General features: G+C 40.8%; 1 protein-coding gene across 4 annotated transcripts; it reads left to right on the top strand.

The window, feature by feature from the left end:
- Positions 1-64,784: 64,784 nt before the first annotated feature.
- On the top strand, positions 64,785-143,489 carry AP3S1 (adaptor related protein complex 3 subunit sigma 1). 4 transcript variants are annotated; one of them, XM_089684837.1, is made up of 7 exons: positions 64,785-65,235; positions 78,212-78,303; positions 80,097-80,208; positions 109,433-109,504; positions 130,041-130,148; positions 136,170-136,211; positions 141,742-141,767. In XM_089684837.1, exons 1-6 carry the CDS (start codon positions 65,167-65,169, stop codon positions 136,203-136,205), a joined length of 489 nt encoding a protein of 162 aa, XP_089540963.1. In that variant the 5' UTR covers positions 64,785-65,166; the 3' UTR covers positions 136,206-136,211; positions 141,742-141,767. The 4 variants fall into 4 exon arrangements, with proteins under 4 accessions (XP_089540963.1, XP_089540964.1, XP_089540962.1 ...); XM_089684838.1 differs by lacking the exon at positions 136,170-136,211 and adding an exon at positions 142,470-142,608 and having other exon boundaries at positions 64,786-65,235; XM_089684836.1 differs by lacking the exon at positions 141,742-141,767 and adding an exon at positions 142,470-142,607 and having other exon boundaries at positions 64,786-65,235.
- Positions 143,490-144,179: the final 690 nt, after the last annotated feature.

The following is a 144,179-nucleotide window of genomic DNA, read 5'->3' as shown; positions in this document are numbered from 1 at the left end:
GCACTGTAAAGGGGCACTGTGTTCATTACAGTGCCCCTTTACAGTGCAGTCTCCTTTATACCACAGTGCTCCTTTACATTACAGTGCCCCTAGAAATCACAGACCCCCATCACAGTGCCCCTTGCAGTCATGCCCTCTCTTTTCACTCTAATCACAGTGCTCCCTATATATTCAGCAAAGAGATGGCCTAATTCAGCAAAGAGATATCCCAATCCAGCAAACGGACATCCCCATATAGTAAAGAGACATCCCAATCCAGCAAAAATACCTCCCCATATAGCAAAGAGACATCCCAATCCAGCAAAGAAACATCCCTATATAGCAAACAGACAACCCAATCCAGTAAAGAGACATCCCCATATAGCAAAGAGATAGCCCAATCCCATACCTTCCAACTTTCTGATATGAGAATGAGAGACACCTATTAGCAAAAGTATGTAGGCATAGGACACACACCCTGCCATGCCCTCCATAGGAGGATTGTACAACTGTTCCTTTATATTGGCTTTTGGAAATCAAATATGCAGCAATTTAGAAATTGGATGAAAAGTTTAGAACTTTGCAACACTTTTTCATAGCTAAGTAGTGCATTTTATATACAACTATATAGATCAGACTAAAATGAGGGACAAATGAGGAGAAAAGAGGGACAGAGGGACTTTGTTCCGAATGAGAGACAGACCCTCAAACTCGGGGACAGTTGGGAGCTATGCAACCCAACAAAGAGACATCCCCATCCAGCAAAGAGACATCCAATCCAGCATAGAGACATCCCCATATAGCAAACAGACAGCCCAATCCAGAAAAGAGACATCCCCATCCAGCAAAGAGATATCCCCATATAACAAAGAGACATCCCAATCCAACAAAGAAACATCCCCATCCAGAAAAAAGACATACCAATCCAGCAAAGAGATATCCCCATCAAGCAAAGAGACATCCCATCTAGCAAAGAGACAGCCCAGTCCAGCAAAAAGACATCCATCCAGCAAAGAGGCATCTCAACCCATCAAAGAGACATTCCATCCCACAAAAAGACATCCCATCCAGCAAAGAGACATCCATCCAGCAAAGAGGCATCCCAACCCATCAAAGAGACATCCCATCCCACAAAAAGACATCCCATCCAGCAAAGAGACATCACAATCCAGCAAAGAGACATTCCATCCAGCAAAGAAACATCCCAATCCATCAAAGAGACATCCTTTCCAGCAATAGACATCCCAATCTATCCCCGCACCTACAGAGTGGGACTGTGGGCTATCACAGTGTGCCGGCCGGTGAAGGAGAGTGACTGCTGTTGTCCCTTTTTACTGCACCAATGCCACAAAAAAGCCCAGTTACAATATGCCAGACAACACCTTGACATGCCTAACCAGGCCTTTTTGTGTCATTGATGCAGTAAAGGCCTCTTTCTGGCACCTCGACCATGCAGCTCATTTTTGTTCAAGTGTCATCATATTGTGCTCCTTCAAAACAATCACACTGTCTTTTTCTAAAGCAGCCTGTATTTTTCTTGTGGTTACCTATGGGTTTCCCTTTGTATCCCGGACATTTCTTCTGGCAGTTGTGGCTGCAATCTTTCTTGGTCCACCTGACCTTGGCTTGGTATCAAGAGATCCCCAAACTTTCCACTTCTTAATAGGTGATTTAACAGTACTAATTGGCATATTCAAGGCTTTATTAAAAGAAAAAATATATCCCTGCGCCAATCAAGATCAAATAAATGAATAAATAAATCACTCTTCTAAATTGCTGCTGTACAAAAATTGTGAATACACAAACAAGTGAAATGTGAAAAATAAACAGCGCAAAATAGATATTATTAAATAACAAAATATCAAAACCCCATTTTTCACTTAGTACATATTTGTGTCAAAAAACTCATTAAAAGTCCCTTGTGGTGCAAAATAAGGACCTCCAAATCAAATTCTTAGCCTTCCACCTTTCACCCGTGCACACCAACATCAAATGCACTCACCAGATTAAGGTGAATGTAGAGCCTTTGGGATTTTAATAGGGAATCCCACGCCCTCTTTCCATCCACTCAAAATTAGCCTCCCAAAGATTGATGTGGGAACCCTGGAGGATTTGCTGGCTGTGATTATCTGGCTGTCTTGGGCCCAATAAATGTGCTTTTATTATTCATTTGAAATGTGAGTGGCCTGGAGTTTGTTCAATATAGGATCAGAATGATCTTGGCAATATTACACTATGTAAATTTTTTTCTCTGAGAACACGGTGGAGGAAGCGAGGAGACCACGGTGAGGACCTGAAAGAGGATCCTATCTTTGGGAGGCTAATTTTGAGTGGATGGAAAGAGGGCGTGGGATTCCCTATTAAAATCCCAAAGGCTCTACATTCACCTTAATCTGGTGAGTGCATTTGATGTTGGTGTGCACGGGTGAAAGGTGGAAGGCTAAGAATTTGATTTGGAGGTCTTTATTTTGCACCACAAGGGACTTTTAATGAGTTTTTTGACACAAATATGTACTAAGTGAAAAATGGGGTTTTGATATTTTGTTATTTAATAATATCTATTTTGCGCTGTTTATTTTTCACATATTCAAGGCTTTGGACATCTTTTTATGTCCTTTTCCATCTTTATAAAGTACCATTACCTTGTTATGCAGGACTTTTGACAGTTCTTTTCTGATCCCCATGGCTCAGTATCTAGCCTAGTCAGTGCTTTCACGTAAGAGCTAACAAACTCATTGACTATTTATATACTGACACTAACTGAAATTTACAAAGCCACAGATGTGGGACATTAACCTCTAGTTGGCATTTTAACCCGTGTGTGTCACCTTGTGTGTCTTTACCAAGGCTAAACATTCCAGGGTATGTAAACTTTTGATCATGGCCATTTGGGTGATTTCTGTTATCATTATGATTTAAAAAGGAGCCAAACAACTATTTGATAATAAATGGCTTCATATGATCAACATCCTTCAATAAAAGTAAATTTTTTGGCATGATCAGACATATTTTCAATATCAATGCCAAAATTTCACAATTTCTGCCAGGGTATGTAAACCTTTGAGCACAACTGTATGTGTATTTATGATAAAAAAAATTGAAGTGATTTGAAAAATTCCAATGTGAATTAATATATAAGTATATAAATGAATTAATAAATAAATAAATATATAGTGTTCAAAATATCACAATATCCAAATATGTCTAATCCAAAAAAATGTCCACTCCGTGATTGTGATCAGAAACTGGATACACCTTTCTTTTATATGTGCTCACCTTATTTTTAGACCAACCTTGCAGTAGGGCTAAAACAGCTGTGTGTCCTTATGTGGACAGGTAGGGTATTTTTCAAACTGTGACCGTATTCCAGAAAAGATAGGTAGCAGGGAGTAATATTTCACTTTTCCCACAGGGGGTCTTTTAGGCTTGGTGATCCCTGTTCGTGATATGGATGGATGGATTTCTCCCTCTGTCCTCCAGGGGTCTTTTTCCTTTTTACTTCCTCCACCTCCTCTCTTTATTCCTCCCTGATGAAGCCACGTGACCTGGTGGCGTAACGCGTAGGGGAGGAGCTCTGACATCACAACGCTAGTAGGAACCACACGGCGAGTATAGAGAATGTGCAGAGCACACACAGAGGAATGCTTGCAATTTTAAAAAGCGCACATTATATTAAAACAATGTGAGTGTAATACAAATGCATTCTAAATAAAACCTTTAAAAAGAATAAGGCACTATATTTTATCTTCTTTCATGACAACCAACAATATGGAGGAATGCCAGGTTTTTGTTTTGCATTAAATTATTAATAACTAGATGTATTTGAAGTTCTGTTATACATAGGATAATATTTGCACTTAATTTTTAGGCCTCATGCACTCTGGGCATTTTTACAGCTGCTGTTTTGGTCATCAGATTTTTTTTATAACTACCCCTGCATGTTATCCCATGTGTTCATGCACACATAGGCTTTATAAAAAAATTTTTTGCCGGCAATAAAAAAATTATAAACAAAATGGCATTGGGGTCCCCCCTCAATCCATACCACACCCTTTTTGGATTTTAAGGGGAACCCCATGCTAAAATTTAAAACAAAAACGGCGTGGGGTTCCCCCCCCTCCACAGCCACCGACCAAGGCTGTGGGAAAGAGGCCCTTGTCCTCATCAACATGGGGAAAAGGTGCTTTGGGAGGGACCCGCTCTGCCCCAAAGCACCCCCCATGTGGAGGGCATGAGGCATGGTATGGTTAGGGAGGAGGAGGCACTCGCTCATCCCCCCCTTTCCTGACCTGCCAGGCTGCATGCTTGGATAAGGGTCTGGTATTGATTTTGAGAGGGACCCCACGCTGTTTTTAAAAAGATTTGGCAGGGTTCCCCTTAAAATCCATACCAGACCCAAAGAGCCCCACCCCGTTTTTTAATTGCCAACAATGTTTTTGGGAGGGGAACCTTGCTGACAGCTGATGACTCATCTGTTGTTAAGGATGCGGGGGCTGGCTTCATGGCCCTCTCCTGAACAATGGTGGCCCCGCTCTTTGAAGCTGAAGCTAATAAATGTAGTATACATACAAGGCTAAACCCTGCTAAATGCCAGCATAAAACACTAAAACATTAACATTTAGAGTTTCTAAAGCAGTTTTTAGCTTTTCTAGTGTGCATGAAGCCTTAAACATTGCATTAATAGGTGACTCTATTAATTAGTATGTTGTGTCATCTACTTAATGCAGCCATTAACATAGAGCTTGGCCACACAAAATAGATATTATTTTATTCTTAAACTTGTTTTATGTTTTCTAGCACATGCATGTAGAAATCTAAAATGGGTAACAGTGCATTATACAGCTTAAAAAGCAAAGTCCAATGTAGAAAAACAATCTTATACACTGGTTTATTCATTTTGAGAAAATATGAGGTTATAAAGTACTTGTACACAGACAAGATAGGACTCAATGTGTATGAGTTATTTCATAGGATTTTGAAATTGGAAATTGGAAAGGAGATAGGAAAGAACAAAGTGGAGACAGAGTAGACGAATAAAGGTTACATGTCTGGGTCATTAATATTCCTGGCTATGTTCTCTTTCGGAGAGACAGGGTAAATAGGAAAGCTGGTGGTGTCTGTCTCTATGTGAGAAGTGATCTCAGAGCGAGTGTGAAAGAGGACCTAGTTGATGGAGAGTGTGATGAGGCTGAAGAATTATGTGGGTGGAACTGCACATGGGGGTGTGTACTACAAAGATAATCATTGGAGATTGTTATAGGCCCCCCACTGTTAATGAGGAGGTGGAAACTCAGCTCCTTGCACAGATTGAAAGGGCTTCAAGGGCTGGGACAGTGATAATAATGGGGGATTTTAACTACCCGGAAATTGACTGGAGTAATGGTACTGCAGGATCAGTTAAAGGGCAAAAGTTTTTAAACCTACTACAGGACAATTTTATGGTACAGTTCATAGAGGCCCCAACTAGGAATGATGCTCTGCTGGACCTGGTAATCTCAAACCATGCAGAGCTTACTACAAATGTCCATATAAAAGAACATCTGGTGTCATGCCTTCAGCAATTTGTTCTTTGTTAATTAGGCATTATTAGTATGCCTTATCAGTTTGTAATTCTCTGTTCGTTGTGTAACTGCTCCATCTAGTGGCTGTTTATATACACTGCATCTTTTCACAGTAGAAGTTTGACCCATTTCAGCTTCCATAGCTTGTAGCCTATGAACTCTGATTACATCATCAGCCCTGCTCATAGCAGCCATTTCCTCATCACAGACTCCATTCCTGTGGTAACCACGCTGCTGGTAGGATCCAACCCTCACATTCAGGCTCACAATAGCATCGTCGGTACGTCTACACACATGTCTATATCTTATGCATCTGTGTTTTATGTAACCTACATGTCTTACATGTGTTTATATGTGCATTGCCTTACTGTAATATATAATATGCTTTGTCACATGGCAGACAGTGTTACTAAGCGCCTTATTTTCTGTTCCTCAGTTTCACCTCTTATATCTTTGCAATAAAGACAAAGTTGGACGTTGCTTCTTTGTCAACTCATTGCCGAGAAAGGTTTAGCTGTCTGTCAAGCTATGTACCTTCACACATAAGGAGGACAGAACAGTGAAACGACGGCTTCTTACAAGCTGGATAGGAGGAACTACGCAGCATTGCCACCCGCAGCGGTTGCAAGTGTGGTAACCCATTCACAGCATCATCATGTCAGCAAGGGAATCCGGACAGTTCGTGACAAGGTCTCGCATCTCAGTTAACTCCAGAGGCTCAGGGAGATCTTTGAGCAGCTCCACCGTCGCCATTGCCCGCGCGAAGGCCGAGGCCGCCAAAACCCGCGCGACATTTGCCGAACAAGAAAGACAATTAAAAATAGAGAAAGCATGCACGGAAGCAGCTCTAGAAAAGCTAACTGTGGAAAAAGAAGCTGCAGCTGCTGTAGCAGAAGCAGAGGCTTTAGAGGAAGCAGCAAACTTCACAAGCGATAGACTCAGCTACATAAGTAGGCCCGAACCCAGTCTTCACAATAACTCGCAACGCACTTCAGATTACGTACTGCAACATGCTAAGTCAGAAGACGGCCTAAATCCAGGTCCAAGAGCGACATCAACCCCTGCTAAGGAGCTCCAACAGACTCCAGTCATACAACAAGCGACCTCAGTTAACCAAAGACCCTGCATGGAACAAGTCGACGGTTCCATAGGACATCAACCCTCAATGCAACCTGCATTCAAACCCACAAATGATCGCAGTATGGTCAAACCCTTTAAGGAAGAACAAGTAGATGGTGCCTATTACAGCAACAATCTGTCAAACAGAGATACAGGTATGTCAGATTTTCTAAAATTCTTTGCCCGATGTGAGTTAATAACCAAGGGACTCTCCAAGTTTAATGACAGACCTGAAAGCTATAGGTCATGGCGATCATCATTCAGGAATAATATCAGAGATCTGGATCTGTCTGCATGTGAAGAAGTAGATCTTCTTGTCAAGTGGCTAGGAAATGAGTCAACAGAGCATGCAAGGCGGATTAGAGACATTAATATTAACTACCCAATCAGAGGGTTAAACATGATATGGGAGAGACTTGAGGAGTGTTACGGCTCACCAGAAGTGATAGAGAACGCACTTTTCAAAAGAATTGAGGATTTCCCTAAGATCCAAAACAAAGATTCCCAGAAGCTAAGAGAACTGAGTGATCTGTTAACAGAGCTACAAGTTGCCAAAACTGAAGGAGACTTACAAGGTCTGGCATTCTTAGATACTGCACGTGGTGTAAACCCCATAGTACAAAAATTACCGTACAACCTGCAAGAGAAGTGGATTGCTCAAGGCTCCAGGTACAAGCAACAGTACGATGTCTCGTTCCCTTTATTCTCTTTCTTTATGGACTTCGTGCACCAACAAGCAAAAACTAGGAATGATCCCAGCTTTAACTTCTCGATGTTTGACACCGCTTACCCCAAATCAGGTAAACCTATCTCACTTCGTAACATGAAAGGTACACCGGTTGCAGTACACAAAACCAGTGTGTCTCTTATAGACTCCTCAAACAAAACCTACAGTACTACAGAGTCTGAGACGATCTCCACAAAGGACCCATGCAGAGAATGTCCTCTACATAAGAAACCACACTCATTGTTGAAATGCAGAGGATTTAGAGGAAAACTTCTCAGGGATCGCAGAACTTTCCTCAAGGAAAACCACATTTGCTACAGGTGTTGTGCCTCAACCTCTCATCTTGCAAAGGACTGCACAGCGAACATCAAATGCTCGGAATGCAACAGTGAAGCGCACAATACAGCTTTACACCCTGGGCCAGCCCCATGGACCATCACACCCCCAGACCAGGCTGAAGAGCACGGCGGGGAGGAGGGAGACACAGTACCTCCTGAAGTGACACCCCAGTGCACCCAAGTCTGTGGAGAAGGTCTTAGTAACAAATCTTGCTCCAAGATTTGTCTTGTTACAGTTTACCCCATCGGTCATAAAGAGAAAGCGGTAAGGTTGTATGCCATCCTTGATGACCAAAGCAATAGATCTCTTGCAAACTCAGCCTTCTTTGATATCTTCAGTATTAAAGGACACTGCTCTTCATATTCACTTAAAACTTGCGCTGGTGTGAGTGAAGAAAAAGTCAGAAGAGCTACTGGTTTCCAAGTCGAATCCATAAATAGTGAAGCATCCCTGCAACTACCTACCTTGATTGAATGCAATCAGATCCCAAACAATAGAGAAGAGATTCCTACACCTGAGGCAGCATTACATCATGAACATTTAAAGACCATAGTGCATCTCATACCTGCACTCGACCCAAAGGCCCAAATAGTACTTCTCCTTGGGAGAGATATCATAAGAGTCCGCAAGGTAAGAAAACAAATAAATGGTCCTCATAGTTCTCCATATGCTCAGAAGCTTGACCTGGGGTGGGTCATCATAGGTGATGTTTGCCTAGGAAATGTTCACAAGCCAACCACAGTGAATTCTCTTTACACAAATACCTTGGAGAATGGACGTCCATCCCTCTTTCAGCCTTGTCCTAACAGATTCCTTCTAAGAGAGAAGCCGGCAAGTGTGCTATATCCTGACTTTACAGAAACCGAGAACCACTCTTGCAGTGAAGACCAAGATCACTTGGGGTGCACGGTGTTCCAGAGGACAAAGGAAGACCACAAGATAGCTCCCTCTATTGAAGATGAGGCCTTCTTGGGCATAATGGAACAAGGATTCTTCAAGGATAAAACAAACACCTGGGTTGCACCACTACCTTTCAAAACACAGAGACGTCATCTTCCTAACAACAGGTATCAAGCCTTAAAACGCTTCTGTTCACTTAGACGCAACTTTCAGAAAAGACCAGAGATGATGGAACATTTCTTCTTATTCATGAAAAAGATGTTTGAGAACAATCATGCAGAAGTAGCTCCACCCCTAAAAGAAAAAGAAGAATGCTGGTATCTACCAATCTTCGGCGTTTACCACCCTAAGAAGCCAGGACGAATCCGAGTGGTATTTGACTCCAGTTCACAGTATGAGGGAGTCTCTCTCAATGATGTCCTTTTGACAGGACCAGACCTCAATAACACACTTCTCGGTGTCCTCATCAGATTCCGTAAAGAACCCATCGCTATAGTTGCCGACATACAACAAATGTACTATTGTTTCCTAGTAAAAGAAGAGCACAGGAACTTCTTGAGATTTCTTTGGTTCAAGGACAATGACCCTACTCAAGACATCATAGAATATCGCATGAAGGTGCATGTTTTTGGCAACAGCCCATCTCCAGCTGTCGCTATTTATGGACTCAGACTCTCTGCTCAAGAAGGTGAAAAAGACTATGGGAAAGACGTTAAGAAGTTTGTTGAAAGAGACTTCTATGTAGATGATGGCTTAAAGTCGCTTCCCTCACCAGAGGCTGCAATCAGTCTACTCAAAAGGACCCAGAGTATGCTTTCCTGTTCAAACCTCAGACTTCATAAGATAGCTTCAAACAGCAAAGTTGTTATGGAAGCCTTCTCTACTCAAGATCATGCCAGTGATTTGAAAGATCTAGACTTAGCGACAGACCCGATACCCATGCAGCGCAGCCTAGGGCTCAGCTGGGACCTCAAATCTGACACCTTTACCTTTCAGGTCGACCAAGAGCAAAAGCCTTTCACACGAAGTGGAGTGTTATCTACCATTAACAGTCTATATGATCCACTTGGATTTGCAGCTCCTGTGAACATCCAAGGTAAGACTCTGCTCAGAGAGTTAACCACAGATACGTGTGATTGGGATTCGCCACTTCCCTCAGAGAAAGAAGCACTATGGATAGCATGGAGAAACTCTCTACAGGCATTATCTAACTTACATATCTATAGGCCATATGCCCACTTCTCCCCTGCAGAAGTTCAGTCTAGGCAGCTGTGCATATTTTGTGATGCTTCGGTAAAAGCAATCGCTGCAGTCGCTTACCTTAAAACTATAAACATTAAAGGTCAAGTCCAAATTGGCTTTGAAATGGGCAAGGCAAAACTGGCACCAAGCCCTGAGATTACCATACCAAGACTGGAACTTTGTGCCGCTGTTCTGGCAGTAGAGCTGGCAGATCTCATTGTGTCAGAAATAGATATAAAACTTGTCAGTACAATGTTTCATACAGACAGCAAAGTAGTATTGGGCTACATTTACAATGAGACTAGGAGATTCTATGTCTACTTTCATAACAGAGTTCAAAGAATTAGGAGGTCAACACAGCCTACCCAGTGGTGCTATGTACCAACTGACCTCAACCCAGCAGACCATGCTACAAGAGCTGTTCCAGCAGCTCACCTTAAAGATACTACGTGGTTCACAGGGCCACCATTCCTCTACAAACCTGTACTTGACACCCTGGAGAAATACTCATTTCAGCTATTAGAACCAAATGCTGATGCAGAGATTCGTCCTCATATTTCTGTACTCATCACAAGAGTTTCTCACAAAGAGCTTGGATCCAAACGATTCAACAAGTTTTCTACGTGGAAATCACTGAACAGAGCTATAGCCGGCTTGATCCACATAGCCAGATCCTTTAGAGCCACACCTACAGGATCAGATCACTGCAAAGGTTGGCATTACTGTCACAAGGCCCATACAGTGGATGAGCTCACACAGGCCAGAGACGTTATCATCCGTTGTATCCAACAAGAGGTTTATACTCAAGAATTTGAACTCATCCAAAATCAAAAGAGTGTTCCTAAAGACAGTTCCCTCAAGAGGCTTGACCCCTTCATAGATGCTAATGGACTGTTGAGAGTTGGGGGACGTATTTCAAATGCAAAGTTCGAGAGTAAAGAATGTAATCCCATAATACTTTCAAGCAATCACATTGCATCTTTACTTGTGCAACACTACCATGAGAAGACTAAACATCAGGGATGTTTGTTCACTGAAGGAGCTTTACGTACAGCTGGATTTTGGGTAGTGGGAGCGAAAAGACTTGTGAGTTGTCTTATTTTCAAATGTGTCACTTGCAAAAAACTACGTGGTATGTTTCAGTCACAGAAGATGGCTAACCTCCCTGCGGACCGACTCAGTATAGAACCTCCCTTTACTAATGTTGGTCTTGACGTGTTTGGTCCCAGGTCTGTCACCACACGGCACACTAGAGGAGGCCAGGCAAACAGCAAACGCTGGGCAGTCATATTTACATGCATGAGTATCAGGGCTGTGCATATAGAAGTTATTGAGTCTTTAGACACATCCAGCTTTATAAATGCTCTCAGACGTTCATCTCCATCAGAGGCCCAGTTAAATTAATCCGCTCTGATAGAGGTACCAACTTCGTTGGGGCCTGCAAAGAACTGCATATCCCCTCAAACATTGACAGTGACCATGTAGAGAGATATCTTGCCGCCCAAGACTGTAAATGGACATTCAACCCTCCACATGCGTCTCACATGGGAGGCTCTTGGGAGCGTATGATTGGCATAGCTCGCCGGATCCTTGATTCTGTCTTTCTACAGCTGGGAACTTCGAGGCTCACCCATGAAACCCTCTCAACCTTCATGGCCGAAGTAGTGGCGATCATGAACGCCAGACCTTTGACTTCAATATCCAGTGATCCAGAAGATCCCTTCTTGCTCACCCCTTCCACTCTTCTCACCCAAAAAGTCGGTACAGCATCGGCTCCTCCTGGCGAATTTAGTGCTAAAGACTTGTACAAGTGTCAGTGGAGACGAGTGCAAACTCTAGCAGATACCTTCTGGGATAAATGGAGAAAACAATACATCTCTACTCTACATGTCCGGAATAAATGGCAAACCAGCAAACCCAACATGGAGGTTGGTAATGTTGTTCTTGTCAAAGACTCTCAGTCAAGAAGAAATGACTGGCCTTTGGGACTGATAACCAAGGTGTTCCCAAGTGAAGATGGGAAAGTCAGAAAAGTGGAGGTCAAGGTCTGCAGACAACAGGAGCCCAAACTCTTTCTCAGACCCGTTACTGAACTGGTTTTGTTGCTCTCTCCAGGGGTGATTTAATGTGGTATCCTTTAGATACCAGACGGGGAGTGTCATGCCTTCAGCAATTTGTTCTTTGTTAATTAGGCATTATTAGTATGCCTTATCAGTTTGTAATTCTCTGTTCGTTGTGTAACTGCTCCATCTAGTGGCTGTTTGTATACACTGCATCTTTTCACAGTAGAAGTTTGACCCATTTCAGCTTCCATAGCTTGTAGCCTATGAACTCTGATTACATCATCAGCCCTGCTCATAGCAGCCATTTCCTCATCACAGACTCCATTCCTGTGGTAACCACGCTGCTGGTAGGATCCAACCCTCACATTCAGGCTCACAATAGCATCGTCGGTACGTCTACACACATGTCTATATCTTATGCATCTGTGTTTTATGTAACCTACATGTCTTACATGTGTTTATATGTGCATTGCCTTACTGTAATGTATAATATGCTTTGTCACATGGCAGACAGTGTTACTAAGCGCCTTATTTTCTGTTCCTCAGTTTCACCTCTTATATCTTTGCAATAAAGACAAAGTTGGATGTTGCTTCTTTGTCAACTCATTGCCGAGAAAGGTTTAGCTGTCTGTCAAGCTATGTACCTTCACACATAAGGAGGACAGAACATCTGGGTAGCACTATTTTGTGATCATGTTCTGATCACAAAATAGTGATCAGAACATGATTTCATTTATTGTTATCTGTAAACAGCAAGCACACACGGGAAAAATAAAAACACTAAATTTTAAGAGAGCTAATTTTCCAAGGCTGAGAGCTGCTTTCCAAGACTGAGAAGGAATATTGGCATCAATGAACACAACACAGAAATGGGAGTTATTCAAAAAGACTGTATGTGAACACACTGCAAAATATATTCACATGGGCAACAAGTTTAAAAGGCTAAAAATCAAACCTATGTGGCTTACGGCCAAAGTTAAAAAAGTTATAGATAAGAAAAGAGTTTTTATTAAATATAAAAATGAAGGAATACTATCATTGTTTAAACATTACAAAAAATATAACAGAATATGCAAAAAAGAAATAAAGGACACAAAAATTGAAAACGAACGACAGATTGCAAAAGGTAGCAGGACCAACTCCAAAAAATTGTTGAAATATATTAACCACTTGACCTCCAGAGGATTTACCCCCCTTAATGACCAGGCCTCTTTTTGCTACTCGGCGCTGCACTAATTCAACTGATAATTGCACGGTCATACAATGCTGCACCCAAACTAAATTTACGTCCTTTTTTTCACACAAATAGAGCTTTCTTTCGGTGTAATTTGATCACCTGTGCGCTTTTTATTTTTCACGCTATAAACAAAAAAAAGCCAAAGATTTTGAAGAAAAACAATATTTTTTACTTTCAGCTATAAAAAATATATAGTAAACTCAAAGTTGGTTATAAATTTAGGCCAAAATGTATTCTGCTCCATGTTTTTGGTAAAAAAAATCCCAATGAGTGTATATTGATTGCTTTGTGTGGAAGTTATAGCGTCTACAAACTATGGTATAAATACTGCAATTTACGCCATTTTTCTGCTATACAGCGCTGCGCTAGTTTAACGGACAATACGGTACATAAATGAAATTTACATCCTTTTTTTCCCCACAAATTGAGCTTTCTTTTGGTGGTATTTGATTGCCTGTGTGGTTTTTGTTTTTTGCGCTATAAAAAAAAAGGCTGACAATTTTGAGGAAAAAAAAAACAATATTTTGGACTTTTTGCTATAAAACATGTCCAGTTAAAAAAAAATGCAAAAATCAAATTTAGTCATAAATTTCTGCCAAAATGCATTCTGCGACATGTCTTTGCTAAAAAAAAACCCAATACGTGTAAATTAATTGGTTTACGTGAAAGTTATAGCGTTTACAAATGGTGGGAAAGATACTGGGATTTTTAGTTATTTTTTTATACTAATAATGGCGGCGATCAGCGAATTATGGCGGCGATCAGTGACTTATGGCAGCGACCAGCGACTTATGGAGGGACTTTGGGACTGCGGTGGACATTCTGACATTGGGGGGTACTGACTTGGGGTCACTTACATCCCCAAAAACACTAATACAGTGATCAGTGCAAAAAGAAAAACCCACTGACACTGTACTAATGGCACTGGGGAGGAAGGGGTTAACTTTATTTTGCAGGGAATGGTTATCTGACTGAGGGGAGTGTTTTACTAGGGGGCGGGGGTGTGTGCTGGACGGGACAAGGCTGATCGAGAGAGAGAAACTCTTCTTTCTCGATCAGCTCGTCCTCGAGCTGTCAGGGAAGTGACAGACAGCACAGCTACTGCAGCTGTGCTGTCTGTCACTGTTTGCCGCCGAGCGCCGGGAAACAGCCGGTAAAGACCGGCTGTGACCCGGCGACTGACATCCGCGGCGGTGATCGGCGGGACAGATAGGGCAGCGGCGCGCCTCACGCGCGCCCCTATCTGTTTACAAAACACGCATTTTAAAACGTGGTTTTGCCTGCCAGTGCCACCCTGCCATCGTATTTCTACAGTGGCAGGGCGGCAAGTGGTTAATAGTAAAAAGGTGCAGTCCAAGCATGTAGGCCCTTTACAAAATAATCTAGAGTGGGTGACTGGGGACAAAGAGAAGGCAAATTTATTAAATACCTTCTTCAGCTCTGTGTATACAAAGGAGCATGGGGGAGCTCTTGTCCATAATGGGCATGGTATTGACACAGCTCCAGATGATCCACATTGGCTCACAATTGATATGATCCAAAAATATTTAGACAGAATAAAGGTGAATAAAGCACCTGGACTGGATGGCATACACCCATGGGTCCTTAAAGAATTGAGCTCTGTCATTTCAAAGCCAATGTTTCTAATTTTTAGGGACACTTTAATGACTGGCATAGTACCACTGGATTTGCGTAAGGCCAATGTGGTGCCAATATTTAAAAAGGGGTCAAAATCTTTACCAAGTAATTATAGACCTGTTAGTTTAACTTCTATAGTTGGGAAGATACTGGAGAGTTTAATAAAAGACCACATCGATGAGTTCTTGCTAAAAAACAATATTTTAACTATTAGCCTACAAGGCACTTCTACCCCCTTCCTGCCCAGGCCAATTTTCAGCTTTCAGCAGTGTCGCACTTTGAATGACAATTGCGCGGTCCTGCAACACTGTACCCATATGAAATTTTTATAATTTGTTTTGAGACAGATAGAGCTTTCTTTTGGTAGTATTTAATCACCTCTGGGTTTTTTTTATTTTTTGTTAAACAAACCAAAAACAACTGAAAATTTTGAAAAAAAAAATTTTTCTTAGTTTTTGTTATAAAATTTTGTAAATAAGTGATTTTTCTCCTTCACTGATGTGCGCTAATGAGGCTGCAGTGATAGGCACTGATAGGCTGCACTGATGGGCACTGATAGGTGGCACTGATAAGCACTGATGAGGAGGCACTGGTAGGTGGCACTGATGGGCATTGACAGGCATCACTGATGGACACTGAAAGGCAGCACTCATATATGCCACTGATAGGCGGCACTGACTGGCACTGTTAGGCAGCACTGATAGGCAGCACTGACGGGCAATAATAGGCGGCACTGACTGGCACTGATAGGAATAGACTCCCTCAAGAGTTGGTTCTGGCCAGCTTAGTGGATTGCTTTAAAAAAGACCTGGATTCCTTCTTGGATACACAGACTACAACTGGTTACTACTTATAGGTAAAATTTATCCAGGGAATATTATTATTATTATACAGGATTTATATAGCGCCAACAGTTTGCGCAGCGCATTAAAATATAAGGGAGACAGTACAATTACAATACATTTCAGTACAGAAGGAATAGGAGGGCCCTGCTGATGGAGCTTACAATCTAAAGGAAGGGGGAGGTGATAAAAAAGGTGATAGCTGCGGGGGATGATCTGGCGGAGGTAATTCAAGTACAGTTCTTAGGTGGAGGTGGGGTAGGCTTCCCTGAAGAAGTGAGTTTTCAAAGATCGCCAAAAGGCAGACAGGGTGGGGGCTGACCGGACATGCTGTGGTAGGGATTTCCAGAGGATGGGAGAGGCTCTGGAGAAGTCCTGGAGGCAAGCGTGGGAGGAGGTGATGAGGGAGCTAGAGAAGAGGATATCATGGGAGGAGCGGAGTGGGCGATTTGGGCGGTATCTGTGGATGAGGTTGATGATGTAGCTAGGGACAGTGTTGTGGATGGCTTTGTAAGCTGTGGTTAGTATTTTAAATTTTATATGTTGGGTTAGTGGAAGCCAGTGAAGGGATTGGCAGAGAGGGGCAGCAGTTGCTGATCGGTTGGTAAGGTGTATGAGTCTAGCAGAAGCATTCATAATAGACTGAAGGGGGGATAGCCTGTGTAACGGTAGACCAGTGAGGAAGGAATTGCAGTAATCGAGGCGGGATATAACCAAGGCGTGAATAAGTTGTTTTGTGGTGTCATTGGTCAGGAAGGGGCGGATTTTGGAAATGTTCCGGAGGTTGAGGCGGCAGGATTTAGCCAATGAGTGGATGTGGGGCCCAAAGGAGAGGTCAGAGTCTAGGATTACGCCTAGCACCCTGGCATGAGGGGAAGGACCAATGGTTGTGCTGTTGATCTTAATGGTAAAGTCATGAGTGGGGGATCGGGGAGGAGGAAATATTACAAGCTCAGCTTTTGAAAGATTGAGTTTAAGGTAGTGATGTGACATCCATGCTGATATGTCACTTAGTAGATTTGTGATACCCGATTGCCTCTCGGGGGATCAGGAAGGATTTTTTTCCCTTGCAGGAGCAAATTGGATCATGCTTTGCTGGCTTTTTTTGCCTTCCTCTGGATCAACTGTGGGTATAGGATTATAACTTCTTTTTTTTGTAATGGTTGAACTGGATGGACTTTTGTCTTTTTTCAGCCAGACTAACTATGTAACTATATGGGGTATGGTTGTTGAGGTGGTGAATCCAAAAAGAGTATAATTCAAATAAGAAATTTAAATATTACTTTAGTAACACATGGACGATGTAAGAAAAGTGATCATTTTGGTTACCTTTCTTTTACTTGGTTTATTTCAGATTAGTATATTCCTCTGCCGCTCGACCTCCCGACATGTTGTGCAACATACACTATTACCATATCAAAGAGGATATTTTATGATGAGCCAGGCAAATGGGCCCAATAGAATGGGATGGAGTGCAGGTCATTCTTTTGCCTGATATATCCAAGACCTTGCTTGCTATGCGGAGAGTAGTGAAGCTTCTCTTCTACCACATAAATGGCCCAAGGGGTGTCTTATAGTTGGGGCCAACTATCTGAATTTTGAGTATGAAAGGAAATAAATTTTTTTCAGCTACTATATATATATACAGTGAAGGAAATAAGTATTTGATCCCCTGCTGATTTTGAATGTTTGCCCACTCACAAAAAAATTATCAATCTTAAAAATCGAATGGTAGGTGTATTGTAATAATGAGAGACAGAATAGCAACAAAAAATTCAAAAGAAATGCATGTCTAATAAATTATGCACTAATTTGCATGTTCATGAAGGAAATAATTATTTGATCCCCTTCACAAAACATGACTTAGTACTTGGTGGCAAATCCCTTGGCAATCACAGAGGTCAGACGTTTCCTGTAGTTGGCCACCTGCTTTACACACATCTCAGGAGGGATTTTGGCCCACACCTCTTGGTAGATCTTCTCCAAGTCATTAAGGTTTGGTGGCTGACATTTGGCAACTCGAACTTTCAGCTCCCTACACAGGTTTTCAATCAGATTAAGGTCTGGAGACTGGCTAGGCCACTACAGGACCTTAATGTGCTTCTTCTTGAGCCACTCCTTTGTTGCCTTGGCCGTGTGTTTTGGGTCATTGTCATGCTGGAACACCCATCCACGACCCATTTTCAATGCCCTGGCTGAGGGAAGAAGGTTATGACCCAAACGTTGATGGTACATTGCCCCATCCATCGTCTTTTTGATGTGGTGCAATTGTCCTGTCCCCTTAGCAGAAAAACACCCCCAAAGCAGGATGTTTCCACCACCATGTTTGACAGTTGGGATGGTGTTCTTGGGGTCATAGGCAGCATTCCTCCTCCTCCAAACACGGTGAATTGAGTTGATGCCAAAGAGCTCAATTCTGGTCTCATCTGACCACAACACTTTCAACCAGTCCTCTTTTGCATCATTCAGATGTTCAGTGGCAAACTTCAGACGGGCCTGGACATGTGCTTACTTGAGCAGAGGGACCTTGCGGGGACTGCGGGATTTCAATCCTTGTCGGCGTAGTGTGTTTCCAATTGTTTTCTTGGTGACTGTGGTCCCAGCTGCCTGGAGATCATTGACAAGATCCTCACATGTAGTTCTGGGATGATTCCCCACTGTTCTCATGATCATTGATACTCCACAAGGTGAGATCTTGCATGGTGCACCAGACCTACAGAGACTGACAGTTGTTTTGTGTTTCTTCCATTTGCGAATGATTGCACCAACTGTTGTCACCTTCTCACCAAGCTGCTTGGCAATAGTTTGGTAGCCCAGTCCAGCCTTGTGTAGGTCTACAATCTTGTCCCTGACATCCTTGGACAGCTCTTTGGTCTTTGCCATGGTGGAGAGTTTGGAATATGATTGTTTGATTGCTCCTGTGGACAGGTGTCTTTTATAATCTCTAAAATGAGATTAGCAGCACTCCCTTTAAGAGACTGCTTCTAATCTGATCTTCTTACCTGTATGAAATACACCTGGTAGCCAGAAATCTTGCTGAATGATAGGGGATCAAATACTTATTTCCCTCATGAACATGCAAATCAGTGCATAATTTGTTAGACATGCATTTCTTTTGAATGTTTTGTTGCTATTCTGTCTCTGTGTTACAATACACCTACCATTCGATTTTTAGACTGATCATTTCTTTGGGAGTGGGGAAACATTCAAAATCAGCAGGAGATCAAATACTTATTTCCTTCACTGTATATATATATATATATATATATATATAGTGTTATTTTATCTTTTGAATATCAGATGTCTTTTCTTGAACCTCTTCAGGATCTAATGGGAGTAGAGGTTTTCTTTTTCTCTTTTTCTTTCTTTCTCGAAAGGGTTCTATTTAGTAAATGGTTTTACTAAGCTTGAGCATGTAGTATTTCCTGACTTTTATACACCGCTGATAGGGGGTGGGGAGAGCGGAGGGGAAGAATAGTGAGGCAGTGAAATGAAGGAGGGAAATGATGCTGTATGTAATGGAGCAATAAAAACTGAAAGGGTGGAGTTCCATATCACATAAGAATATCTGTTTATTTTTTTTTGTGTAATTATAATTCTCAGGTGATAGGTGATATGGGAGTAAGGAGAGACGTTTAGTCCTCCCTGAAGTAATTGTGTTAAATACAGTCTCCCTGGGGTGTCTGTTTTCTTTTTTTTCTCTCCCTGTAAAAGGTTATCTATTTTAAGTTTGGAATATGGTGCCAGCATTAATAAATAGATAGGAAAGTATATCATATTTACTTGTTTTAAACTTTTTTTTTCTACATTTCTTTAGGTACTGTCTGGTTTCCTGCCTAGGCAAATTATGTCATACATCCCAGGCATTTTCAGGAGAGGAGGAAGGGTTCTCAGCTCAGCCAATGCCTGAGCTAAGGGCATATGGATTCCAGGAAGTAATTGCTACATGAATCATCTGCCCTTCCTCAAGATGGCCACTGCCAGAAATGCCAGGTGGTGTTTTTTAAAATGATTTCTCAGCAAAGCATGGAGACATGCATGGATGGGTGAGTTTGCTTCGAATATTAACAATGAATAAATAGCATTTTTGGTTTGTGGTGCTCAGATGTAGTGCAGTTCAACTTTAATATGGATATCAAGCTGTTTACAAAAATATTAGCGCTAAGACTCTTTCCCTATATGGAGAGAATTATTCATTCAGATCAGTTGGGTTTAGTGCCTGGCAGAGAGGCGAGGGATAATACCACAAGAGCTCTTGATATTATCCATCTTTGTAACTCTACTGCACTCCCAGCAATTCTTCTTTGCACAGATGCTAAGAAAGGATTTGATAGGGTAAGTTGGAGATTTGTGAGGGGTACTTTCTAATATATTGGGACAAATGTAATGAAATGGATTGATGCCCTGTTTGATCACTCGATGGTAGTGGTCAAAGCTAACGGTGTGTTATCTATTAACTTTACTTTAGCATGCCATGGTTGCCCTCTTTCACATCTTCTTTTTATACTTGTTTATTGCTGCTTAAACCAGATATAACAGGCATACGGGTTGGGAAGATGTCTCATAAAGTAGCTGCATTTGCAGATGATCAACTCTTTTTTATCAACCAGTATAATCAGAGAACTGAACTCTTAATCACAATTATAAAATTATAAATGAATCTTACAATTCCAGAAGCTAGAGTCCCCATCTTGGAATTAAGCTTTCTGTTTAAATGGGTGATTGAGAGACTTAAGTATTCAGGAATATATCTCACACATTTCTTAATTAATACATTTAAGCATAATTTTCCACAGCTGCTTGCTAGTGACCTTTGGCGATGGTGGAATCTTACACATACATGATTTGGCAAACATTATATCATAAAAATGAATAAAATTTCCTGGTTGTTGTTGTACCTCTTTCAAAACCTTCCAGTGACAGTTCCGACCAACTTTTTACGACAAATTAAATGTTAATTTATGCAATTTATGTGGGTAGATTGTCCATCCAGGATTAAGACAGATATACTTGTCTTGCCCAAAGACCGTGGGGGTATGGGATTTCCAGACCCAGTTTGGTATTATCAAGCTGCAAATCTACTTCGAAATCTGGACTGGTGTAACCACACAAAGGTAAAGAGCTTGATATCTCTCGAACAATCTATTACGCCCATCCATCTCAGGGCCATTCTGTGGCTGTGCAGTATATGTCCTATACAGGTGAAGGAACATCCTATTCTGGTTACTACATGTAAAATTTCCCCATTGAGTAAAGCAAGGATGATAAACTCTTTATCATTATCAATCCTGATGTCAGTGATTGGAACCCAGATATTTCACCAGGTATATCTGACCCCAAATTTTGTCAATTTATCGAAATTAACAAGATGTTTGGGATCTGAGAGTTTGGAAATCTATAACCTATATTCAATCAATGCTTTCATCACCCCTTTCGGTATGGCAAGCAATCCAAATATGGCATTACCTTTTGTCATTATAATTTGGCTCAGTGTCATTCAATATGCCTACTACCTTTGGGTGATTATGTGCATCTGGTCAAATCGTTGCCTAACTGATTGCACCCCTGGAATCTTTCTTTCTTGTACTTATATAGCGCCGTCAATTTATACAGCGCTTTACATATATATATATATTGCACATCAGTTCCTAACCCTCAAGGGGCATACAATCTAAGGTCCCTAACTCACATTCATACATACACATACTTGGACCAATTTAGACAGGAGCCAATTCACCTGCCAGCATTTCTGTGGAATCTTATACTGAACACAATAATAATTACTGAGCAAAGAGATTTTATTTTTCACTTTAGACATAAATCATCCATATCTTCCAGATTGCAGGAATCAGGATATAAGTTGTTGACTCAGTGGTATAGATCCCCGGAGAAACTTGTTTTTGAATGCAGACCCTACCTATTGACATTGTGGAAAGGATAGGGGAACTCTTTTTCATGTATTCTGGATATGTTCTCAAATATGTCCTTATTGGCAAAATGTCTGTATTTTAATCAAGGACCTTACTGGTCTCTCTCTTGATCAGAACCCAGCAGACTGTTTATTACACCTTAGTCCTCTCTCTAAGGAAATATCACCAATCCATGGTGAGACATATTTTTAATGCGGCTAGGGCTTGTGTGCCAGGTAAAAAAAAAATATTAGTGGGGCTCTGCAGTGCATCCCCGCAAGCAACATACTGTATATCTATTATTGTATAAAGTATTTTCTATATTGGTAATTGATATTTATTTCTTTAAAAGCCCTCAGCTGAGCGGACTCACTAGAAACATAGAAAAGTGACAGTAGAAAAAGACAGAGTGGTCCATCAAGTCTGCCCATTTTTTGTTTTTTGTTTTTTTTTTGGGGGGGGGGTTGTTTTTTTGTTTTTTGTTTTTTTGTTTTAGTATAGCTCTATGCTTGTCCCAAGCATGTTTGAAGCTAGTTACTGTTGACTGGCTCACTACCTCTGCTGAAAGTTTATTCTGGGCATCAATTACTCTTTCAATAATATAGTACTTTCTGAGATTAGTTTTGAACTTTCCTCCAGTTAGTTTAAGGTCATGTCCCCGTGTTCTTGATTTTGGTTTCATGTTGAAAATTCTGCCCTCCTGAACCTTATTCAATCCCTTGATGTATTTAAGGTTTCAATCATGTCTCCCCTTTACCTTCTTGCCTCCAGACTGTACATGTTAAGTTCCTGAAGTTGCTCTTGATAAGTTTTATCCCCCAGTCCTTTCACCATTTTTGTTACCTGTCTCTGGACTCATTCTATCTTAGCAATATCTTTTTGTAAGTGATGTATCCAGGACTGGACACAATATTCTAAATGAGGTCTAAATAAAGATCTATATAAGGGAATCACGACCGCCTTCCTAATGCTGGTGACCTCTAGATTTCTATTCACTTTCCCCACTGCCTGGCCACATTGTTTGCTCATTTTGCAACCATCTGAAATAAGTACCCCCAAATCCTTTTCCTCTGTAGTGCTGGCCAACGCTGCACCCCCAATGTTGTACTCTCTCAAGGGATTCTTTTTTGCTAGGTGCATTATTTTACATTTATAAACATTGAGCTGCACTTTCCACTTATTTGACAAATCTTCCAGCACTGCCAAATCATGTTCCATGTTACAAACACCTCCAGGAATATCAACCCTATTGCACACATTTGTGTCATCAGCAAAAAGACATACCTTACTAAACAAACCTTTATTTATATCACTTACCTATAGATTAAATAGAACAGGACCTAGTGCTACACCACTAGTGGCTGGTCTCTTTTCCGAGTGAACCCCATTTACAACCACACTCTGGTATCTATCCTTTAGCCAGCTGCATACCTACTGAACCACCCAAGGGCTAAGTCCTAGCTTGTACAACTTTTGTATTAGATCATTATGTGGAACTGTATCAAATGCCTTGCTGAAATCAAGATACGCTATGTCCACAGCACCACCCTGGTCCAAAACATTGGTAATATAGTCAGAAAATTCAATCAGATTAGTCTGACATGATCTACCCTCAGTAAAGCCATGCTGCTTTGGATCCATCAAGTTGTGTGTTTTTAAGTGATCAATGATCCTTCTTTTCAGGAGTGATGCCATTAACTTCACTACAACTGATGTTAAACTCACTGGCCTGCAATTGCCAGCTTCTACCTTGCTGCCCTTCTTGTGGATAGGTACACACTTAGCTGTCTGCCAGTCATGGGAACTTAGCCTGTTAGAAGAGATTGATTAAAAAGATCAGTTAATGGTCCAACAACTATACCTCAAAATTCTCTTAGAACTCTGGGATGAATTCCACCAGGGCCCATTGCTTTATTAATCTTTAACCAAGCCAGTTCCTCTGCTACCTCTGTTGCCGGAAATCTTAAAAATTATCCATCATTACTAGAACCAATATGATTTCCTAACTTATAATTGTTAGCATAATGTATTTCTGAGAAGACTAAACAAAAGTAATTGTTTAAGTTGTTTTCTACATCCAAGTCTCCCTTAACATAAGTGTTGTGCCCAGTTTTCATTTTAGTGATCCCATCGTATTTTTTCTTTCTATCACTAATGTACCTAAAAAAGGTTTTATCTCCTAGATTGTAAGCTCCAAGGAGCAGAACCCTCCTATCCCTCTTGTATTGAACTGTATTGTTGCTGTATTGTCTCCTGTTATATTGTAAAGCAGTGAGCAAACTGTTGGCACTATATAAATCCTGCATAATGATAATAATAATCTCCTTTCTTGATAGATTTAGCAATTTCCTCCTCTTTCTGTGGTTTGGCAACACTGATAATGTGTTTGGCCTCCTTTTGTCTATTCTTAATGTCTTCTCTTTCAGCTACACCTCCTGTTTCCTTGAATCTCCTATATGCTGATTTTTTTTTTCCTTTAGATTATTCACTATTTATCCACAAGCATTGACTAAATGTCATAGATGTGGTGCAGAGCTAGGCACACTCATCCACATACTATGTTCATGGCCTCACTTACAAACCTACTGGAGGGAGGTGTCAACTGTCATCAATGCAGTAGGAGGTCTGTCTCTTCCGGTTGACCCTCTAATATTTATTCTAAGTATTGTTAATAATATAGAGACCACCTGCTATAAACAGCTATTTGTTTTTTACTCCACCTTCTATGCCAGAAGAGAAATTCTACTGATATAGAAGCTGCAGCCCCACCAACCTTAAATGACTGGAAAGAATCAGTTAACTGGGTTCTTTCAATGTATAAACTTACCTACCTTAGTAGGAATTGTCCAAAAGAGTTTGACAAAAATTAGGCTAGTTGGATTGATGCAAAAGTACTGATTGTCTAATGCAGCCTGGGTCTCTCTTTATACCTTTCCATGGTAGTTCTATGGATAGTCTTATGTCTGACATGTTTAGATGTGATTGAGAGTCAAACCCATTTATACCCCACTAGTACTGTGATTGGTTCGCTATTTACAAGAGCATTTTGCTTCTCTGTCTTCCCCCTTTCCACCCTCCCTTCCCTCTTTCCCTTTGGTCCCATGACGTATACCATCCCCCTGAGAAACTGTTTCACACAATGCTATCCTACTGCTGTATCAGGATGGCTAGTTTCACTCTTACTGTACTGCATGTACGTCTGATTGATTATTTATGCACATCACAGGATTGTACCCTGTGTATATCTATGTTGACCTATGTACTATATCTTTGAACTTTTCTATTCTGTTTTGCTTTGTTTTATTGTATTTTGTATGCTCATGTCATGCAAACTCAACGCAATAAACATTATCTGTTAAAAAAGGGGTGACTTTTGATCTATACAGTATATGATCTTAGTTAACATACCCTAAACGTTTTTTTTTTCCGTTATTAGTAAACCCCTTTATTATTTATTTTTTTTCCAAAAAAACAAAGTTTATTGAATACAAAGTGCAAAACAACACACAAAAATATACAGATGAAGCGTACATAGGACACGTAGCAAAGCATATATAGCAAACAAAAGCAAATGCAGTCCAACACCAGATCAATCAGTGTGAATAAACTAGGCCACGACAGGGCTGTGCCTGTAATATTCAGATATACTTGTCAAATGGTTGAAATAAAGAGACGTCTGGCCTCTTACCGAAACGTCCGGAGGTAAAAAGCTGTAGAGGGGAGGAGAGTGTATGTGACGCCTGGGTAAGAGTCAATATTATAGACCGAGATAGTGGAATTGTCCGAATGCGAATGTAGGAATAACTTGTCGTGTGGACCGCAAGTGAAATAAGGGAGATGGTGCTGGCAGCATTCTCAGTAGTCTTCTTGAAGGAATGTCCAGAACGTATGTACGCGTATGAGAGAAAAAAAGAAAAAATGGGAGAGAGGGACAGAGATAGAGAGAGAAAGAAAAAGGAGAGAGAGAAAGAGAGAGGGAAAAAAGAAAAAAAAAAAAAAAAAAAAAGGGAGGGGGGGAAGGGAAGCACATGGGGAGGAAAAAGTAAGGGAGGGGATGACCACCGAGATTGTCTACACCCCTTTATTATTGCTCAAATAACATTAAAAATTCCCTAATTAACTCCGTCCAACTCTTATTTATTCTAATATTTTTCAGATTTTTTTAGTTCTACCAATGATATTTAATTTGTTAAAATTTGTATTCATTTTGTTTTTTAAATTTTGCATTGTTGTAAAAAGTGCGGAAATTTTTTTTTATTGTAATTAACTTTGGTATGTTAACTGTAATTTTAGTGTCACTATAAAAAGGAGACAAAGTACATAATAAAATGTATACAAATTATCTACAGTAAAATTAGTTGTTTTAAAACCAACACTAGTCAAACTAGAAAAAAGTGCATTTTTTAATTTTATATAATTTGTCTATGGATTGCAAAGAAAATAAGGTTTGCAGGACAATATCACAAAAAAGCTTGTTTTTTCCCAAAATAAGATATACAGTATTTCTTACTTTGTTTATCTAGGTTCAGCCCTCCACTCAATTCGTAGATACAGTTGCAAGAAAAAGTATGTGAACCCCTTGGGATTACGTGGAGTTTTGCATGAATTGGGCATACAATGTGCTCTGAACGTCATCTAAGTCACAACAATAGAAGAACACAGTCTGCTGAACATAATACTACACAAACATTAGATGTTGCCATGGTTTAATTGCACATAACATGTAAACATTCACAGTGCAGGGAGGAAAAAGTATGTGAGACCCTAGCTTAATGACTTCTCCCAGAGCTAATTGGGGCCAGGAGTGAGCCAACCTTGACTCCAATCAGTGTGATGATATTGGATGTGTTGCTGACAGCTGTCCTGCTCTTAAAAAACACACACCTGTTTTGGGTTTACTGGTTTCAAGAAGCACTATCTGATGTGAACCATGCCTCTCAGAAAAGAGCTCTCAGAAGACCTACGATCAAGAATTGTTGACTTGCATGAAACTGGAAAGGGTTACAAAAGTATCTCCAAAAGCCTTGATGTTCATGTGTCCAACCAAGATTGAGTTGTTTGGGAAGAACACACAACACTATATGTGGAGAAAAAAAGGCACAGCACACCAAAATCAAAACCTCATCCCCACTGTAAAACATGGCGGAGGGAGCATCATGGTTTGGGGCTGCTTTGCTGCCTCAGGGCCTGGACGGATTGTTGTCATTGATGGGAAAATGAATTCCAGAGTTTATCAAGACATTTTGCAGGAAAACGTACGACCATCTGTCCGCCAACTGAAGCTCCGCAGAGGATGGGTGATGCAGCAGGACAATGACCCAAAGCATACAAGTAATTCAACAAAACAATGGCTGCAACAGCACAGAATACACCTTCTGGAGTGGCCCAGTCAGAGTCCTGACCTCAACCCGATTGAAATGCTGTGGCATGACCTTAAGAGAGCAATTCACACCAGACATCCCAAGAATATTGCTACACTGAAACAGTTTTGTGAAGAGGAGTGGTCCAAAATTACTCCAGATCGTTGTGCGGGTCTGATCTGCAACTACAGGAAACGTTTGGTTGAGGTTATTGCTGCCAAAGGAGGGTCAACCAGTTATTAAGTCCAAAGATTCACATACTTTTTCCCCCCTGCACTGTGAATGTTTACATGTTATGTGCAATTAAACCATGGCAACATCTAATGTTTGTGTAGTATTATGTTCATCAGACTGTTTTCTTCTATTGTTGTGACTTAGATGACGTTCAGAGCACATTTTATGCCCAATTCATGCAAAACTCCACGGAATCCCAAGGGGTTCACATACTTTTTCTTGCAACTGTAACTCTAAACCTAGCCCTTAATCCTAACCCTAACATTTAACCCTAACATTTAACCCTAACCCTATCCCTTAATCCTAACCCTAACATTTAACCCTAACATTACCTAGCCCTTAACACTAACATTTAATTCTAAACCTAGCCCTTAACCCTAACATTTAACCCTAGCCTTAACCCTAACCCTTACATTTAACCCTAACCCTAGCCCTTAACCCTAACATTTAACCCTAGCCTTAACCCTAACCCTAACATTTAACCCTAAACCTAGTCCTTAACCCTAACCCTTACATTTAACCCTAACCCTAGCCCTTAACCCTAACCCTTACATTTAACCCTAACCCTAGCCCTTAACCCTAACCCTAGCCCTTAACCCTAACATTTAACCTTAACCCTGGCCCTTAACCTTAACCCTAACATTTAACCCTAACCCTTAACCCTAACCCTTAATCCTAACCCTAATATTTAACCCTGAACCTAGCCCTTAACCCTAACATTTCACCCTAACCACTTTATGAACAGAACTGTCAGGCTTTACTAGTAGCAAACCCCCCCCGCAAAATGTAAAACGTATCAAAAATACAATACTTGCATTTTTGGTGCAGTTCTATTGAAGTCTATTACATGCAAAATACAATCTGCTGCAGGAAAAAGGTCCCTGGCCCTGTCCAAAAAATGCACAAGCTCAAATGCACAGATGCAGATTAGATCCGTAGGAAACCATGTTAAATGGACTGTAGCGCATTTCTGGAAAATGCACTGAAATCCACATGAGTGTGTACCTAGCGCTATTCAGCTATCAGTGGAGGTGCTGTGGTGTCCTACAATAAATGTGGAAAGATATGTGCCCACAAAAAAGAATGGAATTTATGTAAAGTTTTGTTCAAAAGTAAAATTTGTAAGGATGTATTCAGTTTTGAGTGGATGCCACATTGAAGATCTTCATATATATATATATATATATATATATATATATATATATATATCTTTACAGCTTCAATGCCTTTGAAACGGATAATGGTTCCGAAGTAAATATTATTTGCAGATGTGTCTATTTTTGTGTGATGTGTGTCTATTTTTTCTACCACAGAATATTTTTGATCTGAAAGAACTGTTGATGGAGATTTGAAAGGCGACCGCACTTAGGCATTCCTGTCATAGGGAGACTGAGGTGGCTTTTCAGGAGTCTCATGAAAACATCATCTGGTGTGGAAAACAGGTCAATGATTAGAATAGTTCTGTGCAATACAGCATGATGTTTACCATGTATCTGTCTGCAGCAATGTAGAGGGAAACTTACACATTTTAGAGAGGTTTCCTAATCTCCAGGGAAAGATAGAATGGGACTGAAATTATAGGTGGCAGTTTATGCATTTAACATTTATTTTCTTTTAAAATGAGCCTCCAGGAGGTTTATGCCATATTGTGCTAGTATGCACCACATATTAGCACACTGTGGTCAACTTACCTGTCAAACAAAGCCCTCCAGCCCTGCGTTGTCACTTCTCCAACTGGCGCCTGGATGCTTCCATCCTCACCCAGTCTTCCTCCTGGTTCGTTTCACTTGAATGGCAGGTTGCAATGACGTTACACTTCATTATGGCACAGAATAGATGTCATGAATGTGGTCTGAGCTGCACTTATGAGGCTCAAATTGCATTACCCCTGACATTACATTATGAGAAACATTTATGACAGTAGAAACCACTAGAGTCTCTTCTGTTGAAAAAAAAAACATGCCTGTCAGCATTTTTTTCAGTATTTGCTTTTAATACCACTTTAAGTGTTTGGTCATTATCTGCACCAGCCATGTACCTTACATCATTCCTGATCTAGGAGTGGACTTGTCTTTTGAATATGGGAAGTATACACCCTCTATGGGCCCTTCCTGTACTTTAATATATATCTTTGTGAATTTGTGGGATTGTTTTTTTCCCCTTGGCATAATCTCTGCATTTATGCAAACATGTGCTGCTTATCTTTTAATTATAAGTTTTCACATATTGTGTGTGTTGATGTTGGTTATAAAGATGCTTATACAGATAAACAGATACTTTTCTTTAAAGGGTAACTCCTCTTTTGTGGGGGAAAAAAATAGCAAATAAAAAATAATATAGCATTTACAATTGCGACTCCAGTCATATTGGAATTGCATGTTATTAAAAATTCCCTTTCAATCTGCAGTGCTGTAATTTTCTTTAAAATGCAATGCAATATGGCTACCTGGATGTGTTCTGTACACAGAGTGTGTACAGAACACCCCTTAAAAATGTCATTTTCTGCTTGTGTGATTGGCTTACTGATTTTCCCAGAAGTCTGCACTAAGATAAAAGTCAGATTTTTGACATCCCTGCAACAAAAATGTTGTTTTTGGTGAGATACTCCCAAAGGGAAATCACACCTAAAGGGATGCAGACCCTGCCACTTTCCTCATTAGAGCCCTGTGGGTGCAGTGGCTGATAATTATAAAATCACTCTCATACAGATTCACTCTGCACATGAACAAAGACAAACAGCTATTTCTTTGCAATGTACATACAGTCAGGTCCATAAGTATTGGGACATCGACACAATTCTAACATTTTTGGCTCTATACACCACCACAATGGATTTGAAATGAAACGAACAAGATGTGCTTTAACTGCAGACTGTCAGCTTTAATTTGAGGGTATTTACATCCAAATCAGGTGAACGGTGTAGGAATTACAACAGTTTGCATATGTGCCTCCCACTTATTAAGGGACCAAAAGTAATGGGACAATTGGCTTCTCACCTGTTCCATGGCCAGGTGTGTTATTCCCTCATTATCCCAATTACAATGGGCAGATAAAAGGTCCAGAGTTCATTTCAAGTGTGCTATTTGCATTTGGAATCTGTTGCTGTCAACTCTCAAGATGAGATCCAAAGAGCTGTCACTATCAGTGAAGCAAGCTATCATTAGGCTGAAAAAACAAAACAAACCCATCAGAGAGATAGCAAAAACATTAGGCATGGCCAAAACAACTGTTTGGAACATTCTTAAAAAGAACGAACGCACCGGTGAGCTCAGCAACACCAAAAGACCCGGAAGACCACAGAAAACAACTGTGGTGGATGACCGAAGAATTCTTTCCCTGGTGAAGAAAACACCTTCACAACAGTTGGCCAGATCAAGAACACTCTCCAGGAGGTAGGTGTATGTGTGTCAAAGTCAACAATCAAGAGAACACTTCACCAGAGTGAATACAGAGGGTTCACCACAAGATGTAAACCATTGGTGAGCCTCAAAAACAGGAAGGCCAGATTAGAGTTTGCCAAACGACATCTAAAAAAGCCTTCACAGATCTGGAACAACATCCTATGGACAGATGAGACCAAGATCAACTTGTACCAGAGTGATGGAAAGAGAAGAATATGGAGAAGGAAAGGAACTGCTCATGATCCTAAGCATACCACCTCATCAGTGAAGCATGGTGGTGGTAGTGTCATGGCGTGGGCATGTATGGCTGCCAATGGAACTGGTTCTCTTGAATTTATTGATGATGTGACTGCTGACAAAAGCAGCAGGATGAATTCTGAAGTGTTTCGGGCAATATTATCTGCTCATATTCAGCCAAATGCTTCACAACTCATTGGACGCTGCTTCACAGTGCAGATGGACAATGACCCAAAGCATACTGCAAAAGCAACCAAAGAGTTTTTTAAGGGAAATAAGTGGAATGTTATGCAATGGCTAAGTCAATCACCTTATCTGAATCCCTTTGAGCATGCATTTCACTTGCTGAAGACAAAACTGAAGGGAAAATGCCCCAAGAACAAGCAGGAACTGAAGACAGTTGCAGGAGAGGCCTGGCAGAGCATCACCAGGGATGAAACCCAGCATCTGGTGATGTCTATGCGTTCCAGACTTCAGGCTGTAATTGACTGCAAAGGATTTGCAACCAAGTATTAAAAAGTGAAAGTTTGATTTATGATTAATATTCTGTCCCATTACTTTTGGTCCCTTAATAAGTGGGAGGCACATATGCAAACTGTTGCAATTCCTACACCGTTCATCTGATTTTTATGTAAATACACTCAAATTAAAGCTGACAGTCTGCAGTTAAAGCACATCTTGTTCATTTCATTTCAAATCCATTGTGGTGGTGTATAGAGCCAAAAATGTTAGAATTGTGTCAATGTCCCAATATTTATGGACCTGACTGTAGATCACCCAGAGGGGGATGTTTTTTTTTCAACAAAAGTGGAGTTACTATTTAAATTAAATTAATTAATTATTTTATGATTTATGTAATAAAAATTATTTTTGATACGTTCGATGTCTGCAGTGGGTATATTTCTTGTTACTTAATTTGACTCTTCTTTGAATATTTATATGCATGGTTTTTTGGCAGATGGAGAACCCTCCTGAGGGGAATCAGCACCAGTAAATGAATCATTTTAGGATAGCGTTTGCTTTTTTTCAAGATTGGGAGGTATGCAGGGAGGAAACCTAGTGAATGGATACCACCATTACACTTGAAAGATAAAAGAAAGCAGTGACTGATCCCCAAAACATCCATTCATGGTAGAAATACCTGTATATTGCAAAAACTTCACCATCACAATGGACTTAAAGTGGAACTAAACCTCTCCTGAAAAACCTACCCCTCTGCTACTTACGCATGACCCGCTGGTCTCTTCTGGTGGGAGGGCAATATAGTGCCCAGCGGCATTTTTGTGCATGTGCAACAGTGTGTACAGATATGCCACTTAGTAACCCACTGCCTATGCTGGCTGCAGGGTCAGACTGACCATTTGGAAACTCGGGCTCTGCCCAAGGGCCCGGGGTCAGTAGGGGGCCCCATGAGATGCCCCCGGTACCCTTTCATAGGCTTTTTTGAGTTTGGGCAAGGACACAGAGGCCCCAGGATACCCTATTGCCCAGGGGCCCCATGAGTTGTCAGTCCACCCCTGGCTGGCTTTTTGCTTATTTAGTACAAGTGATATGCTTTATAATGAATAATATTTTAATGGAGAGCATTATATCTGGTCCATTATTTTGAGGTGCACATGTTATGGAATGGAGCTGATCTGGCAGATAATACCAGGAGTGATACCCCTCGGTTACCACTGAGAATGTGTGGGTGGGTGCAGCATGGTGTGGCAGCAGTAACACACACCCTCAGGTCAGATGCAGTTGAGAAACTTGTATTGAAATCAAAGTATAACAGTTAACAACAAACCTGGTGGAAAGAAGCCCAAGCGGGAGATAACAGCGTGTAGTGGAACAGGTCTCAGGCGAGCTGACGATGCCTGTCTTGGAATTCAGCCTGGCTGGTCCAAGCCCAAGTGGTGAGGATTTCCAGGAGATTAGCAGATACCTACACTTTCCTTCCTCATCTGGAAACTTTCCCTACTGCTAACACTGTCCCTGACAGATGGGTGACCTGTCCCTACAATGCCAATAGACTAGAAAGCACACCAAACCCAGGAGTCAGGGTCTTCAATCGACTCTGGCTCACCTAAGATGATCACCAAGGTCATATACAGTGGGGCAAAAAAGTATTTAGTCAGCCACCAATTGCGCAAGTTCTCCCACTTAAAAAGATGAGAGAGGCCTGTAATTGGCATCATAGGTAGACCTCAACTATGAGAGACAAAATGAGAAAAAAAATCCAGACAATCACATTGGCTGATTTGGAAAGAATTTATTTGCAAATTATGGTGGAAAATAAGTATTTGGTCAATATCAAAAGTTCATCTCAATACTTTGTTCTATATCCTTTGTTGGCAATGACAGAGGTCAAACGTTTCCTGTAAGTCTTCACAAGGTTGGCACACACTGTTGCTGGTATGTTGGCCCATTCCTCCATGCAGATCTCCTCTAGAGCAGTGATGTTTTGGGGCTGTCGCTGGGCAACACGGACTTTCAACTCCCTCCAAAGGTTTTCTATGGGGTTGAGATCTGGAGACTGGCTAGACCACCTCAGGACCTTGAAATGCTTCTTACGAAGCCACTCCTTCATTGCCCGGGCGGTATGTTTGGGATCATTGTCATGTTGGAAGACCCAGCCACGTTTCAGCTTCAATGCCCTTGCTGATGGAAGGAGGTTTGCACTCAAAATCTCACGATACATGGCCCCATTCATTCTGTCCTGTACATGGATCATTCGCCCTGGTCCCTTTGCGGAGAAACAGCCCCAAAGCATGATGTTGCCATCCCCATGCTTCACAGTAGGTATGGTGTTCTTTGGATGCAACTCAGCATTCTCTCTCTTCCAAACACAAGTTGTGTTTCTACCAAACAGTTCTATTTTGGTTTCATCTGACCATATGATATTCTCCCAATCCTCTTCTGGATCATCCAAATGCTCCCTAGCAAACTTCAGACGGGCCCGGACATGTACTGGCTTAAGCAGGGGGACACGTCTGGCACTGCAGGATCTGAGTCGCTGGCGGCGTAGTGTGTTACTGATGGTAGCCTTTGTTACGTTGGTCCCAGCTCTCTGCAGGTCATTCACTAGGTCCCTCCGTGTGGTCCTGGGATTTTTACTCACCTTTCTTGTGATCATTTTGACCCCACGGGGTGAGATCTTACATGGAGCCCCAGATCGAGGGAGATTATCAGTGGTCTTGTGTGTCTTCCATTTTCTAATTATTGCTCCCACAGCTGATTTGTTCACACCAAGCTGCTTGTCTATTGCAAATTCAGTCTTCCCAGCCTGGTGCAGGTCTACAATTTTGTTTCTGCTGTCCTTCGACAGCTCTTTGGTCTTCACCGTAGTGGAGTTTGGAGTGTGATTGTTTGAGGTTGTGGACAGGTGTCTTTTATACTGATAACAAGTTCAAACAGGTGCCATTGATACAGGTAATGAGTGCAGGACAGAGGTGCCTCTTAAAGAAGAAGGTACAGGTCTGTGAGAGCCAGAAATCTTGCTTGTTTGTAGGTGACCAAATACATATTTTCCACCATAATTTGCAAATAAATTCTTTCCAAATTAGCCAATGTGATTGTCTGGATTTTTTTTCTCATTTTGTCTCTCATAGTTGAGGTCTACCTATGATGCCAATTACAGGCCTCTCTCATCTTTTTAAGTGGGAGAACCTGCACAATTGGTGGCTGACTAAATACTTTTTTGCTCCACTGTAAGTGTCCAGCATCCAACCCGATAGCTGCCCCATTGACCTAGGAAACCATAGAGGAATCCTGTTCTCCTTGGCTTCCTCTCCATCCTTCTGCGATGCTGCTGCGTTTGAAGCCATCCACAGTGGAGAAAGTGGACTGCACCTGCCTACAAGTGGAAGTGTGGAGCACCTTCCTTTTTACATTCTGTGGTGCATGATTAGACCTTACAACTTGGAAGTTGCATCCAAGGTGAGCAGAATCACTCACACAAGTGTGGTGGTGTTGGAGGAAGTGTTCACTGGCTTATGGATGTAAGTATAAAAGATACAGTGCACAGGTCACAGAAGATATATGAATTTTTGAGTCACTAGTAATATACATTTATATTATATAGTTGTATTCACTATTGGCACAGACTGTTCTATTTGTTTAAGTCACTGAATATTTGAAAATAACAACATGCACCTTAAATAAAACAAATGTATATATAATTTTTTTATTGATGAATCATATTCATTTATATACTGTACTGTATATTTTAATTGTAGGTAAGAATTTACAACTATATTCCACTAATATACTTTGCTAAGAAACAAAGCAAGGACTGTACTACAAGACTGGGCTGCATTTATATGAAATCATACAGACAAAAATTGGCAAGCAGCGCCATCTGCTGCTTAATCCAAAATGAAAAATATCACACATATCTAAAATACTTATACTGTAGTTATGAGAAACAAAATGAAGGGAACTTGCTCCAATGGAGATACCAATAGCAACAAAATCTAAAAGAAGCTCTCACACTTCACCACAAAAATAATGTTGTTTGGAAATTAATTTTAAACATCTAATAAGTCACATTCTACAAACTCCTAGTTTGCAATTTAAAGCTGAACTCCTGGTCATTAAAAAAAATACAAATGAATGTGACTCTGTATTCACTAATGCATTTTTAAATGTCAGCAGTGTAAGTACTTGAATGAGGCATGGTATCAGCTTTTTAAGGGCTCAGACTAGGGGAAGAAGAAGCCAATAAATTGTGCTGCATGCCAGGCCCATGCTGTTAGGAGGAGAAATACACATTTATCAATATTCTGCTACTCTTTTAATTGTCCATTCAAATGGTGGGAGTGTGTGTGTGTGGGGGGGGGGGGGGGACTTGTGTAGCAGTACCCTCACAGGATGGTAAATAATGGGTTGTATACAAAACTTATGAGCTTCTATGGAAAAGTTTTTTCTAATGTTAAAGCGGAGCTCCAACCAAAAGGGGAAGATCCGATTTAATGCTTTGTCCCCCACTCCCCATTAAGGATTGGCACCTTTGGGGAGCGGGTACTGTCATCACTCTGCTGTGGCTCCCTGTTGCTGCAGATATACTTCACATCCACCAATGTGCAACACCCCGCTGGACATCCCGCTGGACACCCTGCCGGACACCGGCCCACACATCCGGCCAGACACCTTGCCAGATACCCCGCCGAACACTCCACTGGACAACCCGCCGGACATCCCGCTGGACACCCTACCGGACACCCGCCCACACATCCGGCCAGACACCTTGCCAGATACCCCGCCGAACACTCCGCCGGACATCCCGCTGGACACCCTACCTGACACCCGCCCACACATACGGCCAGACACCTTGCCAGATACCCTGCTGAACACTCCACTGGACACCCAGCCGGACACCGGCCCGCACATTCAGCCGGGCACCCGGCTGCACACTCGGCTGGACACCCGGCTGGACACGGCGCCGGACACCCGGAAGGCTGATCTGAGCAAAAATAATTTCAAGAAGTGGATGATGTCTGAAAATTTAACTACATATGCTAGTTTTGTGGCTTCTCAGGAAATTGTCAGGCAAGGGAAGCTGTTCACAGATGGACATTATATAAAAGAATCATTCATTAAGATTTCAGAACATCTATTCTTGGACTTCAAAAGCAAGAGTGGAATTGTGCAGAAAATCAGAGATATGCCCCTCTCTACAAAGACTGTCAAAGACAGAACCATAAATGGCAGAAAACATTAACAGACAGCAAATTAAAGACATTAATTCAGCTGTGGCGCACTCAATCGCCTGTAATGAGTCCAAAGACAAAGGTGATATTGAACAAAGGTAAAAAACGATATATGCAGTGTTATCTTCATTTTAGATGTCATAAGGGTTTTGTGGCTCCCAGTGTTTTTTTTTTTTTTTGGGAAATGGGTCAAAATGGCTCTTTGAGTGTTTAAGGCTGCTGACCCCTGGCCAAGGCGATCGGAAGCGGAAGTTGTCCTCCCCCTCTCCCTCCCCATAGTCTTCTGGGACACATGACAGGTCCCAGAAGACTACGGGGCCATTCACAAAGCGCAGCGCTACTTGTGCATGCGCAGTGTGCACCCGGCTGTGAAGCCGCAAGCTGTCACAGCCAGGTGCCCACACTGAAGATGCCGGTGCCGGGGAGAGAAGATGGCTGTTGAAACCAGTGGTGTTGAGGACACCGCTTGACCAAGGGACAGGTAAAGGCAGCCATAGACTTGCAAAAAATCCTGCGATTTTTCGGACGATTTTAAAGTCCGTGGATAATCTGTTCATGTATGGGCAATTTTGTCTGCGGATTTTTGTATTTTTTTGTCTTCTCGAATATCGTTGGAGCTGGAAAATTTTTAGAAAATGACCAAATTTCTTCCCATTCATGGCAATATCCCCCGATTTTCTAAACAACAAATTAATGCGCATGTGCGATGACCTGGAAGTTTCATAGGGAACAAATTTTCTTATCTGGGAGAAAGGTCAAAAGTTTTGGTGTGTAAACAGAACAGTATGTCATGGCATGTCATGTATTTCTGTGCAGTAATCTTTGTGTTTGTTATGCAGAATAACATGCGTCCACTATGCTTATTGTGTAGTGCTTAAATAACCCATAATTAATGTTATGTATTGCACAACTAACACTTATAACACTTTATGTCTATATATATATATATATATATATTTATTCAAAAAAGAACAGCAATATAGTTTTAAAGCATCAAAGCTTTATTGACACATATAGATAGACAGTATCCAAAGCATTATTTTTTATTCAGTATAAAAGCGCACTGTACATTTTGTACATATAAGACAATACAAGTATTGTTAAATGGTTAAATGGTTCCAAACATCACAAAAGAAGTCATAATAAACCAAACCATCTGAAAATATATATATATTTGAGGTAAACCCCCAGTGCTTGCATTAATGAAAGCATATCCAAAATTGTTCATAGTAAATATGAATATATGTACCTGAATCATTAGCCAAAAAATATATGACAGTACAGCAAAGAACAATATATTGATTAGCAAACCCCCATTGCTATCAGTGATGAAAGCATTTTCAAAAATTTGTCATAGTAAATTGGAATGTAGTTACCAGACATGCTGTGCATAAAAATATATTGACATTACAGTAAGAAATGGGCAAAAGGCCCTATGCTTGCAGTAATGAAACGTTTTCCGAAAATTAGTCATGGGAAGGGAGAATGTTTTTTGCAGACATTCTTTTCCAAACCTCATATTGACAGTACAATAAAGATTATATTTGAATATTTGTAAGATACATCATCAGTAAGAAAGGAGAAAAAGACCATTGCTTGCATGAAAGCATTGCAAACATTAATGTTAACATTGTTAAATAATTAAGAATAAGTGCAATGTGTCTGAAACAGGTCTGGCATGTACAACACAAGATTCAATTCAAATCAGTTTGCATAGTGCAGTGGTCGGCAAGCCACGGCTCGCGAGCCACATGCGGCTCTTTACACACTTTAATGTGGCTCTTCTGTGTGCCGGGCGCCTGCTCCCCTCCCTCCTCTTGGGCGGCCGCCCCAAAAGTCAGGACTCTGCAGCTAGCCCAGCAATGGGCAAACTACGGCCCGGCTGACCTTTTAATCCGGCCCGCGGAGCGTGCTCCAAAAAAAAAACAGCCAGGGCAGCGCGCTCAAATGCAATGATTGGCCAGTCTCGCTGCCACTCACATCCTGATAGCCAGTGATTGGCTGTCAGGATGTGTGTAGGCGGGGCAGCGTGACGAACGTGAGAGGAGCTAGGCTCCTCTCACAGTCCGACTAAAGATAGTTAATATAGAGGTTACAAGATGAATTACTGTATCACCCAAAATATGGCTTCCATTCAGTAGCCCAAAGAGGCATACAAAAAAGAAGGGTTTGTGAAAAGAAATTCACAGGAAAGCGGCTACATTATGAACAGAATGTGATACTCAGAAAAATTTCCAAAAATTATGCTTTATTACATATAAATGTTTGACATATGGGCAGTCGCCCCGGTTACCATCACCTCAGGATGAGACAATATACACACAGACCTAAAACCATATAAAATCACCAAGACCAGTCTAAATAAATGTGCTGCCAAGACAATGACAAAAATGTCTAAAGTCTTTGCAGCACTGGCACATAGGTTAACACTTCCCAAGGGAGGTGTACACAAAAATTATACCATAGGTATACAGTGTCACATGTGATAAATGTAAAGACATGTGTCATAACCATATAGGTTCTATCCCATGAGGGGAATTCCCAAAAATTGTACCGAAGGTATGAAATATCACATGTATGCAGTGCGGCGAGCACAGTGTGCGTCAGAAGAGAGGCATAACCATAGGCCTATGTTAGGCAGCAAAAGGATATCACATATGAAATACAATACAGTCCCATGCCGGCACATGTGGTTGGGGCCCATTCATCTGTAATAGAAGTGACTGATATTTAGGACTCTTTAGATGTAAATAACGCCCCAATTGTTGCCTGGATGGAGAAACAGATGCAGATAGCAGAACACTATTTTAAGTGATTACTTCACCACAGCATGTGGACTACACATCACTTGTTGTTGCAAACAGGATAAGGCCCAGCGGCTCCTCCGCCCGTTGAAATATATATGGCATGCCTTGTTTCCTATGTAAAGCACCATAGTGTCCCCATCCTGTAGTAAGACAAACAATATGAGGGAAGTCACTGTAAGAGCTTTCAACTCTATAATAGACGTTTATGCCATATAGGTCACAGAGGACCTTAAATCTAATGTCCTGTAACAGTCCACTCACCACCTGTGCAATGGGTAGTAAGAAAGAAAAGGATATCCTTCATGAGTACTGCCCTTCAAAAAAGTACTGCTGTATGGAGCCAGGGAACCACCGCTTACATCAGCCGACGCACCGCGGGTTCCGACCTCTCCATGGCGCCTGTGCCGCCTAAGCCTGCCTCATGGCATGTGAAGATGGCTACCTCCTTGTGGGTCAGCGTGCGTTCCACCTAGTGCGCATGACCGGAAGTGACGTATCTGACGTATGACGTCAACGCGTTTCGCCGATGGGTGTATCTCACTCAGCTTTGTCAGGACATGTGACACTGTATACCTATGGTATAATTTTTGTGTACACCTCCCTTGGGAAGTGTTAACCTATGTGCCAGTGCTGCAAAGACTTTAGACATTTTTGTCATTGTCTTGGCAGCACATTTATTTAGACCGGTCTTGGTGATTTTATATGGTTTTAGGTCTGTGTGTATATTGTCTCATCCTGAGGTGATGGTAACCGGGGCGACTGCCCATATGTCAAACATTTATATGTAATAAAGCATAATTTTTGGAAATTTTTCTGAGTATCACATTCTGTTCATAATGTAGCCGCTTTCCTGTGAATTTTTATTTTACAAACCCTTCTTTTTTGTAATCCTCTCACAGTCCGCCCTGAAGACCGGAACGGCGCGGGAACATGGCGAGAAGAACGCGCGGAGTAAAGGTAAGTGAATTGACACAGGGGGGACTTGGCTTACTACTTGCTACTTACTTACTACTACTATATGAGGGATGAATTAATATGGGGGATGAATTACTATAGGGGGGATGAATTACTATGGGGGATGAATTACTATATGGGGGATTAATTACTATGGGGGATGAATTACTATATGGGGGATGAATTACTATATGGGGGATGAATTGCTATGGGGGATGAATTACTATGGGGGATGAATTACTATATGGGGGATTAATTACTATGGGGGATGAATTACTATGGGGGATGAATTACTATATGGGGGATGAATTACTATGGGGGATGAATTACTATATGGGGGATTAATTACTATGGGGGATGAATTACTATGGGGGATGAATTACTATATGGGGGATGAATTACTATGGGGGATGAATTACAATATGGGAGATGAATTACTATATGGGGGATGAATTACTATGGGGGATGAATTACTATGGGGGATGAATTACTATATGGGGGATGAATTACTATGGGGGATGAATTACTATATGGGGGATGAATTACTATGGGGGATGAATTATTATGGGGGATGAATTACTATATGGGGGATGAATTACTATGGGGGATGAATTACTATATGGGGGATTAATTACTATGGGGGGTGAATTACTATGGGGGATGAATTACTATATGGGGGATGAATTACTATGGGGGATGAATTACTATATGGGGGATGAATTACTATATGGGGGATGAATTACTATGGGGGATGAATTACTATATGGGGGATGAATTACTATGGAGGATGAATTACTATGGGGGATGAATTACTATATGGGGAATGAATTACTATGGGGGATGAATTACTATATGGGGGATGAATTACTATGGGGGATGAATTACTATATGGGGGATGAATTACTATGGGGGATGAATTACTATATGGGGGATGAATTACTATGGGGGATGAATTACTATGAGGGATGAATTACTATATGGGGGATGAATTACTATGGGGGATGAATTACTATATGGGGGATGAATTACTATACGGGGATGAATTACTATACGGGGGATGAATTACTATGGGGGATGAATTACTATGGGGGATGAATTACTATAAAAACTTATTGAAACTAAAAACAGTGTACCATCCTATGTATTTTCAGTTTTAAAAATGTGGCTCTCAAAATAAATTTCAATCGTGGTTTTGGTGAGATTTGGCTCAGTTGAAAAAAAAGGTTGCCCACCACTGGCATAGTGTATCCAATACTGTGTTTACTCTGCATTGCATGGCGCTCAAAGTACTTTTGTAAGGCGGTCAAATTATTTTTAATATCCTCAATGTGAACATTACAAATCATCAATTCATCAGTGAGCTTCTGGGCGTTGAAAGTATTCAATACATTTGGTTCTGGGTTTCCTAAATAAACAAAGGTAAATTAGTAAACTATTTTTTTATACAGATATGAATGCATGCAAGCTTGCATGGATAGATGCATGTATGCACATGTGAGTACTTACCCCCACTAGTGCTGTTGATAACATCTTCATCCACAGGCATAATGTGCAAAATATCATCATCAGCAATTTCTACATGTTCATCATGCATGTCATTTGTTGGAGTTTCTTCCAAAATTGTTTCCTCTGTTTCTGCATTTCTCTGTTGTTCTCCTGTGTGTATGAAAGATAACATTTAGATATGTAGCATGGAAGTTAAGTCTACATCTTCATGATATATAAAGTTACCTATTAAAAATAAAAAGAGACAATACATTCCTGAATAGACAGAGTACAGGCAGTAGCATTTTCCAAATATTACACATAATCTAAATCACATCCCATAAAAAAAAATTTTAAGGAAGGTGCAATACTCACTTTTTATTAATAATTTTTGGATTCGCTTAAACTGATCCAGCTCCCTCAACTTTAGATCAGACCATCTTTTCTTCAATTGGTCCTCGGTGTGTTTTATCCCAAACTTTTGCCACAGGTATTTCATGGCCTTCCCCATTATTGCATCTTTTCTGCAATTGGTGTTCTTGTAATGTTGCATCTGGCAATCATAATCCTTCTTTAATAATATTCGCACCATCTCAACCATTTCCTCAAAGGTCATGTTGCTTGCCTTTCTTTTTTTCTTTGGTATTAATGCTGTTTCACTTTCTTGCTCCTGGTGGGCTTGATACTCCTGATGGTCTTGTTCATGCACCTGTTGTTCGTTTAGCTCCTGCTGCTGTGATCGTTCGTGCTCACATGCCGACTTCTCCATCCTTTACTGCTCCGTACTGTAGTCACAAGGGGCGGGAGGAGGGCGGTCTTTATAGCGTGAAAGGGCGCCAAAAAAACACGTAAATGTGTGTGCACGAACAGAAATTCCTCATATCGAATACATCTGGCATGGGAGACGTGAGCACGAATATTCTAAAATTTTCTCCAAGATTTTCCGAAAAACATCCTCTTCAAACAAGTAGGTACCATCAATCATTGTATAGATGATGCAACATGTTGCAATGCTTGTCATGTGCTTCCTAGTGTTTTTTTCTTTTGTAACCATTTTTTTTTTGTTTCCACAAAATAGCACTTGGTTTGTGTGCATGAAAACCTTGCAAACTTTACTATTTTTGTAATCTTTATACATTTGTCATGTCATGTCAGCCCTGTGTTTTTGTACAATAAAATGTGAATTTTTATAGTATAAAAGCTGTTTGTTTATACCGTGCGCCTGGTTGTTGTTCCCTTTCCATATGCTCCTATTTTTGTTTTGCATAGCAAACGTTTGAAAGTAGCTTCATCAATTTGTGAGAAAGTGTAGGAATATTTTATCAATTTCAAAACGCATTATGATTACTGCAGCTATTTGTTTATAACCAGTACTGGGCATTGTTCCCCTACCTTATGCTGCCATGTCTTTTGTGCCTTGCAATTTTCTATTATAACATATACCCCTTTGTGTGCAAGTATAGCAATACTTCTTCTCATTTGATAACATGTGTTTGTGGCTGTGCTCACTTTAACATCACATTCCAACTAGTGTAGCATTTGTTTGTATACCATTAAAGAATTCATTACACTACTATATCCTGCCAAGAAACTACCCCATTCCCCACAAAATATTGCATGTAATTTAAACAGTTTTGGCGCACATTCATGCTTGCCAGAGCTGGACGTGCACTTGCCAATTTTTCAAGGGCGACTACATTGTTGCTCCTCCATTCTCCTAGCACCAATTCACTGCTTATGAAATCTTCTCTGTCCAATGTAAGTGGTGGCATATAGGCAGTGTTGGTGGATCTTAGAAAATGATGAATTAAGCAGCAGCTCTCCACAATCACATCAATTGTGTCAATGTTCACATTGATTGCAGTATGGAAAATTTGGAACCGACTTGCAAGGATGCCAAATGCATTTTCAACCACGCGTCGTGCACGTGACAGCCTGTAGTTGAATACTTTTTGATCAAGATTCATATTGCGCCACGGACAGGGGCGGACTGACCATTTGGAAACTCGGGCACTGCCCAAGGGCCTGGGGTCAGTAGGGGGCCCCATGAGATGCCCCTGGTACCTTTATCATAGGCTTTTTTGAGTTTGGGCATGGACACAGGGGCCGCATGATCCCCTATTGCCTGGGGGCCCCATGAGTTTCCAGTCCACCCCTGGCCACGGAAATGGCTTTAATATACAATCGCTCAAAGGAAACGCATCATCAACATCAAAAACAAAATTAAGACCTTCTACTGTTTGCTCAGGGGTGGGAAGATGTAGAAGTCCCTCGTTTAGTCTCTTTTTAAATTCTGTTTTCTCCATCACTCGACCATCGGAATTCCCCCCATTTTTACCGATATCTAGGTACAGGAACTTATACTTTGCGATCAAAATGGACAAAAGTATGATGCTAAAGAATCCTTTATAATTATAGTAGTAGGCCCTGGAGTGAGGCAGTGGTGTGATGCGAACATGTTTGCCATCGATGGCACCACCACAGTTTGGAAAGCTCCATAGGTTTTGGAAGTCGCATGCAATGAGAAGCCAGTCTTGTGCGCACTTTGGAAACTGTAAAACTGATAAGAAGTTTTGTTATAGTTTGTGTCTGTAAAATTAAACACATTTCCTTTTTTTTTAGTTAACGGAAGGTGATGTATCGCAGGAACCAGCACCACAATCAAGCAGTGCCAACTGTGGAGGAAAAAAAAAAAGGAATCCAGAGTCTGAGACAACTGTGTTTTTGTGGAATATATCATCTGCACTGAGAGAAAAAGAAGAAAATGACTGTGATGTCTTTGCCAAACATATCGCTAGCAAACTGCGCACTATGACTTTGCAACAACGAGATTTGGTAGACCCTTTGATTTACCAAATCTTAACAATTGGTCAAAGGGGACACTGTGCCATTGATACAAAACTTGTTGGGTACAACACATACAAACATACCCACAGCACACCACACCCTCAATACATTTCTTCAAGTACACCCACACACACTGCACATCGGGAACATCCCCTACATATGCCTGCTACACCAAGTAGCAGTCATAACTGGCCAGAAGCATCCCATAGCAATTGGGATGTTCATTACACCACCCTTTAAGTAAAAAAATTCACTAACAAACAATAGGATTCATAGTGTTTTTATATAATATAATTGTTGTATATACTAGTTAATAAAAGGGAGAATTGTTTTATAAAAAAAGGCCGCCGGTGTTTTCAATCAAAATTTTTTATCTTTGTGCTTTTTTTTGCCTTCACTGTGTGAATAGGGGTGTGGACTGTTTTATTAAGATGTAATTTCGATTACATTATTTAATAAATGTACATGACCAAAGGGACATCATGTACACACTGCTTTATCTGAGGAAGCTGTGAAATGTAAAGTATTACAAAAACAAATGAAAAAAACACATTTTATGTAACACAGATATATATTTTTATAATATCTACCTGCAAATACTTGGTCTTCAGCACACGTGATATTGCTGCGCATGTTTCTGAGATTATACGACCCAAGGACTGTGCGGATATACCAGTTGAAAACATGAGGTCCTCATAGGATCGTCCGGTTGATAGGTAGCGGAGGGTTGCAATGAGTCTTTCTTCGGCACTGATGGGTTTGCGCATGTAAGAGACTTTTTTCGTAATGTGCGGTGCAACCATGGTTAGGAGCAGCTGAAAGGACTGCTGGGACATTCGCAGATAATTTTTGAAGTCGTCAGGATTATTCTCTTTCAAATTACAAAGCAGGTTCATGTGTGAAAATTAACACGTTTCAGAAGCCAGTCTTTGCACCATACTCTGCTCTTCCTTGCTTTCTTTTTTTGTTGTTTTTCCTTCTCCAACAAGCAAGCGCTATAAGGGCCAGTTTTTTTTTGCAGGTTAATTTCGGCATTTTAATACAATAAATGAAGGAAATTCGTAGGAACGAAACGTTGCTGATGTCTTACCGGCAGATTACGAAAAGAGGGAGGGACAAAAAGGTCACCAAATGACATCATTTCTGACGACAAAACGACAGCATTTCCGCCCAAAAAACTATATCATTTCCAGTAGAGGTGACAATTACAGAGGATTTATCCACCGATTTTCGTTCTAAATGGTGTTCTAATTGGCTGTACGGCCTACTGATTTTTCGCTTATCAGAAGAAAAATCGAGAGACTTTTTACAAATCTATGGCCTGCTTTACTGGCTATATTTTAAAATTCAGCAGCTACAGTTTTTGTAGCTGCTGACTTTTCTTTCTTTTCAGCTGGAACTCCGCTTTAACTCATAAATATGTAAAAAATGAAACCTGGACTACAAAATAGAATGAAATACATAAAATAAATCTCACACAATACATTTATCAGCTGCTGGACACCTGTGATAATAACATAAAAAACAGCATAATCAATAGTAATCTGCATATCTCACTCCATAGTGCAATAATACATTCAAATTAATACATTACATGAGACTTGCAATTTCAAATAGTAAAAAAAGTCTGTCACAATAATGATGTTAATAATGTGCTGTATCTTCAAATTTAATTTCTTTACATTCCGTGATACCTCCTGTGTTTATACACTGTGAATAACCACCACCAGTTGTGCACTAACCTCTACTATTTGACAGCACAATCTATGCTCGGTCAAACAGACACTTTTGTCCCTTAGGGTGGACCGTGATGGATTCCTCAAAATAGTGCTGTAAACCTCTTCAGTCTAGAGATCCATTCCACCTAAATTTTACTCCACCACATGCAAAAAAATACACTAACATAGTACTACTCCACAAACATGTTAAAATGCACTCACATTTAAAAGGTGCTAGGTCGCACCAGATGCATACAGCTTAAAAAACCCAAAATTTAGCAAACTTGTGCTAATTCACGTGTAAACACCAAACAGTTACCACACTTGCAATCTTGGAACGAGCATTGTGACATCCACCAGGGTCCTGTTCATACACGTTTCATCACCACACATGTGACTTCCTCAGGGGAAAATGATTGGACCGCATACTGCTGACTACATTTATAGATAAAACTGGAGCCATTTTGCTGTAGCCCGTCCCTATCTTAACTTGTGGCCGCCATTTTCTTGTGGCTTACCAACCTGAATATATTCCAAACTCTCCCGTGATGTAGAATATTACTAAATTTTAATATGCTTATATTGCACAAGTTTTGCTAAACATTCACAAATAATATACAAATACCGCAATAAATATAACATATAACCAATATATCACAGATACAATGATAAATAATAATTTTCCTAAAACACTCACTATTGAATACATCCACAATGCTAATTATCTAGAAAAAATTGAAATGTCAGTTAATGTCACTTATTTAAATCACTACACTTAAAACATCAAATTAATTTATATAAAATTAAAATAGAAATAAAATACAAATATAAATATAGAATAAAATATATAAAAGAGAAATTAAAAAAAAATTAAATTGAAACCTGTAAAGGCCTATAGCTCGCCCTAGCTGCAGTTTCTGAAAATGATTAGAAATCACTCAAAAAACAATTTCAATCAAATTCCTTATTCAGACCACGTGGTGCTAAGGTTTTGAGCTCATGAATCCAAAAGGATTCACTTTTGCTCAAATTCCTTATTTTATTTCCCCCTTCCCATTTCTTATTATGGGTTTCAATCACCCAAAATTGTAACTTAGTATAATCTTTATTATTTCCAGAAAATGCTTGGAGAGGAAATGTTTTGGATACTGTAACGGGCTTCGCTCGGCAGCGGGTGTGTGTGACTCCCTGGATGGGTGCACAAAAAAACATAGGCACAGCACAACAGTGGAGGTGAAAAACAAACAGGTGCAGTTTATTTACAATATTTACAGAAAAACGTCAAACCAAAAAGAAACATCAAATCAAATCCAGGCCAACTTGACTACTTACTGTACAAAATAGATTCCCTAGCTATCCACTAGGTACAGCCTGATGCTATACCTAGTTGCTGGTAGTTGGAGGCTAGCCACACAGGCTTTTGTCTCCCTGTACACAGATAGGATGTTGCTCCTTAGTCAGTTCAGGCACAGATCTGGTTCCAGGTTGGAGCAACTCCCTAAGCAGGCTGGGAGGTTTTATAATGGCCTTAATGAGCCCACTACCTTCAGCTGGGCTCATTACCTCAGTGCTGAAGGAATCAGCACTTCCCCCTAGTGGAACATAGAGTCTGAACCTTGGACAAATGTATCGTCCATCCAGGACGCAACCAGGTGATTTCACCTGCCTACTGTCACAATACCCAATGCTATTATATACATGTTCCTTTATTCGATCTTTGAGAGCCCTTTTGGTTCTCCCAACATACTGATAACTACATGGACAAGATGTACCATACACTACCCCTGCAGTATCACGAGATGAAATCTTTAATATTATAAACTCTCCCTGTGGTATGACTATCAAAAATACTTCGCCTTTTATTTTCCCGTACCCTACAACAGCTATAACACTGGTCATATGCATAGAACCCCTTCTCATTGAAAAAAGACAAACCTCCATACTGAGGGAGTCCACCACATTTTTTACCAGTTTGTCTCTAAGGGTTGGAGCTTTTTTGCAAACAAAACTTGGTTTGTCAGGTTTTCAAGTGTTTATCCTGTTTTAATATTGGACAATATTTCTTTATAATCTGTTCTATCTTCCTATATTGAGTATTAAAATTTAACACTACACCCACATCTTGATTTTTAGTTTGAACCTCTCTTATTTTATCCCTCAACTCTTCACTTTTCATCTTTCCCAAATAATAATAAGTGGTTTCTCTTACTATTTCCAGTGATGACCTGCCCTTTTTACTTGACCCAGCAACACTCCTTGCCTGAAATGCACTGTACATATGGAGAATGATGTTGCAAGCAGTAAATAATAATCATTACACTAAATATCCTCCAAAAAACTGTGAGAAGGATAAGGCTAAGTACTGGGACCTAACTGCAATCTATTATTACCATTGCACAATACCACACTGGCCAGTGGGTAAATCTACACCTCTCATAGGTTTTTGTATTATGTATTGTGTATATATATTTTAGAATATAAAATAGCAAAGTTTAAAATTTTTAATTTTTCATCATTATTTTTGCACCAGCTTAAATCCATGACCTGCATAATTTGTTTCCTTCATTAATAAATCTACACAAAGTCTGCTAGCAACCTTTTTTCCGCCACCCACATATGGATTATGGTAGCAGCAGCACCAACATGTAAATGGACTCTTGGCTGCTATAGTCAGCTGAGAGTTTGTTAACTTTTCACAGAAAACTGTCAGTTTTCTAGTACAAGCGATTTGGGCTACTGCTGCTGCGGGAGTCGCCTCCACTGCCTATCCCTCTTGGGCGCCCAGGACCATCATGAAGAGTGTCAGGATGGAAAGCAGCAGATAAGTGAACATACAGTGAAGGAAATAAGTATTTGATCTCCTGCTGATTTTGAATGTTCGCCCACTCACAAAGAAATGACCAGTCTAAAAATCGAATGGTAGGTGTATTGTAACACTGAGAGACAGACTGATTTGCATGTTCATGTGGGAAATAAGTATTTGATCCCCTATCATTCTGCAGTATTTCTTGCTACCAGGTGTCTTTCATACAGGCTAAGCAATATGATAGTGTGACAAGGACACCCCTATCTGAAAAAGAAGGTTTCTAGATGATCCACGCGGAGTAATATGAATTCAAAAAGAATTTTAACAATACTTTATTTGATCACATAGATCATAGGGAGGTTAAACAGTAGGGATCACATAGATCATAGGGAGCCAGTTCTGACGAAGTCTGCGGTGATTGGCGGACGAAACGCGTCAACGTATTGACGTCACTACGCTCGGCGTCTTCATTGGGTGCGGTGCCCACGAGGCGGGAAGGAACGGCGGTGTCACAGCTCCCTGTTAGGTAGGCCCTAGACCCTCTGAGAACTACCAGTGGGCTACTATCACAGCGGTTCGCAAACGGCAATCCCTCAGGGAAACATACCTTCCACCGGTGGCAAGTTATTTAAAGCTTACGGCTGTTGAGATTTACAGAGCCTACATGGTGTTAATAGGGCATGTTTCATGGGCCTAATTTACCCTGTATACTCGGGGAATTTTTTGGAAATCCTCTTTGGAGGAGAATCTACATATATATATATATATACGCTATCCTACTCAGGTATTTTTTGCTGTGACATAGCCACATCCTTACAAAACCGCAAATAACCTTCTCTAATTGAGCAATTTTTGGAAACCCTTTATTGGGTATATTAAACTCAGGTATCTACGGCCTGCTATATGCTACATACACATTATATGTGTTTGAAATCCACGCATCGTGTATACCTGGTTCCTCACCCCCATATGCATCTTTGAAGAAGCATCAAGGACCTGATCTTATTTCAAGTCGACAGGAGTCTTCTTGATCCTTATTGATGGTAATATATCCACATTTTGTGTGTGTTTTGTTTTCGGGGTCACCTGACGCCCATGATCTATACATTTATTATCTTTTTCTATATACATCCTCAGAATCATTTGGTACTGTGGACCTTGTTTCACTTGGGGTGGCTATCCAGGAAGTCCCTACACTTGAGAAGCGGGTATGATAGTCTCACTATTGAGAAGGTAACAGCAGTATCCATTGACTATTGTGGAGGGAGGCCTGGTGAATTTTGGATGTGATTTGGTTTCCATATTTCTATACATATACTATGTATTTTTGTGTTCCAGCTTTTACATTCCAGGAGGTCCCTGACATATATTGGGAACACACCCACTGAATACATGGTTCACTCAAATATTAAGCGGGAAACCTACGGAAACCCAGGATAACTATTTCATCATTATACAACTCTGCCTTATATGGTGCTCTGGTGGCTAAGATGACCCTAAATTGAAGACGCTAAGTGTTTTTTAACATGATTTTATTTTTTTCATTTGTACACCGTGCTCATGTTTAACCTCCCTATGATCTATGTGATCAAATAAAGTATTGTTAAAATTCTTTTTGAATTCATATTACTCCGCGTGGATCATCTAGAAACCTTCTTTTTCAGATAGGGGTGTCCTTGTCACACTATCATATTGCTTAGTATGTTGTTCTTTGGGTTTATGTATCCACACTTATACAAGTGAGTCGGAGATATGCTAATGACATTAGTAATTCGTGTCATCTTTGGTGGCCTGCTTTTTTATTGTTTTGGGTCTTTCATACAGGTAACAAGCTGAGATTAGAAGCAGTCTCTTAAATGGAGTGCTGCTAATCTCATTTTGTTACCTGTATAAAAGACACCTGTCCAAAGGAGCAATCAAACAATCAGATTACAAACTCTCCATCATGGCAAAGACCAAAGAGCTGTCCAAGGATGTCAGGGACAAGATTGTAGACCTACACAAGGACTGGGCTACAAAACAATCGCCATGCAGCTTGGTGAGGTGACAACAGTTGGTGCAAGCATTCGCAAATGGAAGAAAGACAAAACAACTGTCAGTCTCCCTAGGTCTGGTGCACCATGCAAGATCTCACCTCATGGAGTGTCAATGATCATGAGAACAGTGAGGAATCATCCCAGAACTACACGTGAGGATCTTGTCAATGATCTCCAGGCAGCTGCGACCACAGTCACCAAGAAAACAATTGGTAACACACTATGCCGACAAGGATTGAAATCCTGCAGTACCCGCAAGGTCCCTCTGTTCAAGTAAGCACATGTCCAGGCCCCTCTGAAGTTTTCCACTGAACATGTGAATGATGCAGAGGAATACTGGTTGAAAGTGTTGTGTTCAGATGAGACCAAAATCAAGCTCTTTTGCATGAACTCAACTCGCCGTGCTTGGAGGAGGAGGAATGCTGCCTATGACCCCAAAAACACCATCCCAACTGTCAAACACGGTGGTGGAAACATTCTGCTTTAGGGGTGTTTTTCTGCTAAGAGGACAGGACAACTGCACCGCATCAAAGGGATGATGGACGGGGCAATGTGCCATAAAATCTTGGGTGAGAACCTTCTTCCCTCAGCCAGGGCATTGAAAATGGGTCGTGGATGGGTGTTCCAGCATGACAATGACCCAAAACACACGGCCAAGGCAACAAAGAGTGGCTCAAGAAGAAGCACATTAAGGTTCTGGAGTGACCTAGCCAGTCTCCAGACCTTAATCTGATTGAAAATCTGTGGAGGGAGTTGAAATTTCGAGTTGCCAAACGTCAGCCACCAAACCTTAATGACTTGGGGAGGATCTGCCAAGAGGAGTGGGCCAAAATCCCTCCTGAGATGTGTGTAAACCTGGTGGCCAACGTCTGACCTCTAAGATTGCCAACAAGGGATTTGCCACCAAGTACTAAGTCAATTTTGTGAAGGGGATCAAATACTTATTTCCATCATGAACATGCAAATCAGTGCATAACTTGTTAGACATGCATTTCTTTTGAATTTTTTGTTGCTATTCTGTCTCTCAGTGTTAAAATACACCTACCATTCGATTTTTAGACTGATCATTCTTTGTGAGTGGGCAAACATTCAAAATCAGCAGGGGATCAAATACTTATTTCCTTCACTGTACATTTGCTGATCACTTCTTTGAAGAATGCACCCAGAAGCAATCAGCCCTGATTGCTTTAGGGTTGAGAGTTGTCAGTTTTTGGTAATTCTGTGCTTGTGCAGCTTCATAGACATGCAGAGGGAACATTAGAGGGCTTAAAGAAAAACTCAGGCCTTCTGCCTTGCCAAAGGTCTCCAAACAGTCATATATCATCAGAGCTAGCAGTGTTCACAATTCATATTTGCTATTAAATATTAGCAGGTGTGCTGTCGGGGTATAGTGTGACATCACTGCTTTGGTTTCGTAGGACATGACTATGAAATCAGGATTTTAAAATGAAATAATTTTTTTTTGTACTATCACCAAAAAACAAAATGATCAAACTATGCTGCCAACTGTGTTGTGTAGTATTATTGAAAATGTCCTAAATACAAAACTGTGTTCAATAATGCTGCTTCAAATCAAACAGACAAGCTCTACCTCTCAGCCAATATGGCCCAAGGATTATCGGCTCTATGGCTTGGTTCCTGCTCACCCGTGCAAAACTTCCAATTACTACAGACGCTGGAGCTCAGCAGTAAGCTTCAAAATCTTTTATTGCTAAACGTTTGTGGTTAACACAGAGGTATAAAGGCTAACATGTTTCAACTAAGCATTCTTAAAGCTATGACTAAGGCTGCTTAGCCGAAAAGGTTTAGCTTTTGTTCCACCATCTTAACCGTGGACTTTTAACCATAAAGGATTTTGAAGTTTAGCCTGGGTTCACACTGATGTGTTGAGGAATTTGCAGTGTTTTCTGTGCAAATCCTGCACTGCATCACAATCGCACACCATTCATGTGAACCGCTGCAGGTGTGTATGTTAACATTCCCCCTGAAATTGGTCTGCAAAACGCAGTGCGATGTGCAGAATTGGATGTGAATACCCATGCGATCCGATTCTAGTGCAGACCAAAAAAAGTTGAGCTCTGGCGTTTGTGTTCAACAATAGTGTGCTTGATCAAAAAGTAACGTAATGTCAAATTGTATCTTCACATAACGAAGGAATTGACAATGTTGCAATATACATCCTGTGTGAATACAGTCTCTCAAGGCAATATGCTCTATCTTCTTCACAACTTCGAAATGACCACATGTGAAATTCAAACAAATCATGTTCCCCACACCTGTACTCTTCTGAATGACCTATCAGATAACAAAGATCTCAAGCACTTTTTATATGCTAACAATCTTCCTCCGATCCACATCTTCATATACTTCACCTCTCCCACAATGCAATGAGAAAGAACAGACTCCAAAAAAGTATTAATGTTTTATAAACTTCTTTATTAAAACCATATTAAAAATAAAACCATATGCACCCACATTTTTTCATTTCTACGAAATACACTAGTTAGAATTGCTGCTGCCGAGAGTTTCAGAATTGTTCGACGTCTCTCATTTTCCTGAACATTGAATCAGCAATTCCTGACAATTCACAGCAAGTCAAATGAAATAATGGGATGATGTGCTAAAGCTGCTTCTCCAACGTATTTCATTCTAAGGCCTTTTAAAGGATGGACCAGGATGTAGTTCACAAAGTAACACTACTGCCACTTCATGAAAATCTTCTCTCATGCTTCCCCTTTGACCATTAACCAAAGAGGGCCCGAAACAACTTGAATATGCAGTTTAGTTTTGGTCACCAATTCACATAAAGGATATTGCAGAACTGAAAAGAGGGCAGATAAAACCAATTCAATTATTAAGGAACATGGAGGATGGATCTCCTGACACTGGTGGCCAGATCTTTTGCCATTTGTTCATCAGGTACAGTCTTGCAAAAGGAGCAGGACTGTCTACTCATGAAACCCTTATGGGAAGGCAGAAGCAACTCTTACAGCACCTCCTAATTTTTCTCTTGTTTTTACAAACTTGTTTAGGGCTATTGTTTGTCACTCGCATTCCTACTCCTACCAGCTAAAACTTCAAGTACTTGGTCAGGAAGGGAGGTATATCATCCAAAGATCAAGTGGTTAAAGACGAGTAAATTATGTTTGTTGTGGAATTTCAATATATTGTTATGATGAGGTGTATGTCTATGGTCTTTTCTCAGTATTTAATCATTCAGCTCAAGAATTAAAGCTGTTTTTTTTCAGTTTTCAATAAAGTAGGGTCTAGTTAAATTTCTGTCAGTTTTTTTTTTTTTGCCTAATATAGGATAATTAAGCGAGTGCTCTGTACATAAATAGCAGCTAGAACACTAAAGGAAATCACAATAACCTTAAAATTAGCAATGGATATATAAAGTGCAGTGCTATGAAACAATATATATGACAAAATAATCATTTGTTCAAAAAAAGTTTGTCCAGTTAGTTGAATCTCATATAAGACAGAGATAGTAATCTCCACAACAGCCGACAACTCACAGGATTGTAACAGGAAAAATGGCAGAAATGCGCACTCACTGACTGCGCATAGGAAATGTGCATATAAATATCCACCAGATGGACTTGGATCAGCAGGTAGATGGTGAGTTCCCCTCAGGGGAAATGATCATCAGACTTGGGTGAAGCAGCAATCAATTAGGCCCAGCGTTCTCCTTTAGGAATATGTGGATTTCCAGCCTGGGTATAGGGCTCCCTCCTCTGGATACTGGAAGTTATTCAGGATGGCTTTGTGGGTTTAATAGTTCCTCCAGATGGGAGCCACAGAGAGGGAGTACCAATAGTGTAGTATATTCCGAGTATTTATTGAATAAATGTAATATATAAGTAGTAAAATGGGGTACAGGTACAGTATAGCTGCCAATAAATGATAAAAGCAGAGTACTGCAGCACTGACCCTAAAGTAAGATGGCCACCGGACCTCCTCGTGGTCACGGCGGCGATGACGTCACACGCTGGAGCTGACACAGCTGAATAACTTCCAGTCTGATGATCATTTCTCCTGAGGGGAACTCACCATCTACCTACTGATCCAACTCCATCTGGTGGATATTTATATGCACATTTCCTATGCGCAGTCGGTGAGTGCGCATTTCTGCCATTTTTCCTGTTACAATCCTGTGAGTTGTTGGCTGTTGTGGAGATTACTATCTCTGTCTTATATGAGATTCAACTAACTGGACGAACTTTTTTTGAATGATCGTTTATGTTATCATATAGCTTTTTTTTTCCTGTTTAGGAGAATTCCCTTTCCTTTCTGTGCTGGAGGCACAACAGGTAGTGAAAGGAAATCACTAAAAGTGATGGTGAATCCCATCTTAGGCAGTAGTCAGTGGTAAAAATTTTACCCACTTTATCCAAAATAAAAAGTGTTGGCTTTAGATACGCTTGCTGTGGTTATGATTAAGCACGGAGGTTAGCGCGATATGCATGAACCTTTTTTCCCCCACTGACATGCAGTATGGTGTTTTTAAGCTGCTTTTCTATACAATAAAGTGGATATGTGCTTTAGTGCGGCGTCCCAGACCTTTCCTTGATCTACAGCACAGGTGTGTGAACTGGGTCAGCACACACGCTGAAGAGTTGTGGAGTGTTGAAGTGGTAAGCCTATCTGGAGCAACGCTACCTTCTCTTTCTAAACCTTCAAACCACTTTCCCAAAATAACCTGCAGAAGCCTCTTACATTCTACAGCCAGGTGACTGGGTTATAGTCTAGTCCCATTAATGCAGTGTTTCTCAACTCCAGTCCTTATGGACCCCCAACAGGTCATGTTTTCAGGATTTCCCTCAGATGAAACAGCTGTGGTAATTACTAAGGCAGTGAAACTGATCAAATCACCTGTGTAAAATAATGGAAATCCTGAAAACATGACCTGTTGGGGGTCCATGAGGACTGGAGTTGAGAAACACTGCATTAATGGAAGCATAACTTTGAACCTCACTAGGGAAGACTTCATCAAGACTGTGGTATAGTGCCAAGGTCTACCAACATGGATTTACATATCTTACTACAAACCCTTCGACCCTAAAAAACATTATGTCTTCAATGGCTTTCTGTGCACCCACATGACCAATTCTCTCCAAAGGTAAATGAGAGCCAGACAAATTTACGTTTTCCATGATGGCACTGCATTGCCTGTCTATTTGAAGAACTTTTTGTTATTGTAGCTATATCATATAAAATTGTTTTTGTAGATTAATGATGATTCAGATTAAGCATGTGGAAGCTGCTGAACTGATAAGCGCTGATCATTGGGTTTGTATTCATATTGCCATGCTATCAGAACAAAGTAAACCTTTTATTGCATTCCCTCTGACTTTAATTGACCCCATTAATCAATGATTAATGTTAAATTATCTAGAGTGGAACAAGGTATATCCTAATCAGTTGTTGTAATTTGTTGCAATCTGTTTTAATGTTAACAAACAAGGTTAAAAAACACTATTTATAGTACAGTAATGGTGACATGGTCTATAAATACTTAATTTTAGGTAAAGCTATCTATGAGGAGTCTCACATCTAGAAATTGGAGAAGACAGAAAATCTGACAGCTGGGAGACATAATGTAACGCAGGACTTCTAAACATATGTGAGCAGGAAAGGCCCATATGATCATTTAATGTATTATCAGGTGGTAGTACTGGTCACAATAAGGCCAGTATTTTGTATGCTGACAAAGAACCTATGTTTGGATGCCTCAAAAGGCTATGGAATCATACTTCCTTTTGCAGCAACCAACCAGAGTTATTAAATAAAAGTGCAAAGGAGTCATATGCAACCAACTTTTAAAAAAAACCCTTCCTGATTGGTCAAGGTTCTTGTACATTATTGGTGGTTAATATGACTTAGTAGAAGGCCATTTGCTCAAAATCAAGGTTTTAAGAATAATTTTTAGTAACCAATCACTCTTTGAATGGCTGGATGCAGAATAGAAAATTTTGCAAGGTGTCTATGTGTGGATTGTTAGAAGAATGATTGTTTTACAATATTTCTAATAAAACAGGATGTTCCTTTTTAATCAACTGTTTGTTAAAATAATGTAACCAGAAGGTGTATATTGCTAAAGCAAAGGGAGCAAAAAGAGCAAACCTAGATTGCTGAAAAGATCAATGAAATGATATCTAAAGACATTCCATGTGTGTAAATTGTGACAGAAATAACAAAACAGGTGTGAAATATGGAAAACAGTTGTCTACATTTTTAATTTTACATGATATCTGGTCTCTTTATTTACTTTTTTTTCACTTTGTCTATATTAAAATAATATGTGGATGTGTGGAAAGTGTTTTTGTATCCTGTCTCTCTCATCTACTAGGAGGCAGTGCCCACTGTCAAGGACAACTAAAAGATTAAAAGTTATAGTTGCTTGAGATAAGGGACACGTGGAGAATGACATGTGAAAATGATGGGCGTATTGTCATGTTCTTAATGATTAGTGTTCCTGAAACTTGGCACAGAAGTAAAGAACATTTGAGATAACTATATGATAAGCATAATTCGTCTTGTACATAACATCTTGGATTTGATTAGATAACTTTGATTATAAAGAATACTGATTATTGGTTGGATGATGCTTGTTGCCAAAATGTAAAAGAGGGCCTGTTATTTTTAGAGAAGCAGACATGCTTTTTCATTTCTTTCTAAACATCTCTATGTACCACTAGCATATAGAGAAATAAAAAAGGAGACGACGCCTATTACAAATCCCTTATGACTAAGCACCATGGCACAAAGCACATCAAGGATTTCTGGCTGCTGTAAAGCACTTATCTGAATAAAGTCTTAAGGAGTTCTACTCCAGTTCGTAGACTCCGTTGGTGCGTTTGTGTCAGGAGTACAAGAACCTAGGTAATGACTCTATATGCTTGCCAGCTTATAAACATACAACCTGTCATGTAACATGCTGGAGGATACTTGAGAAAAGGGAGAAGGAGTCACAGTGGACTGCTTTATGTTTGTCAGTATCTCAGTATTATTCTATACATACAAACAGTTATATATCCCTACTCAGCCAAAAAAGTGGTAAAAGTGAGTAAAAACACAACAGTTTTTGACAATTATTAAAAGAAATTTAAAAAAAAAAAAGGTCCCCAAAGTAGATCCAACGTTAGTCACGATGAATTTTGGCTGCCAACCACGGGAAGAAAAAAGGTCTTCACCCGACATTGGCTCCCACTGTCTGACAGCTCAGCCATTAAATAAACTAAGGGGTGCTCGCCCCCTTATGCCATCATCGACCCAGGCATGCTTGGTCCATGATGTTATAAGGGAGTGGGGTCACCAGGTGATGTCATCAGGGGACCCCTGCTCCTCAGTATATTTAGCAGCGGGAGGCAGCAAAGTTGTCAGATGGCAGGAGCCAGCGCTGGGTGAAGACCTCTTTTTTTGCATGTCGGCAGTCGGCATTCATTGTGATTGATGTTGCATCTACTTCGGGGGGACTTTTAAAAAAAAAAAAAATTAAATAAGGCACTTGTCAAAAACTGTTGTTGTGTTTTTACTCTTCACTTTTGTCACTTTTTGGTCAATGAGCAGCTGTATTATGTACCACATACTCATTCACATGGGGGGCGGGATCTGGGATCCCCCACATGCAGACATCAAAACTGCAGCCCAGGGTTGCAGGGAAGAGGCCCTTGTCTTCATCAACATGGGGGCAAGGTGCTTTGGGGAGAGCCCCCCTACCCCAAAGCACCCCCCGTGTTGAGGGCATGTGGCCTGGTATGATTCAGGAGGGGGGGCGCTTGCTCACCCCCTTTTCTGGCCTGCCAGGCTGCATGCTCAGATAAGGGTTTGGTATGGATTTGGAGAGGGTGACCCCAACGCCATTTAAAAAAACTTTTTGGCGTGGGTTTCCCTTCCAAATCCATAGCAGACCCAAGGTCCTGGCCAGAGAGTTGAGAACTTGTTTTCACCATACCATGCAATAGTTCCTTCAGCCGGTTCGTAAAGTCATATGAGCTGGCAGAAGAAACCACTCTTCCTACCACTCCATCCCCCACAGCTTTCTTCTCCTGTGCCAACATCCCCTCCCTCCTAGATTGTAAGCTCGAAAGAGCAGGGCCCTCGATCCCCTCATGTTTTGCATTGTATTGTATTGTTATTGTTCTGTCCCCCATTGTAATGTACAGCGCTGAGCAAACTATTGGCGCTTTATAAATACTGTATAATAATAATACATAGATATGCAGTACATAGATATGCCCTTGGGCCAGAGATTTTCAGAGCTGAGACAGGCACAAAGATGGAAATACTGAAGTAAAAATACAGCACTTTGGATTTTTATTGAACAAACTATATAATGGTGCATGTCTTTGAGAACTGATGCATATGAGATGTACAACAACTTTAACATCTGTGGTACGTTGCTATTTTCCTGTCCTGGAATTTAGATTTTATAGGTTTTCAGCAGCTGTTTTGTGATTAAAAGTTGTTGTTTCCCATGGACGTAGAGTAAGTATTAGAATTCATTAAAGCTACAGTTAAAACCTCTGCCCCTCATACCATCAAATTATAGATAGCAACTGACCATTCAGGCAGCATGCATTTATAGCGCTACCCCCAAAGAAGCCACTTGGTAATTTTGGGTTCTCTATTCTTGGATTTGAACAACCTCAGCCCCTCTGACACACCTGGCTAAATGAAAGTCACTGGAAGCACGTATAAAGGAACAAGCATAAAATACCTTTAACCTGGCTGTGGGTTATTACCCAAAAATAGGCACACACCCGGCTGGTGGTAAATGCATTTAATCTATTGATAGATTAAATAGCAGTTTGAACATAAATGAGCACACTGCAGATGCATTCTCACACGGTCTACTAGACAGAGTAATAACTACACCAAAACAATTAAGAATCAGGTTTTATACCACTAAACTAAGATTAGCATGAGAATCAGCTAATCAACTGTTAAAAATGCAACAATACTACACTAAATTAGAGTTCACCCTGAGGGACTGATTATGGCATGAAGTAGCAGCTCTTAAGTGGTGCCTCTTCCACTAAGCGAAAGGCACAAAAGTCTATGGGTATTGACTGTTAAGGGGCAGTCTTTAATCCTGACTTTTTAGCCGGCTAAACGTTGGGGCCCAATAATCGTTGGCATGTTTAGGCAAGAGCTGTTTTGATTGTGTAAATAAACTGCCACTAGGGGGTACTGCAATCTGCATTGTGTATTTTATTTTTTTATTCTATGACTGATATCAATAATATAATTAATTTGCTATCAATAATTCAAGTCACTTCTGTTCTGCCTTGACATAGTAAGCCCACAGATCTCCCCCCTATACCCAAATCCCTATACAATCTGTCAGGGACCGCCGCGGCTCCGTCCCCGGCGCATGCGCACTAGCGGCGGCTCACGCCGGGACACAAGCATCAGGTCCAGGCGGGCCGCGGCTGAGAGGAGGCCGCGCATGTGCAGTAGGAGCTGCGGGCGGCCAATGACAGCCCGGGGGCGCGTCTTGGGCGGCCAATGACAGTGCAGGGCGCGATATTTAAAGATGCCCTGCACTGTCACAAATCACCGCAAGGTCTGACCTGTTACCTGAAGTTACCTGTGCCCTGTGATTAAAGACCCGGATTGTTTGACCTTCTGCCTGCTCCAGCCCTGACCCGGATTACCTGACTACGCTGCCTTCTCCTGTGTTTGACCCGGATTGCCCGACTACGCTGCCTTCTCCTATTCCGACCCCCGGCTTGTTTGACCATTCTGCGGACTGACTCCGGTACTGACCCTGTGTGTGACCTGACCACTCTCTGCCTGCCGTCTCTGTACCTCGCCATTCCCCACAGTGACAACCGCCGGTTTATCCTGCCTGGTCCTGCCGGCCTCCTCACATCTGGCTCTATTCTGTCTTACTCACATCTCCGGAGGCTCCACTGGTGGTATTGCTCGAAGGTCGTGACCTGGTCCTGGTTCTGCTCCAAGTCCATCCCCACCATCAGGGGCCCTGGTGAAAACGCAGACCGGGACTTAGACTCCACGCTCTGGGTGATTCCGCCTAGTGGGCTGCCAGAGGTACCACCTGGCGGATCCGTAACACAATCCCAGTTACATCTGTCATGTGTTCATGTGTTTTCAGGTCCTGACAGCAGGGAGGCCCCGTCCTAATGCAGAAGGTTTATAAAGTTGACCATAGATTTATTTATTTCAGGTACTTGTATAGCGCAGTCAATTTACGCAGCATTTTACATATATATTGTACATTCACATCAGTCCCTAACCCTCAAGGGGCATACAATCTAAGGTCCCTAACTCACATTCATACATACACATACTAGGGTCAATTTAGACAGGATCCAATTAACCTACCAGCATGTCTTTGGAGTGTGGGAAGAGACCGGAGTACCCGGAGGAAACCCACGCAGGCACAGGGAGAACATGCAAACTCCAGGCAGGAGGTGCCGTGGTTGAAATTCGAACCAACGACCCTAGTACTGCCAGGCGAAAGTGCTAACCATTTAGCCACTGTGCTGCCCATAGTTGGGTAGAATTCCAAACGAAAACTCTCAGGAAAAGAATGTTCTAAGGAAGTTTGTTTGTTAATTTTTTTAATCAATGTTCGTTTTCGCAGTGAAAAAAAAATTGGGAGGAGCAAGATGGAAATTTTTTCTTGAGCATATGAATTTTTAACAGTGTATGTGGTTTTTGTTCAGTAAAGTCCATTCATTCCAAAATCAAATGTTAAAAACAAGCAAAATCTTTGAATGACATTCGAATGTTCTGAGCATTTTTGTACTAATTTTACTAAGAATTTTCTCTCTAAATTCTATCCATCTATGACTAGCTGAACTCTGTCCCTGTACTTTCCTTAGTGGTCCTAATAAGTCCTATAAATAAAAGCTGATGAATGTAAGTGCCTCCACCAGAGTCATAAGGGGTTCCCCTCCAAAAAGTTAAAATTTCTGTTGGACAGCTTGCCCTGGAAAAATAACATGATCAATTGGCAGGGTCAACAGAGGCTATGGGGGTGGGGGGCTGAAGGGGTAATAAACCTAGGGTAAGATGCTAGATTGCAGCATCTATGTCATTTTTTTTGCCTTTAGTTTCCCTTAACCTCATTACAGATGGACAGTATTTTAGTATATAGATCATACACATACAGGATCGATGTCAGCCTTCTACTTGTCAGCTTCAAAGCAGTCTATGTTATGCATACCTGCCATTAGGGGTCCCTGGTCAAGCCTATGTTACACATACTGGCCACTAAGGTTCCTGGAGGTTGTCTATGTCTTCACCTGTGTGCATCCATGCTCTGAATGGTGTCGGAAGAGAGGCGTTACAGCCAAACACTGTTAAAGACCAACTCTGGGCAAAAAATATTAACTGCTCATTTTGTCTAAGGCTGACCAGTAAGCTTATACTCACCCGATCCTCTGCTTCAGTGGCAAACAGCACTCCAACACAATCCAACGTTGGACTGTTCTGAATGTCATCACGCACATAGCAAGTCTAGGGGCATTGTGATGTCAGGAACAGCCCACCACACAAGACTGTATTGGGGCAGGAGCCACAGGAGGTGGTCTTGTGCAGGGAGGATCAGGTAAGTATATCTCCCTTCTCTAATCCCCTAGACCAGTGGTTCTTAACCTTGTTGGAGGTACTGAACCCCACCAGTTTCATATGCGCATTCACCGAACCCTTCTTAATTGGAAAAATAAAATATGATTTTTAAAATTCAAAACATAGGTATATATTTAGGTATATATTTATACATAGGTGCACAAAATGAACAAAACCATTAAGAACAAAGAACAAAACCATTAAAACATGATTTTCACACAAAAACAAAAACATAATAATGAATATTTACTGCACGAATCATATGAGTCGGGTGTGGGTCTTCACCTCCGCCGAACCCGCGAGACTGACTCACCGAACCCCTGGGGTTCGATCGAACCCAGGTTAAGAACCACTGCCCTAGACAAAAACAAGCAGGTTAACCCTTGTAGTGTGGCACTTTTTTTTAAGCTGTGGAACACAAAAGGACCAATCATCGGTTGTCATAAGATGGTCCATGCAAGAGCTTATTTATGTGTAAACAACTTGCACGCTACTGATAACGGGTACTACAGTCTGTAGTGGGTATTTTAGTTTCTTCAATGATTGCGATCTATAATATAATTCATTTTGCTTTCAATAATTCATGCCATTTCTTGCCCCCCCATGACATGGCAGGCCCACAGATCCCCCCAAACCCGACCTATACAATCCCTGTTTTTTACACATACACTATATTACCAAAAGTATTGGGACACCCCTCCAAATCATTGGATTCAGGTGTTCTAATCACCTCCATGGCCACAGGTGTATAAAATCAAGCACCTAGGCATGCAGACTGCTTCTACAAACATTTGTGAAAGAATGGTTCGCTCTCCGGAGCTCAGTGAATTCAGGCGTGGTACTGTGATAGGTTGCTGCCTGTGCAAGTCCATCCGTGACATTTCCTTGCTACTAAATATTCCACTGTCATCTGTTAGTGGTATTATAACAAAGTGGAGGCAACTGGGAACAACAGCAACTCAGCCATGAAGTGGTAGGCCATGTAAAATGACAGAGCGGGGTCAGTACATGCTGAAGCAAACAGTACACAGAAGTCACCAACTGTCTGTAGAGTCAATAGCTAAAGACCTCCAAACTTCTTTTGGCCTTCAGATTAGCACAACAGTGTGCAGAGATCCTCATGGAATGGGTTTCCATGGCCGAGTAGCTGCATCCAAGCCTTACATCACCGAGTGCAATGCAAAGCATCGGATGCAGTGGTGTAAAGCACACCGCCACTGGACTCTAGAGTAGTGGAGACGTGTTCTCTGGAGTGATGAATCGTGCTTCTCTGACTGGCAATCTGATGGGATGTGTCTGGGTTTGGTACTTGCCTGACTGCACTGTGCCAAGTGTAAAGTTTGGTGGAAGTGGGATTATGGTGTGGGGTTGTTTTTCAGGGGTTGCGCTTGGCCCCTTAGTTCCAGTGAAGGGAACTCTTAAGGCGTCAGCCTACCAAGACATTTTGGACAATTTCATGCTCCCAACTTTGTGTGAACAGTTTGGGGATGGCCTTTTCCTGTTCCAACATGACTGCACACCAGTGCACAAAGCAAGGTCCATAAAGACCTGGATGAGCGAGTCTGGGGTGGAGGAACTTGACTGGCCTGCACCTCAGCCTGATGGAACGCTTTAGGGGATGAATTAGAGCGGAGACTGTGAACCAGACCTTCTCATCCAACATCAGTGCCTGACCAAACAAATGCTCTTCTGGAAGAATGGTCAAACATTCCCATAGACACACTCCTAAACCTTGTGGATGGCCTTCCCAGAAGAGTTGAAGCTGTTATCGCTGCAAAGGGTGGGCCAACTCAATACTGAACCCTACGGACTAAGATACCATTAAAGTTCATGTGTGTGTAAAGGGAGGAGTCCCAAAACTTTTGGCAATATGTCCTGTGTGCACATTACACAATTTTCGGGTCTTGCAGTAGAGGGCGCCCGTCTAACACATAACTAACAGTTACGTCTGTCCCTGTACTCGTCTTCATGGCCTTGGTTGCTATAGCAACCGCATCTAGTCAGGAGGTACCGCCCTAGTGTTATAGGGGACAGAAATGGCAGCGATGATCCTGGGTGCACCTCACAGACTCGGGGGTGGAAACTATAGCAGCATCGATCTTCTGTGATACATTGCCTTCCAGTTTAAGGCACTCTCTCCTTGTACATTGGGCAGCCTTGGCACAGCAGCGTCGCTCAGGAATGACGTAGTGAAGCCGGAGCGGCGCCTCTCTTTCCCCCTGCGGCGCCAGTACTGTGTTGATAGGCCGAGCTGCAGCTCACATGATTGGAATGACGTGTCTCGGGAAGTGGATGCTGAATCTGATCTCATCCCGTGTATGAGAGTGTGAGGAGGAGGCGGCGGCAGCTGGACAACCGGGGACCAGAGAGCTGTCCTAGGCAGAGCTGTGCGAGGCTCCAGCTGTAGTGCTCACAGCCCGGAGCCACCATGATCAAAGCCATCCTCATCTTCAATAACCACGGCAAGCCCCGGCTCTGCAAATTCTACCAGCACTACGTAAGTCACGCCCCGAGGAGGGTGACAGGCACAGGACTGGGCTGTACCTGCTTCTTCTCTAGGGCCCAGCCACACCAGAAACTGCATGTCTGCTGTGCCTTCTATCAGGCACATGCGTGATACATGTTTTTATGCGCGCTTACGTGCGTTTTTCCACCTGCGTATGCCCTGTGTGTTCACATTCTTCTGTCTTTGGGCTTTTCTGTGCATGAAGGTGCGGTGTGGAAAAATGCAGCATGTTGTACTTTTTTCACTGCACTGTAATGGTGTGAAGTAGGGGCAGCACAGTGGCTAAATGGTTAGCACTTCTGCCTGACAGTACTCGGGTCATTGGTTCAAATCCCAACCACGGCACCACCTGCCTGGAGTTTGCAGGTTCACCCTGTGCCTGCGTGGGTTTCCTCCGGGTACTCCGGTTTCCTCCCACACTCCATAGGCATGCTGGTAGGTTAATTGGATCCTGTCTAAATTGTCCCTAGTATGTGTATGTATGAATGTAAGTTAGGGACCTTAGATTGTACACCCCTTGAGGGTTAGGGACTGATGTGAATGTACAATATATATGTAAAGTGCTGTGTAAATTTGTAAATTGATGGCAATATATAAGTACCTTTTTTTATTATTCAAATAAACTATGTCCATAGGATAACCTGGTCTTTCTATGTGGTAGGAACGCAGTAAAAATATGCATCCTTCTGGTGTGAATGGGCCATCACCACATACAGTCAGGTGCGTTTTTAAAGTGGAGCTCCATCCAAAAAGGGAAGTTCCCCTCTAAGTACTGGTCCCTCGCTCCCTGTGAGGAATTGGCACCTTTGGGGAGCGGGGGAGTGAGTACCCGATTTTTGACCGGTACCCGTTCCCACTTCCGATACAATTGCCTAGATCGGAAGTAGAAGTTGTCCCTCCCTCTCTGTAGTCCTCTGGGACATGTGACAGGTCCCAGAAGACCACAGGACCATTCACAAGGCGCAGCACTATTCGCACCCGGCTGTGAAGCCGCAAGCTGTCACAGCTGGGTTCTCACACTTAGGATGCCTGCATCGGGAAACAAGGACGGCTGGTGAAACCGGCTGCAGTGAGTACACCACGGGCCAAGGGACAGGTAAGTGGCTGTTTTTTAAAAGTCAGCAACTACAGTTTTTGTAGCTGGTTATGTTTACATTTCTTATGTTTGATTGGAGCTCCACTTTAAACACAGTAAAAATGCAGTACAAGAAAAATGAATGTATTCCAGTGAGCCTAACTAGGGCTAGGTTCACACTATTGCAGGTGGTTGTGGGTGAGGGAGTTGTAGCTGTTCCTACACCAGTGACCAGCTGCAGCAAAAATTGGATGCAGGAACCGGCCACTGTGGTTTTAAAATGTTGCAGGAACCTTTTTCCAGTGTGAAATCCAGGCAAGGCAGCCCATCCAGCTCCATATGTGTGAACCTAGCCTTACTCCATCACAGTGCTTTCATGTACATTTAATGTCTTATTTACACCACGATCTCTGCATTCCTTGTGCTTTTCTGCATGCACGTTTGTGCGTGTTTTTGGTGCTTTTTCAGGCATTTCTTGGGATCATTTTTTAAAATTTTCATTATTCCACTTACTTAGTTGTGTTTACACGCATTCATGTACATTTGTGCTGCAGTGCATATAAATGCAGCATGCCGTACATTTTGTTTCTTTAAATAAACTAGTTTATACTTACCTGCAGCCCTGAACCTCCTCTTTCCAGGTCCCCCACTGACGCTCCTTGGCTGCTCCTCTTCTCGGTGTGCCCCCATAGCAAGCTGTTTGCTATGGGGGCACACCTGTGAGCTTGCTCCTGAGTTGTGCTAACTGCATCTTTGCACCCCACTCCCTCATCCCCTCTTCACAGAATTTGACCGACAGCAGTGGGAGCCATTGGCTTCTGCTGCCTCAGCAAAATTTGTGAGCCTGTGAAGTGATAGAGTCACTGCAGATGGGCACAGTGCTGGATTGATTATGGACTCGGCTAAGAATAGGGATGGGGGGGCTCAGGAGTGAGAGGGGCATACTGCTAGTTAAACATTTTTTACCGCAGTGCAAGGAAAGTATTAAGGTAAAAGACTGTTCAGGCTTTGGAAACCACTTTAAGGCTACGTTCACACCAATGCGTTTTTTAGTGCTTTTTGCAGAAATGCACTACAGTTCATTTAAAATGGTTTTCTATGGAACATGTTCACATCTATGCTTTTTTGAGCTGCTGGATTTTTGGAAAGGATCAGGGACTTTTTTTTTTTTTAAAAGCAAAAAGCAGCTTTTTTGCTCCAATAGAGTTCAATGGAGAAGCTGCTGAAATGCATGGCAGTGTGTTTTTGCTGTGTTTTAATTTTTATTCTGCCCAGCAACAAAAAAAAAAAAATTCTGCTTTTTAAAAAAAAAAAAAAAAAAAAAGGGAAAAAAAAAAGCTGAACAAAAAGCGGTAAAAACACATCAAAAACACGTGTAGACAAATGCAAAGCGAACTGAGAAAAGCACTGCAAAATGGACAAAAATCAAACTGCATAGTTGTGTACGGGGCCTCAGGGCTCGTTTATACCAGATGCAGTCAAACACAGTGCAAACGGATATGCATGAAAAATTAATGTATTACATTGAGTCTAGTTTACACCATGGCGATGCCTTCATGTGCATTTAAAAAATGTACAGCATGCTGCATTTTTCCGCACCTGAGCGCACTGCAAATGTGCATGAATGTGTGCAAATGTGTAAATATAACTTAGAGAATAAATAAATAGAAATTCATTAAAAAAAAAGCACTGAGAAACATGTGCAAACGCACATGCAGAAACACACAGTGAATGCAGGTATGGTGGTGTAACTGAGCCCTTAGTGCTGCTTAACAGCACAATTTCAGCATTCCAGATGCATTTTGCATGAATGCTTAGATGCATTTTTGACACAACTTCTATGTATTATATTGTTGGTTTTTTTTTCTATTATAGAATTTTTTTTTATGTGCATTCCAGAGCATTTGCATGCATTTAGATGCGTTTAAAGGGAAAAAACTTCAGTAGGTTGTAGTTTTGTTGAAAGCATTAGAATCGACTGCACCGGTGTGACAATAGTCCGCTGACACCCGCCGACATCCGATCCAATACAACAAAAATAGAGAAATGGGTATCTGTTCCCCATCCGTCCAGCGGACTGGATGAAAATCGGCTGGAAACGGACAAGTGGTCTGTTTCCATCCGAACCTCCCACTGAAATCATCGGCCAATGTCTGTGTCCGCTCTGCAGCAGCAGAGCGGACAGGGACCTGTCATCTGCCTGCTCATCAGGGATCAGCGGAGAGATGATGAGATGAGAGATCACGCTGACAGATTTGTCCCATCTGAAAGGGGCCTAAAGGGTCACTTACACCCGATGCAGTTGGATGCATTTGTAAACGTAACATAAACACAGTACAAATCCTAATGTAAGAAACATTAATGTATTCCAACGAGTCTTGTTTACACCAATGCAGTGCTTTTAGGCTAGTTAAAAAATTTAGATTTTACAATCACTTTAAGGTTGCGGTTATTCATGTCTTGTCAGGTACACCTAATGTTCTCAGTCAAACATGAACTCTACAGTCAGATTGTGCAACCAACTTTAGGTTTACCAAAACTATGTTACATGAGGACAGTCCTAAACCATTCCATTTGTATCAAATCCGGGTGGTCTTCGTGCTATATAGTCAATGATAGATCTGAGGCTGCATTCAGACTGGTGTAGCACTTGATTTGCGCTTATTGCCACTTTTTTGCGCTCCATGCATAGCTCAGCCTATTCATTTCATTGAGCTGCCTTACACGCGGCAAAGACGCTCATGCATCTTTATGAGCTTTGCACTTTTTTGTGGGTTAAAGCACATATTATTACCTTCTGTGTTTGGGATGCCATTAACAATAAATGCACCAGTAGCTTGATGCACATTTTTTATGAACTTACATAAACACGTATTTAGAATTTTGCGCCATGTTCATGCACTACACCATTGTGAATGCAGCCTAAAGGAGGTTGTACAGTCAAATTGTAAAGTGTATGGTTAGCTTTTGTCACTGGACTCAAACAATCATGCACATAAGGAGTTCTTACTTTAGTATGATATCATTTGTATTTCATGCTTGGTCAATGGCTCAAAACGTGTTAAAGCATGAAAATCTGTATTACAGTCAAGCAAATAGCATTTTTATAGGAAGTCAGCAATGCCAGCCCCTATATTTCCCTTGAAGTGACCCCATCAGTCTTACAAAATTTATATTTCAGCTTCCTGCAGCAGAAGAGCCACTTTGTTCATCTTGACCACAACCTTTGTCTCCTACTCTTCCCCTCTTTATGAGCGTGTCTGATGAGAGGGATTCAGAGGATTGATCTGTGTCCTGTACTGATGTAGGGGGTTTGGAGGATAGATGTCTGTGTCCTGTATTAATGTAGGTAGGGTGGCCACCTCATCCCTTCAAACCAAACACATATTAGTTACACAGGTTCTGCGGCTAAATAAGGTGGTAATTAAACTAATGTAATGCCTTATCTGCATTAAACTAGCCTCAGAACCTGTGTAATTAATGTGTTCGGTTTTAAAGGGATGAGGTGGCAAGTCTAGATGTAGGGGTTTGGAGGATGGATGTCTGTGTCCTATAGTGATGTAGGGGTTTGGGTAATGGATGTCTGTGTCCTGGAAGGAGTTAGGGGTTTGGAAGATGGATGTCTGTATCCTGTAGTGATGTACCATTTTGGAGGATGGATGTCCGTGTCCTGTAGTTATGTAATGGTTTGGAGGATGGATGTCCGTGTCTTTTAGTTATGTAATGGTTTGGAGGATAGATGTCTGTGTCCTGTAGTGACGTAGAGGTTTGGAGGATGGATGTCTGTGTCCTGTAGTGACGTAGAGGTTTGGAGGATGGATGTCTGTGTCCTGTAGTGACGTAGAGGTTTGGAGGATGGATGTCTGTGTCCTGTAGAGATGTAGGGGTTTGGAGGATGGATGTCTGTGTCCTGTAGTTATGTAGGGGTTTGGAGGATGGATGTCTGTGCGCTGTAGTGATGTAGGGGTTTGGAGGATGGATGTCTGTGCCCTGTAGTGATGTAGGGGTTTGGAGGATGGATGTCCGTGTCCTCTAGTGGTTTGGAGGATGGATGTCCGTGTCCTGTAGAGATGTAGGGGTTTGGAGGATGGATGTCTGTGCACTGTAGAGATGTAGGGGTTTGGAGGATGGCTGTCCGTGTCCTCTAGCGGTTTGGGGGATGGATGTCCGTGTCCTGTAGTGATGTAGGGGTTTGGAGGATGGATGTCCGTGTCCTCTAGTGGTTTGGAGGATGGATGTCCGTGTCCTGTAGTGATGTAGGGGTTTGGAGGATAGATGCATGAGCCCTGTAGTGAGGTAGGGGCAGAATGCATGATGGTAGAAAACCTTCAGCCTTTTGAACCACTTTGAAGAAAAACATAAAAACTCCAGTTGCTTCTATTACTCCCCAGCATTCCGCCACTTTCTGTAGTACTGGTGACGTCGCTGGGCCCCACCATGGAATCCTAGTAAATCTGAGCATCCTGAATTTTATAGGAAAACCATTTCAGCTTTATGCAGTATTGCATTCCCAAGGGTTTTGTGATCCTCTGCTTTCCCAGGATCCTGTGAGAGTGCCCATTGATGTCATGTACTCATAGGCCAGTATAGTTTACATTTTCCTTCCAGTGTTTCATTGCTTTCTGTTGGCATTTTTATTCAGTACTAGGAAGCACTGTCCTATTTATCTTTTCACACACGACCAATTCTAGATAAAGGAACGGCTGTAACGCATCACTTGTTGAAATGGCTGATCTGAATTCCACAGTTTCCAGTCATATTACTTGTGGGTTTCCAGTTTACTGCAGCCAGTATTACATGTCTAGTAAGTTACAGACATTACAGAGAATTTTGATTGCAGGATTTTTTAATATAAAAATAAAACGTTTAAGAAATCGCTGCAACTGTGGTTGTGTGTAAAAGATTAGGACAACGCACAAAGGTCCACTTTGTAGAACCCTCGCTGTAATTCTGAGGATTTGCTGGGCAGATTATTGTGTATCTAAATAGCCATGTACAGTCCGGAAAGGCTTTGATCTGTCTGCTGTTTCTCACATGACTCCATGTGATGTGATTTAGTGACGGATGTCGAGAAACAAAGTGCATTACATTATGGGCTGAAACTGAATGTTTCTCTATCTCAGAGAAATGACAACGGCCACTGATCTGTAAGAAGACAAATTATTCATGCAAGCCAGCTTTGTGTGCTTTAATTACACAATAGGCTATGCATGTGTGTTGCCATTATCTCTAAACTGAGCTGCTTGAAAAAATATTCAGACCAGTCTAAGGGCTCATTTATTATTTAATTTATTTATTTCAGGTACTTATATAGCGCCGTCAATTTACGCAGCGCTTTATATATGTGTGTATATATATTGTACATTCACATCAGTCTCATTCACATGGATTGCCATTCGGGGGCGTTAGAAGCATCTTGTCATGTAGATGCAGCTGCTCAGGGCTGTACACTTGCTGTGTCTGTGATATTTTGTTTCCTGGCTATGACAAAAATGAAACAGAACATCATATTCGGTCAAGGGCGCCGCTGAATGCGACCATATCAAGAAATTAGAGGTGCAACCTCTCTGCAACTGCATATATGCAATCTGAGGGTTAAAACGCGAGATGAGGAGGCGACATATGACCTTCTTAGGCCCGTCAAACACCCTCTGAAAAGTGATCCATAACAGCTTTTCAGAGAAGCTACAGTAATAGATGCATGTGTAAATCGTAGCTTCACCATGTTGTGCAACGTAGTACAAAATGTTAAGGATGTTCAAGCCTTAGTGTTGTTTTTTTAACCAAATTCACCTGCTAAGGTGAAGACTTACAATACATGCTACCTCTTAAAGAAATACAAATTCCTCATTGTTCCTGCTTCAGCTGGTCCCCCAGTGCTAGTGCTAGTGCTGCTTTCTAGTTTCAGGGTGGCTTCTTTCTCCATAGGGTTCTATGCAGCTACCATTATTTATTTCAGGTAGTTATCTAGTTCTGTCAATATATGCAGTGCTTTACAGTATATGTACATTCACATCAGTCCCTGCCCTCAGGGAGTGTACAATCTAAGGTCCCTAACTCACATTCATAAACACACATATTATGGCCATTTTAAACAGGAGACAACCTACCGGCATGTCTTCAGAGTGTGGGAGGAAACCGGAGTACCCAGAGGAAACCCATGCAGGCCAGGGAGAACATGCAAATTCCATGCAGGTAGTGCTGTGATTGGGATTCTAACCAACAACCTTAGTGCTTCCAGACAGAAGTGGTAACCACTTCATGCATGCGTTCATCCAGGACTAGAGCCCAATGTCCTATGCCATGTTCGGTACCATAAACACACATCCTGGGGCAGCAAGCCTCTCCCCTGCTCCTGCCTCCTCCAAGCTAATTGCTGGACAGGTGCAGGAGACTGTGCTGACCTTAAGACCCCGGTCACACTGGATGTGAAGTGGCATGCGATTTGCAAATTGCATGCCAAATCACAGCCCATTGTCAGCAATCAAAGCGGTCATATCGGACCTGGTTGGAATCGCACCGATTTCTAAAGTAGTACATGCACTACTTTTGGTGCGTTTTGTATAAACATTATTATTATTATTATACAGTATTTATAAAGCGCCAATAGTTCGCTCAGCGCTGTACATTACAAAGGGGGACAGAACATGTGACAGAACAATACCAATACAATACAATACATGAGGGGTTCGAGGGCCCTGCTTTTTCGAGCTTACAATCTAGAGGGGAACATCTGTATCAAATATCTTGCAAATATCTCCTGAAATCAGCATGATATCCAACTTTGAAATCATGTGACTTCACTGCAAGTCGCACGATTTCAAATTAGGGTTTGATGTGACTGGAGTGTAACACCCTAGTTGTACTGGGTGCAACTTGGCATGTGATTTGCATGCCATGCGACTTACACATTGTACGCCAAGTCGCACCCTGTTGTCCCCAATTACAGCAGTCAAATCGGTGCGGTTCCGACTTGGTCGGAGCCACACCAATTGCTAAGGTAGTATATGCACTACTTTTTGTGCGATTTGCTTAGACATCTGTGTCAAATGTCTTGCAAATCGCACCTGAAATCGGCATGTCACCCGACTTTGAAATCATGCGACTTCACTTTAAGTCGCACGGTTTCAAAGTCAGGCTTGATGTGACCGGGGTGTTATGCACAGAGAGTGCACTCCCTGAAGTTTGGGGCTGCACTGCTGAGCGATCTGTAGCCAGCAGTGGTGATGACCTCTATGAGTAAGCGCTTTTCATACATAGTTAAAGATAATGCTTTATTGAGCAGCTATTTATTGGATTAAATTATTATATTAAAAAGTTACAATAACTAAGAATTTAATACTACTTAAATAATTAATGGGTACTAAATTAAAGGAAACTAAATTAAAAGAAACTCTTCCACAGAGAAAGATGAAGGCTGCCGTTGCTGAGCTGTTTTCAATGAATGCTAGTTTTCTGTCTGTTTCATTCATATATGTTTACTCTATGGGAAACCTCTACTTAAACAGGAAAACTACTGTTGTTGACCTTTGGAAAATGCTAGTTACCCGACTGTCTTTGGCTTCAATATTTTTGGTGTTGATGACCTGGAACAAGCTTGCTTATTGAGTAGTCAAGATAATGTCATAACTGATTGATTTGCATGCTTATGTGGGTCGTGAAAAAGGAAATCAGTCAAGCTGTTGGATGAGCATGACAGCAGGCAACTAGCATCTTCAGAAGGGAGATCAGCAATGACAGCTTCCTCCTTCTCTGAATTCAGGTTTTATTTAAATCTGATCAAGGCAAGTGTCTAAATACACAGGTAAACTAAACATATGGGAGCTGAGATTTACAGAGCCCCGTGACAGTACAGCTAGGTGGACAATACCATTTACAGTTAATATCTAAAAGATATAAATGCAAGGGCCTCTAATGGTATCTCTAACCATTTATAGTTAAAGCGGAGCTCCAGTCAAAGCTGAAAAAAATAAGTTTGCAGCTACAAAAACTGTAGCAAAAACAGAATCTCACCGACTGTCCTTTCTCTCCAGCACCGGCGTCTCAAGTGTGGGCACCCGGTTGTGACAGCTTGTGGCTTGACAGCCGGGTGCCCATTGCACATGTGTGAGTAGCGCTGCACCTTGTGTATAGTCCAGTAGTCTTCTGTGACCTGTCACGTGTCCCAGAAGACTGCGGGGGGGGGGGAGGATTTGGAGGAGGACAACTTCTGACTACCTAGGCGGTTGCAGAGGAAGTGGGAGTGGGTACTTGTCAAAATCGGGTACCCACTTCCCAAAGGTGCCAATTCCACAGGGGGCAGCGGGGGACCAGTACTTATAATGGAACTTCCCCTTTTGATTGGAGCTCCGCTTTAAGGAATACAGTGGTGTTCTTCTGCAGCTACAACCTGCTAACTGGACAGTGATGAAGCAGCAGATGGATGAGGTCATCCTTCTGCTTAGTTTGTTTTCTGCTCCTGTTGGCATATTTTTCATCTGCAGGATTTCATGAAGCACACTTGCTTGGCTCCTTGCCCTGTCCTTCCCAAGTTTGAGTGCTGTTGTATATAATAATAGGAAGGTGATACCAAGTTCAGTTCAGGTTATACTAGATGAATTAAAATACATGGAATGAATACTTGGCTGCATTAATATGTGTCTTATATATGCTCTTTAATGCTGACCTCCCCCTGTAACAAACATCCACATAAATGTTGTCAGGAGCTGACTGGCGGTAGCCTCTAGCGACCCACAGGCCGGAATTCCTCAGGGCGCGGAGTCTAAGCCTCAGTCTGCTGGTTCACCAGAGCCCCTGATGGTGGAGATGGATTTGAAGCAGCCTGAGACCAGGTCGTGACCCCCAAGTACAACCAGCTGTAGTAGAGGTAGCCGCCAATGGCGGGTAGCAGGTGAGAGCCAGATGTGAAGAGGTATTAACGTAGTCAGACAGGCCGGGTTGGTAACAGCGGAGCAGACAGTACAGAGCGGCAGGCAAAAGAATAAACAGGTCACGGGCCGGGTTCAGCAGCAGGAGGTCAGACAATCAGGATCAGGCAGAGAATAGTCAGGATGAGCCAAAGGTCAGAGCAGGAGAGGACAACAGGATCAGGCTGGGTTGGCAACAAAGCAATCAAATATACAGGAGCAATCAGGAACAAGACCATACGCAATTTGGAGATGCACAGGGCTGGTTTAAATAGTGCGCCCTGTGCTCTCATTGGTGCCAGGCGCGCGATCGCGCATGCGCGGCCGCCGCAATTGCCCAAGCCCCAGTGCTCGCCGGCTAATGCGCATCGGCGTACTGCGCATGCGCATACCCGTGTGCTGCCGAGATCCGTGACAAATGTATTTAGACAAACCAATGAACTCACAAATTGGAACATGCTTCTTTCTTTATTGGATTGCTACTTTCCTACGCATCTTCCCTGGCTGGGCTCCACATCCCACACCACCATCTTTAACATTATCGTTGCGTTACTGAAATAAATGAACTTTTGCACAATATTCAAATTTTTTGAGTTTCACCTGTAGATTGGCAAGAAACCTAGACCGAGCACATAGACACTAAAATGCATCAATCTCTCCAGGGATATGAGCCTTAGCTTGGTGCACAGAAGTCACTTATTAATTTTATAATTTAATATCCTGAAAGTGGACAGTGCATAAAATATATACAAAGAAATACAATTACAAAAAAGACATACACAATTGGCAATTCACTATGAAATAAAATGGAATAAAAACAGAAATAAACCTTACCAAGATTTATTCTGTGACTGGATCAAGTCAAAAGAAAGTCTGCAATTTACCAGTTAAATGGAACGGCTCCGTATGAATCACACCATCCATATAGCATGGTCCTCAATTTATTGAAACACAAACACGGGCTGGACTTTAGCACTTGGCCAGTAATTGGCCATTTGGCAGTAAGGCTGTATGGAAGAGGTGTCCAGGTGGTGCCACTCATGTAGCGGTAATCCCCTGTGGCTGGAACTGATGTAAGTGTCTCAGGCTGATGATCGCGTACACTGGAAGTGACGCGCCGGATGTAAACAATGTTTGGAAGCACCATAGGAAGCTGCACAGCCTTACTGACACACTAATCAATATGTAAGTGGGGATTGACATCCCATGTGATTATGGATTCTTAATATAATTGTTTCTCATCCTGACTATTGGCCGTGATGGATGTTTAATAAAAATCTTGTTAAAATTATGCCACGGATGACTGCCATTTTCTCTACCACAGTTTGATATATAGACTGGTTAACTTCCAGATAATTCAGTTAGGAACCCCTAAATGCTTTGGATCTTTGTGTGCCGACAGGTGTAGATCACAAATTTCTTCAATCCAAATGAATTTCTTTCAGCAACTTGTTTCTTTTTCAGAGATTAGCATAACTCAGCCTACAGTAAGTCTCAGTGCCACGTGCTAAAACACAGAGAGCGTTCCAGCTTTCGGCACCCTGCTGCCAGTCTTTGTATATTGTGCCCAGTAGTCTGCAGGGTGGGAACCGGGGATCTAGATTACAAAGGATGCACAGTGGTAGTGCTGAAGTAAGTAGAACTGAAGACAAACATTTCTTATAGGTTTGGATGGAGCTGTGAGGGGTTGGAACCACTGTCAGTGTCAGCAAAAAAGAAGTGAGGGCAAATCCAAAATTTTGAGTTTGTACCAGAACAGGAATAGAGGGGAAAGGTTCCAATAGGGACTCTTATTCTTGTCACAAATATCTGAGGGCTTTCCCTGACAATGGAAATATATCCTCTTACTTCCTCTGAGTCTACAGGAAGTGAAGGAAATCTTCCTAATAAAACAGAGATGGAGAAAAAAAACGTGGCAGGGCTTTTGACCCTCCCCTACTCTATCCAAAGTAAATAAAACATTTTTTGACTGTGGGTATACTCAAAGTAGTATTAAACTCTAAACATTTTTTTAACTTAACACACTGAGCATGGTAAAACTGATTGTTAAAATTCTTACCCCACCACTTGCAGTTTGTAAATTTCAGTGCTGCTGGCTCTTGCTGTTTCCCTGAACTTCCAGTCTTCACAGGAAAGTGTTAAAAGAGAAGTATGTCCAAAGCTTTTTTTGGCTGTACTTCTCTCCTGGGTCACAGGAGTACATTTACATGTTCTCTCCTGTGACCCAGAATCAGCCGACAGCGGGCTGGGCCTGCTGTCGGTTGATGTCACAGAGCCACTTCAGACTCTGGCAGGATCCTGACAATAATGTCTGGATCCACCGAGAGCTTGGCAGCTGGCTCAGCCGCTCAGTGTGCAGTTGAAGAGTGTGACATCAACAGCCCACCTCTCTGTCTCAGCCAATAAGAGTATACAATTCACAGGATACAAAGCTGCATATGAATGGCTGAGAACTGCTCAGACTGACTCTGCATTGTCCATGTGTGAAACAGGAAGTCTCTATCTCACAGCCAGAACCCAGCACTGTGTACTTTATGTAGCTGAAGCTACATGCAGTTTATAGAGTGTTTAGTGATATTGCAACACTTTGTGAAGGAAATAGTTAATTTGTACCAGCCTGGTCCTAAACAAACTATTGAAAGGGAAAGGAAACCTGAAAATTGGGTTTACAAAACTGAGGGTCTAATTTCACTTTAAATCATGTAATTGTTCATTTTTAGTTGCTGTGTGCAGTCAGGTCACTGTTTGTCTGTTACCATCTGATCATAGCAGAAAGTATGACTTGTCAGTAAAATACTTCCCCTTCATGGTTAATAGTTACACCATACGTACCATGAACCACAGGAACCTATTTGTAACACGCTGGGTTTCCAGAGTTTTGATTCTAGTATAAACGAACATGATCACTGACCTTGGTTTGCAAATCTTGTGTCTGAATTGTTTCTGAGGTCTTCTATTTCAATAAAACCCTTATGTTTATTTTCAGAGCGAAGACACACAACAGCAAATTATTAGAGAAACATTCCATTTAGTTTCTAAACGGGATGAGAATGTCTGCAACTTCTTGGAAGGAGGATTGTAAGTATACAAGCTGTTCTGCACCTTATTGCCAACTCCTCCAAGGGACTGTAAACACAAATTAGAAGTAAAATACATTTTTTATGTATATTATTCATAGAATAATATGTCATCTGTTATAGACTTCATGAAAACCAGATACTGCAAGCTGTTTTTTTTTTTTTTTTTAGAAGTTTTTTATTTTAATAAATTCTTTGTTTTGCATGGGGAAAAGGGCCTCTTCCACACAACCCTGGGCAGTGGTTGTGGGGGTTTGCGGATGGGGGGGGGGTTATCGGAGTCTGAAGATCCCAGCTCCAACTCCTATGTGAATGAGTATGGGGTACCCCTACTTATTCAACAAAAAAAAGTGTCAAAAATAAGTAAACAATATAAAAAAGATTTTTTTTTTTAATATAACAAAGGACTTCAAAAAATATGTCCCCCAAAGTTAATCCAGCGGCAGTCACAATGAATGCCACTCCGCATGATTCCCCCCCACCTCCCCCCCCCCCCCCAAAAAAAGCTCTGCGGGGCAAGCTGGGTCAAAGATGTGGGGTCACTGGGTGGCTCCCACCCTTAGTCTGTCTGGTGGCAGAGCTGTTATACTGCAGGAACCAGTGTTGGGTGAAGAGCACGTTTTTTTTTTTTGGGAGGGGGGGGGGGGGAGTCAGCAGTGGCATTGGTGTACCATTATTATTTTTTTTATTTTTTAAATAAAGGATTTGTCAGAAACTGTCTTTTTTTTTTTTTTTTTTTTAATACTTTTCTCATTCATATGGGGGGGGGGGGGTTGCGCGGGTTCTGGGGTCCCCTTGTTAAACCCTACACAACCCACAACCACCGCCCAGGGTTGTGGGGAAGAGGCCCTTGTCACTATCAATATAGGGACAAGGTGCTTTTGCATGGAAAAAGGAAGCCAAAGCCCACCCATGTGGCCTGGTATGGTGAGGGGCTGCGTGCTCATCCTGCGCCCCCTTTCTGGTCGGCTGGGCTGTGTGCTCAAATAAGGGTTTGGTAAGGATTCTGGGGGGGACCCCACGCCATTTTCATTTGATGTGGAATTCCCCTTAAAGGTATCCATACCTGACCCATTCAAGTATGTTTTCTTAACTAAAAAAAAGTCATTTCTATTGCTCTCAGCCTTCTCCAACTCTTCAAATTCAATGTATTTGTTCCTATGATCTGTCTTCTTGTTAGAGGTTGGCTACATTTGTTCTTCATTGTCCCACTGTATCCTGTATGTAGGAATGTAGCCCTCACTTGTTCGCTCCTGAGATGGACTATAGATTATGAGATTTGTAGTGAGCATAGAGCAGTGCACATGACCCAATGAAAGTGCACTGCTTGTTCCAAACTAACAGAAGTAAGGGGAAAAAGGAGAAGTTTTGGAACAGAGGATGGAATTCAAGGGGATAAAGTTCGAGTTAGTAGAGTGAAGTAGGTTTTAGATAGCACATGGAGTAGAGTGTTCGAGTAGGTAAAGAACAACCGTCATAAATATAGAGGGCATTCATTTTTATTTATTTTTTTTAATGTGCGCATTTTATTTAAATGTCACCATGCTCAAAGCACAGTGCAATGCAGTGGTTTGCATTGCACTTTCTTGTGCTGAGAAAAAGCATTGCATGTGCATAACAAAGCAAAGTGTGCACTGGCCTGATAGGAAACAAGGCTTTTGCATTTTTATCTCATATGACAGCTTTGTGTTTTATGCTATGAAGTTGTTCAGTAAAACGTGACATCCATGATGCTAAAATCATATGAAATTTTTTTTATTGATTGAAATATTTTTTCCTATTTTATTTTTGTAGATTAATAGGAGGATCTGACAATAAGCTCATCTATCGACACTATGCAACATTATATTTTGTCTTTTGTGTGGATTCTTCAGAAAGTGAACTTGGTATTCTAGATCTTATACAAGTAAGTATTGTATGTACAGCATAAACTGGTGTATGTTAGAAAAGTGCAGGATTGTTAAAGCATATCTGTGCTTAGTGACCACTCCCTAAACAGTCATTCGAAGCTTTCAGTGCACTTTTTCTTGCGCCTGCCTACCATTATTACAAACTTCAAAGTGCTTCTACTGTGCTGATGGATCCCTAGATACTGCTGTTGTAATTTAAAACTTTTAGTAACTCTTGCATAGGTACTTTCTCATGGCATGATCTGTGCTATAGAAACTGGTGACAAGGATTTTCAGAAACTGCCATTACTGTGATTGTAAAATTTCTTGTCTCCTAAAATCTATGGTCTGATCCACTGATACCTACATAATTACTGTGCACAGTACTGATGTAGGGGGTCAGAAGGAGAATCCCCAGAGTGGAGTTGCAAGTTGGTGGGGCATTTTGGAACAGAAGTCAGGTTCTCTTGGCAGTGTCAGCTTCCAACAACTTTTCAGATGCCGATTTCCTGTTATTCATGGCATGGGCAGCCAGAAGGGCGAGTGCCTGTTGTTTTTTGCTGGGGAAACTGTATTTTAAATTTTGTTTTTAGACAATATAATGAAGTGTTTGTAATAACATGCTGAAGCAGACATATTTATTATGGCTTTGCAAATGGTTATAAGCCATCAAAATTGCTTGAATTTTCTGAAGTTAGATTTAGGCTTAAACGTAATTCAAAGGTGAGTCAAGTTTTATCATACTGTCAACCATTAAGTATTTCATTGTTTTTCTCTGAAGGTAATTATATTGCTTAAATGTCATTGTCGAGCCTGTTATTGATCCCTTCTTGTCATATCAACTTACTTAAGATGGAGCAGCTGAAATATTCATGGAATAATAGAACACAGACATGAAATATTAATGGAGGGCTGACCTAGATATTTAAATATTGAATTGATTGTGCACTGTATGTCAGACCCTTCAAGCTGGATTATCCATGTGAAGGGAGATTGGCTTACCTTTCCTGGCAGTCGACATGGTGTTGTCCATAATGATTTCAAATGTGGATTTCTGTAGAAATCTTAAAGGGAACATGTAATATCTTCAGAGCAAGCAAAGTAGCAGTGATTCTGTACATTTAGCACCCTGTAGTGCTATATTCTGAATACACAGTCCCACGTACCTCTCCAGTATGCCCTGGAAGACCCCACAAACTCTATACAAATAATAACTTAAGTAGTGTGGTGGGGTCTCTATTGGGTGTCATTGGCCGGAGGGGCTCATCATATTCCTCCCCCCAGTCCAGCTGAGGCAGCTGTGATTCAGCAGTGAGACAAACTTCCTCTTCTGCTCTTCATTTTTTTCCCATGCAGCAACTATTACAATTTCCAAATATTTCATGGCACTTGAATCATTTTATAAAATACCTACTACAGTGGGCCAGGAAGGTCTCAAAGAAACTTCAACTTCACAAGGCTGTATCAGAGGTTTAGAGGACCGTTCCAAGAAGAGTAAAAGGCTATTTATAAAGGTTGCATGGTTCACATCATCTTGCTGTTTGTGTGTGGTCATGTCTGTGTGTCTGTTTATTTGTATTTGTGAGTATAAATGGTGTTGTAATTGGTGGTTTTTTGGTTTGGCTTCATTTCCAGGAACAGTGCCAGGTATTTAGAGCTTGTCATTATTCTTCAGTACTCATCGGCTTCATTACGTGTATTGTAGCTACTTTTATTCTATTAAATGCAATCTAAATTTCCACTGTAAATCTCTAGGCTTTATATTTTTAAAGTGGGCCTAATGTCAGTTTACGTCTTGTCCCCCTACCTGCCCTGTCTTGCTTCTGACTATTTAAAAAAAACTGGCTCCTTCCCTTCTCCGGTGCTCTTGTTCTGCTGTCTATCCTTTCCCACCGCTTCCTGATTGCAATAAAAGACTGGCATAGCAGCCAATCAGTGCCTCTTCCTCATATATGTCCCACCCCTCACGTTCTGTTAGATAGGCATGGCCTAGTTGTTTAGGGATTTGTAAGTAAATGGGCTAATCTTGATGGATATCCTCCATTTAATTTAAAGCCAGTGTAGGGAGAGAAGAATCAGGATGATGTGGCAGTGATGGGTTGGTGGGTAAGTTGCCTGTCTACTGCATACTGTACCATCTGCCAGCAATGTTCTTCTTTCTCAGGAACACTATAGTAAAGGGTGTTGTAGTAATCCAGTCTGGAAGATACAAAATCATAGTTCAATTTTGGCAAATCTTCTGTTGAAAACAGATATTTGATTCTAATAATATTCCTGAGATGGTAGAAGGAGGACCTGATGGAAGCTGATACTTGTTGCCTAATGGATAGATCCGTGTTGAGGATCCGTGCTGTACACTAGGTCTAAGAACTTAAGATTTGTATTCCCAAGGTTTAAATCAGCTTGACGTGTTCACTGCCACGTTGGTGTTTAGCCCTCCAATTACAAGCACTTGTGTCTTGTTTGTCAGTAGGGCTACTTTCACACTGCATTTTTGATGTGTTTTCAGTGCATTTTTGCTGTGGTGCATTGTGTTGTGTTTTTTTTTTTTTTTTTGGTGTTTTTCTCCACTGGAAAAAGCATTTCCCACTGGTGCATTGTGTTTTTGGTGCATTTTTAGGTACATTTTTGATGTGCTTTCTATTCATTTCAATGGAGGGATGCATTTTTGTTGCATTTTTTTTTAACTGATCAAACATGCACCAAAAATGAAGCAAGCAGAACTTAAAAAAAACGCAACTGAAGCACAACGGACCAGTGTGAAGAGTTCCATAGGATTCAAAGGGATGCATTTTTTTTCCGTTTTTTTTTTTTACTGAACAACGGATCAGTGTGAAAGCAGCGTAAGACCTGGTTCACACCGGTGTGACTTGTCATGAGATTTGACCGTTTCAAATTGCATGACAAGTCGTACCCTATTGTTGGCAGTGGAACCAACCAAATCGGAGCGACTTTGGCTTTGCAGTGCTGCACCAATTTGAAAAAAGGCTCCTGCACTATTTTTTGTAACTTCAAGTGCGACTTGCATAGACATTGTTCATGAAGTCACATAGATGTCATCCAAGCCACACCTGAAATTTCATGGACATGCAGCTTTGAAATCATGAAACTTCAAATGAAGTTGGATCCAGTGTGAACCAGGGCTAAGACACCTGTTGATCTTGGCCTCAGGGTCACCAGTGTCTGGTTTGTAAAACAGATTGATGTCACCTGCATACCAACGGTAGTTAAGGTCATGGTGCTGGATGACATTTCCCAGTGGGATCATGTATATGGCAAAAAGCAATGGTGACAGAATGGAGCCCTATGGCACCCTGTATTGTAATGGAGTTGAGAAGAATGAGTCTCTGCTGGTACCTTTTTGGGAGTTCCATGACAAGAAGAATTTGAAACAGCTGAGCACTGTGCCCTCTAGATCACAGAGCAGCTTTAATAACAAGTCTACCATGGCAGCTACCATATTTCTGTCCTTGCAGATTCACTTCAAAGCAAACTTGTTTCGAGAGGCTGCCTACCAAAGAACAAAATGTGAATGTTCTGCAGCTTGAGAGAAGGAGAGAAGCGCCTCTAAGTGCAGTATATCACTTTATTCAGGTGTAAAGGTAGGAACACTCACATAAATAAGGTATTAGCATAAAAACCGTGGTTGGTGTAACCATCAGTAAGGTGGGTATACAGGGTGAAGAGCTGTCATCTGTGTGAGGTATGGAGAAGTCGGCGTGCCGCTGGAGGGGACCAGCTGTGAGACCGGCGTGCACGTCTTCCCTCAGAGCCAAGTGGAACACACGCTGGAACGCAGCGGCGGCGTGGCCGTGATGACGTCAGATTACCAAGGTGCACTGCGACGCGTTTCAGAGCATGCGCTGGCCGGGAAAGGTGGAAGTGCGCTCCTTTGTCAAGCAGGTGCTTGACAAAGGAGCGCACTTCACACCGACTTCTCCATACCCCACACAGATGACAGCTCTTCACCCTGAATATCCACCTTACTGATGGTTACACCAACCACGGTTTTTATGCTAATACTTACCTTATTTATGTGAGTGTTCCTACCTTTACACCTGAATAAAGTGATATACTGCACTTAGAGGCGCTTCTCTCCTTCTCTCATCCTACATAGTCTGCTACAGTCTATTTGGAAGCCTTGCCCTCAGTGCTACACGGACCCCCTACCCCACGCTCATCTTCTTCATACAGCCATAACTACCACCATTACCCCATGCCAGGATTACCCAGGACTTTTAGCAGTGCTTGCGCTGATCACCCCCCCCCCCACACACACACACTCATTTCTTCTTACTTGAATGTTTTGCAGCTTACCTTAGACATAGTGGCTGCATTTGTCTTATGTTTCACACATTTTTCTTTCTTCTTTTTACTTGGTGATACTGCCAAGAACACTCTTCCTGTCCTGGGGTGACAGTCATACTGTATCTAGCAGGAGCATGGTTGGCACTGTAGTAAGTATTTGTTAGGACTATACAACATGCCCTCCTCTATAACATAGCATAGAACTGCTAACTGATAACCTCCTGTGCTCTCTTCCTCTGCTGACAGCACACAAGGTTTCTGGTGAGGAGTTTATAGTTCACTATTAAAGAACATGCAAATCCAACATTTAATTTTCTCGAGATGTGCCTGTTGAATCATGTACTTGTCTGAAAAAGTATCCTTTTCTCTTTGTATTGCTACCTTTGTGTGAAATCCCTGTTGTCCCTGCCAGTACCTCTGCTTTCCTATAAAAAAAAAATATTGACCACACTAGCCATGAGAGTACAGTGTGGTCGGTTTTCTAGTTAATTTTGAACTAATCTAATGATCAGGCTTGTGCTACCTCCCTGCCCCTTTGATCACAGCCATTTGCTGGGCAGAGCAGTGTACTGCTGTTCTCCTTCCTGAGCACATTATTCAGCTAAGAACAGTAGTAAGTATGTGATTACCTATAAAAAATGTAAAAATACCTTTTTTTTTTTTTTTTTTTTTTTTTTCCCCCCGTTTTCATATCTATACACACAAGTTTTGCCTTTCATTTCTTTAAATTGAATAGGTTTTTTACAAGGTGAGTGTTTACATATACTTTAATCCTGTTTTTGGTCAGTGTATGTATAGATGTACAGGAAACTACTCCCCAGCTTTATGTCAATTGTTACAAATGGCTAAGAGCTTGATACATTTTTTTTTTTAAATGCTTTTCCTTATGAAGGAGATTTGCTCATCACTTTTTTTCCCCCCTGTTCATTTCTTTCCGTATTGATTACCTTCCCCTGTAATATTTGTCTGTGTAAGTATTACTGTTCCTGGCCTTGGTCCAGACTTTGTCAAATCACAGTTTAACTTCAGTTTCACTTAAAGCAGATTTGCTGGGCTGTGGTCCTGGTTTGTGAGACTGAATGACTCCCTTATCAGATTTCAACACTTCCTGAAAGAGGAATAAGACAACTGATCAATGAATACTTTCAGGAAATGAAATGCTTTATTATATATAATATGTAGGTTGCCATCTGTGAATCTATATTAAACTCTTGTAAGACCTAATCGGTCTTCCTGTACTTGCTGTGTCATAAATTGCATTGACTGTATGCAACTATGTTTGCTAAAACTTTAGACAGACACTAAACGTTAGTTAAAAAAATTCATTATCAAATGTTGCAGCCACTATTATTGTCAATTGCATTCTCGCATTAAAAATAATTCTCCATGATCCCACTGTATGTACTAGCATAGCCACCCTGTCTTGCTAACTCCCGTGATGGGCTAGGGACCATGGACTATGGGATGTGTCCTGTGCATAGAACAGTGTTTCTCAACCTTTTTCCAGTCAGGGTGCCCTTGAAAAGTTATTTCAGTCTCATGGCACCTCAGTCTAAAAGTTTGTTCACATGGTACTGTATGTTGGGGAACGTGCGCAAAATCACATTCATTCCTGGCACACAGACAAAAATACTGTTCTTTAGCAGATACACAGGGATGTCATTACCTATTAATGGTACCCCCAACGCATTGGCAAATGTAGTGTGTTTTTGGTGCGGGGAAATTTTCTGCAGGCATGGCAGCCCATTGAAATGAATGGGCTGCCCTACACAGCATTCAGCCGCACACATGTGAACCAAGGGCTCATTCACACATGATGTTTTGGGGAAAGTAAAACTGCATGATTGGGCTGCATTTTTACCACCCCCAACTTCTCCTTCTTTAGCTGCAGAGGCAGGTGCCAGGGTCGTACACATGCTGTGGCTATGCCCCCAGATGAATGGGGCCAGGCTGCAACCGCCCCACAGCTGTGGCACGATGCTCCATATAGGCTGTTAAAACAGATGTTGAGGAGGCGCATATTGCCTCTTCACTGCTTCTCAAATGCCTCTGAAAAGTGTTCCAAGCATGTATTGTTTTTCAGAGGAGCAGCAGTCCTGCTACAGGATTAGGAGTTGGTATCAAAATACACACACACACACGGCCAAAAATATTGGCACCCCTGCATTCCTGTCACATAATGCACCACTTCACCCAGAAAACTGCTGCAATTACAAATGTTTAGGCATTCTCATGTTTAATTATTTTGTTTGTATTGGTATGACACAAAAAAGTGGAGAAACAAAAAGCCAAATCTGACACATTCCACGCAAAACTCCAAAAATGGACTGGACAAAATTATTGGAACTCTCAATTTAATATTTTTGTAGCACACCCATTGGAAAAAATAACTGAAATCAATTGTTTCCTGTTCCTTATACATTATAAACTATATTGCAAAAGTATTGGTCGGCCTGCCTTTACACACACATGAACTTTAACGGCATCCCAGTCTTAGTGCGTAGGGTTCAATATTGAGTTGGCCCACCCTTTGCAGCTATAACAGCTTCAACTCTTCTGGGAAGGCTGTCCACAAGGTTTAGGAGTGTGTCTATGGGAATGTTTGACCATTCTTTCAGAAGCGCATTTGTGAGGTCAGGCACTAATGTCAGACAAGAAGGCCTGGCACGCAGTCTCCACTCTAATTCATCCCAAAGATGTTCTATTGGGTTCAGGTCAGGACTCTGTGCAGGCCAGTCAAGTTCCTCCACCCCAAACTTGCTGAGCCAGGTCTTTATGGACCTTGCTTTGTGCACTGGTGTGCAGTCATGTTGGAAGAGGAAGGGGCCATCCCCAAACTGTTCCCACAAAGTTGGGAGCATGAAATTGTCCAAAATGTCTTGGTATGCTGACACCTTAAGAGCTCTCTTCACTAAAACTAAGGGGCCAAGCCCAACCCCTGGAAAACGACCCCACACCATAATCCCCCCCCCCCCCCCCACCAAAGTTTACACTTGGCACAATGCAGTCAGGCAAGTACCGTTCTCCTGGCAACTACCAAACCCAGACACTTTCATCAAATTGGCAGACAGAGAAGTGTGATTCGACACTCCAGAGAACACGTCTCCACTGCTCTAGAGTCCAGTGGCGGTGTGCTTTACACCACTACATCCGACTCTTTGCATTGCACTTGGTGATGTAAGGCTTGGATGCAGCTGCTTAGCCACGGAAACCCATCCCATGAAGCTCTCTATGCACTGTTACTGTGCTAATCTGAAGGCCACGTGAAGTTTGGAGGTCTTTAGATATTGACTGCAGACAGTTGGTGACTTCTGCGCACTGTGCGCTTCAGCATGCTCTGACCCCACATTTTACATGGCCTACCACTTCGTAGCTGAGGTCCTGTTGTTTGCAGTTGTTTCCACTTTGTTGTAATACCACTAACAGTTGACCGTAGAATATTTTGTAGCAAGGATATTTCACAGATGGACTTATTGCACTGAGCTCCTGAGAGCGACCCATTATTTCACAAATGTTTGTAGAAGTAGTCTGCATGCCTAGGTGTTTGATTTTATACACTTGTGGCCATGGAGGTGATTGGAACACCTGAATCCAATGATTTGGAGGGGTGTCCCAATACTTTTGGCAATATATAGTGTACCTCTCTACTGCAGTTTTGGACCACTCTTCTTTTGCCATCTGCTCCAGGTCTCTCTGATTGGTAGGGTTCCTTTTGCCAGCTGCTGTTTTGAAATCTCTCCACAGGTACTCTATGGGATTGAGATCTGGACAGGTCAGTACTCTCCAGCGCTTTGTCTGAAACTATTTCTGGTTGCTTTTTCATGTGTGCTTTGGGTCATTGTCCTGCTGTAAGACCCATGACCTCTGATGACAGACCCAACTTTCTGACATTGGGCCCTACATTGAACCCCAGAATTCTTTGGTAGTCTTCAGATTTCATAATGCCATGCACACGGTCAAGACATCCAGCGCCTGAAGCAGCAAAGCATCCCCAAAACGTCAGTGAACCTCCACCATGTTTGTCTGTGGGGACTGTATTCTTTTCTTTTAAAGGCCTCATTGCTTTTTCTGAAACAGTAGAATGATGGGCTTTATCAAAAAGCTGTAATTTTTGTTTTGTCTGGCCACAGCACATTCTTCCAAAGGATTTTGGCTTCCTCGGGTAAGTTTTGGCAAACTCCAATCTTACTTTTTTTATGTTTTTATGTCAGCAGTGGGGTCCCCCTGAGTCCCCTACCATAGCGTCCCTTTTCATTCAGATTGCGGCGTATAGTGCGAGCTGACACGGTTGCACCCTGTGCCTGAAGGTCCGCTTGAAACTGTCTGGAAGTTGATTAAGGTTTCTTTTAGCCACCATTCGAACAATCCTTCATTGCGCTATTTGATCAATTTTTCTCTTTCATCCACGTCCAGAGAGATTAGCTACAGTGCCATGGCCTGTAAACTTCTTAATGGTGGACACAGGAACATTAAGATCTCTTGAGATGGACTTGTAACCTTGAGATTGTTCATGCATTTCCACAATTTTTGTTCTCCAATCCTCAGACAATTCTTTGCTGCTCTTTCTCTTCTCCATGCTCCATGTGGCACACAGAGACACAACATAAAGGTTAAGTACATTTTTCACCATTTTATCTGGTTGTTGGTGTGATTTCTGTATTGTCATGAGCTGTTCATTGATACAGGTGAGTTTAATTACAAATTACAGGAGCATCACAAACTTGGAATGCAGTTATTTCTTACAATTTTCAGAAGGTGCCAATAATTTTGTCCAATCCATTTTTGGAGTTTTGGGTGGAATGTGTCAGATTTTGCTTTGTGTCTCCACTTTTTTTTGTGTCATACCAGTATAAACAAAAGAAATAAACATGAGAATTTGAAAAACAAACAAAACAAACATGAGAAACAATTTTCTGGGTGAAGTGGTGCATTATCTGACAGAAATGCAGGGATGCCAATATTTTTGGCCATGACTGTATAAGCGCACACAGACACGCATATGTACATACAGTACACATGTAAACACAAACACACAGACAGTCTTTTAAAAATTGCAGTACTGTACCTGCACTGACACTGCTGGGTACTGCACTGTAGGGGGAGGTGAAGCGCACAGCACACTTAGGAAACCACCTCCCCTTCTCACTTTCCTGATCTGCAGTGGAGCAGGAACTTGATTCACATGCCTTTCTCAACTAGGATGCCACGACTTACCAGTGGAGAAAGGCTGGCATAGAGCAGTGCACATTATTGTAGTTAATATACGCTGCCTGTTCCATACAAACGGAAGTGAGAGGGAAAAGGAAAGGTATGGGAGCTCATGGAGGATGTTATAAGGAGGCAGAGAAACAAAATAAGAAATTATTTAGAGAAAAATAGATTACATGGCCATTTAAAGCTGAGTTCCACCTGGAAAAAAAAAAATCAAAGTCAGCTGCTACAAAAACTGTTTAAAATACAGACACTTACCTGTCCCTTGGTCCAGTGGTGTCCTCACCACTGCTAGTTTCACTGGCTGTCTTCTCTCACTGGCGCCGGCATCTTCAGTGTGGGCACCCAGCTGTTACAGTTTGCGGCTTCACAGCCGGGTGCCCACTGCGCATGCATGAGAAGTGCTGCACTTTCTGAATGGACCCGTAGTCTTCTGGGACATGTCACGTGTCCCAGAAGACTACGGGGAGGGAAGGGGGAGTGATCTCAGCGGAAGTGGGAGCGGATACCTGTCAAATTGTGGTACCCGCTCCTCTAAAAGTGCCAATCCTTAGTGGGGAGCGGGGGACAAGGGCATAAAGCGGAACTTTCCCTTTTGGGTGGAGCTCCGCTTTAAGTTGTGGATGTATAAAGGACATTCAAGTCAAACCAGGACTTTTGAGTTTATATAATAAAAAACAAATTTCAAGGAGTGGAAACTGCATTTATTTTTCCACTTACTCCCCTGCTACATTTATACATTTATTGTGAAGCAAAAACAAAAAAGAAGCACACCAACCTTGCGCATTACCTCAGTAGACCAAATTTTTATTGAATACAAAAATATACTCACAAACAAACAATGAAGTATTTCAAGAATGTCAGTTCTCAAAGGAACTATGTAATGTTAAGACCTGCGCGAGTCCCATCATAGGGGTGGATACTCAGGGAACAGCTGATGTGTTTCGAAGGATATTCCTTCTTCGTCAGAGCTCCGAATAATACACAGCCACTAGGACTCCTGAGGGCCATTAACTTCTTCTCATAAAACAGACATGACAAACTGGTATAAAGGAATATGAATACTTCAGTGAATGTTGCCTGGTCCCTTTTATAGGGGACAGTTATTGTTCACTTTTTTTTTCGAAATTTTAAGCAGGGGACAAAGTGAATAGCCTTAGGGTCACCATACACTGCACAATCTCTGTACAATCAACATTTTATCTACCAATGGTATAATATGAGGGCCTACAAACCAATGTGTATCCAGCCAGGCAGGCTCTTGCACTACATACTCATTGGTAGAACTAAAGGAAATTGTACAATCAAATTGTAACATGTGGGATGAGGTTCATTTTACAGATTTTCTTACAGATCTGTATGTTACCTAAGGTAGCAACACTAGAGACCCAGATTCTGTCAGGGACTGTAGAATCCTAATCCTTTAAATCCTATGTAGCTGGCTATAGATACTAGTGGACTGGCCAGGGCTAAGACAGGTAGACCCGTTTGATTTCCCCCCCAAGCTGCTTGGCCATAGTTTGGTAGCCCAGTCCAGCCTTGTGTAGGTCTACAATCTTGTCCTTGACATCCTTGGACAGCTCTTTGGTCTTTGCCATGGTGGAGAGTTTGGAATCATATTGTTTGATTGCTCCTGTGGACAGCTGTCTTTTATAAAGGTAACAAAATGAGATTAGCAGCACTCCCTTTAAGAGACTGCTTCTAATCTCAGCTTGTTACCTGTATGAAAGACACCTGGTAGCCAGAAATCCTGCTGAATGATAGGGGATCAAATTCTTATTTCCTTCATGAACATGTAAATCAGTGCATAATTTGTTAGACGTGCATTTCTTTTGTATTTTTTGTTGCTATTCTGTCTCTGTTACAATACACCTACCATTCGATTTTTAGACTGATCATTTCTTTGTGAGTGGGCAAACATTCAAAATCAGCAGGGGATCAAATCCTTATTTCCTTCAATGTATGTACAGTTTTGCTAACACATGTCAAAGTTACAAAATTGTGCTTAGGCGTTACGATTTGTTTTACCCTTAGGCACGAAGGGGTAAAGGTCTTCATGTTGAAAAACATGTCAGATATATTATTTATTATTGTAAAACAACCTCCTCCACACTTCCCTTTTTTTTTTTTTCTGCAAAACAAAAAAAACATTTTTCATAAATTTCTGGGTTTTTTTTTCCCAGGCTTTCCCATCTCTAGCTGTAACTGCTAATAAAGCGTTAGCTGGACATTTAACACTCCTCTCCTCCCAGACTGATGTCCAAAGGGGTCTCTGTTGCTCCTTCATCCGTGGGCGGGAATCTATTACAGGAGGTGTGTTACTGGCCAGATCACCAGGTGAAAACAGAGGGTAAAAAGCCTAAAAAAAGAATGCAGTCACCACATCTAATGATTGGTAAGCTGCAATATATTATATTTTTAGTTAACGCTTTTACACAGAACTATAGTCCTGTTTTCAATAACTTCAAGCAGGCAGGCCTGTTATTGCAGAAGAGACGTGATAATATAAACCTGTCTGCAGTCTTCTTTGCAAAAGCGCAGCTCAGTTTACATTTAGGCACAGTGACTTTGTCTGGGGCGCAGGAGTAACATCATCTCATGCCAGCCAACAAAGACAGCTGCAGCCTGGCACCCAGAAGAAGCGGGGTAGAAGGTGCCAGTGAGGAATGATATGCAGGCTGATTTTAGGCTATTCGGCCTAAAATCAAAAATGTCGTTTGTTCTGTAATCCGATGGTGCCATCAATGATTTCAAGAATCTGTGGACCAAGTCATAAAGTTCATTTCATATAACAGGGAAAACTTCTGTTCCTTCCAGGTCACAGCTCATGCTCCATTTTCTTTTCGGAAAAACGATCGTACGAATTGACCAACAATTGATTGTTTTTCACGAATTTTCCAACATGCCTGATCACCGAAAAGGGGAGGAACCACGAAAATCGGCCGGTGCCATTGACCCACTAACAGAGCGAAAATCGGATGATTATTCTTAGGTCCGATTTTTGGATGAAAAATCGGTTGAATTCTGTCCCATGTTTGGCCGGCCTTAGACTGTTGTAGAATAAAGAAGAAAGAATAAAGTGGAGTTTAGCTCCCGGTTAAGCCTATGGGCATGTACTTTATATGATATAAACAACTGCTCTAGGTTGGTCTATACATAGCCAGCCCAGCAGAACCTTAGGCGTACATTCAGCAAGTACCTTCCCTCTGTATGTACTACTAATGTCTGGAATTCAACTTCAGTTAGAGCTAGGTTTCCCTCACAAGGTTGTGATTTTTCTCCAGAAGGAAACATTTTAGACTGACCCCTGGAAGTCCAGAGTAAAATGTTCTGTTAAGTCATTTCATAATTTAAGATAAGATGCTTTCCAGTTCATCAGCAGCATCAATTTCCAAAAGTCTATTTATACAAGTGTTTTAAGAGCATACAGTTTTTTTTTTCTGTCAATTTTTTATTTTTTTTTTGGTATACTTTTCTAAATTAATTCACCGCACTTCAGCTTTGCTTTTGATGGTTTCAAGAAAAGAATGCATTGTACTTTTATAATGTAGCAGTAATGACAAACAAAATTGGTATATGATTTATTATGAACACTAGATGGCGACAGAGTCCTCCCCAAATGCATCCTCTGGTTTACTGTTAGTTGGAGTGATTCATTCGCTAACAAAACCAACCCATCACTGAAGAGGAACTTGTGGAATATTTGGCTTTGCCTAGCTATTCATGGCAGAACCTCAGAGAGTGTCCAAGTTATCTTTTCAGTATATCAAAATAGCTTGCCCTCTTCTTTATATCCAACAATGGAGCTCCTCTGACACTGGTTCCTCACCCATTGTCATAGCTATGACTTGGCTACACACAGTATCTTTGTCTAACTTTAGGTATATGGTGGACCTTTTAATGAAATTAAAGGAACTTTCAGTCTTTCTCTTTAGAAAGCTTTCCTAAAAGAAACATGAAGGCTGTACTCTTCTGACTTTCCTGAGAGAAAGGAGGGTCTAATCTTTCCTCTGACTTTTCTGATGTGCATTTGCTCCATGTTAGAGTTCTAGAAACGTTTGCTGCATTTTAGCATAGCAGCCGGGCAAGGAGGTCAACAGGGCAGACCTCTATATTCCTCTCAAAAAAGTTTTGATATTAACAGAGAATGTTTTTGTAAGAAAATCTCACATTATATGAGGGACACCTGAGCAAAAACCCCTTCATGCCTCTTCCCGGCGGTCTTTTAAGTGGGCTTTAATTCCTCGGAGGTCATGCAGCTTTTCTATTAGGTGACCTCTGTGATTGTCTCTTACAGCGATCCCTTCACTTGGAACCCTTCCTGCCTGGCTCCTGTTCAGAAGCCATAACAGAAAGCTGTTGGTGATATCCTCAAGCCATTGTGGACACGTGTGTGGCTGCTGTGTGTTCAATGTTGAATGTACTGCTCTCAGATGCGCTATATGTCCAAAAACCTGTGGACACCAGACTATCACAGCTATCTCTATGGCCAAAAGCATGTGGATACCCCTCCAAATTGAGTTCAAGTGTTTCCATGAAAGTGTACAGTTAATGCTACAGCATGCAAAGATCTTTTAGACAATTGTGCACGTCCAGCATTTTGGCAACGGTTTTGGAAGCCCCTTTTGTGTTCCATGACTGTGCTTTAATGCTCAGAGTCTGGTCTATAATGACATTGTTTGGTAGGTTGGGGACTTTAGAGGCCTACACAGTTGACCTTAAAATTAGTGAACACCTGTGGGATGAATTGGAACTCCAATTTCAACTCAGATCTTCTCACCCAACATCAGTGCAAGATGTGTACTTGGGTGCCCTCTGAACTCCTTCCTGCTTGGGGTGGAGAGTATTACTTGGCCCCCAGCTCATTTTGGTACAAAAATGCCGAACTTCAGAGTTCAGGTTAGCGGGGAGTTTGGAGTACCTCCAAGCTCTCTCTCTAAGAAGTATCTGATCCCACAAATGCCTTTTTTTATCTGAATGGCATAATTTCCCACAGGCACACTCACGCCATAATTATTCTGTAATATTCTACCCAAAAATAGCCGCAATGCTGGGAAGGTGTGTGTTGGGGGGAGATGTCCAGCAAACTCATATAGTTATGATGGCCAGTTGTCCACAAACTGGCCATATGGTGTATCTTATACCTAAGGTGGTTAAAGATTGATTACATTCAGTGTATAAAAAAAAAAGTTGGAGGAAATCTTTCGGCAATACATTTTTTTCATGGCACTTTATCTTTTTGTAACTGGAAGATCAGATTTTAGTGTAGTGTAAATAAAATCTAGATATTGACCCTGGACAGACCACTGTGTTATACCTACATCACATTTCTATCAATGATTATACCGCAAATATGAGCATTAGGACTATTAATGCATCACATTCATGAGATTCACACATCCTTTCTATTTTATATAAAGAAAACATAATTAAAATATGTCTTAAAACATTCTGTTTGTTACAGTATAAATACTAAAACACTTTTTTCCACATGATTACTAGCCTTCTTATACTCCACCACACTAATTTTAATCATGTATTATATAGAGACCCTTTCTTTGATTTTTCTGATAGCTGAATCATCCGATAGGGTAGGGGTGTTATTCAATGCGTTTTACACGTATACTGCTTCTTCGGGAAATGGGGAAGATGAATCTGAAAAATGCACAATACAAATCGAAATCTTTTCATTTCTATATACCAACTCAAGTCTATATACCAGCATTAAAACATAAGGTTGGAAATACACTTACACATATGTGAAGTCAATTGTGCCCAGATGCCATGTGTAAATAGTGTAAAAACTTGCCCTTATGTACCTGATCCTATAGGGCAGATTTTTTTCCTGTGGTCTGTTTCTTTATCTCTCTATTTGTTAAGTGAGGAATAGAAGAGAAGTCAATGTACCTTACCAACGATACCAAATTGTTTAAACAGTGGGAAAAAATGAGTGTGTATGTATGTGTGTGTGCTGTGTGTGTGTGTGTGTGTGTGTGTGTGTATATGTGTGTATATATATATATATATATATATATAACGTATACAATTGTGACACCTGTCATATTGTAATTGATTGCTATTAAGAATTACCTTTCCTTTTCAATCTGCAGTGCTGTAATTTTCTTTAAAATGCAGCGCGATATGGCTCCCTGGAGGCATTAACACAAATGGTGTACAGAACGTCCCCTGCAAATGTCACTTCCTGCTTGTGTGATTGGCTTACCGATTTTACCAGAAGTCTGCACTAAGATACAAGTCAGATTTTAGGCATCCCCTGCAACAAAAATGTATTTTTTTTGTGAGATACTCCCAAAGGGAAATCACGTCTAAAGGGACAGACCCTGCCTCTTTCCTCATTAGAGCCCTGCAGGTGCAGCAGCTGATGGATAATTATGAAATCACTCCCATACAGATTCACTTAGCAAATGGACACAGAGAAACAAACATCTATTTGTTCAGAATAACAAAAGGTAGGAATCTGCAACAACATTTGTTAAAATCCCTGCAATAACGCAGATAACACCAAGGGGTGTGTGTTTTTTCTCAACAAAAGTGGAGTTACTCTTTAGCTGCTTCCAAGGTAAAAGGAGTTGCCTTTGGAACTGACTTTTAATTATTGTGAAACTTCACTTTTTTCACCAAATATAATTGGTATATAGGATCCATCTTATTGTCTGTCTTGCTGCCATGTCCTGCTATTTTTTTTTCCACTTTCTAAGAATCTGAAAACTTTGAAACCGTTCATTAAATTGTACTTTTTCAGATTGGCTGTAGGGATAAAACATTGGATGGAGAAGACTCTTTATATGGTTTTTCTAAGCTGTAGAACCTGGACAAAAGACCTGGCCATAATCAAAAGAAACTGCTGTAGAGAAGGGGTTGGAGACTTTTTTTTTTTCTTGCCATTCTTTATTTTGGCTTGTATTCATCTTGGCTGTTTTAAATGGACCGTTAAAATTTCAGCTTTGAGGTCAGGTCTACCATAGGGTAGACATAGCTTAATAGATCAAAAGCTTCTATGTGTGCCCCCTCCAGTCCATATTAACTATTTTAAGGTGATACCTTTTATGCTGTCCTGTACAAGGAATGTGCCATAGTTTTATAGGAAACGGAATGTGCATTCTTGAGGATTCATGATTTACAAGTATTCTTCATTAGGGGAAACCTGCATAGAGAGAATATGGAAGCAGCCATTGCACCTCTATCCTGGAGATCTAGTGGCTTCATCATAGACCCATAACTAGTCTGCAGACCAGGAGTTGGCTATAATGTGACTTCTGCACTCTTGTTCAGGAGTGAAACTCAGAACTGCAGCCAGAGGTAGCCAGCGAGCTAGTATTCATAGGAGTTCAGCAATGGAAGCCCTAGTATAGCTTTGAAAAGTATTAAAGTTTAACTAAAAGCAAAACTTTTTTTAGCTTTGGATAGAGTAGAGAGGGATTAGAACACCTGTCCGTTTTTATTGCTGCCTGTGCCCTCATTAGGGAGATTCACCCTCTTTTTGTCCTGGTTACCATTATCGGTGAAAGTGAAAATTACAAATACTGGGTTGAAATCAGAACACTAATAATAGAAGAAATCTTCCAATGGGGGCACTAGTTCTGGTGACCACTGTGGCACCCCGGGTCTCCTCGTTTTGGAGGGGTCACCCCAATGGGACACAGAGGGACAAAAACTCCCTTCTATCTATCCAAAATGAAGAAAAAAAGTTTTGCCTTTTTTTCTGTGTTTTTGTTTCCTAGTGGCTGCAGAATTTCTTCTGCTTTCATCCGTTAACACGTTAAAAATGCAAAGACTGGTTAATCATAAACAATAACCAGCCAGCTTGTAACCTATGGTTAGTCTAAGCACTTATCTCTGGATCCAATTTAATAAATTAGCTTCAGTTTTCTTTTTAGGTCTGTTGCACATGGGAGTGAAGGAAGGCTGTTTTTTACTGATCTGAAATGAGATGCATTGTTGTCTATGGGACATTGCACACAGCTGAGTAAAGATCCGTAATACAGCATTGAGTACAGAGCAATAAAAAAAAGATAATTTTTCATTCGAGTGCATTCATTTACTCGTGTTTTACTTTTTTGTGGCCCCTTGCACACCAGCATCATAATTTACTGATGTTTGGAGCAGGGCCCTCGAACCCCTCGTGTATTGAATCCTACTGTCTCATGTACTGTCTCCCGTTATAATGTACAGCGCTGAGCAAACTGTTGGCGCTTTATAAATCCTGTATTATAATAATAATGTTTACTCTATGTGCAAGGGGCCACAGTACTGGCAATGAGGATTTTTTTTTTTTTAACAGAAGGCAATGAAGAATTTTACTTGTCTATACTCTTCTAAATGCTTACACACCTTTGCACGCCTATAATCAGTATTACTCAGGTCTTTGCACACAGTTTTTGGCTCCTTATACATGGGCGTCACAACTAAACATCAGTAAATTATGATGACCGTGTGCAAGGGGTCTTAGTGTGCTGAATTTCTTGATGTATAGTGTAACCTCGCGTTGTCTGTGTACTACACTGCAGACCCACGTGGAAGAAAAATATATTTGAAATATATTTTTTAAATATTCTTCCCAAATATATTGCCATATATTTGAAATGTGACAATTTTGGCCATATTTCTCTCTCTCTCTCTGTGTATGTATGTGTGTGTATATGTATGTATATATGTATGTGTGTGTATATATATATATATATATATATATATATATATATATATATATTGCATGTTGAAATGCGTTTTTATTACAAACTATATGAAAAATATTTTAAAAAATGCATTTCAAATATACTGTGTCTTTAAATATACAAATCTACATTTCTGGAATGCATTTACAAATCTATGTAAACATATATGTTAAAATGACTTTTTTATATGTAAAAAAAAAAATCTTTAGAATATATTTAAACAAAAATATTTTAAAAAATATATTTTTAAATATTAAATATTTTCTTCAGATTTTTTTAACATATAAAAAAGTAATTTTAACATATATTTTTACAAAAATTTGTAAATGCATTCCAAAAATGTAGATTTGTACTTTTAAAGACATACAGTATATTTGAAATGTATTTTTAAACATATTTTTCACATATTTTATAATAAAAACACATTTCAACATACAGTGTGTATGTATGTGTATGTGTGTATGTATGTATGTGTGTATATGTATATATATATATATATATATATATATATATATATATATATACATATATATATATATATATAATATAATTTTTTAAATATATTGAATATGCCCAAAATTGTAGCATTTCAAATATATGGCAATATATTTGGGAAGAATTTCTTAAAATATATTTTTCTTTCATATGGGGAGTGGCTGGATGACTGCCTTTTTGGACATGCCACGGGGCTGAATTCCAGGAAGCAGACCACAGAAAAAGCAATGCAGTTACAAGAAATAAAGAAAAATAAAACTAAGAAAAAAATGCTGGGTGAAATCTGGGCATTACAGCTGTTTTCATGCAAGATTGTGCCGTACTGCACACAGTAATTAAAAAGTGGTTTTCTCAGGCAAGTTAATAAATTACTGGCATTAATGTTTTACATTTAATTAAATATATTGAAACAAGGACTGCACTGCACAGTTATTAGAGAAGGGCCACAATATCCTTCAATGGAAAGTATTCTTGCTCAAGACATTTTCTTCTCCATCGAGAGACTAGTTGGACACTTCTAAAATTGGATGAACTGCTGCATCATACTGATGGGCAAGTGGCAACTCTGCAACCAGTGATATGCTGTGCTATCTCTTAAACTGTATGTCAAGACAGAAACTTTTTCCCAATTTTGGATAGAGTGAAGAAGAATTAGAACATCTGTTGGGTGTTTACTGATATCTTTAGATTTACCCTCTCTTCCTGTCCAACTGACAATAATTTCATCAGACATGAAGTGAAGGAAATACCTGTAACGGGCACATACAGAAAAAAGACTGCCACTAGGTCTAGCCTTCTCCTACTCTACTACAGAATAACATTTTTATTTCTGTGAAGCTCTTGGGATGTTCCTCTCACTTTCTGTCTGAAAGCCCAGATAGTGGTAAATACCTGAAACCAAAAAAAGGTTTTGGCTATACATCTTTAAAAGAAATCTTCAATGCCACTGCTGAACACTAAAAATGCTAGCTGTTTGGTTGTTACTATTCTCTTGTAACTACATTAGTTGCTTCTTTACATTAGCCTGGTGTTCAGTTTTCTAGGACCCTCCTGTGCAGTCTAATTGAACCAGCTACCATCTTCCTTGAAATTACATTGCAGATGCTGTTGCTTTTGGAAGTGTGTTTTGAGTTGTGGTGAACGTTTAGTGGAACCCACTGCACAACTCCATCACCCTTCTGGGTCCAGCAGCCTCACAGAGTAGACTTCTGAAAGGATACAAATCAGATCGTTAAAGCAAAGACCTCCTGGGAAATTAAAAGTGAACTTGTTGCAGAAGCTAGCATGCCTGCAAAGGAGGACCTTGCAACTTCCTTGCCTGTCTACAACAGGTCTCTGACCTGCAAAGTAGAGGCCTAATGGGATTAAATGCTACAGGGGATGAATGCATTCATGGAGAAACTTGTATATCCTGTCAGTAGTAGTGTGCACATAGGTGAAAAACTAATATAAACATGTTACAGGCTCATTCAAGAGATAAAAACTGAATAAGCAGGTGCTACTTTCAGTGAAAACCATGTGTCAAAAGAACCAGTAGATCCAGACATATAGGCAGCTGTAGTCCTATGGAATCTCAATAATAATATATACTAGGTTGGCTGTGTTCTCCCTGTTGGTCCTTTTTTTACTGTATTGGCCAGCCTGTGTGACAACTAGAAAGGCTCAGGAATGCCATAGATTAAGCCATTTTCTTTCCTTCCACCCTGGGTGGAGGGAAAGAAAGTTTTTTGATTCTCCCATAAACACTGTCAGTGGTGTTGGGGAAATCCCTCTTGAGAGGTCTGTTGTGCTCTACCAGCAGGGAGCCTTCCCTTCTGGCAGAATACAATGATAGATTAATATTGCCAGCTATAGCTTCAGGAAAACCCAATAGACTGGTTGTACACAAGTCGATCAATAGATCAACTTGTGTACAGCCAGGGTTCCCATACATGGATAGAAATTAGGCCAGTCCCTGCTGAACCAGCCGAATTTCAGTCCATGTATGGCCGGCTTTGGATAGAGTTGCTAGGCCCAGGTCTTGTTATGACTTTCCTTATCCCATGCTGAGTTTGAAATGTTCAGACTTGAGTTTAGGTGTGCGTAAAGTAAACTATTCATTTTTAGAAAAAAGGATTGTATTATGAGAGAAAATCATTCCCGTAACCCTAAACTACTGCCAATATGCCTGTAACTACCCATTTGCAGGCGGATTTGTGTACAGGAGCTGCTATCAGTCTTGTCTTTTACAAAAAAAAAAAGAGGCCTGCTTTTTTGGAAGATCTCTTAATGTTAGGAAAACACTTTCCATTAATGTTCACTGGCACTTTCTGATTAAATCCTTCACATTTCCCTCCAGTGTAAAACCGGATGGCAATTTTCTGCCCACTGCAGGGCTAGCTTTCAGAAAAAATCTGTAGCTCTAAGAGGATATTGTGGTTGAAATCTTTGATAAGGATGGGAAATGTGTCATTTAGTACTTCAATACACAGTTTTCAGGTGCTGAAAACAAAATCCTCAAAGGTTATGAGAAATCTTTTTTTTTTTTTTTATTTCTTTTTTTAACGTTTTGATCAGCTTATGTTTACCCAGAGTTTTCAGTAAGTGCACTAGTTCACACTAGATAAAGTTTTTATTGTATTTTGCTGTGTGAAGTTTGAGGTCTGCATTTTTACTTGATTTAACCTAGATCATTTCTTGTAAGCATGCACCAGTACAAAGCAATGCCAGGTTTCATGAGATTAGGAGAGAGGAATCTTCCGAGAGACTACTAAAGTGGATCTATAAAAATTCAGCTCCTAGGTAGATCTTGGGGCCTGGGTACTTCTGTACCTACAGTCCATTGGCTGTATATCTGCAGGTTGTGATTGCTCTTCTTGGGAGGTTTACAGTGAGATTTGGTGATGCCACTAACTTGCTGCTTACTTTTCCCCTTGCTGGTGGATCTGACTTGAAGAAGTAAAGCTCTGCCCCGAGCAACATGGCTGCCTCCACACGTAGGCATAGTGCAGAACAAGGCATGGTAAGTAATGGGGAACGACTAGTTGCAAGAAGACAACATGCATTGCTAGTGACTAGTCCTTTGCCTTTTTGGGCACAGGTTCTAGAGCAGTGTTTCTCAACTTTTTTTCAGTCAAGGCACCCTTTACAATTATGTATAATCTCAAGGCACCCTTTAAACTGCATAATCTTGAGGCACTTCATTCTTAAATGTAAAATAACTATTCACATAGTTTTACATAATGCAGCAACATCCACATGCACAGGACACCCAACGTTAGAGGTGATTTATTCTTCCAAAGCAAAAATACATTCGCACACGGGTACTGACTTAGTATTCCAGCATTTCTCCCTCAGTTTCTCTCCCTCACTCATCTTATGTGACCCTTGTGCTGAAAGAGAGGGGCAAGCAAGGATGCTGTGCAGATGCCCAATGTCCTCCTTATCAAGTGATGATGTCACTGGTTTTTAGGATGCCAGCAGCTAGAAGGACATTAAAGTGAACTATGAAAACTTGGGGCTTTGTGTACTAAAAGGCAGGCTTGATCCACCTGCTGGCTTGTATATCATTTTTGGCCAATTTTTAGGCATTTTTCCAAAGCACCCCTGAAGAACCATGGAGGAACCCCAGAGTGCCTTGGCACCCTGATTGAAAAAAGCTGTTCTAGAGTTCAGTTTCTCTTTTAAATCTTTTTTTAGTATGTTTTTTGTTTTTGGAAATTTTTTAAAAAGCTACTTGCCAAGTGACTAAATCGGGGTCCCAATTTACTTGTCCCTCATGACAATCTACTTGTTCTGATAAAAGAAAAAAAATAATTTTAACCAAAACAGTATTTAAATCTGAGGTGCTTTTAGGAATGTCTGCGGCTTTTAAAAACAAAAGGGGCTTTATGGTTACTTAACCTTTTAATGTTTTTAACATTGAGCTGTTTATCTCCTGCTCACCTCCCTGCCTGTCTCCAGCACTGCACCCGGGGGACTAGCCAGAAAGGGAGAGACCTTGCAGTGTGATGAGCACTGATTGGGTGCTCGTCGGGAAAGGGGCGTGTCAGGCTCTCTTAACGTAAGTAAATAGGGCGCCAAAAAACTTTTTTTTTTCCTTCAGGCTATCCTCGTGCATGGAAGCACTTGGGTGCTCAAGCGCATGCTGAGCAGTCAAATCAAGCTTCGGTGTCCACTCCGTTAAAAGATAAGTTCACTTTAACCACTAGCCTACAGGGCACTTGTACCCCCTTCATGCCCAGGCCAATTTCCAGCTCTCAGTGCTGTTGCACTTTGAATGACAATTACGCAGTCATGCAACACTGTACCCATATGAAATTTTTATCATTTTTTTTTGGTGACAGAGCTTTATTTTGGTGGTATTTAATCACCTCTAGGTTTTCATTTTTTCTTAAACCAAAAACCACTGAAGAAAATTTTTGGGAAAAAAAAAGTTTTTTCTTAGATTTTGTTATAAAATTTTGTAAATGGGTGATTTTTCTCCTTCACTGATGTGTGCTAATGTGGCTGCACTGATGGGCACTGATAGGCTGCACTGATGGACACTGATGGGTGGCACTGATGGACACTGATGAGGTGGCATTGACAGGCGGCACTGATGGGCATTGACAGGCGGCACTGATGGGCATTGACAGGCGGCACTGATGGGCATTGACAGGCGGCACTGATGGGCAGCACTGATAGGTGGCACTGATGGGCAGCACTGATAGGTGGCACTGATGGGCAGCACTGATAGGTGGCACTGATGGGCAGCACTGATAGGTGGCACTGATGGGCAGCACTGATAGGTGGCACTGATGGGCAGCACTGATAGGTGGCACTGATGGGCAGCACTGATAGGTGGCACTGATAGGTGGCACTGACTGGTACTGATGGGTGACACTGAAAGGCAGCTCAGATGGGCACTATGTGGCATTAATGGGCACTGGCAGGTGGCATGGATGAGCACTGGCAGCTGGCACTGATGGACACTGACAGGTGGCACAGCTGGGACTGCACAGATCATCAGGGTACACTGATCATCAGTGCTCTGATTATCTGTGTACATGTCCCCTCCAAGGAATGCCGATTATCGGCTCTCCTCTCCTCATGAGCTGTCAATGTGACAGCTTGTGAGGAGAGAAATGCCGATAACAGTCATTTCCTTGTTTACATGCGATCAGCTGTGATTGGACACAGCTGATCACATGGCCGAGCCGACATATTCATCTCTTTCCGTTGATTGCTGATCCGCTGTGTCCGAGGGACACAGTGCACCGCCGATCGCCGCGCTGTGCGCTTAGAATGGCAGGACGTCATATGACGTCCTCCCAGAACGAGAGAACCGCCTTGCGTCCGTCATTTTACTATATGGCGGGCGTGAGGCGGTTAAAACAAAGAACAAGTGCATATTTTTTTGCAGGTTAAAAAAAAGTAAATACTTGTTTTACCAAATATTTTTAACTGACTGAAGTTTTGGCTTACAGTGGTGGAATGAATGAATGACCTCTGTATTGAAAAATTTAAACAAAAAATTAACAAAGCTTGTCCTTCTATAGTGTGTACTCTCTTCTATCCAAAACACCTTGTGTGATCGGTCTCATTCCTCTCCTATTTGCATGAGTCACTTGTGGACACCAGTCAATTCCGGGAAACAGGCTCATCCCCCTCCAGCATACAGCAAGTGATTGACAACCTCAGGTGTGCATGTTTTCCTGTGAGACTGTGTAGAGGGGTGTGTCCATTCTCTTCCCTCAGATGTCAGATTACACTCAGTTCTCTGCTGTGTGCTGTGCAGTATGTGACATCAGATCCCTGCCCCCTGCCTGCTGGAGCTGAGAAAAGCTATCTAAATTCTGTACTTTGAATGCCTGTAGAGGACACAGGACTGCAGATAAACAGGGAATCTTATGTAAAAGGATTTGTTCATCTCTGGGTATCATCTGAGGCCAGTCACTCCACTGAGTATATATAAGGGTTTACAACCACTTGAAAATGCTGCTTGTGCTGTACAAAGTTGTGTTACTGCATTGGAACCTCTAATTTCTCCATGCTGGATTATTTTCTTTCATTACGTATTGAACACTCTCAGCAAAGTGACATTAACACATTGAATAGAAGCCTTGTCTGAAATATTGTACACTTCACATCACTGATAAACTGCCATTCATCACCTCATATTTGTTGGTTGCGTTTTGTCCCGTTTCACATCTGCTCTTAATCAAATTTGGATCACATTTGTATGTAATGATACATTTAATTCCAAGCACATGATATATCTATTATGCTTTCAGAACATGTGATTAATCACATAGATTGTTTTCGTTTAGCTCACATTGGTAATAAAATCCCCAGTGAACACAATTAACAGAACAGCAGACTTTTCTTTTCGAATATCTTATAAATTATATTCTAAAGCCTAAAAACATCACCAATATGTCTTCATCTTGTGTATTAGAGCGTTGGTCCTGCCTCCATCTGTTCTAATCTTTCAAGAAAGGTAGGAGTTTGTGCTTTAACTGAATGGAGCTGTGTTTTTGACCAGTGTGAAGGCTCCATGTGGTTAATGCACTTCCATTGTTACATTGGATCACAATATGTTGTGCAGGCATCTCTTGACATTTTGTATGTAAACATAAATTGTGTTGTAACTGTTTTAAATTCCTTTGATATTCCCCTTGGAATGATATCATTGGGTTCATGGAGAGTTTGCATACCCAGGGAACCTCCTCTGTACTGGGCTGAGAGTGAGGAAATCCTATTGTTGTCTTAAATCTGTCACTTTAGAGTTATTTGGAAGAAACATTGTCAAATAAATTATGGGAAAGCAGTGATTGCTGGGCGGTGCCTTTCTTTATATAATATATTGCTGCTTGGTTATGATCTTTAAAACTGAACTTTGTAGAGATATAAAAGGAAAAACACTAGTCAATGCAGTTTGTTTAATAATGAAAAAAAAATAACCCTTACACTACCACAGGCCAGGTTCCATAAAGAACTTTAGCTGAGAAGGCATTTTTTTTATCATACCTAATTATTTTTTAATATCAATTGTTTGTGTGGCGTTGCCTACAGTTTGTAGTAAAATAGTGGCTTTCTGTCCATCTGTTTTGTGTGTGTTCACTGATGTATTCCAGCGCCCTCCTTAAAACCAAAAATGGTTGTCAGCAATCAAAGTCCACACAGCCACACTGTTTTTAAATTGTGACAGTGGGTGCAAGAAGAGGATCCCCCACCTGCTGTCACAATTAGAGGTTGTTTAAACGGTCTTCAAAACGTTGGGCACGTTTTTTTTTTAAACTACTCTGCCAATCAAAGCACCTGTCACTAAATAAAATAGCTCACAGTTCTGTTTACACATTGCTTTTGCTTCAAAAAATATACCACATGTCACTTTAGTGGCGCTTTAAAGCATCTTCAAAGCCTCCATGGGTGTTTTGGAGGTATTGCATTTATGAGATATCAACACACACACCGGGCATCTGCTAAGCTTCATTAAAACTTCAAAAAAACATCACCGAAGCATTGTAGAAACTTCATTGAAGCGCCGCAAAAGCATCCAAAACACATCAAATGACAGATCATCATTTCACTACTGGGAAGTGTCACTCTCCCAGGCAGCAGTGTGATTTTCACACCCCCACCTAGCAATGATTTGTTTTTTGAAGGCATCAGGGGTCTATGTCGTCCCCTTCTATATACATTCCTTGCTCACTCGGCACCTCGTGTCTGCACAGAATTAAGCACTTCTGGGTTTAGTCACCACAAGGATCATTGAACACGGTTACAATCATCTCTACTTGGCCATCCTGAAGAAGTAGGCAATGATGACTAAGTGCAGTGACGCCAGGTAGATCTGCAACCAGAGCCCGTATCATTTGGAAGCCAGAAACAGCAGGCAGACAATAGTAAATATTTTAGAAGGCCTATGTGCAGAGGGGACACTTTTTTTTGTTTTTTTTGTATTGAATCCTATAAATCAAGGGTCCCCTTCATTACGCCCTCATCATATCACGACTCGACTACTACAACTCCCTCCTCACTGGCCTGCCTCACCGCTGGCTATCCCCGCTTCAGTCGATCCTGAATACGGCTGCCAGACTCATTCACGTTTCCAACCGCTCTGTCTCCGCCACCCCCCTCTGCCAATCCCTCCACTGGCTTCCGATTGCGCAACGGATCAAATTCAGAATCCGTCCACCATACTGCCCCGTACTACATCACTGACCTAATATCCAAGTACCGCCCAGCACGCACACTCCGCTCCTCACAAGACCTCCTTCTCTCTAGTTCCCTGGTCTCCTCCTCCTGTGCCCGCCTCCATGACGTCACCCATCCTCTGGAACTCCCTGCCCCAACCCATCAGATTATCACCTACTCTCCTCTCCTTTAGGCGCACCCTGAAAACCCACCTCTTCAGGGAAGCCTACCCCACCCCCTGCTAACTTGCCGACCTCCTCCACTCTTCCTACCACTCCATCCCCCACAGCTATCTCATCCTGTGCCACCATCCCCCTCCTAGATTGTAAGCTCGAAAGAGCAGGGCCCTCAATCCCCTCATGTTTTGCATTGTATTGGTATTGTTCTGTCACATGTTCTGCCCCCCTCTGTAATGTACAGCGGTGAGTGAACTATTGGCGCTTTATAAATACTGAATAATAATTACAATTCTGTATTGTGTGCATCAATCCCTACGCCCCCATAGCATGAGTGTTACTCCACCAGTCACTTACCTGCAGCCTATAAAAAACATCTCAGGGACCTGTCTGCAGTGTATGTGCATTACCCCTCAGTGATGAGTATGCATTGTGTGTACATTACTCCCCAGTGTCATGTCCCCAGCATATATGTATATGCTTAGCAACCAATCCTCAGCCCATATACATTATCTCATCAGCACCAAGTGACCACCATGTAAACTGATCCCAGCTCATGCAGGGTGACCCCTCCACACTTACAGCAGATAGAGGGAGGTAGTTACACAACATATGTAGTGGTATGCCTGTTAGCGTTAACCCCTTAACGCCGGTCCCCCCCAGCCCTTTATGGGGTTTCTGATGCCATGATGCATGGCGGAGTTTATGATTATGTGACCACTGTAATTGGCTGTGACATGATTGGAAAGCTCCGAATTGCTACTTAGGCTCCAGTAACTGTGCCAGAAGCGCTCAGGGCACGCACTCTTGGCACAGGTTTGTTAACATTTTGGTTCACAAATATTCAGCATCCAGGCCCACCCGCTGAGAGGCCGTATATTTGCATACTCTCAGCATGAACAGGTTAATAGCTGAGTTAAAGTGACTTTCGTCATTTATTGTCTAGAATTGCTGTGTAACTTCCCCCATGCACACCATCCATGCAATTTCTGTATGCCAACCCAGCTGAAAAGGCATACGCTCAGGAGCAGATAAAGACATTGGTAGTTCCCCGAACTTTTGTGGAGAGTGAACTGGGCAGGCAAAAACCATTACGTAAAAAAGCAGCGTTACCAGGTTTAATAGAGGTTATTCATGCTGAGTTTGAATTTGGAGAACTGTTAAGGTAAGTACATTTATCCTTATAGTTGCTCACACAAAATAAAAAAAATTAAGAATAAACACATTTTAAAAATATTCTTCTCATTTCAATCCTGTTTTGTAACTGCTTACATTGGAACTTTGCCAAAGTGTAAGATATAGCCATATTTGTTTACATATGTGTAATACTGTGCATTCAGATACCATTGAATAAGTCTTAATTTTAAAGTATAACTAAAGGCAATTTTAGTTTTTTTTTTTTTGTTTGTTTTTTAAGTTAGTTTTGGAGTAAGTGAAGAGGGATTTGAACACCTATTAGGTTTTAATTGCCTTGTTAGGGACAGTTCACACTATAGAAACGCAGTGCACATGCATTCCGGATGCATTTTTTACGCATTCCAGTGCGTTTTTTGTGAACTCCAATTTTTTTCCCTCTCTTTTTCTTCAATTTAAATAGGGACACATGCGTTCCAATGCTGTTTTGGTGCGTTCCAGTGCGGTTTTTATGCATTTTAGTGCGTTCCAGTACAGTTCTGTGCATAAAAAATGCAGCATGTTCTACTTTTTTTTTTTTTTTCTGCAACTGGAATGCACTAGAACTGCAAGCGCTGATGTGAACTATGACATTGACAACCATATAACCTACTCTCTGTGTGTTTTGGATGCAGAAAAGAAGCAACTGAAACACGATCTCCTTGGGGAGATTCACCCTCTCTTTGTCCTGTTTACCATTATCATTGAAAGTAAAGGTAACAAAAATCCCAAATTGTGGTTTGTCCCCAGAAAAGTCATTTTCATGGATTTCCTCTCACTTCCAGTTTTGGCTATGAGAGAGAAAGTGAAGGTAAATCTCTCCTCAATGAGATACAGGTGGCAAAGAAAAGTGACTGGGGTTGCAGCCCTCCCTTACTCTATCAAAAATGGGGGGTGTGGAGTTTTGCCTGTAGTTCTACTCTAAGTAGCAATATAAAGCAGTAACTAAGTGGTAAGCTGTGTAGGAACTTTATTCATTTCATATAATTTCAGCAGATTTATCAGATCCCATTTTTGTTTTCCAGGTATTTGTGGAAACCTTGGACAAATGTTTTGAGAACGTCTGTGAGCTTGATTTAATTTTCCATGTAGATAAGGTAATGTAACTGACTATATTTCATTGTAATGGATTATCTTTAACTGCTTCCTGCCCAGGCCATTTTAAAATTACACCCAAGCAGGAGCCCTTTTGTTCTGGGAGGATGTTATGACGTTCTCCCCAGAACATGACTCGCGTGGGTCCCGTGTGCCACACTCCACGCGATCTGTCACCCGGTGTGTTCACCTGATACAGCGGATGACTGCTCAGTATACCGGCCTGCTACCGGTACCATGTAATCACTGTGACAAATCACAGCAAATCACATAACAATTCTAAACAATGAATGGCTTTGATTCATGCCATTCATTGTGTACAATTGTGTTGCTAGCTGGGATTGGTCACAGTGATCACATGGTACTGATGGTGCCAATCACAGCCCAGCTGTACCATGTGATTAGCTGTGGTTAATCACAACAATATACACTGAATGAATCTATTTCAGTCGGTAAAAATGCTTGCTTATAGCAGTGATATTCATTGCTATAAGCAATCATAGTGTGTCAGAAAAAAAATAAATCCTGATCGCTTGCCCACAGTAGTACAGTATTACTATGGTAGCAATGTATTGCTCTGGTCACAGTAGGTGGGGGGAAAACAAAGAATAAAAAAATTGGGGAAAAAAAAGTAATACAAAAATGTTTTTGTTTTGCTGTCACCAGTCAGTATACCTGCTCATCGCCATACCAGTTATATTATTATTATTACATAGGATTTATATAGTGCCAACAGTTTGCTCAGCTCACAATATATGATGACTCTGTACAGCACTGGTGACAATATGTGGGGGAAAAAAAATTAATTTCTTTTCCAAAAAAATTACACCTTCAAAAAAATGTGCCATGCCTGTTACCCCTGGTTCACATATTCGCATTCCTGCGGGCCACGTTTTGCGCAGGCACGAGAGCCCATTCATTTGAATGGACTCCCGTGCCCCGGGACATGCAGGGAAGAAGTCCTTGCACTTCTTCTGAAAATGCAGCCCACATGGGAACCTTGGTTCCCAGTGCGGTTGCGATTTCCAGTGTGGCCTGCCTGCCATTAGAATTATTCTGTGTGGGTGGTGTGAACCTAGCCTTACTAGATACCTTGGGCTAGCTACTTTTTTTTTTTTTTTTTTTTTAAGGGTTGTTTGGGGGATATTTGCACTGTTCTGGCATGTTAGGCATAAGATCGGCCATCAATACAACAGGATTGATCAATTTTCATATATATACAGTCATGGCCACAAATATTTGCACCCCTGCATTTCTGTCAGATAATGCACCACTTTGCCCAGAAAATTGATGCAATTACAAATGTTTAGGCATTCTCATGTTTATTTCTTTTGTTTGTATTGGTATGACACTGAAAATTGGAGAAACAAAAAGCCAAATCTGACACATTTCACGCAAAACTCCAAAAATTAAGTATACAAAATTATTGGCACCTTCTCAAACTTGTCTGAAATAATTGAATTCCAAGTTTGTGATACTCCTGTAATTAAACTCACCTGTATCAATAACAGGTGCTGACAATATAGAAATCACACTGGCAACCAAAAAGACTTTAGTATTAAAGGTAAAACATATAAGATTTCTGCATTCCACAAATGTTCCTCAGAATTCGTGGTGTACGGTTTGGCATGCCCTGCGGTCTTTACTATGTGGGTAGAACCATTCGCACCCTACAAAAACGTTTTGGGGAGTGCTGCCTCATTGAAAACTGCATTGATAAACATAACATCCCCGACATTTTTAGAACAACATGATAAATCTACTAAAGTCTGGGTAATTGAAGCCATGCCCACTGACCTTCCCAGAGCTGAGAGATTCCAGCGCCTATGTCGCAGGGAGACCTATTGGATTTATGTACTGGATGTACTATCACCCGGGGGGGGGGGGTTGAGTGAGGATTTGAAGATTCACACCATTCTATAGAACTGTTGGTATGTATGTATGTGTGTGTGTATGTGTATGCATACATACCATACATACACCATATAAATATATATATATATATATATATATATATATATATATGTGTCTTTTGCCTTTTTCACATACTCCTTGTTTTACATACTTGTTTCTATATATTTATTTTTTATAATCCCCATTGGTGTTGAATGGACTCATGTGTCTATCTATTTATTTATCCATTCATCCACCATGGTTCTTACATTATTTGCATATCCCCTTTATCATCTATTTATTGTAATTATCATACATGTCTCATGTCATTTATAATTTGATATTTACTATTGAGTTTGCTCAGTGACCATCATGTAGTCCTGTGGCAACTTATCAATGTCAGGTGGAAACCCGTGTATTCATTTCTCCTCTCCCTTCCCTCCCTCCTCATTTCCCCAATTCCCTCCCTTCATTTCCCTATATAATTTTTATTTTATTTATATTATATAATTTTTTTAAATTTTTTTCATTCGTTATTTTTTTACTAATATCAGTACTCCCCATATAGTCCCGCTTTGTTTTTTTTCCCTTTCCCCTTTTTTCTCCCCCTCCATTTCCCATCTTGTCACCATGATACTTTCTTCTTTTCCACATTATTTTTGGTCTTCAGGAGGCATGTTCCATCGTCTCCCCAGGCCGCTCCTTCCCCGCCCTTCTACCCTATTTAATTGGCTCTTACCTTGCCTGGGTATCGGTCTTGAAGGAAGAGTTCTGTGCATGCTCGAAACACGTTGCCGCTCCACACCCAGATCATTTCCGGTTTGTGTTCCTCTGGATAGCGTGCACTCCAGTGGTCCTGGAAGAGCGGCTTGACATCTCAGCCCAAGCTCCCCCTGCAGCTGCTGGCCGGCACAGCGGGTCCCTGCTCAGTGGAGAGAGCCCCGCACCATGATGGATAACTTAGAGCCTGTTTTTACTTTAAGTGTTTTTAACCGTTCTTGTTAAAGTGAACCTGGACATACTGCACTTAGAAGCACCGTCCTGTCTCATCTTTCTTTATGTATAGAGTTTGCTTCAACCCTCAGAAGTGCTGCCCAGTGCCTGTGTTCCAGTTTACCACCTATCACCGGCTGTCATCCATCCACAGCATCTTCCACTGATGCGCCCTGCAAATACCTCCTATGAGAATGCATAAACATTTGTAATTGCAACAGTTTTCTTGTGAAATGGTGCATTATCTGACAGAAATTCAGGGTTGCCAATATTTTTGGCCATGACTGTATACAGTCAGGTCCATAAATATTGGGACATCAACACAATTCTAACATTTTTGGTTCTATACACCACCACAATGGATTTGAAATGAAACAAACAAGATGTGCTTTAACTGCAGACTGTCAGCTTTAATTTGAGGTTATTTACATCCAAATCAGGTGAGTGGTGTAGGAATTACAACAGCTTGCATATGTGCCTCCCACTTGTTAAGGGACCAAATGTAATGGGACAATTGGCTTCTCAGTTGTTCCATGGCCAGGTGTGTGTTATTCCCTCATTATCCCAAATACAATGAGCAGATAAAAGGTCCAGAGTTCATTTCAAGTGTGCTTTTTGCATTGGGAATCTCTTGCTGTCAACTCTCCAGATGAGATCCAAAGAGCTGTCACTATCAGTGAAGCAAGCCATCATTAGGCTGAAAAAACAAAACACACCCATCAGAGAGATCGCAAAAACATTCGGCGTGGCCAAAACAACTATTTGGAACATTCTTAAAAAGAAGGAACGCACCGGTGAGCTCAGCAACACCAAAAGACCCGGGAGACCACGGAAAACAACTGTGGTGGATGACCGAATAATTCTTTCCCTGGTGAAGAAAACACCCTTCACAACAGTTGGCCAGATCAAGAACACTCTCCAGGAGGTAGGTGTATGTGTGTCAAAGTCAACAATCAAGAGAAGACTTCACCAGAGTGAATACAGAGGGTTCACCACAAGATGTAAACCATTGGTGAGCCTCAAAAACAGGAAGGCTAGATTAGAGTTTGCCAAACGACATCTAAAAAAGCCTTCACAGTTCTGGAACAACATCCTATGGACAGATGAGACCAAGATCAACTTGTACCAGAGTGATGGGAAGAGAAGAGTATGGAGAAGGAAAGGAACTGCTCATGATCCTAAGCATACCACCTCATCAGTGAAGCATGGTGGTGGTAGTGTCATGGCGTGGGCATGTATGGCTGCCAATGGAACTGGTTCTCTTGTATTTATTGATGATGTGACTGCTGACAAAAGCAGCAGGATGAATTCTGAAGTGTTTCGGGCAATATTATCTGCTCATATTCAGCCAAATGCTTCAGAACTCATTGGATGCCGCTTCACAGTGCAGATGGACAATGACCCAAAGCATACTGCAAAAGCAACCAAAGAGTTTTTTAAGGGAAAGGAGTGGAATGTTATGCAATGGCCAAGTCAATCACCTGACCTGAATCCGATTGAGCATGCATTTTACTTGCTGAAGACAAAACTGAAGGGAAAATGCCCCAAGAACAAGCAGGAACTGAAGACAGTTGCAGTAGAGGCCTGGCAGAGCATCACCAGGGATAAAACCCAGCGTCTGGTGATGTCTATGTGTTCCAGACTTCAGGCTGTAATTGACTGCAAAGGATTTGCAACCAAGTATTAAAAAGTGAAAGTTTGATTTATAATTATTATTCTGTCCCATTACTTTTGGTCCCTTAACAAGTGGGAGGCACATATGCAAACTGTTGTAATTCCTACACTGTTCACCTGATTTGGATGTAAATACCCTCATATTAAAGCTGACAGTCTGCAGTTAAAGCACATCTTGTTCGTTTCATTTCAAATCCATTGTGGTGGTGTATAGAGCCAAAAATGTTAGAATTGTGTTGATGTCCCAATATTTATGGACCTGACTGTATATACCATAGGTTGTGGCCTCCAGACTAAATAATATATACTGCAAAATATTATAACAGAAACGACAAAAACGTGTTTTTTTTCTTTCAAAATTTCTGGCCTTTTTTTCGTTTGTTTAGCAAAAAATAAAAATACCAGTGGTGATTAAATACCATATGAAAAAATGTATCTGTGTGAAAAAATGATAAAATGTCATATTGGTACAGTGTTGCATGACCGCGCAATTGTCATTCAAAGTGTGACATCACTGAAAGCTGCAAATTGGCCTGGGCAGGAAGAGGGTAAAAGTGTCCAGTATTGAAGTGGCTAAAGGCATGGTAAACATTCTTAGTGGTTGTAAAGGCAGAAGATTTTTTTAACATTATGCATCCTATTCAATGATGCAGAAGCACCATGCATTTCCATGCGCGGGAAACTGCACCGCGTTTTTCAGTGCATGGGTGTGCCATTAAGAGTTAACACCCCCTCACATTTTCATTAACCACTTGACCTCTGGAAATTGTTACCCCCTTCATGACCAGGACATTTTTTTTGCTATTCAGCACTGCACTACTTTATCTGGCAGTTTCGCAGTCATGCCACACTGTACACAAATTAAACTTTTTTCTTTTTCACGCAAATAGAGCTTACTTTTGGGGGAATTTGATCACCCCTGGGTTTTCTTTTATTCTATAAACAAAAAAAGACCGAGAATTTTGGGGAAAATATTTTCTACTTTCTGTTGTAAAACATATCCAGTGAAAAAATTGAAAAAAAAATCAAATTTCTTCATAAATTTAGGCCAAAGTATATTCTGCTACTTTGGCAAAAAATCCCAATAACATACACTTCCTGGTAGGGTCACTGACTGACACTGATGTCAATAGTGACAATAATTCAGTGATAATATTGTACACTGACACTTTATGAATGAAGGGATTACCTGTGTGCCTAACAAAGTGTAATGTGTTCTGCTTTTACTTTACTATTGGGCTGTTTTTATTCCCTGTTTTTCAGGGAGAAGAAAGGGCCAGATTGTTGTTCACAGTACACAGATTTTCCGTAATCACAGGACTTTCTTTGTGTGTGTGTGATTGGACACAGCCGTTCAACTGATTTCAGCCAAAATGCATGCGATTTACATTCATTACTGCATCAATATAGATGTTTTAACTAGGTATTGTCTTAGGTTTAATGTCCACTTCAAGTCCAGACACTTTCACCCCCTTCCAGTCCAGGCCAATTTTTAGCTTTCAGCACTATCGCACTTTGAGTGACAATTACTGTCGTGGCATTGTACCCATATAAAATTTCTATCCTTTTTTTGAGACAGACAGCTTTCTTTTGGTGATATTTGATCACCACTGGATTTTTTATTTTTTGCTATATAAATAACAAAATACCGAAAATTGTGAAAAACATTTTTTGCTTAGTTTTTGTTATAACATTTTGTAAATAATTTTTCTTCAAAAATTTTGGTCAAAATTAATTCTTCTACATTTTTTTGGGGTAAAAATAACCCAAAAAGTGTATATTAATTAGTCTGTGTGTAAGCTATAGAGTCTACAAACTATGGGATATATATTAGCAGATTGATCAGTTGAAACCCTAAAATGCCAGACGCTGGTATGGTGTATGGCAGTGATCAGGACGCTGGTATGGCACTAGCCAGGATGCTGGTATGGGGTACGGCGGTGATCAGGATGCTGGTATAAGTTATGGCATTGATCAGAACGCTGGTATGGGGTAAGGCAATGATCAGAATGCTGGTATGGAGTATGGCAGTGATCAGGACATTGGTATGGTGTGTTGGGTGTTTTCGTGTATTGGGACAGGTGACAGTGCATGTTTTATCACGTATATACAGTGCTCAGCGTAACGGATTACACCCCAACAGATTTGTCAGAAAACATTTCCTTTCAGAATCAACATTTTCTATGGGACACTATACTACAAAATACTCCCACAAATGCAGGCTGTGATGGTCGCGGCGTCAGACCACCAGCCCTTCTCACCAACTCGTGACCGAAGGACTAGCCAATCTAAAACCGCGCTGTCACGTGCGTAACAATGCCATGCTCAGCTGCACCCTGAGCAAAGATTTTCCAGCTAATGGACCACAATCTATGTACCTGCAGCCTTAGAGCAATTGTTACTGGGTCAGGTTAATTACGCAATTAACCCTTCACACTGCCACCACTGCCTTTTTGTAGAAAAAAGGAGGAAACTCGCCAATATTAGCAATAACACTATGATGTTTGAATTATTGTCTGTATACCACTGTCACCGCAGGCAGAGGTATATAGAGGTTTAAAAACACACAGTAGCGCTCTTCAGAGACAGGGATTCTTAGTTTGCATTAAAGAGCTTTAGAAACAGTTCAACACTTTTCAGAAAATAAGATTTATTTCTAAAAAGGTCAAAATGGTGCAATACACTTATTTCCAGAAAAAGATGTAGCCTATATATATATATATATATATATATATATATATATATATATATATATATATATATATATATATATATATATATATATATATATATATATATACATATACAGAGAGCAATAACACAGCAAAGAGATAACAGAAGTTTACAGAGGTAGAGTACTTGCCAAAAGTCCTGGGTTAAGCAGATCAAGTTTCAGAGCAAAAGGGTACCGTCTCCCAAGTTGGTTCCGATGTTAAAAGGGAGAATTCTTCAACTTCTCCAAACCTGAGAGCCTTTTTCTAGGAACTCAGCAAGGTGTCTCCTTACAGCAAAGAACCAATTGCCTCATTTGGGGAGGGGTGTTTTAGGCAGGGGACTCAGGCTAGAACCAAAATCCCTCCCAAGTTATACCAGGGTCAATAACCTTCCCTAGGTACATGTAACATTCTATCCACAAGTATTTGCTCTGCTTGATGATGACTGTCTTCACTGTGTTCCATGGTATATCTAATACCTTGAAAATTCTTTTGTACCCTTCTCCTGACTGATACCTTTTAACAATGAGATCCCTCTGATGCTTTGGAAGCTCTCTGCGGACCATTGCTTTTGCTGTAGGAGGCGACTAAGATAATGTCAGGAAATACCTACTAGAATAAAGCTGAACTTTATTTGGGGTTAATCAGAGGCACGTTAAATGTCAGGTGTGTACGGATTTCTATTTAACATGATTTTGAATGTGATTAATTCTGAGCACAGTTACATCCCCAGATATAAGAGGGTGTGCACACTTATGCAACCATATTATTTTAGTTTATGTTTACTTCCCCCCTCCTAAAAGATTTCAGTTTGTTTTTCAATTGAGTTGTACAGTTTATAGGTCACATTAAACGTGGAAAAAGTTCTGAAATTATTTATCTTTGTCTAATTTTTTTACATCTGTCACTTACCTGGTTGGGGAGCCTGATGTGGAGAGAGGGCGTCCTCTTGCAACTCCTGCTCGGAGCGCCTGTCAACAGAGGGCGCAGAGCCAGGAGTGGCACGAGTGCCGGGTGAATCTTGAGCTGGCAGCAGGTAGCTGGGGACCCAGGAGATCCGGATGCAGGCCAGGTGCGGGTGCTGGAACGTAGGTGCAGCAGCGGGCAGGTATGGCGGCAATCAGGATGCAGACTGGGACTGGGCACCAGAGTGTGGATGCAGTAGCAGGCAGGTTTGGCAGTGACCAGGATGCAGGCCAGATGCAGGACCGTGGGTGTAGCGGCAGGTAAGTATGGCAGCCGTCAGGATGCAAGCCAGGTGTAGATGCAGGTAAGTAAATGTAGCAGAGTCAGACAAGCCGGGTCAGTATCAGGCGGGCAGATAAAGTACAAGGGAGCAGGCAAGCGGATGGTCAGGGATAGCCGAGTTCTTTCTTAGTCAAGCAAATCAGAATACAGGATCAGGAATGCGTGCAGGAAAGTTGTAGACCGGAAGGCATTGATTTTTACTGTTCTGCAGGTTTAAATAGCCTGCCTGCCTGGCGTGACGTGTATGCTTACTGTGCATGCGCGAGTATTCCGCTTGACTAACACACACACACACACACACACACACTTACACACTTAGAGCAGTCACATGGTAAAACGTTGCAGATCACGTTACCGCGGTGTCCGGACGAAACAAACCAATCGCCGGGGGGAGCGCTCTTTGAGCCTCACAGGAGCCATCGGTGCGTGCTGACATACAGGTACATCAGCCCCCATCAGCAAAGCGTCCTGTCTGCCGTCTATGTACAATGGGTGGATGGGGAGAGGTTAACGAACAACTAATTCCTGTGTGATAATCTAAACACGTACTGTATGCAGTTACTATGTGATGCACAAGCCTTATAAAGTAAAGAATTTCCTTTATCCTCCCTGACTGAACCAAATCCTCCTTCCTGTGTGTCTCACATGCTCCCCCTCAAAGATACCACAACTCAGAGGGAGTGCTAGATGTGGCCAGGTGCTGATGCACAAGCTACAGGCTTGTGAATCAGCAGTGATAGCTACACGCCCTGCAACATATTTGCATCCTACTGTAGTGCACAGCCTTCATGAGAGTGGCAACTCTGCTCTGAATTCAGGAATAGGGTAGCCTTGTTGCCACACCATCACAGGAAACTGCAAAGGAAACCACAGGAATTAAAGGATGAGTTCACCTTTCGTAACATGTTACATGTTACACCCATGTTCAGGGTGTAACATGCTATGAAAAAACTGGCCCCTGATCCCCCATTTTGACAGCTAGAGGGGGATCTTCTCCCCCCATTAGCTGTCACAGTTTGAAAAAAAAAAAGTGGCCGAGTGCGGCTCCACTCACCCGCATCACTCATTCACAGTATTTTGTGAAAACTACAAGAATCGATGAACTACCACAGAGCTGTTGAGTGCTGTAGTAGTTCATTGATTCTCCCTGTCAGTGTGTATCTGAGCACAAAGATACACTGACAGGGCTGCAGGAGCTCTGCATAGAACCAGCAACCTGCTGATCACTGGTGCAATGCTTTCTAGGCTCCCAAAACAAAAAATAGTAAATGCACGTTTTTTTACCTGCAAAAAAAAAAAAACTATACATTTATTACTTTTTGGTAAAAGGTGAACTTATCCTTTAATGGCACCCCCATGCCTTTGCTAACAGCAGTGCATTAAAGACGCAGCCCTGCACCTTTATATAGTGTGAACCTAGCCTTAGGTGGTCTTCACCAGGTATTTGTGGGACTTTGCAGGGGGAATAAGTAAAAACTATATGTGCCGCAGCACACTTTTTTTTTTTTTTTTTATATGGGTGACAATAGTTCTACTTTAATAGTTAGCTATTGCTAAATATAAGTATCATAATTATGTGTAATAAGATTGGTTCGGGTGAATATTTTAAGTCACAAATTTTCTTCTCACCAGTCTTAGATCCTCAAAAATATATAAAGATCTTAACTGATGGGTCCACTGGGCAACAACACAGAGTTGACGGGGAGATGTTCAGCACTAGGGCTCCATTCCTTTGAGGGCTGCTTTGTATGTAAACAGACTCTTGTGCATGCACACTGATGATTTTCTTTACTTTTTATTTTTGGCAATACATAAAAGGGGAACATGATATAGTAATAGAAATAAAGTTACCCAGAGACCTGTACAGCCCTGGCAAAAAGTTTTGAGAATGACACAAATATTATTTTACCTGCAAGAAAACGTGCAGTCATCATTGCTTTGCACAAAAAGGGATTTACAGTCAAGGATATTGCCGCTACTAAGACTACACCTAAATCAACCACTTTTTCGGGTCATCAAGAACTTCGAGAGAGGTTCAGTTGTTGTGAAGAAGGCTTCAGGGCGCCCCTTTCCGATTGTTTGGGGCATCTGGAAAAAGAAAAGGTGAACACTACCATCAGTCCTGTGTCATGCCAACAGTAAAGTATCCTAAGGCCATTCATGTATGAGGTTGCCTCTCAGCCAAGGGAGTGGGTTCACTCACAATTTTGCCTAAGAACACAACCATGAATAAAGAATGGTACGAAAACCTCATCTGAGAGCAACTTTTTCCCACCATTCAAGAACAGTTTGGTGACAAACAATGCCTTTTACAGCATGATGGAGCACCTTGCCATATGGCAAAAAGTTTAACGAAGTGGTTTGGGGAACAAAACATCAAAATTACGGGTCCATGGCCAGGAAACTCCCCAGACCATAATCCTACTGGGAAATTTATGGTCAATCCTAAAGAAGCAGGTGAACAAAAAAGCCTCCCAGAAAATCTGACAAACTCCAAGCATTGATTATGCAAGAATGGGCTGCTACCAGTTCAGGATGTGGCCCATTGACTGAATGCCAGGGCGCATTGCAGAGGTCTTGAAAAAGAGGTGTTAACACTGAATGTATTCACTCTTTGCATAAACTTTGTTATTGTCAAAGCCTCTGACACTTATGAAATGCTGGTAATTATACTTCAGTATAGCAGTGTAACATCTGACAAAAAGATCTAAAAACACACTGAAGCAACAGACTTGTGAGAATTTAATATTTGTATCATTCTCCAAACCTTTGGCCACGGCTGTACACATGATGCCACCTTTAGTAGAGGCTAACATCATTACCTACATGAAAACAGCTGTCCTTCTCTGCTGCCTGTTGTGACACAGATGTGAAAGATTTTGTGAAACCTTTCCATCAGTCATTGGTACAGCCAGTTGTTGAATGTGGATAAACAGATGTTGGATGACTATATTTAAAAAGGGCGTGCAGGAATGAAGTTAAATAGTGTTCTCTTTCATCATATGGCTCTTGAATCTTTAATTTATTTTTCTTAGATAAACCCAAATGTTTACATACCTTCCACTCAGTGGAGAGAATAGAATGAAACTCCCTGATCAGAGTAGGGAATAATAAATTTGAAGCTACAGTAAGACCTCATGCACAAAGAGGGTGAGGGACTGAAAAATGCACGAATGTAAAATGCCTGGATTTTTCCCCACCCAATAAGCCGCAGGTGGCTCATACAGCTGGCCATAGAACTGAATAGCTGTATACCAATATTTTGGTGCATTGGTGTAAACACTCTTATGTGCATGTGGCTTGACTGAAATTCTGTGTTTGTGGAATATGTAATATGCGCATGCACGTGCCCACCACCTGTCACTTCAGATTCTTATCTCAGTTTGATCCACACTCAGGTAAGGTCATAAGCACTTTCTCAGCCACACTGGGTTGAAAATCTGCAGCAATCCTTCAAACAGCATCAGATAGCTCATCCATCCATAGTCAGATTCAAGATATAGCGCATCCAGCCAGGAAGAAAAAACAAACAAACTTCATGGTGTAGTAAGATGAATCGCCTTTTTAAATGTTAACCCCTTTGCGCCGGCGCCTCCTGGCCCTATAGGGGTTTGCGACATCGGGAGGTAGGGCGGCATTTAGGGTTATGTGACCTCTGGGCTCAGGCCCAGCCATTGAGAGGCCGCTTATTTGTGTAAAAGTAGCTAAAAACTGATTGCCCCCTTAACCATTTGCCAACCGCCCTATAGCAGATATATTGCCACAGGGCCGCCGCTCTGTGCAAAATCATGTGATTTAGCACTTCCTGTTGTAGGGATTATGCTGCTTCTGTGATTACACCCTGTTCCAAATTATTATGCAAATTATATTGTTCTCATTTACCTAAATAGTTGATGTAAATAACAGTCAGCATAATTCTATGTTATCAACTATTAAGAGTAAAATTCAAATTTTATTGAACAAACTTCCTAATAACAGTATTTTTTTTAAACATAAAAAACTTCCAATGCACTGTTCCAAATTATTACGCATAGTAAGTTTCAAAACACTTTATAGGTTGTAAAGAACTGAAAATTGTCATTTGTTAAATCAAAAGCTATTCCAATCAAACTTTTAACAACATTTTAACTTTTTAAACATTTTAACAGGTCACGTTACATTGTAACATAGGACTTCTTATTTGATAGCAGCTTCACAAGTCTTGCATCCATTGAACTTGTGAGTTTTTGGACAGTTTCTGCTTGAATTTGTTTGCAAGATGTCAGAATAGCCTCCCAGAGCTGCTGCTTGGATGTAAATTGCCTCCCACCCTCATAGATCTTTTGCTTGAGGATGCTCCAAAGGTTCTCAATAGGATTGAGGTCAGGAGAGGATGGAGGCCACACCATGACTTACTCTCCTTTTATCCCCATAGCAGCCATTGATGCAGAGGTATTCTTTGCAGCATGAGATGGTGCATTGTCATGCATGAAGATGATTTTATTACGGAAAGCATAGTTCTTCCGTCTGTACCAGGGAAGAAAGTGGTCAGTCATAAACTGCATATACTTTGCAGAGGTCCTCTTTACACCTTCGGGGACCCTAAAGGGGCCGACCAGCTCTGTTCCCATGATTCCGGCCCAAAACATAACTCCACCACCGCCTTGCTGACGTCGCAGCCTTGTTGGAACAGGGTGGCCGTCCACCAACCATCCACTACTCCATCCATCTGGACCATCCAGGGTTTCACTGCACTCATCAGTGAATAGGACTGTTTGAAAATTAGTCTTCATGTGTTTTTCTGCACAATGCAGCCATTTCTGCTAGTGAGCATTGGTTAGTGGTGGCCAAATAGAAGGTTTATGCACAGTTGCAAGACTCTGGAGGACTCTACACCTTGATGTCCGTGGGACTCCAGAGGCACCGACAGCTTCAAATATCTGTTTGCTGCTATGTAATGGGATTTTAGCAGCTGCTCTCTTGATCCGATGCATGGATCTGGCAGAAATCTTCCTCAATGTGCCTTTATCTGCCCCAACCCATCTGTGCTCTGAATCAGCCACAAATCTCTTAATAGTGTGGTGATCACTCTTAAGTTTTTGTGAAATAACTAATGTTTTCATACCTCGTCCAAGGCATTGAACTATTTCACTCTTTTCGGCAGCAGAGAGATCCTTTTTCTTCCCCATATTGCTTGAAAATGGTGGTCTGCTTAATAATGTGGAACATCGTCCTTTAGTAGTTTTTCCTTTAATTGGGCTCACCGGCTAATCTAATTATCACAGGTGTCCGAGATTGTTTTCAGTGATCAAGAGCCCAAACACACAATGCCATCCATGAGTTAAACTGAAAAACAAAATATTTCATCTTTGTGACACTTAAATAGAATTTGTATAATAATTTGGAACAGGGTGTAGTCAGAGCAGAAGCCGATTAATGGCTGCCAGCTAGGGTTGCCCTAGATGGTTAACCTCTCCTAGCCAGTGTCATTAATACAGTGACTGTAATAATCACCTCATGAAACAATGATAAAAGCAGCGAAATATATATATACTCTGGTAGAGTGAAAATATAACACAAACATTTTAATCATTTGACATAAGTCCATCAACTGAAAAATGAAAATAGTGAAGTGCAAAGTCCTTATTGATCCACCGAAATCGCCAAGTGAACAACAGAACGATAATTGATTGAGTAAAGTGTACTCCGATATCACCACGAGCTCCAGAGAAAAACTCCCCAGATTCAGTAGCACTCACAAGATATCGTGGCCCATTTACCTATATACCCTTGTGTTGTAAATAAAAACTGATGCAATATACAGTTGGTGGCCAGAACATTTTATCACATAAAAATAAAAGCTCAACTCCAGCTAAAAATCAACAGTTGGAATAAAGCAGCCAAAATGAATGTGGATGTCAAAAGTTTATCCATCCACAAAAAATATACATAATATAGATACCAAAATGACTAAATATATTTTGACCTGTTTTTAGCTGACAGCAGGCTGAAGCCCTCTGTCGGCTGATGTCACTCAGCTGGTCCAGGCTGGGGAAAGATCCCGACTTTAATGTTGGAATTCACCCCAGAGTCTGGAGCGGCACCTGGTTCAGCCTCTCAGCGATCTGCTACCCTAAGCCTGCCGCTCCATCTCCTCCACAGCCCAGCACTCCAGTGATGTGGGGGTGGGGAGCAGAGCAGATAGTGGTGACTGGCAGTCAACGCTCTCTGCTCAGAGCAGTTGTGAGAACTCAGTGGTCATGTAATTGCTGAGTTCTCACACTTAGAGCCGGCGGGGGGACTGATGCTTCCACCTAGGTAAGTATAGTTTGGGAAAAAGCTATTCCCATACTTCTCTTTTAATGCAGTTGCCATCCCTGTGAAGCAAAAAATTATTACTTATCTGTCCCATCACTTACACTGCCAACCTTTACCCACTTGAAGAGTTACATTATCTGAAAAATCTTCAGCATCCTTACTGTGTCCTGTATTGATGAAGGAAGGGCCTGTTAAAGGAGCCATGTCTGCAGTGAGGGAGTTCCCATCTTAGACAGTTGCTACTGGAACAGCTGCACAATCTCTATATGCTGTTGTGACAGATGCAAAATTTATATATCTCACCATTTTTCTTTTTGGTGACAATGGTCAACAGGACAAATAAAGAGGGTGAATCTACCCAGGAAGGAGATGGGTAGCAATAAAAATGTGATAAAAAAAATATACATTAAAGCTGATCTCCAGCTTTTAGGACTTGTTCAAAATGCACTGGTTGTGTGATCTGCTGCAGATGTTAATGTATTCCTGTTTTGCACTAAGGAGAGGCTTACATCTAGCCACTCTGCCATAAAACCCAGATCGGTGGAGGGCTGCAGTGATGGTTGTCCTTCTGGAACTTTGTGCCATCTCCATCAAGGATCTCTGGAGCTCAGTCAGACTGACCATCGAGTTCTTGGTCACCTCTCTTACTAAGACCCTACTTCCCCAATTGCTCAGTTTGGCCAGGTGAGCTGTTGGAACATTTCTGGTTGTGCAAAACTTCTCCATTAGAGAATTATGGAGGCCACTGTGCTCATGGGAACCTTCAGTGCAGCAGAAAATGTTTTAAGAGCCTTCCCCAGATATGTGGCTTGCAATAATCCTGTCTCTGAGTTCTGCAGGCAGTTCCCTTGACTTCATAACTTTGCTCTGATACAGTGTGCATTTTCAGCTGTGAGGCTTTTTTTTAGAGAGGTGTGTGTCTTTCCAAATCATGTCCAATCAATTTAATGTACCACAGATGGACTCCAATCAAGGTGTAGAAACATCTCAGCAATGATGAAGAGGAATGGGAGACACCTGAGCTAAATTTCAAGTGTTGTTGCAAAGGGTCTGAATACTTATGCTAATGGGATATTTCCGTTATTTCCAATATTTCCTAAGGATCGTTGCTGATCTCCGATCATTAGTGGTTTAGGAAACCGAGATGATCAGCGGAGAACATGTTCTCCACTGATCATCTCAGTACACAGATGGCCAGTATATGAAGGAGCGATGTCAGCCCTTCACTGGTGATCTGTGTTCTCCCTCCAGATTCTCCAGCCCAGAGCTGGAGAATCGAAGGAACCGCAAACGAAGCAGCGATAATTTACCTCCTCTTAGAAAACTGTGTTTGACTGATCTCCTACTGTAATCTCACGAGATTATAGTAGCAGCAGCCATTTTCCAGAGTTCAAAGCGTTTGTAGATCGCTTCTCCGTTCATTCGGAGAAGCGACCTACACCGCTTCATAAATAGGTATTCAGAGGAGAACTCTCTCCTCTGAGGATGCCAGAGAACCATTCATTTGCCGCTGCATGATAAAAGGACACCTGTGTGTAGATTAATGAGGTAAAAAATGAATCTAAACTTTATTATCAGACTGCAACATAAAAAGTTGAAAAAAATGTAGGGGGTCTGAATACTTTATGAAAGCACTGTATCTAATTGTTTGCTGTGGAAAGCTGCCCTGTTTTACTAAATCCTTTCCAGAATCCTTTTTTATTTCAGAATCAATGTTGATGAATCCAAGAGGGGGTTTTTCATGGTTTATGTTCAGTAGCATTTTCCTGGAAAAAGAAATGGCTTATAATGACACTTCATAGGAAAGTTTGTGTAAGCTGCATATGAAGATGTTTTCACTTTCCACCATACTTGCAGATGAAATATGATTTTTATAGCTGAGGTGTTTTACTGCCGACGTTGCTCTTTTTTGCTGATTCCCCCACCTTCCAGCTGTGGATGTGAAATATCTCAAACACACCATCAACTATGCCTTGATCTATGTTTTCTGACCAGACGTCTTGTTTATATTCCACAAGTTAAAGGAGGCTTATTTATAGGACTTCAGAGTACTGCTTGTACAGTGCCACAGAAATATGACTTTTTCATTGATGTTGTTGTAACTCTTGTTCTAACTTAAATAATTAGGGAATTTCCCAATATGGGTGTTGGCTTGTTTTGAAAGTAGAACGTAACCTGATCAGAGAATTGGAACATAGCTTAACAAATGCAAAGGCATGCATATTGGCAGGAACATTTCCTTAAAGTGATATTAACGGTTTGGCAAAAAAAAAAATAAGACAGACTTGCCTCCTCTGTGCAGCACAGTGCAGCCCTGATCCAATCTTTTGATGACCCCACCAGCGCTCCTGGCTTTTCCCCCTTGGCCAGTGCCCCCAATAGCAAGCCGGTTGCTTTGGGGGCACTATTGCATGCTCATTCTGGAGACACAACCTTTGCTCGGCCTCACCCCCTGCTCTTTCCTCAGTGGCTTACTGGCTGTGATTGACAGCTGTCTCAGCCAATGAGAAGAGGGAGACCTGGGACAGCAGAGTCTCCTCTCCATATCACTGGATGGAGAGGGGGCTCAGGTGAGTATTGGGGGGGGGGTGGCTGTGGGGGAGCAGCGCACAGTAGGGTTTTTTACCTTCATGCATAGAATGCATGAAGGTGGAAAACCTTCAGCCTTTACAACCACTTCAAACTTGTGTTTTCCTCTAAAGCAGGATAGTCTGTTTATACTGGTGACAAGCTCTCATCACTTAGAGGTTATATTTAAAGTCGATCTCTAAGCAAATATAGAAACCATCATTAAGCCCTTGGCATGAGACTTGTGACGCACATGAAAAGTGATAACACATTAACTTCAATGACAACCATTGAAATTTTAAAAAGGTTCATGCATGCGCTACTTTTATGCAACTACTTGAAATCACATGGCAATGGGGTCGCAGCAGTTTGAACTGAGGCTAAAATTTACGTTTAGTTTACCCAAAAAAAAATTATTATTTTTTATTTCCATCTACATCTTTAGTTACATTACCTGTAATGAAGTATGCCCCACTTTGTGTGGATTCTGGAGAAATCTTCACTGCCAAGCTGCCCTGTCCTCTTCCTGGTGCTGAATTGTTTGTGCTCTTTTGAGTTAACACCTTCAATGCTCCAGGCTCAGCTGCACTAAAGATGATCCAATAGGGATTATTTATTACACTGCTCAGATTTTTATGACATTTTCTTAAGTTGTGGCTGCACAATATTTTTTTTCATGACAGTTTCCAACAACCAAGACAGGATTCTGACCATGCAGAGTACCGTATATTCTTTTCAATAAAAATGTGAGAATGACAAGTAAAGTAAAATAATGTAACCACAATGTAGCAAAGCAGGAAGCAAAGCCCGCATATGGCCATGTATATATGTACGTGTATATACACTGGTCAGCCATAACTTTATGATCACTGCCAGGTTAAGTGAATAACATTGATTATCTCTTGTTACAATGGCATCTGAAAGTTGGAAGGATATATTAGGCAGCAAGTGAACATGTTGTCCCTGAAGTTGGTGTGTTGAAAGCAGTAAAAATGGGCTTCACAGTTGTGTATGAGACTCGTAACCGCAGACTGGTCAGATTGACCATGCTCACCCATGTCCACAGCCAAAAGCGCCTAAAATGAGCATCTAAACGTTGGAAGGATATATTAGGCAGCAAGTGAACATGTTGTCCCTGAAGTTGGTGTGTTGAAAGCAGTAAAAATGGGCTTCACAGTTGTGTATGAGACTCGTAACCGCAGACTGGTCAGATTGACCATGCTCACCCATGTCCACAGCCAAAAGCGCCTAAAATGAGCATGTGAGTATCAGAACCTGACCACAGAGCAATAATATAAGGTGCCTTAGTCTGATGAATCATGTTTTCTTTTACATCATTTGGATGGCCGGATGTGTGTGTGTGGCGCTTACCTGGGGAAGAGATGGCACCAGGATGTAGTATAAGGAGGGAAGCTGGCAGAGGCAGTGTGATGCTTTGGGCAATGTTGGGAAATCTTGGACCCTGCCATACATGTGGATGTTACCTGACACGTATCACCTACTTAAATGTTGCTACACCCCTTCATGGGAACAGTATTCCCTGACAGCAATGGTCTCTTTCAGCAGGATAATGCAACCTGCCAGACTGAAAAAAGGGTTCAATCTGTATCTGCAAGTTCACCATTTTGCACAGGCAAGATTACATATGTCCTGTTTTTAAAATATACAGAAGGTGGTGTTTATCATTTCATGCTGAGATAAATATTTTTGCCTTTAGTGGATTTAGTTGGATGGAATCACCTGTTGTCTTTTTTTCAGTGTGCTCAATTTGTTTGGCTTTGTATAATTTTACATTAAAATTGTCTTGGAATATACTTGTATCTTGATAGTAATATCAACATACTTTAGAAAGCTTCCAGCCCCATGTCTACACGCTGAATATCAATATCATCATAAAAATACTTTAAAAGATAAGTTCACCTTTGGAACATGTTACATGTCCCCCCCCCCCCCCCCCCATTTTTAGGGTGGAACATGTAACATGTTCCCATAGCTTCAGCCGTGCCTGCCACCCCTCCTCCCTCTGACAGATAGTAGAGAGAGAAGTTTCCCCGTACTATCTTTCAGATTCGAAAACCGCACATATTCCACGTCACATATTCACAGTGTTCTGTCCCTACAAGTCCCGACAGCTTTGCGTCTGCCAGCTTGTAGTTTTCAGTGAACTACCACGGCATTGTGAAGCGCCATGGTAATTCATTGAAGCTTCCTGTCAGTATATCTGCTTGACCGTACATCCCATACGGCAAGCCAATATACTGACAGGTCTGCAGGAGACCTGCATGGCATCAGTGATCTACTGATCGCTGGTGCAATGCTTTCCAGGCTCCTTTGGACAAAAATAGTAAACGCACATTTTTTTACTTGCAAAAAATGTGCATTTATTGTTTTTGTCCAAAAGGTGAACTTATCCTTTAAAGCAGGGGTGTCAAACTGGTGGCCCTCCAGCTGCTTCCAAACTACAATTCCCATAAGGCATTGCAAGGCTGACAGTTACAAGCATGTCTCCCAAAGGCAGAGGCCTGTAGGGCCGCCAGTTTGACACCCCTGCTTTAAAGGATCCAACAAACCTATCCTTTCTCTTGAGCATTTTATTGTTGATCATACAGGTTAAAGCTAAATTCAAGGTATGATTTTTATAGGCTAGTTATATTGCAAGCATGCATATCCCATACTCATATCTGATGACCCTCATCCAGCAGTGTGAAACTTTTCCTTTTTAGCTGGAGTTGCAGACCTGAGGGCTCCATCACGGAGATCAGGATGTTAAGGCTTCATTTACATTAGCACATCTCCAAAGTCGCACGATTTCCAGTGCAACTTGCGGTGCGACTTTGATCTGACTTCACATTCACTGAACTAAAGTCGGATAAGAAGTTGTACCAAAGTAGTGCAGGAACTACTTTCAAGTCGCTGTGACTTGAAGTCACACAAATTTGAATGGTACTTATTGGGAAACATAGGGTCGCATGGCAGGTCACACAAGTGTGAATGGGCTCTAAGTTTTTTTAGAAGAAGCTACAGAGTGATTCAGTTAGCTAGTTATTACCCAAATCAGAAACAGATCGGTTCTGTGTGGACAAGGTCACCTATATGTGTGTATTGTTTTGTACAAAAGCTAGTAGCATGTTTGTGTTTTGCTGTGTTTTAGGTCCACAACATCCTGGCAGAAATGGTGATGGGAGGTATGGTTCTAGAGACCAATATGAATGAAATTGTTACTCAGATTGATGCACAGACAAAACTGGAAAAATCTGAGGTAAGGAATTGGAACCACACCTGAATTCTTTTAAGTATTAACAGAAATGAATTCTATTGCAATGTAGGAGCCAGCAGTGATGACAGAATTAAATGTATTGTATCTCTTTGAAAATTATTCTATGTGAATCAGACAATGGTGGTAATCACAGCACCAGCTATTTTATTTTTCCTTTAACCAAAAAGCACACATGCTGAGAGTCTCACACTCTGTCAGTCTCAGTAGATTAATTTATGGAAATGAGTCTTGTATAAAGCAAGGGTCCATGTCAAACACCTACAACTTATTCCTCAATGACAACATCAGAGTGTGATTGCTGAATTAGTTAGCACACAGATATTGCACAAAATTAGCATCAGAGAAATGGTATAACAAAAGTCCTAGGCCTGACCAGTCTTGCCCAATAAAGTACCCAGTATTCAGAAGAATGAGCAAATAAGATGAAATCTAGGTTAAAGCTAAACTCCAGGCAGATATAAAAGACACAAATAAATGCAGCTTTGTGGTATTAATAAATCGTTACACTATTTTTTATGCAAGAGATTTGAGTATCTAAATTTGACCTGTAAGCCTCTTGCAGTCCGTGTACAGTAGAGCTCAGAATGGGGTGAGCCACTCATTTGTACTGCATTGCAAATGTGAATGCTGCTCCTTTTACTGTCCAGCCACAAGCTGGGGGCGGGATGAGACCTGTAAGTGTTACTGAAATAAAGCAGAGAAAAATCAGGTCTTCTCCCATATCAGACAGGGCTGTGCTGTGTAGCAGTGCTGTATAAAAGTCAGGACTGAATAGAATTACATATCCTTTGGCAGTTCCTTTATTTGTGTTAGTATTTTAATCTGATTGACTGGAGTCCAGCTTTAAACGTTTATCGTTTCATTGCTATTTTACATTTTGTATAACTGCTACAATCCTTTGTACCCCATACAGCCTGAGACTGCCCAGAACCGCCTGCAGTACTTCATGCAGCACCTGCTCTCTGTATGACCAAACATACATTGGCATTGTTACTAACTGTTGGCTTATGCCTTTTCGACAGGTGGCAAATCTACCCTGTGATATCATCTGTGAGACATTTCAAATGGAAGCTGATTCTCAGATTCCTTAAAGTGGTATTAAACCCAAAACCAAAAACTTAGTTGTAGCTTACCAATCATCAGATGTGGTGGCTGCATCAGTTTTCTTTTCTTTGGCTTTTTTTCCCCTCTGTTTTCACCTGGTGATCTGACCAGCAACACACCTCCTGTGTTAGTGAGACACAACTCTGGAGGAATGAGATAGGAGACACAGCAGATAGCGCCATTGTCTTATGTTAGATGTGCTAGTAAATTTAAAAACAGTAACTAAATGAAGCCCAACTCCAGCTCACACTATAGTCAGTTACAGCAAACACATTTTTTACTTTTGGGATAAAGGTTTTACATGAATAAATAAAAGCTGATCATTTTAATCACCTCTGCCAGTGTTAAGTGGTTTTTCTCATCCAAGCAAACTGATATAGTCTGCTGGAGAGCTTGTGCTTTTGAAAAACAGCTGGCTGGTTCCCCGGATAAAAATAGAAGGAAAGCCTGAAAAAGTAAACAAAAACAACCATCACATCTAAGAACCAAGGTTAGCTGCAATATAATAAATGGTTGTTTAACCATTTTAAGACTGGCTGACATTTATGTCACCAGTTTAAAGTGGTTATACCAGGATGATGCTTGCAGCTGCAGGCAATATTCTGATATTGGGGTTTTTTCAGCTGCCAATGCTGTTGTTGGTAAAAGCAATCCTAGCAGCTAAATAGCACCCTGGTGGTCCGCGTTCTTGTTTGATTTGTGCAGTGCAATTTTGGAAGCCAATTGATTTAAATGGGCTGAGAATCACACCAGGATGCAGAAAAAGTAGTGCATGCACTACTTTTAAAAAAACTGACACTCAAAGTTACATGATACTACAGTGCCATACGATTTGGTACTAGTAAATACACTTTATTTGTGATCTGTGTTTGGGGCGCTGTTAACAGCAGATTGCAAATGCAGTGCATTTTGAACACAGTTCCAGAAGCGCGCTTGGAATTCACCTTTCCTGCACCGCATTCTCTTGCAAAGTGCAAATTTCCTTGCAAAGTGAGACACTTATTTGCCTTTAGTAATTCTACCCCATTGTGTTAGTTTCTTGACTCATGTACTTTTTACTACAAATAAGTGATGTCTGTTTTTGAAATCCTTTTTATTGTTGAATTGGAAAATGCAAATTCTTCATTGTAGGGTTATGGTGTCATATCAAACTCCAGCTCATTCATGAACCATTTATGCTTCTGTGTGTACTCAAAAAAAAAAAAACCTATTTCTAAGAAATGATTATATTTCTAGAATTCATTTGTCCTAAAATGCATATCCATTTAACCTAAGATAATATAAGGTGAAACATAAGTTAGGCAACAAGCAATATAGCAATACAATTATTTTGCAAACATTTTCCAGGTAATAAAGCCACTTTTTGACCCTTGACATGTAGATCAATGTTTGCATTCTGGTCATTTTTTTTACATTGCTTGTCAAAGGCAACAATCCTTTACTTAGGCGTGATTGTTAAATATACACATATTCAGTATATAATTGCAAAAATTTTTCCTTTTTAAGTGGCTTTGAGATTGCCTCAGGCAGTACAATGCTTTTCAGAAAGAAAAAGGTTTTCCAATAATATGTTTAAGAGTGAAAGGTCCAAACCCCAAAGATATTGGGGTTTTTAGATATGCCTGCTTTGTGTTTGGTATAAACAGGATAGACTGTGAGGCATATTGCCACTCAGATATTTGCTGGTTGTCTGCATGCTAATTGCCACTAGCATATATAGAGTGATACGGGAATAAATATGAATAAACTACAACACAGTACCTTGTCAAGATTGTTTCTCATTTAATTCCTGGGATACAGGTCGGCTTCCCGTTCTCCTTTATCTGTTGGCCCTTCATCTTAATGCCCAATAGTGAGATGTGTAAAGCAAATGAGAGTGATTTGGTGCTTAGCATTACAGCAAGTGTAGAATTGTGTGTATTAGTGTCCCAGCCTGCATGGCACTCATGTTAACTGCGTTCCAGTGCTTTTTTGATGCGTTTTACCGCATTCCAGTACAGTTATGTGCAGGAAAATGGAACCTGTTCTTTTTTTTTTTTTTTTTTTTTCTGCAACCAAACGCACTGGAACTGCAAGCACTAATGTGAACTATGACATTGACAACCATATAAACTATGTTACCTACCTGCGTTTTGGAAAAGAAGCACACTGAAACGTAGTTAGTGTTAACTGGCCCTCAGGGCTAGTTCACACTAGATGCAGTCTAGTGCGTTTTTTTTTTTTCTGCATCAAAAAATGCAAGCACAGTGTTTGTCATGTATTCCTATGGCCCTAGTTCACACCATTACAGTCAGTTCCAGTCCGTTTCCGGTGCAGAAAAAAAAGTAGAACATTCTGCATTTTTTCTGCACAGAACTGTACTGGAACACAGCAAGCTGCATCAAAACTGCACCGGAACGGAGTGTGGAGTGAACTGTAAGCAAAAACATATCTGGAATGCATCCTAAGTGTGCTTTTGTGCTGTGAACTGGCCCTAAAAGCTATAAATCGAGATCTTAAAATATTAAATGCACTGATATTTATATTCAATCAGCAAAAAAACATTTTTCATGAATTTGGAATTGGAAGAGAAATGGTTTGTAATTCTGCTTGGGGTCATGTGTTTATTCATGTCGGATGTAGTTGGATACCTCCTAAAATTATTAACATTCACATATTGTTTGAATGTTCCCCTTAAATGTTCTTGATTTGCCCTTACTGGAGCTTTCTTTTTCTGATGGTTTACAAGTGGTAGTTTTAGTCAGAATTGCCAAATTACTGTCAAGGGTCAAGTAGTCTGTACTTTTGAGTCTGTGGAATTGTCTTTTTTTTTTTTTAAGGGTTTTGTTTTCCCCTTGTAATTTGCCATTCAATGACTTACAGAATCTAAGATGCAAAAAAGCATCTATCCCGGTCAAAAGTGAGCAGTAAGTCTGAATTTGTGAAAACTGAAAGGAGTATTGTCCACACATCTGCATTGTATTACAACTATGATTGGCTGTGGAAGGCAGCGCCTTAGTTTTTTCCATCACTTCAGCTTTCTTAGGCTAGTTAGATTGATGTTAACTAGCAAATCTATGACCTGCAGCCTATTAGTCTACTAAAAATCTTGTGTGAGTCTTGTGTTCGGATCCTAGTCCAAACCCAACTGGGCTATCCCATTAGGAAGCTGTCACTGCACAAAGCCACTCATAAGCGGCCATAGCAATCTTGTCCCATATGTACAGTGGGTGTGTATACATGCAGCTGCAGGGCGTAAAGATTATGATTGACTTTGTGCAGTGACAGCTTCTTGGTGGGATAGCTCAGATGGGTTTGGACTAGGATCCGAACATGCCTGAGCTCATCCCTACTCACAATGTAAAGCAGTGGAGTGACCATGACCCAGATCCACATAATGGATTCCACCATTGAGTACTCATTAGGTTCGTCCTAACAGGGCAAAATATGGCATTCTTTAAATCTAAATTTACTTTTTTTTAAGAAGAGATACTCGTATAACCCAAGGAATATAAGGAAAATGTTACTTATTTATATTTTAATTTTTCATTGATCTGGTTAAACATCTGTCCTTGATCATTTTGAGCCAACCCTCGGATTCCTGCATGTTATTCCTGGTGTGTAAAACCAAGCCTTGCATGTTTTCCAGTAGAAAGCATGTGCCATTTCAATTTGTATCCCAAGATGCAAAATCCACATCATTAGTCATGAAGGAAGTCTGCTGGTTTATTGGGTAATTATTCACCTGTCAAAATTAGTTTTCAGCTTGTTATATAATCTCTCTACTTGCTTAAAACTGAACTCCAAGCAGATAAAAGATAGATATCCCCTCTCTTTTGTAAGATTTCCTCTCACTTCCTCTTGTCTCTTGAACAGGAAGTGAAGGGAAACCTTTCCAGTGGCCACATGGGTTAAAAAGAAAAAGACCTAACCTGTTGGATTTTAACCATTCCATACTGTATCCAAAATTAAATAAAAGTTTGGGATTTACATACATTTTGATATAGGTTATTAGATCTTTCCATTAATATTCTTTTAATCAGTATCTGCCTTTAAAGGTATATTTAGGGTGAGTCTGATATCTGGTATGCATATGTTGATGTATTAATGGGAGTGGTTCCATACTTCTTCTAGCTGTCACATTTGTTTATTGGGCTGAGACTTGCTTTCTTTTGGTAATATAGGGGAAATAAATAATCATAGCACCATACATCAATAAAAAGGGGTATAAAGTGGGTGCAGGTGAGACATCAGCAGGAATCCAATTGTACTTTATCCAGGAAAAAACCTTTAAGGAATTGAGATTAATTTTCTTGCCACATCAGTAGCCATAAAGTAGTTTCATGCTCATGGGCTTCTTTTATAATCATGTATTGATGATATTTCTACTCTAAAGTGACTTTTAAACCTGTTACATATTTTGGAAGCACTGTTTTCAGCACTTGAATCAATGCTTATGAGATCATGCCATCAAGCATTTCCTAGAACCCAGCACCTTACTGGTTTTAAGTGATGTAAGCAGTTTCTTGTAAATTTACAAGCAGTATTCTCGCATTTCTTGGTTCACTCCAGAAAATGGCCATATCCTATTATGTAGCTGTCTGGCCTTCTTTTTAATTTTGTTAAACAGAACATCCGAAGTAATGCCACACATTTCTTATCACTTCTTTCTTAAAAATGTTACTTTTAAAATAAATACATTTTTAGGGACCTTGAAGATAACCATAACATTCCACCTATTCAAAATGAGAACAGACTAAAATAAAAACCCTGAATTTCCAGTGAGCTGACATTCCTAAAATATGTCTTGTGTATAACTCATTCTTCTGTGGATTTGATCTGTAGTTGACCTAGGAAGCACAATCTGTTAATGTTGCATTCAACTTTCTTTTAGCTTCTCGCATTCTCTCTCTCTTGCAGAGTTTTATCTTTCAGTCCTCCAGGCAGGACAGGTAGACCAAGGTACTTCTGCCAGCATCTCCTCTATGTACTACTGAGAAAGGCAAAGCAAAATGATGTCAGTGACATTGTTTAGTCCAGACATCTCAGATGTATCCCAAACCTATACAAGTGCCAGCCACAGAACCATTTTTAGTGCATTTTTTTTTTTTTTTTAGTTTCAAGTAGTGCTTCGCTAGATTTTGTAGCATTTCATGCTTTCTGTTTACTTCCATCAATGTAATATCAATTTTTTTGTTACATGGTTTAGTAGAAAACATGTATTATAAGCTTTTGAATGTTTATTAATTTCTTTGTGAAGTTATTCTGGGGAAGGTAAAATATTATTATTTGGGTTTATTGACCATTTATTTCAATAATTAGGCGATAACAGGGTACCAGTGTTGCAAAGCCATGGTGTATTTTTAATACTAAAATACCATTTGGTAATACTTGTGCTGATTGGATATCTAAGGCTTTCCACTTGATGGAATTAGTCCAACATTTTTAATAGTTGCCATAGCCATGTCAAAAGAAAGTAAACAGAAGACAAACATCAAATCACATCTCTACAACCTAACAGTTGTGGTTTCTTGTACTAACTTCATCCAAAACCATAATTCTCATTTGCATGGAACTCCTCTTTGTAGGGGTTGCTGCTTTAAATTAAAGGAGCAGACAATGCTAAAAGCTACAGAAAATGTCAAACTTGCCACCAGCTAGATAGAACCTTAGCAGTATTCCTGAAACTAATCCTGGATTTATAGGCCACATGAAAGAAAACATAAGGCAGTGAAGTCTACATGACAACCCTAATATTGATCTTTAGACGTGTAGCCTTGGACCTTATATTTTTCTCTGAACATTTCTAAACTACTCATTTAAAGGCAAATCATGGCTGCAGCTGTGAAGCCATTGTAATCAGAAACATAGAGTTTTCTTCACCGATGTATGTCATTTTTTAAAAATGTAATAAATATTGCTAATATGCAAATAAAACCATATAGGGCTTAGAAATGATCCAAGTGCATGGATAAAGCAGTTGTCCGTTATTTTTTGCATTACTTGGTACAAAAGTACAGCAATAAGTAAGGTAAAAGTGGCAAAGGAGCCAAATAAGAATGGAAGGATCAAATATTTTTGTTTTGTCACAGTTAAGTTTAAAATGCATGTATATTGTTTAAAATCTAGTGTTTTTGGTAGGCCAAATTTTACTGAATGATGTTAGACATTTCTGTTTTGAAAAATGTTAGTATAGACACACAAGACCCATCCACACCATATCATTTGTGTGTGTTTGCGTGTATTACTTTTTCTTAAAATATGAGGATTGTTCTTTATTTACATTAGGATATTTCATCCCAAAAAGTCGCTGTGTCCCAGTGAGTGTGTGCAGTTTAATCCCATTTTTTTTTTATTCCCATTTTTATACTACCAGCATAACCAGGTTAGAACAAAAATATTCCCAAGAGAGTACTGATGTCTCTTGAAAATGTGTCCACCTTTTTTTTTTTATACTGAACATTTGAAGACTTAAAAAAAACAAAAAAAAAACAAAACAACCTTTTGGCAGATTATTGACAAACTTTTTTCCAGAAAGTATATACATGTAGCTTGGATGCATTTTCTTAATGTCCAGCAGGAAAGGTTTGGTCTGGATTTCCCAGGCTAGTTGAGCAGGTAGATTGGGATATCATCACATTTGCTTGATGTATCATCAGGCATGGTGTGGTCATGGCATGGTAACATTGGCATGATTGGCATGGTAAAGCCAATCACTAGTATGTTGTCTAAGTGGTCTATTAGTCCTGGACTGATATATTTTATAATCTATGTCATGGACTAATATGTAGACATCCAAGGTAGCCCACAGTTTCTCAAGTGGTTGCTTAAAATGATCTTAAATGAACTAGGCTTAATACAGCTGATGACTATTGTAATAAGCTGTTACTTTTTTAATCAAGTCTCCAGCACTTCTTTGTAATTTTGTATTTTTTTTCTTTATATTTTCTTTCTTTTTTTTTTATTTTGTGGATCTGGCAAACAAATCTGACATAGTATATAACCATTTCCTTACATTACTATCCCTGTGATTCCATAGCTTTGAAAATGGACAGATGTCTATAAAAGTCTATCAATTTGGCCTCATCTCAATCTATTTGCAGACTTCATTTTGTTTTCTTTCTCTGATTCTTTTCATTTGAATCATCAAAGTAGTTTTATCATGCTGTTTACCTTGTGAACGTGTTACCTATCCTTTCACCTGAAACCTTTTATCCAAGCCTTGTGAAGCCAGTAGTATTAGGTGCATTTTTGTAGATCCTTGTGGTGTTCCTTTAGTCCAGCATAGTCTAGATTATGCTGTCACATTGACACTGAATGATAACTTGATGTTTCAAGATAACAAAACCATCTACCTAATGTTTATTAAAGAAGACAAGAGCACTTCGTGGACACTGGAAATTCTGCTTCAATGGTAACCCAGTGTATGTATTTGTATATAAGCTAAAATAATAGCTCTCACTTATATTTTGAGTTTTTTTGTGCTTTATGTACTGTGTGTTTTCAAAAAGATCTTGGCAATCAAATTTTATTTTAAAGGAGTAACCAGGGAACAAAAGAGCAAAACCACACTGCTCTTAATATTAAACTAGATGTTAACTGTACAGGCTTGAGATTGAATGAAGATTGATGCTTTTCTACTTCCCTTACTGCCCTAAGTCAAATGCCTTCAAGCCCTGAAGTTCAGCTTTCTGCCTGAATGTACAATACTTCCTTAGAGCTTGTTATATGGAGGTGCTGGATACAGAAGTGCTCTCAGTGCCTGCTTTCAACTGCTGGCAGTCTGCTTTACTTTCAGATGTTTTACTAGTAAGGGTTCCCAATAGGAGAACAAAGTTACTGTACCTTCACTGTCTGATTTTGTGGAAAGTGCAAAGCAAATGGTTGGCTGGGCATTGGTGTGCACTAAGCCTAATACTATATACCTTAAAGCAGTAGTAAACTGTCCAAAGGAAAAAAAAAAAAAATTTCCCCCTGCATGGCAGTATATTCATGTGCTACTTTAAAATGAAGCCCTCCAGTCACCGCTGACAGTGCTTCCGTCTTCACCCTGTCTTCCTTCCGGGTTTGCGGGTTCTAGCAGTGTGAATGGCCAAACCATGAGGACGTTACTCCCGCACGCACGGCACGAATATGCCTTTCCTTCAGAGTGCATGTGCCAGTGATGTCACCAGCTGCTGCACAAGTAAATATCTCCTAAATAGTGCACATTTAGAAGATATTTACAGTACCTACAGGTAGCTTACCTGTAGGTACAAAATAAATAAAAGGACTTTACTACCACTTTAAGTTAGGGAAAATAAATGCAGTGGGTAGTTGAATGAAGCTACAGAGAGAGGTCTTACTTAAATACCCACCAGGGAACGTATAATGATGGAAGTAGGATGAGAATTAAGACTTTACTGACTACATGCTTGTTAGTGGTCATTGACACAATAAGTAGTGTTGTCTGGGTCAGGGTTGATAGCCTTGAAATATGCCTCTTTAGAAATAAATTCTCATTTTTTTCTTTGAAGGTGCACTTTAAAAACAAAAAATGGTGCAGTACCTAGCTCATGCCTGCCCTCAGTGACTTATCTTAGTCACCAGAATTAAGTTTTAGATGATCGCTTCTTCATTTCAGCTATTTTTCTGATTTGGCTTTTTCTGAAGGCAGATTTGTTGTGGGTATTTTAGAGCTGTAGTTAAAAATGTTGTTCATGTACCTACATTAACCAATCAGACATTATTTTAGCTATGCTACACTTCCAAAGTCTGATTCCTAATTGATTTTGCTCTTTGGCAGAGCATCACTTTACAACGTTTAAAAAAGCCCCTACATCCTAAAACATTAAGCAAACAAAAAAAAGAAAAAGAAAATGGCAGCTGTACTGGTTTAAAGTGGTCTAAGTAAAGTAGTGTGTAAATACATATGGAGCAGTGGAAGAGAGGTTTAACATTGCTGCACTGTCTGCCCTCATGTTGAAAAGCGCTGCGACAACTGTTGGCGCTATATAAACTCTGTATAATCATAATAGTCATAACAAAATATTTAATATATAACAAAATATTGCACAATTCACATGTGACTATAAATGCCCAAAACACTTGTAAGCTAAGCTTGGTATGCAAAATAATCACTGAACTGTATTGAACTGAATAGAGTTGCTTTATCGGGATAATAATTGCTCAGTACTCTTGTGACCTGTAAAAGACAATTGTCTGACTTATAGCACAACATTCACCAACCAACCCATGTGAGATAATCAGTATAACACATTTTTTTAATATTGGTAACAGAAGTATATTTCCTATTGTGCAAATGATTGGACAGCCCATGTCACTTACAGTGTGGAGATGGAGCACTTTGCTTTACTGTATAATTTCTATCAGCCTCAGTTATAGGGGTATTAAAACCAAAAGCAAACCGTTCTTATGCTGCAGCTCGCCAATTCTTAGATGTGTTGGTTGCATTAGCATTTTAAGGCTTTATTTTCACCTGGTGATCCTGCAAGCAAGTCTGTTTTTCAACAGAACAAGCTGTCCTGCAAATGTATCCGTTAGAATGCTGAGACAAACCATTTACCATTGACATGGGTTTTTACAATTATCATCTTTTATTTATTCATGTAAAACCTTTATCTTAAAAGGAAAAACTGTTTACTGTAACTGATTAAGTGTTAGCTGGAGTTCAGCTTCAATTTGTTAGTGTATTTAAATCTGTTAGTCCTATCACTCCCTTCCTCTCCAAAATAACAAGGTTGCTGTACAAAGGTGCCCATGTGCTCCTTTATCCAGAGTGGAGGCACTCTAATATAGGTGTGTTACTGGTCAGATCACCAAGTGAAAACAAAGGGGAGAAATCCTAAAAAAAGAAAGCGAATGCAGCCGCCACATTTAATGATTGGTAAACTGCCATATATTACATTTTTGGCTTTGGGTTTGATATTCCTTTAAGTGCAAGGTGTTTGTAATTGTGCAGAGGTCATTTAGGTGTGACAACTCTGCTTCTCTTCAATTTACATGGCTGTAAGGTTTGGATTTTATCATACAATCATTATTCATCATCATTGATCATGTTTAGTTAATGTCACATACCAATTACTCAGCACTAATCGCACTTCCTGGCTTGAGCACATTTGTGTCTCTTGGGCCTGTGTGTCCTTTTGTCTGGGCTTCATAAACTCTCTATAGATGTCTGCCGACATGAGAGCAAAGGTACCCACAAGTGCTTGACCTAGGATATGAAACTTTGGGTCTTGGGCACATTGCTTTTATGTTTTAAATTTACATTCTTTTACTGATTCACACTTAGATGCTCATATTTATTTAAAAATACGTCTTAGTAAAATCTGGAAATATAGTAATTCTTTTTATACATTGGATACATGGATACATTTTGCCCTTTATTTGTTCTGGTTTATTATAGCAAAGATTCATCTAAAAAACGTACAATAATAATTTCTTTAGAAATATTTGTTACATTTCATTACCGTTTTAATTTATATTGTAGGCCCTTACCTTGCAGACTAATTAAAGGTAAACTGGTTCACTGTACATGTTAACACATTCAAACAATTTTGTCCTTATTTTATAACTCCAATAATTCTGTTTTTAACAGATTTTACATTCTTTTAGTCTTTTTCTTCTGTGCAGGCTTAATTCTTTTGCAGTAACTAGCATATCAATGCTGAAAATAAATGCGTTGTGGTTATGTTGGTTTGTCCTTGCGCTTATATTTTTTAATAACATTTTCAGAGTAAAGCTTTACAAAATTTTAGTTCATTTAATAATCTGAAACAGCCGTTTGTATCGGACAAAAGGCATTCCGATTACAGCTAATTGCAGACTTGTCTGACTAGTAACCTCCAGCTGCTGCCTAAGAACCACATAAAGCTCAGCCAGTTGTCACTTGAAAAGAGCAAATTGGTTCTGGAGCTCAGGAAAAAAAATTAAGATTTGAAATTCGTGTAACCTACCAGGCAGGTATAGATTGTTATTGACATTAGAGCACCTCTTGGGCCTTCTCATAATCATGTTAATGTTCAGATTGACATTTCATGCGTCTTTCTGTCTTTGTGCTCTTGCTAATCTTTAATCCTTATTAATCCATTCCATGCAAACTGGGAAACCCCCAGCAACTTCTGTGACCTTTTTATCAAGTGAACTGTGGTCATAGTCACTCGATCAAGAGAGAACCTTTAATCTGATTCTCCTTTCTTCTTTTTATTCTGCATACAGGCTGGATTAGCAGGTGCTCCGGCTCGGGCTGTGTCTGCTGTAAAGAACATGAACCTTCCTGAAATTCCGAGAAACATTAACATTGGTGACATCAGTATAAAAGTGCCAAACTTGCCTTCTTTTAAATAGCATTCTACATCCTCCCCCCACACACAATTGATGCTCAGATAAGTTTACCAAATTTCAATGAATTTTCTATTAAGTGAAGGAACTGCTTGGGTTGTTTGTGCTAATCTGCAATGTTGGATGTAAGCATTGCCTTTTACTTACCAAGAAGAAAACCGCTTGCCGAAACGTGGTTTCAAAATGGCATCCAAGCTTCATTTTTAAGGCATGTTACGTGTCTTGGCTGCTGCATTGTCAGAGAAAGTATTAAAAAAATACAAAAAAAAAATCTTGAATTTTCAGTGTTGCTACCTTTTTGTATGTTCCTAAAATATATTAAAAACTGCTTGGTAGTGGCAGCCGTTTTGTAAGTTGAATCAGTAGAGAATGAGAAGGCATGGAGGGGTTATTTATGGATATTAGTAAGGATTTATGTTTCTTTTCTATTGTAACTTTTGCATTTGCCACAGAAGAAATTTACTAAGTTTACCTCAGAGTGCCTCGTGCTCCACTAACGTCACCACTTTCTGGCAATTTGCTAAAATATACATTGGTTTACCTTACAAAATGACTGTCTCCACTGTGTGCGGCTGATCGGTAATCTTGATTTCTCTAATTCCATAAAGCTCATTCCTGTATGTTCCTTTCCTTATATTTCAGATTATTTATGTCTATATTTTGTAGAATGCATGTTAGTCTCACTACATTTTTTTTTTGCATTATGTTTAAGTGTAAATTAAATGGGTTTGAAAAATTATGTCTGGAAAAAGTGTCTAATTGTAAAGTTATCAGTGGGATTTTTTAGATCTTGGCTTATAAAAATAATTATTTTAACACTGTAATAAAATTGCTGAGGTTTAATGTTTTGGTTTCATGTGTTAGATGTACTGTAAAATAAATATTTTATGAATGGTGCACTTGTTTTCTTTTTTTTTTTTTTAATTTTCCTAACCAGCTCTGCCTTAGAGGGGAGAACCGGTCAACTCAGTAATGTGTTCTTTCATAAACAATTTGGAGTACATTAAATGGCATTTTATTTTATAACACTTTATTTTAAAAGAGGAAAAACAACATATGAGGGAAAGCGAGGACAGCTACAGATAAAGGCAAGGCATCTTAAATGTGCAAGCTTTTTGTTAAATTATTTGGTGTGCTGAATTGTAAATCAACCAGCAAAGTCTGATTTTCACTAAATGTGGATTAATTATGGAGCAAGTGCCAAAGCTTGGATAATTGATTTTGTATGCTGACAATTCTAAAGCCTTTCTTTTTAAGATCACATGTAGTAATTGGCTGATAGATATTGCAGACTTTTTCAGCTCATTTCTTCAACTATACAACAAGCAAGAGAAATATTGATAAAGTGGGAGTAAACTCCCTTTTTTGCGTTGTACCTACAGGTACACCTAAATAAGGCATACCTATAGGTACCATAAATATCTCCTAAACGTTCACTGTTTAAAATATAGTTACCTGTGTAGCCGCCAGTGACGTCACCTGGCGCATGCATTCTGAAGGAGCAGTGACTCCCACGTGGATGTGCAGGAGTGACGTCATTGCAGCTCGGCCCACCAAGCGGCAGCAGCCAGCGAACCTGGAAGAAGG

This window comes from Staurois parvus, unplaced genomic scaffold, assembly GCF_062004578.1.
Source record: "Staurois parvus isolate SC_StPar_1 unplaced genomic scaffold, SC_StPar_1.0 ptg000358l, whole genome shotgun sequence".
Taxonomy (NCBI): domain Eukaryota; kingdom Metazoa; phylum Chordata; class Amphibia; order Anura; family Ranidae; genus Staurois; species Staurois parvus.
This window is presented reverse-complemented; position numbering and strand designations above follow the sequence as displayed.

What these genes read in the sequence shown, in the direction of transcription:
- AP3S1 (XM_089684835.1), top strand. Translation starts at nt 65,167, where the DNA reads ATGATCAAAGCCATCCTCATCTTCAATAACCACGGCAAGCCCCGGCTC. An exon ending in GCAAATTCTACCAGCACTAC is followed by an intron (nt 65,236 to 78,211) that starts GTAAGTCACGCC and finishes GTTTATTTTCAG; the next exon opens with AGCGAAGACACACAACAGCA. An exon ending in GTATTCTAGATCTTATACAA is followed by an intron (nt 80,209 to 109,432) that starts GTAAGTATTGTA and finishes TTTGTTTTCCAG; the next exon opens with GTATTTGTGGAAACCTTGGA.